This window comes from Strigops habroptila, chromosome Z (genome assembly GCF_004027225.2).
Source record: "Strigops habroptila isolate Jane chromosome Z, bStrHab1.2.pri, whole genome shotgun sequence".
Lineage (NCBI taxonomy): Eukaryota > Metazoa > Chordata > Aves > Psittaciformes > Psittacidae > Strigops > Strigops habroptila.
In genome coordinates this window covers 34,913,180-35,057,358 of record NC_044302.2, presented here as the reverse complement: position 1 = coordinate 35,057,358, position 144,179 = coordinate 34,913,180, and the positions used below count along the sequence as shown (strand labels likewise).

Below are 144,179 nucleotides of genomic sequence, written 5' to 3'. Positions count from 1 at the left end.
ATGGTATGTCAAATGAATTGTATGTCTAATGGTATGTCTATGTTTTTATGAATTTTGTCTAATACCTGGTGCATTTAAAGAATAAATTATGTCATTTTTTAAACATGTGACATGACATAAGTTCTCATGATGAAATAATCAAAAACATTAAACTGGATACTAAAAGTATGAGTTACTGTAATTTTACTAGAGTAAGCCTCTTGTATATATCATTACTGCCAATGCTGGCTGTAGTAATTTGCCCAGCTTGAGCCACTGAGACCATTCCTAGGGTCCTTTTGCACATCAGTCCTAGGAGGGTGTGATCAGCAACTTGCTCATGCAGAAATTAGCTTAATAAAGGGCAAAATAAAGTATTCTGAATTTTTTCCCCTCTTAGAAGTCAATTCTGTCAGATGTATCTTCAGCACCACATGTTTTTTCCAGGGTCTGATTCAAAACCCAAACAAGAGCATGGGAAGTTTTCAGAGGAATTTTTTTCAGACCTTTGTTCAGTTTGTTGGCTAGTTCTCTCTTTAGCTGTGCCCTACTTTAGCACTAAACAAGCTATGAGTTATGTAGGCCAAGTCAGACATCTATCGTTCATATAATAAGAGTTTCAGTTCTGGTTAGGCCTGTTCTTTCCTGTATAGGAAAGAGAAATTCTCTTTAAACCTAATGGAAGAATCATGGAACAATGCTTATTGAGCAATAAAAGACACATACAATTAGGACAGATCCAATTAGGAGTGCATGAACAGTGATGCTTAACACTTTCTTTTCCCTATCAGTAGCTTAACATATTTTTTGTGGGGTATAGCAAAAGCAACAGTTGTTGTTATATCTATAGTTGTCATTAATGTTGCAATATTACGAAATGTGGAGGAGACAACAAAATACACTTAAATCTTTATTAAACCCTAACTTTAACAAAAAACCATCATTATATTCTAGAATTTATTACAAATTGATTTGGATCGTGATCTGACTCTCACAAGTATGAGGCTTCAATTGAGGAGAAAAGGTCTGTAGGAGAGAAGGTTCTTTGGAAAGGCAGAATGCCTATTTCTTCCTCTTCCCTGAAGGCTGGGTGACTCTTCATCCAGAGCCCTGTGCTCTGATTTAGCCTTTGTTTTATTTATGTTTTGTGCTTAGTTTTTACCTATTTATGTGGAGATCTCACTATAAAGCTGTGAATTTCAGATAATTTTTAAATAGCCTTAGTTATTCCACTCTTTATTTTCATAAACGTATTAGCAATCTATAGTACACTGAAATAACTTATTAGTCTGAGGCTCCTGTATTACTAGACTTCAGGTTATCCACAGAGCTGCTTTATATCCCTTGATACCATTCAGTATCCAATTGGGTTTATCTTGCCTTTTCTTCCAGACGTGTCCGGTATTTCTAGGAACATTTCCCAGAAGCTGGATGCTGCAGTCTATAGTAATAAACTTCTATTATTTTTTTCTGGCACAAATTTGGCATGTTTGTAGTAACACACTTTCTAAATAATTCGCTGGCATAATTAAGGAACTTCCAGGGAATGTTTCCTTTCAGTATTCCAGATGAGACAATATCATTTTGGTATTTCTGATCTACACTGTCTTCTGTCCCCCACATTCCTTCTATCATTTCACATAATGCAGGCTGTGCTTTAGCAGCTTGGTATTTATAGTCCACTGCAAAGCAGTCACTTTCTCAAAGACAGGTATGACAAGAGTTGTAGACCGTAGAAGGACATGGGAAGATAGGTCCTCTGCATTCCTAAGGCCAGGATCAAGGACATTCAGCTCTAATTCCCCTGTATACTGGGCAGTTTCCAGATGAGCGGAAGTGATAAAGTTTCAAAACATGCATAGACATAGTTAAGAAACTCCATATGGCCTACAACAAGGTTCAGGGTCAGGACTGTACACACGTCACAGCTCAGTGTAAGTATCTGCACTGAGCTGTGTTGAACTGAATCTTCCGAAGGTGAACTCAATCTTCAGAGAGAAGTACTGAAGAGTTTCCCAAATGATGAGCAAGGCCTGGAAATCAAAGGGCTGACTGCACTTGAAGAATCTCTTCTCCCATGCCAAGTACCGTCTTCCAGTGAGATCACATCAGCAAAGGATGGAGGAACTGTTGCTGCCATCATTGCTACTATCATTAGACCCAGAGGTGAATTTCAGCCCAGGGACTCCTATGATCAATGACAACTGGGTCTTCACAAGTGAGAGTCTGAGAGCTCTTCTGCTCATTGCCTCCCAATGAGGGAGAATGAGAAGGGCTAGCTGCTGAAAAATACCTCCTTAGATGCCAGCTAGACCATGCTGCAGGGTCCTGCCACCACATCTCACCTGGTGCAGTAAAAGCAACCAGGCATACTTGTCTAGCAAACAAAAATGGCCCTGGCAAGCATTTTTATATGGTTCTGTGTGTGCACACATATGAAATGATTCAGTCCTCCTCTACTCCGCCCCCTCCCAACACAGGACATTGTAGCACTCTTGGAAAGTAACATCGGGTAAGTTTAGCTGAAAGTTGTGCATTCAGGCAAAATATGAAGTTATAGGAGACTTCACCTGGATTTGCATGATTGTAAACACCTGCCACAATAAATCTGTGTCCTGGTCTCCTATGCTCATCTAATAAATATCAATGTGCATGGTAAAGCTAATCAGAAAAGCATCCTGAATGTGGCAGATTATAAAACCCTGCAAAAATTCACTCTTTTGCCTCTCCCTTACTACTTTTTTCTCCTTATGGCTATCATTACTGAAAATTCTTCCATCTCTGCTGGCCACATGGATAGTACCAGGATGCTTCCCAAGGGCTTGAGACCACTCCTCTGGGGCAGGCAGGAAGCAAGGCTGCCATAGGGGCAGCTGAGGGCTGCCCCAGCCCAGGGCATCAGCCACCTCTGCGGGTGCAGGAACTCCTGCAATTTCGGGCAGACTGGTTGGGCTATAAATGTTACTCTCAGCTCTGAGGCTGAAAAGCAATTTTCATGAATTTTCTGCATGAAGCAGCAGGGTTAAAAGCTTTGTGTTTTTCTGTTGTACAGACTTACAGCCAATCCCCTTAGACCTGGTGTGCTGGGTCAGTTATTTTCAGGACTGGGTCAAAGAATGCACTAGCACTATACACATGCACCAAAAGCTGCTCACCTCCGGTTTCCTGTCCAGCATCAAAAGCCTGACAGAAAAAATGTTGCAAGTAGATTCTTACCTATCTTTAGCACTAACTTTTGAAGCAACCATATTCATGAATTAAATCTCTGTGAGAACCTGAATGTGCCTCAGGTGTAGTACCTTGTGGAAAGTGAGAATTGCTTGGACTTCATATAATGTATTTTTAAATCTTTTTTTAGACTTACATTGTCAGTAGTACTCATTATGTTTTACAGTGGGGTAGGGAGAGCAATATCTAGACATAAACTCTTTTGATCTTAGTCAAACAAACAGAAATTCTCATGGAGTGATATGAAGCATGGAGCACACTGACCACACAAAAACAAAGATACAGAAAGAAAACACAAAGATAATGAAGAAAAACTATTGCTTGTTTTTTTTATTTCCTCTTTTTTTTTGTTAAGAAAATGTTCATTTTGGTTTGTTCCTATATTTTTCCAAATAACCATCCATTTTCTTCCTTTATTATTTTTAATACATTTCACTGCCTCTGAATAAACCAAAATATTCTAGAATGCCTTCAATTAGCACCAGAAGCAAACAAAAAGACTTATTTTATTTTCTTGATTTAATTGAAATATGATAGGATTCAATTCAGGTTATTTAAAAGAAATGATAACATCTAATATTTTTAAGTTTATGGCTGCTTATATTTTTAAGTCTCTGCTTTAAAGTAGAAAGACCTAAAGGTATTATTTTAGTGAAACTAAGCTTGTATTTCGATTTTTTTTAAATCCCTGCCACTCTTCCAATTAAATCAAGAAGTACTGATTGGCATAGAACATGTATAATATTTAAAAATATGCAGAACATTTCTAATATTTAAAAATACCTAAGTTAGACAATATTAAAATATTTTCTTGGATGAAAATTTAGGATATATGAAGGACAGACTTCACATTTCTTTCACAGATAAAAGAAGTGGGTCAACTGTTTTGTTTTACTTGACAATTTAAACATGACTTGTATACAACCCAACAGGAATACTAATAGTTGACTCCCTTTTTCTAGAAAAGATCTGCTTTGGTATCGGGAAATGCAGCATTGCCATGTATTCTCTGACACTGTGCAACACCCATTTCTTTTGGTGCACGCAGGTTCTTGCCCAGGGAAGCTGGACAAGGGGCTGAGAGCACAGTTATCCTCTGCAGCCCAGGGGAATGGAACGAGTTTCCGCAGGCAGCAGCATCTCCCACAGCCTGGTTCTGGCTGCAGGCTTCCTTCTCTGCACCTGCCTTCTGCCAGCTTCAGAAGTCATCAGCCCTGTGCGATGCTGATTCAGTTACCTAAACTGAGAGAAAACAAACCTAACAGTGCACCAAATATTTTCCCGCCAGGCTGATGAGTTTAAGCAGTCTGGGCAGCCAGAGCCCAAGCAGGGCAGGGAGAGAAATCCTGTAGCTGGGAGAATGGACATGGGATGCAAGGGCAAGAGGAGGCAGAGCAAGCAGGATCTCCTTCTTCATTTCGACTATCTCGTGTAACTTCAGCCTGGGACACCAAACACTGGCTGCATGGCAGCAGCACTCCTTCATGTTTGTTAAGCAGATGAGTTATCCTCAGACCTTCTTTGTCACTGGAACGTACACATGTAAATAAAATATTCTTTAATAGGTCATTTGTAGTTGGCACAGGTGCTTATTTTGTGAATGGCAAATTGAGACCCAGTTCATGACTAAGACTCCAAAGGGTTACAACATAAATAACAGCAATTGCTGGCCACGGTGGATTTCTTTTACCTCACTGCTAAACATGCAGCTTGCAGAATCAGGAGTCGATCAGAAACTACATTGAGCAAATTGAAAATATTCATTCTTTTTGCCAGATCAAGGTGTTTAATAATCTTTGAAGGTTCAAGCCCTTTATGCTGGTTTGAGAGCAAACCAATCTCTAAGTATTGCTGGAGTAGATTGCTCAGTTTCAAATGAAGTCTGGAAATTGCTTCAATCAGTAAAAGAAAACAAAGCAAGTAAGTCAGCTCCTAGACCTGTTCATACATCACCTTCACTCACCCATGAAAGATGATTTTGACCCATGTTCCTCATTTGTTTTCAGAACAGACTTGACAGTAAGCATGTAAAATTGTGAAAGTACAGTCTTAATTACCATCAATCTCTCTTAAATTGTCTGAATTCTGAAATTTGTATTATTTTAGCCCAAAGAAACTATTATTGTTTCTAGTGCCCTGTTTCATTATCTTACACTTCTCCAGGCAGCCTGAATGAGCTACTTTATCAGCCTCCAAGCCTTATGCAAACCAATAATTTTCAAATGGTTGGCTCTCTCCTTTATTTACTGGTCCAGCCTAATTTAGCATTATCGGCAAATTTAGGTACATTTGAAATTGCATACTCCCTTCGAGGTCATTTATGTTCAAAAAGAAACCTGCAATAAAAGAATATAAATAAGATAGAATAAAAGCAATGAAATTCACTTACAGCTGAAATGTCCTACAAAACAGAAGTACAATGTGGCACTTTATAAAGATGCTCAGGTGGCACCTTATGGTGGTTAATTTAAATGGGCATATGGTACATTTCGGACTTGTTTGTGACTTTCCTTTCTTTTATTTCTTTCTTTTAAGACCTTTAACCTAGCCTTAGTAAAGCACTAATAAATTCATGTCCTTTCCTGGCTGATTTTGAAGCAAGAAAGACATCTTTTCGTAACAGCATGCCATTGAGAGAACCTGATAATTTGACTTTTGTATAATGATATCTAAAGCTTCAATTAAAAAAAAAAAAAAAAGAAATAAATTACTGTATCCACCTCCTCAATACAGTTCTTTCCTTTTTTCTGCATGCTAGACCTGGAAGGGAAAATTGAGTGGAAATTGGCCAACCTGCAGGGAGAAAAGGTCAAAATGAATGGACATTCAGGGAGATAAATGTTATTAAAGATGGATATCTTTGCCAACTCCATGGTGTGCCACCATGATGTGCAGGGAACATCTTGAATAATGGATCCCAAACTGAGCCATGTTTCTATGGAAGAAGAAGGTTTCTAGGCAGAGGACAGATGTCCAGAGAATGGATGTAACATTTCGCTCCTGAAGTGAATACTGGCCTGTTTGGGCTGTAGATATCTTATTCGGTGTAAGCTCTTTAGGGAAAAAAAAAAAGGAGTGTTGAAAAATTCTTCACTGAGAATAAATTTTACCCCTAAGTATCTGCATTTAAAAACAGTCTTTTCAGACTTTCTTTTTGAAGAGATGTCAAAGAAACCCGTGAATTTAACTGTCCAACTTTTAACACTTTGATTTCTTTTATCCTTTTTTTTTCTTTTTTTTTTTTTTTTTGATACAGTGAAAATGAACTTCTGAACTTACTGCTTCTTGCTTAGTGCATCTGTTTCCAAACTATTTCTATAAAGACTTACTTGCTTGCTGGGTACTAAATATGACTGCTTTCCCTCTCTTTTCTGTCCACGAGCATGAGGTCCCTCACTCCTGCACCCTGGCTGCATCACCCTGGCTGGCCAGGCTGGGTGCAGGGGGGTTTCTGCAGACCTCTGCTGCCGTCCTACTCTGTGGCCTCCAGCAGGTCGCTTCTATTCCCCTCAGTTACGGTTTCTCCCCACACCACTGTGGGAGTAATTGTCCTCATGTATAAAGTGCCCTGAGATCAACCGGTGGGTTACATGAGAGTTGGGTATTCTTGTCATAAGGAATATGTTAGAGCAAATGATTCATGCTTATGGTGTCTCCCAGTCCTTCCTTTGTTCTATCTTTCTGTGTGGCATTCTCATTTTTCTTTAATATGATGCTTTTCTCAGGTACAGAACCAAATGCTTTAATGAAGTATGCATACACTTTTTTTTACGACATTGGTGACATAATTAAAGAATTCAAGCACAACAGTGGGACATCTTTTTTTTTCACTTTCAGGAATTTATAAGGCATTCTCAATCATAAATTATAGTGTTATAAAACTTCTTAAATATTTGTCTTTACTTTTGCTTAATATTAAGATCACAGTGCATATAAATTCCATGCATTTGCCTCCACAGAATAATAGAAAACTGGGAATGATGATTTGACTTGATTTTCCCTTCTCTCTGGAGGGTGCAGAGAAGAGAAGCTTTAAGCTTTTAAGTTCAGGAGATACAAAACCCCCTGAATTAGCTGTTTGAGTACAAAAAAACCAACCAAAATTATTTAAGTCAGTCAGCATGTGTATATGCTACAGCACTTCTTCCTTCATGGCCCTTTGCTAGTCCTAAAATAATATTAGAAAATAGAAGCAATCATTTGTTAATGTGAAGTTTGAACCCGGTTCACAGTGCAAAGTTCACTTTATGATAGTTCACTTTATGAACCACAGGTTTCAGATTTTTTTCTAAAATCCAAACCAATCTTAAAATAGCTTTTCTAGGCATTGTAACTATCATTTTAAGAAATAAAGGCTTTTTTTTTTTAATATATTTTAAAAATGGATCTTGTTTCTTTTTGCATTCTGCAGTTGAATCCTAAAGTAAATGAGTAATTGCCACATTTTAAAAGAAGTAAATGAATAAATGAAAGAAAGATATTAAGTAAATAAATAAATAAATAAATAAATCTTTGTACATCTTTGCTACTGAAATGATGTTAGTACTTGTATCGAGGCTGATAATTTTTAAATTCAAATGACCTTACATCCCAAGGCAGTTTTAAGTTTGTATCTACAATGTTTCTCCTATTGCACAGAAGTAGCATGAAAAGTAGGTAGGGTCTTTAATTTTGCAATTGTCCCTCTGCAAAGTGTGTGTGGATATTAGCACTCTATTGCACAGTTCTCAGCTAGTTAGAAACTATCTGCCTCTCTTTCTTAGCCTTCCTCCTCTCACACACTTAGTATCTGATATTCATGTTTTAATTCAACAACTATTGCTTCAAGATAGTCACTAAATAGATGCGCACTAAACATTAACCTGTGCAACACTTCTCCTCAAGTTCTCTCCAGTTACTCAAATATTTCATATTGATTTTTTAAATTATTCAGCTGGTTCTTATGTGCAGTAATTTGTTGAATCAATTTAGATTTAATTTCTTACTACTGTCACATGAATCTTCTATGTGCTGCTTTGCCCAAGTGATATTGACTCTGTACAAACGATTTAGGGGCTTTAGACATTTTTCAATATTCATCACTTTAAACATCATTAAAATTTTTCCTTCAGATCCTTATCTCTGAGACCTGAAATATAGGCAATAACCTATTTAGGGCTCAGAGTATTTCTTTTGTTTCAAATATTGATGCAGCTAACTCAGGCACTTCAAGCAAGTGAGAGAGCATGAAATTCATTGTTCTGAATATATTGCATGCCACATATGTGGGGATTTTTTTTGCATACTCCATTTTGTTTCAGTAAAAAAATAGTGAGAAAACATTTTTTGAATCCTTTTATTGTACAGTTGAATACTGTTGATCTTTCACCTTGATGGATTACAAAAAGAAGAGAGAGAACATTTTAATCCTCAAATACAGACTGTTTCCTGATCCCTTGAATTTCAGGCAGCTTGCTATTCCCCAGAAAGTCCACACATTTTTCCTTTGGTTGGATGTTGCTGCCCTGTGCAAAACTCTGTGAGGACAGAAATAGCATCCTTTGCAGGCTGATAGAATCATAAAAGTTGCAAGGATCAGGTCTGTGGATTCTGTCAGTCAAGAACTATGGTCTATAGATGCTGGCTACAGTTATGCATAAGAAGACAGATATTTCATAGAATCATGGAATGGTTTGGGCTGAAGGGACCTTAAAGATCATCCAGTTCCAACCCTCCTGTCATGGGCAGGGACACCTTCCACTAGGTTGCTCCAAACCCTGTCCAACCTGGCCTTGACCATTGCCAGGGATGGGGCAGCCACAGCTTCTCTGGGCAACCTGTGCCAGTGTCTCACCATCCTCATAGTGAAGAATTTTTTCCTAATATCTCCTCTCAATCTCCCCTCTTTCAGGTTAAAGCCATTCGCCTTTGTCCTGTCCCTACATGCCCTTGTAAAAAGTCCCTCTCCAGATTTGTTGGAGGCCCTCTTCAGGCATTGGCATCTGCTCTAAGGTCTCCCCTGAGCCTTCTCTTCTCCAGGCTGAACAAGCCCAACTCTCTCAGGCTGTCTTCATAGGAGAGGTGCTCCAGCCCCTGGAGCATCTTCATGGCCCACCTCAGAGGCAGTTGTGTGAGTTCCCAGTGTGACCATATCACCATGTGCATGTATAGGAAGAGACATTAAACTACCAGTGCAGACTGTGCTGCCTAAATCATCTTCCCTAAGAAGACCATGAGCCTGATGGCAGCCTTTTGTAGCTGGAATCCATCCAAAATTTTCTGTAACTAATGCCTCCTTCTTCTTTCACCAAGCCTGAGTCTTGACCCCTATATGCTTCAGTGCATAAAGTGAGAAAGCAAGAGTGAATTCAGGCTGACAAGGATTGATTCTGCTTGACAACAGCTTGCCAATTATCTGAAGCTTTAATCTGATTTTTCATAAGTTCTTATTTTTCCTCTACTGCTTCCTTTGAAGAGCATAGAATATCAGTGATCTTAAGAAGTAGTTGTGTATGAGTTCTCAAGAAAAATTCATGATTTTTTGAAAAGTCAAACACTGCTTATGACTTCACAGACATTCAAAAATCTAATTGGTGGTTTTGATGGCTCAAGGAAGACAATACTTTTCCCTAATTTTATCTGGAGTTTGACTGCTAGGTAAAGACGAGCACTGATTGAAGTGGATAAAGAATTCATAAACTTATTAAGTGAAAGATCATTATAAGCTTCTTTTTTGTTTCTTTTTTTTATAATTGAGTATTTTAAATCCTCTAAGTGCTGTATAAACAGTTGGTAAGGGATCTTCATATACTGTACTTCCCTGAACTATATAGCCTCACTTCATGTATGTAGAAACTTAGAAGTCCTATCCATGTGAAGACAGGGATTTTTGATACAGGAGTTTTGATACAGAATTTTTTTAATTTGTATTTCTAAACCCAATAAATATTTAGTTCAAACCACAAGCACATCAAAGTATAACAGATTTTTCTAATTGCTTTTGAACCATGGAGATTTTTGTTATGCACTATATTCTGCTTAAGTAAGCTCATGTTGCATGAAGGAGGACATCCAAATATTTATTCTGTATGTGTGAAAACTGAACATGTATTCTGACCTTTAGTTTTCTACATTTTAACTGTGTGTAATCTGACTTTCTTATTTATAACAGGTTACTTCCTTAAAGTGCTTGTTGTGCCAGAACTTTGGCATCACTATGAACCTTGTTCCTTCAAAGAACCTCAGTGTTGTGTGAGGTGTGAATTCTCTACAAATTTGGGTTGACTCTTCCTCAATGTGTCTGATATGTGCCAACACCTGATGTGCCAACTAATTTTATTCTTTAAAAACATTTCTGCTCCTTTGTCCCTCATGTGTAACACAGTTCGGGTCTACGGCTCCCCAAGTCCCCTCTCGAATCTTTTAAAACATTAGCATCACATTAATTACTTTCCAGTCCTCTGGTATGCAGGCAGTTTTAAGCAAGATATTACACTGGCTGGCAATTCTTAGTGTCCCTTTGGAATCCGATGGGTCAATACTAGGTGGTCCTGGCGATCCGTTATTATTTATTTTAGTGCATTTAACCAATTTGTTCTGTATTCTTGTCTACCAGCCCTCTGCCCATCACTAGTTTTGCATGTTTCTTAAGTCTTATGTTTTTATCCCAAACTTAAAAGAACTCATGATTCTTTCTATTTATTTTGTGCATTTTAGTACATCATTACCTCTGGTTCTCTGCTGTTCCAGCATGCAGGCTTTCTTATGGGATTCTTAAAGGTTTGGGTTTTTTTGTGAGGAGTGATAAATGTTTGCTCTGTCCTCTGTTAGAGTGGGTTTTAATTGTCTGTCATTAAGATTTTTTTCTCTGTCCTCTCTTAACAAATCTCATTTTTATACAACTTTGAAATATGTGTAAGATTTCTTTGCCTTTGTAGATCCTGCAAGGAATACTAAGTGCCAGGACCCAGTGATCTCTGTGACTTTGTACGGTAATGTTATGAACAAGGTCTTGCACTCAGGACCAGCTGAGGTGTTGCTTCTCCTATTGAGGTTTCCTTTCTAACTGCTCCACAAAGCAGCTGTTTGTGGTATCTAAGGATTCAGTCTCAGCTTCATGACCTGATAGGGCACTCATTCAAATGACATCGTAGTAATTGCAGTCTCCCATTACGACTGTGTTTCCTTGCCCTCTCAGCCTCTTTGCTGTCATTCAGGATGTCAATCACCTATCAAGCTTATTGTCACATGCTTATTTCCGCTCTGGGCAGGTTTATCAAACCTATGAGGCGAATGTCAGCCGCAGGGCTGATTGCTTAGGCGCAGCTTAATAGGGGCTGTCACTAGGTGTTTTCACAGTACTGCTTGTTGTAAGAAATACTGCTTTGAGAAGAAAACAACCTGGTAATGGAGAGGGTATACAGCATGGAATCAATGTACTCTTGAGACATGGTCAAGTAAAAAGTACATCTAGTGAAAATTCCTCTTGTTTATTGGTCTTGTTTTAGTGGTGTCGTATGACTATTTCATGACTAAATACCTGCATGCAAATTTGTATTACACTGAGAACTAACTATGCTTTTAAAAATCCTCAAGGACCTCATGAAGACACATGAGTTTCGGTGGTGTTAGCACCACCCTGAAGAGATATGACCTCCATGACTGATGTATGGTTCATTAACCAAGCTTGATTACAGCAGGATTATCAGGTCAGCCCGTTTCAGAGAGGACCTTTTTCAATTTCTAAAGCTGAGGAATCAGCACACTCAGTAAATTAGTTAAGTACTAAAATATCTTTTGGTATGTGACATACAGAGTAAGAATGTATCCAACATATCACATGATACATCTTTTATAAAATGTTACTAGATTACTCTATATTAAAAAAATCAGGTTGACTTGCCTGTTTTTTATATACGCATATATATTGCCCACATATGCCATGCGTTGTTGTTTGAATTAAAATCTAGTACTTGAATTTTTGATAATGTGTGTAGGGGGCCTACAAGGATTCTGGAGAGGGACTCTTCATCAGGGGCTATAGTGATAGGACAAGGGCTAATGGGTTCAAACTTAAACAGGGAAAGTTCAGGTTAGGTATAAGGAAGAAGTTCTTCCCTGTGAGGGTGGTGAGGCACTGGCACAGGTTGCCCAGAGAAGCTGTGGCTGCCCCATCCCTAGCAGTGTTCAAGGCCAGGTTGGACAGGGTTTGGGGCAACCTGGTCTAATGGAAAGTGTCCCTGCCCATGGCAGGGGAGTTGGAACTGGATGATCTTTAAGGTTCCTTCCAACTCAAACCATTTTATGATTCTATGACTGCACTTCAGATTTTGTCTGCATATACTAAGTGAAGTCACGACTGATCATAGAAAATAGAAAGGCTGAAAATAAGCCTAAATTAAAAGTATTTAAATGACTGATGCAAAACAAGCATGAAATAATTTCTCTGACTCAATTAACTTTTAATATAGCTTTTCTGCACTGAAATTCAGTATAGAAACTTGAATGAGACCTTAGTCTTCTTCCCTGTACCTGCTATATATTGAAGTGTGAAAAACATTCATTAATAAAAATATCTGATTAACACTATCCATCAAATATACAGCCTGATTGCTAGGTACAGATATGGATATAGATGCTGACGTAAATAAGGACATAAATCTAGAGCTGGATCTAGAGAGATATCATGAAGAGTAAAACCTAGTATATTTGATTCTTAAAAATTGACTAATAAGATCATCAGCTACTAATGATAGTACTAATTAAATGCCATAGCCGTAGGTAAAATCCACGTACACAGGTGTGTTTATTTTTACACTTCAAATCAGTTCTAAGGATGATAAATTAGTCAAAGAACTGAACAATATTATTTATATCTATATCTCAAATTAGGATCCCACACATTTTTTCTGCTTGGAAAACACACATGGGTCTTTCTGTGATTTTTTCATGAACTTTTCAATTGTATGGCAGCAGGTGCATGCGTTATGTCTGATTTTTAACTTGAGACATGAAAAATTGATTTCTTAGTAAACAGTCTTGATTTACTTTTGAATGACTGTGCATGAATAACTTTCACTAACAGAATTACTTTTACTTCTTTTTAAGCATTCTTTGTATGAATATTATGATGAACTATTCAGGCCTTTTTAATTTTATAAAGTAAAACCAAAGCATTTGAGAATAGAACTGTTTACTAGAAAAAAAACTGAAGAACTGTAAGATAAAATGTAACATAATACTCAATAAATTTCCATACAAAATTTGAGACAAAACTGTGAACTGTATTACCTCTATGCAAAATCTATTATCTTTAATCCAGAAAATTGCTCTAGAAAATTGAAAATATGGAAGCAAATAAAATAAAAAGAAAGACTAAGATAAAACCCATAATGTTTGTGAACAGTCTTATCCACTGTCTCTGCTGGGAGAATATATTTGTTGTGTTTGTTTCCAAATACATAAAAGGTATTACATTGCAATATGAAGCAATCATCTACTTCTCAGTTTTGATTTTTAACATATTACAGCATTGAAATTTAGAACAGAAATAACATAGTAATCTTGTGAAATCAATGTGCCTTTCTTATGTTTTATGTCACATTTCACACTGGATACAGCAATTTGTTATTTCAGCAATCCTTTGTAAAAAGCAAAATCAGACAAACCATTATTTTGTAATCCCCATTGCTATATTTCTCAATTGAATATACAGATTTAATGCAATTAAGGCACTTATTCATCAGTTTGTCCACCTAAATACCCATTCTGTATTTAAGCATTAATTTAAAGTAGTGTTATGGATAACTGAACTTGAGTCAGTATGATTTAAGGACTGCCTGTACTGTTGTCTCAGTTGGGTTTATCTAGAATAATGTGCTTTATAATAGCTTTTGGTGTTGTACGAGGGGTCTACTGAACATGTAATGGCAACACAGTCAAATGTTTAACATATTGATGATGAATATCAACAGCTAAGAGCATTGTATAGCTAAAACATCCTAACTAATCAGATACCCAAGGAACATGACAAATTGGAGAATTAAGCACATAATGAAAATACCAAGAAGTCCTCTGGGCACTAAAAGAAAAGGGCAAATAGAAACAAGTGCTTCTATGATCTATTTTGTAGCCAAACTAATGAAATCTACATGGCTGTATGCAGGAGTAGACAACAATTTGGGTGGGTGATGTATTTTTAATATAACCAGAGCTTAAAATTTAAATCAGCGCTTGTAGTCCTTTGTAGTTGGTAAGCTTTGACTCAAGAGAAAAAAGTAAATGTGGAGACATCCAAGAGTGTCAGTGACACAGAATTTGCATCATGACCTTTAGCATGCTTAAGAAAATTCAAAAATATTTTCCAGTCTTCTCTTTGCTCCACAGAGGAGCTATGTTAGAATATCAATAAATAAACATTATTTTAACATTTTTTAAGTCCATATGTGAGGTAGATGTAAACAAATATCAAATGGAGAGGATAGGGCTGGAAGTTAAAATGAGAGGAATGACAATATTAATTGCTATCACTGCTCGTAACATGATATCACAGATGTAGATTAACAGCTGTGCTTTGCTTCTGCTTAGTTACACATCAACCACTGTAAACCAGTGGGTATGAGGTAAATGTAATGGGTTAGCACCATTCCCTAACTACAGTGAAGATTTTTACTGAGCCGTTAGTCCAGTAAAGAAATAGCTAGCTAAAGGCAAAACGCCCAAATAGTACACAATTAATAATAGTGTATAGTACATTTAGTCTGAGAAATTAAATGCGTGCTGCAACATGTAGTTACTTAATCAATCAGGGAAAAAGTAAAACATCTCTGAAAAGTCATCTGAGATCAAATACCCACTGGAAATTTCACCTCACTGTGAAATGGAAGTGGAAGTTGGAAAGGGTCTTATGCCACGCTGCCTGGCACCTCTGCAACATGCATTTCAGAGGGAGTTTACTTCAGATTAGCACTGGTCTGAGTGCCTGATAGTCTTGCACTACCAAAGCTGCTACCTTGGGCTTCCTTTCTAGTTTAGCATCATCTGAAAGAAGCATGTGCCCTCCAGGAATGATGAACTGAAGCATGTGGGGATGCACGGGAGATTCACTTCAAAAGTGCACACCTGACCCAAGGCAAAATGTTCATTCAGGTATATCCTGGGACTGGACTGCAGGGGGTATGTGCTAGACTGGGGACATGAAGATCCCAGCCGGTGTGTTTTCCAGAGCTTTTCTGGGAACAACTACATCTCCAAACGTCTTCACTTAACCGAAGCCTGTGATATTTGCAACACTTCCCTTCTCAGTCATTCTTTGGAAAATGTTTGCTTCTTTTTAGTCCCACATCTGAATAATTAATTACTGGTGCCTGAAATGTGTCTAGATCTCTGAGCAATATGTACTTGACGTTTCTAGTTCCTAGAGACGTTGGAGTCCACCATGCTGTGCATCTGCACAAAATAAAACCCTATTAAAACATCTGCACCTTGGTTTACCCCATTAACATTCTTCTGTAAGTTGTTAGCCACTGCAAGGTGAAAAAATGCATCCAGTATCTCTCTGCTGAATAGAAGTCAGGACAACATGTTTACCCCGAGGGAAAGCTAAGACCTACCTGGAATGAAAAGCACATCCAAGGTGAGTTTAATTCTGACAAATGCAATCATAAGCTGCTTTGATGGGATCCGATCACCTTGTGAGTGGGAAAGTTTGGTAGACTGCTTACAACAGAAAAGAAAAATAACCTTCGAAATTTCCATAGAGTAGGATGAAATATTTTGTGAATATCTGTAATACCAACAGAGAACCTAGCCTTCTTTTGAAGGGTAGGATAGAGCTGTCACCCAAAATGTAAGGCATCTTAATAAACAGCAAAAAGTTGGACTGAAATGAACAACAAAGTCAAAAAGGAAAAGAAGGGCAAGAAACAATGAAATTTTGTCATTGCTGAGTGTCTTTTCAACTGTTTGCCAAAGTGACATGGACAGAAAAAGAGCAGGAGTTGGTAACACATCCAAGTTCTGACCTTTTCCTTACCCTGTTTAAGAGTTCACTTCTGAAAGCAGAAAACATCTTTAATATGTGTCTACTCCAGGAAACAAACCATTTTCTTTGAGCACTTATTACTCCTACCGTACTTATAATGGCAAGAGCAGAACCTGACAAGGAAAGAAGCAGGGTGGAGGAACTTACATAATTTTAATCATAATTTAAATCAGTAAGCAGGAAATCTTGCTGTAATGAACCTTATTATCTTGGTTTTCATGAGCAATTTTTAGTTACTTGCACAAAGGAAGGTTGATTCTCATTAGATGGTAAAACTGTTGTACAGCTTGTTTGTGACAAATACAGAATTTATAGTAAGTATGATGATTTTGCTTTCCAGAAGGATCTGTAATATTTGTCTAAGCACCTATACAATTTAAAAGAAATATTATCTGCATTTAAGTGTTCTTGTATTATCAGAAAATCATTCTCCTCTACTTTTCTGACAGTTTTTAACTTTTCTTTGTTTATGTCTCTATCTGTATAAATTATAGAATGTAGAAAATGTAGAAAAAAACAACAACAAAAAATCCAACTTTAAAGCAATATTATAAATAAATTTATCCATGATTGGAAAGATATCTTTTAGTAATCTAAGTAACATAACATAGATATCTAATGTCCTAATAGTTTTCCTTTTGAACTGATGTAATGAAAACAAATTGTTACATACAGTTAGAAGACTGAAGGAATTAATATTTCCATGAAGTTTTTTAAAATCACCAAGTCCTATCTTTTCACTCTTTCAGCATGTAGGTGAGGAAAGTGAAAAAAAGAGAAGTCTTATCTGCTTCTTAAATTCGCTGTAGCTTCATAATCATGGAACTAGCCTTTGGACTGAACTATATGAACAAATTAAAATGAGAAAAGTATTTTCTTAGCATCATCATCAGAAGCTGTTGATAATCAGAAAACTCTTGGTCCATATACATATTATGTGTCTCTCAGTTTAGGTACAGTGGAAAGGATTTTACCTAGTGTTTTGTTTAACTTTGTGTCTAATGTCAGAAACAGCACTCTGTCTTACCCTTTTCTGCTAAACTAATCTGTGTCAAATTCTGCAAACAAGATGTAAGTATATTGGAAACCTGGATTGGATTATTCAACAGCATAGAGGTCTATTTTCCCACTATTCTGAAAATTTAGAGATATTCTTATTGAAGTTACAGAAAATGATGGCTCGTATGTCATCAGGAATGTTATATTATAATGCAGAATATGTTCTCCATCATGCCCCTTTTGCTGTAATAGTGTGTATCAACCTAAAAGCTTGCAAGATGGTGATAGTGTAAAACTATTTCCTGTTCCCATATGTTTTACTTTAATAAGAACTGTAGATGGCCTGGTTTAACCAGTTAATTTTAGAGACAACCAGGGAATATATAGCTGTGGCTATAGCGCATAGAAAGCGTTAGAATGAATTATGTACTTTAAAGCTATAATAAATGAAGCAGCAAAGGAAATTCAAGGAGTTGAACAGAGGCCCATATCCAAAGCTGTACTGCAGTCTTTGTGCAAGATACAGTTTTGGTAAAGTGTCCCTGAAGCTGATTCCAACCAGTTTATTATTTATAGCGCGTCGTGATTTGACTACTTTGACTAGCATTTACTTTGCTAGATTATTAATGTAATGTGTCCTTATACAGTCCAAGGATCAGTTGCAAGGTTCAGTAGCCCATCTCCATGGCCAGCTTCCAAACTATTGTAGTAACTCTTATCTGTGGGAACAGCTGATATGCAGCTGATTTAGCAGATTTTCATTGCAAAGTGGGTTCTATTCTCGTCTGCCAGAAACTGAAAGCTGGCCTGGTCATTTGTAAATGTCTTCTTGAGTCACTGTTTCTCAAAAAAAGTAAGAAGATATATTCTGTGAATTTAGTTCAACAATGACAAGAGAGTAATCTGAAAAAGTCAATTTGGACTTTCCAAGGGAAAATTGAGCTTGATCAGCCTGCTTTCTGCAATGAAACAACTGGCTATGTGGAAGAGGGGAGGGTCGTGAATGTAAAATAGCTTGAAATTAGTAAGGCTTTTGACTCTGCTTTCCATAGCATTATCATTTGAAAACTGAGCTGAGATAGGCAAATCAAACAGACTGTTAGGTGGACTGTAATTCTGGACAACTAGAATCACAGGCAAGTAATCAATAGTTTGACATCTGGCTGGAATACCTATTTAGCCAGGTATCCGTATTGAGATCTGTATTGTTCAATAGCTTCATTAGTGGCCTGGGTGACAAGACTGAACATATCAGCATCAGATCTGTGGACAACACTAAACAAGAGGGAGTGGCTGGCGCATCCAACAGGAGTGCGTCAGTCCAAATGGACCCTGAGAAGCTTCATATATCTTTCCTTCCTTTTATGTGCCAGGCTAATGGTGACTATTACAGTTTTCAGTTTGTTTTCCGTGAAATTTTCCAAACTAAATATCTTAGGTGATTGAAGATAAAACAACTGCAAGTGCCAGACCAGTTGCTATAGCTAATGTCATAGAATTAAAAACTGCATAATCTCAGGGAAAACAAGGAGGAATTTGAAAAAAAACCCAACCAACAAACCCAAATCCAAAGAAACACCCCAAAACCAACCAACCAAACAAAAACCTCACCACCCCACTTTCTTCCGCTTCCCCTAAAACCCACATTTGTAACCTTTGCACAGGCTCCTATTTGCAAAAGCTATTGAATACCTGGTAATATGCTTGTAAAATATACTTATAGAAATACAATCGGATAAAGGGTTAGCTATCTGCACATGCACAAGCTTGGCTGCAGTAGTGGGAAAAAGGTTGTGTATTTTGTAACCGGTTAAAATAATTTGGAATTGATTTGAAAATCACAGCTTTAATCACTATATGGAAGAGAAATTCAGTCACACTGGATTTAATAGCATTGTGACACTTGAAAGATATTGAGTGGTTTTATTCATAATTCGGATAAAGCCAAGACTTAATTCTTCTGAAACAAACTAAAACGGTGTCTGAATATACAGTGATTATCTATTAAAAGGAAAAAAAAAAAAAGGACTCTTCAGACAAGTAATGTATTTTTCATAAATATTTTATGCTGTTCAGGAGACTTTAATTAAAACTATTAAAAACATAACATATAATAGTTGTAAAAAACTGTAGAATACGACACAGTATTCAGGGCATCACATGATAGAATGTGGAAGTTCTATTCCAGTAAGTTCTATTTTTTAGATCATAGAAAATCTGCAAAGAAAATCCTGTTGAGGGGAAAACTGCAGTAGATGCTAAGAAAAGGAAAGCTCTCAGTTTCTAATTCTGACCTTATTAATCAACTGTGCACTGCAATTGCACAGTGCACTGGCATTCATACATGATGAGAAATAGGGAAATCATTCTTAGCAGACACATGGCATGGGGAATGCTGGACTATTTTAAAAGTTCACTAATGAGGATTGGGGACCTTCAAGTCCCCTTGCAGAGTTTCTATTCTCCTTTGTGTAATCATGCCAGTTAGGAATTTGGTGTACTTCCTTCCTCAGCTATCATTTTACAAAGGCATAGGTAAATCTAGCTGAAGAAGTTCCTAATTTGGCCCATGTCACTGTTGTGTGCTCTTGAACTGAGCGAGTGAGTCACAAGAATCCTGTTTTAGGCTAACTGGCGTTTGTACCTGTGTGCTAAGTATTCAGTAAAGCTGGAAGAATATGTGAGCATCAAAAAATACACTCCTTTGACTATATTTTCAGGAACCAATCTAGACAGATTCATGGATTTTTCTTTCAAGGGATCAGCTGTCTCAGCATAAAATCATGTAATGTGTGGCATGCTACTTTTATATGGGAAAATGTTAATTTCTACCATCAGTCACAGAGCTGGATATAGCTTACGGGTAGATTGAATTTTAGCAGAAAGAGCAAAAATGCCTTTCTTTGTAGTGATAACCACTAGGTCATATGGGAAACCTGAAAAGATGTACGGCATGTGATTGGGAATGCTTGGGGAGAATTACAGCCAAAGGAATTCAGGCAGTAGTGTTCCAGGTGGAGCCGCATCTGTTGCAAGCTGAAGCTGCATAAAACTCAGTCTCACATGATGTCACAATGCCATTCTAGATATCATTAAACTGTCATTGTAAAGATAAGCTTCCACCTAGGAGCTGCGTAAAGTGGCCCTTTCTGGGGATATTGATGGTCTGGATGTACATGAGCATGAGATAGGCGACAAAAGCAAGCATGAAAGAAAGAATGTGGAGATATTTTTTTTTTTTTTTGGTGGGCTTTTTCTTGTGTGGCTGTTTGCCTGTAGTATGTTCAGGCAAAGGAGATTTCAGGTACATTTGATATAAAAAAAAAAGATAACATCAAGGAAATGTCTGATTTGCATAATTGATTCCCCTTCTAGGGCAACATTTAAGAATCAAAGAAATTATACATACTAAAAGACAAACACATGCTAAACAAATCTTTAAGTCAATTAAGTAGATGTTTAAAATACTGGTTAATGAGTTCCTAATCATAGTAGATCTCAGAGTTGATATTCTTGGCAGATACACACCTCTTTTTAAAAGAAAGAAACAATTAAATTGCACACACTTCAGAGGATGTCTGATATTCAATGGCTATGTATGCTATTATGCTGTTGACCTGCCAGTTATCAGTTTGACATATGCATTACATATAAGGCCATTCTGAATATCTGCCTATCAGCACTTAGTATTTAGTTTTCGATTTACCTAAATTGCTGTCTGCTCACAAAATGATTATTTAAAGGCTAGCATTCTAAGAATAGATACCATGTTAGCACTCATCAGACCATAGGAATAACAACAGCAACTAACAACCTGTTTCCTAGATATAGCACAAATAAGACCGTGTTATTTTATTTTTACAGACAGAAAAGCCTATCCTAACAATGAGTATCTGGTCCATATAAGTTTTGCCATTTTTGACATGTAGCTAGTTTTGGCTAAATGAAAGGATACAAAAATAATAAAAGCTTCGGCCTTATGTATTATTTAAAATTTTGTGAGGTTTTACAGAAGAACTGGTTTTATACGTATATATATGCATATAAATGTATACCAGTTAGACAATATAAAGTTGGTCTAAAGTTAGGACCCACATTCATCTGGAATTATTAGACTGCTCAAGTAACATGCCCATGTCAGATTTTGTTTATAAATTATTGCAATATTATCTTTAAAAATATTTGTAGCAGTATTGTTCTACATTTTACAATTTAGTTAAAATATAGTAGATCTAAAATTTTAGAAAACCTGAAAGTATGTTGTAAACAAATTAACACTTATGCCAGTAATTCCCCTGTGTCACTACCAAGGCTAGTGCTGCAGGCTGAGCAGGTCCTAGGTAGGGACACAGGAACAGGCCGTCCCAGCCCTTGCCAGAGCATGATCTACATAAACCACTGGTGCTAAAATGCATAGACTGATCATGATCCCAAGTACAATTTCCCCATAAAGGAATAGTGATGAGTCATTATTACCTCAGATATATGAATAAATATGAATTAATGGTAGTAATGAAGTTAATCTTTTGATCAAGATATAAAAAATCATGCATGTGCATATGTACATAGCATATAGCCACCAGGTAAACAGCTTTAATATACTTTTAAAAAAGAATCAGAATTGCTGGAGCATTATTAATTCACCTAATACTGGCAGAGATTTTTCAGTAATCTATTGCAACCACAGAAATGTGTTAAAAATTAATAAAAAAGAAGCCAGATAATGTAATTAACTTTTTTCAAGTAAATTAACAAAGTCTCTCACAAGCAGATATTACAGAAAGTCAGGAGATAAAAGACAAATTACTTCCTTGGGCAAAAGCTAGGAAGGAAAAAGATAAGCAAAAAGTATGAAAGGGTACACTTTATCATAACAGAAAGATAAAAAGCAGGTCTATATTAAATCCTGGTTTTGTTCAGTATACAGAGAGCAAGGTAATTGCATTGTTTAATTATGTTAGGGAAAAAAATAACAAAAAAACCCAAACAAACAAAAAACCCCAAACACAAGGAATTTCCCAGTGGCTCATGGAAAGCGGTCAGAGACTGGAAATCACAGAGGGAATTCAGTGATGATAAATGCAGCAGTAATGCACACTCAAGGGTAAAAAAGAGCTACTTATATGTATGAATTCTAAATTATGTGTACTAACAGGGACATGGGCATTACTTTGGGCTGCACAACAACAAAAAGCTGCAGATGGTGAAATGAAAAAATACAAACAAATATGAGAAGTGTCAATAAGGAGAACTATAGGGAAATAATATTCTGCTAAAAAGATTGAAGCAGATGTTTGAAGCACTGCTGGTAAACAAAAAAGAATAAAAAAAGAAATCATTTCTAGTAAGCAGATTGATAACAGGAAACAAGAAACTTTTACTTAATCGAGTTCTTCATTTGTACTTTCAGTAATTTTCCATGAATAGTTATCCATTCTCATTGACTTACATAAATACTAAAACGTGGAACCTTTACTCTTACTTAGTTGCTTTCTTTGCTGGACATTGTAACATCTTATATCTATAATTATTTAAATAAATAATTCTACAGTTTCACAGATATTTATTAACATTAATTTTGTTTTCTTTATTATTCTAGATAGTGTTCAACAATTCATCCATATTTATTAGATTTTAATATTATTTATAATTTCCTTTTTTTTAATTTCATTCAGACATTTATTCTAAGTTTGGGTCGAACTGTATTTGGATTAAAATAGGAATCCAACTAAAATGTAACAAAAAGTTTTTTAAATTAATTAGTCTAAGGAAAGACTGTGGAAATTGATACATTTTTAAAACAAATGATTGAAAAAGGAGTACTAACTGGGAAAAGGCAAATGTTAAAACACATGAAAAGACAAGCAGAAGAATCTGAAAAAGTACAGGACAGTCAAACTCACCTTAGTACATGGGTGTCCTTATGCGGTAGTTTATTCTGGAAACTATTTCAAAGCATGGGAAGGATAGAAAAATTATTGGGCACAGATGGTGTGGATTTATGAAGGGGAATTTGTGCTTTACAAACCTGGTTTGCTCCTGTCACAGATGTCATTTATCTTGACTTTCTATACAGTCTCCTATAGTATTTTGCTAACCAGTCTGTAGGCTGTGAGGGCCAAAGGGAAGCTCATAAATATCAACAAAGACACATGCCAAGTTTTACACTTTGGATGTAGTAGCCCAATGTAACAATATGTGCAGGGGACTGACTGGCTAGGGAACAGGTCTGTAGAAAAAGAGCTGGAGGTGCTGGTGGGCAAACTGAACAGGAGTCAGCAGAGTGCCCTTGTGGCGAGAGCACAGAACCCTATTTTTCATACATCATCTGGAAATGGAAAAACAGAATTCTGGATTCTTGAGATTCCAGGCTTTTGAATAACCGCTTTTAATAATAAATAAATAAATAAATAAAAATTAACTCTGAAGTAGTTTACTACAGCAAAACATTTTCTACACATGAGGATTGAAAAATATTTGATTTTTTGTGTGAAACATATACAGATTTTCTGCACTGGAAATACTGAAAATGATAAAGCTAAACTAATATATTACACTAGGATATACTCATAAAGCTAGAGCTGACTTAAAAAATTAAACGTTTTCCACCTTTCTGGTTCTGTATATAGTCATGCAGCCTTTAATTTTCATATCTAAGGAAGGTCATAGATGTAGCACACAACTTGATGTATTAAAATACATTGTCAGGTTCATAATAGTTTCAGACCTTAAAGTTATTATGTTTTTGCATTTAGCTTTAAATTATTCTTTTAAAAATGTATTACTTTAAATTAACATCATGGTAGTTATTTTGTCTACTTTCATTTGTATCATTTAATATCAGGATATTGGAAAATTAGAGTGGATTCATCAGAGGTGAAAGGATTAATAGAGGTATGCAAAAACTTCTACTTTAAGAGAAATACAAGCTCTTTCTATGCAAGGAGGAGAAGCGTGGTAACAAGGTACTCAGCAGTCTTCCCTGCTCCTGCCTCCATTTCCTCCTAGGAAAAGGAATGTGTGATGCTTTCCTCCCTTCTGTCCACCAGTCTTGTCCATGCATCCACCGCGGACTGTGGTCCTGCCATTTTCCATACTCTGCTATCATAACAGGGCAACACTGAGTCTTTCTCAGCACTACACATATTTTGTAGTTTCCCTGTTTCTATCAGACTTTTTATCTTGCACCCAGTCTCACATGCCTTTTAGGACCAGTCACCAGTTACCTAGTCACTCTGAGCTTTGCGTATGTATGTCTTTCTCCTGCTGTGTGAAACTTGTGATCCAGACTAATAAGACTCAGGATTTAGAAGCCAATTCTAATAACTTATTTAAGTAACCTATCACAGCAACCAGCAAGAGGAATATGATGAAATAAGTTTATGGTATCAGTTGCAAGATTTTCTAGGTTGAATCAGACACAAATAGTATTCAGTTCAGTGCCTACCTGTTGTGAGTGTGACACAAAGCATGCACAGTCATCCTGTCTGGACCAGCAGAATAGGTGTTTTGTTATTGCTTTGTTCTGAAAATACGTTGGTGATGTCGGCTGAAGTGTGAGTTATTTGTATGTCGTTTGAAATATTTCTGTACCTCTTGTGGTATATCCATGTTGTAGCAAAAGCCCATTCAGAGACTAAAGATTGAATGAAAGTGTTCAGGATTTGCTAGAGCATCTTGCTGTCAGTCAGCTAATATTTATCCTTAATTGGGAAGCTTTAAATCGTATTAACTATACTTGTGATCTCTGCAACCATTTTTCCATCATCATCCAACTGTGAAGAAAAGGATAAGTGAGACAAGCAGTCATCAGTCATGTTGTCTGTTTCAGGCTGCATTTGAAATTATATATAAATTAAACAAATCTTGTTAGCAATTATATAATTCATTACACTGCTTGTTCAGTTCTTTTTCCTCTTAACAGTGTCATGGGTGGACCGTGACTTCATGTAGTTTGACTGAACCACAATTACAGGTTCTCTGTTTTCCTGTTAGCCATATGAGTGAGTTAAAAACTGCAGTTCAAACATGCAACTCTGTCTCCAAGATTGGCAAGCACTAGGTGTTGCAATGCAAAAGAGCATCCTACTAAGCCAATGTCAGATAAATTACCCTCCTGATGTTTCATAGCCATCTACTAGCTTAAACCTTAAATCAAGGAATTTTTGTTAACCTTTCCAATTATGTTTGTTTGTAACAGTTTTAGAACTGTGATGTAGATTTGATACCTGTAGAAAAGTCAAAAAATTCTGCATATCTTTCATGTCATTTGACAATGAGTCCTGCCCAGTAATTACAGCATGTTCTTGCAGCACTGTGCAGCACAGTATTGTTGTATCAGTGCTGTTGATATATCTGCAACCTTATTTTGATGCAAGGTCCACAGCTTGCAATGCCACAATGCATCGAATATTCACCTTTGAATTATTCTCATGTGACATACTGTTTTGTTTCCTTTGCTTCTTCATACTTTGTCTGTAAGTTTGTACTTCCCATCATAGTATAAAGATGATATGCAAAGAGAGCAACACCAAGGAAGAGAGGAAAATGCAGAATATTAAAAAGGTCACAACAGTATGGCACAGTATTTTAATTCATAAAATGTGAGACAGTCTAAATGCTTCCTGACACCTCATTCTAATGACAAATACTGTAATAAGAAACATAAATGACACAAATTATTCCATTCACTTGACAAAGATTATGAAAGCAGGAAGAGGCGCTAAATTAATCAGTTCTTTTTGTATAATTGTATTCATATAGTGGTCTTTAGATGTATTATTTAAAACGACTAAATAACAGATCTAACTTAGCCATTAACTATAATAAAAGAAAATGGGAAGAGATTTTCCTCCAACTGATTATTCCAATTTTTAAATAAAAATCATTAAGGAACTGGATTACTGCTAAATAATTTTCTGTTCACTTTAGTATAACTTTTCTGGCATAGTATGTTGTATTAACTTCCTTCTTTCTTGGAAAGGCTCTACTGGAGCAAGAACCACATTTAACTCAAAAGGACAAAATTGATCAGAATTTGTTAATGGGTTTCTTACTGTGCCTGCTACTATGCTGCCAGACTGTTCTTCAGTATCCTAAATATGCTACAAAGCATATTTTTATTTGTACCCAATTATGTTTTATCCAGTTTTGAAGACTGCATAGAGCAAGGCTTTTTTGTTAATAGTGATGCTATTTTCAATGTAATCTATTTGTCAGAATGGGAATTTGGCTAGCACAGCAGATAGCAAGCAGGGAGTACGTGTTCTTCCAAGCAGCCCCATTACAGTAGCTGCTGGCACTGAATTGATTAAGAGCTCCTTAACTGTGCAGTTGAGGCTTACCATAGGCTTATCATCGTCACCTCTTTGACCTTCTTAGCTCCTGGCTGCATGAATACTGCAACTCTTCTTAGATGTTTTATCATGACCCCTGCTCGCAAGACAAAACTGGTGGCTGTGAATAGCCTGTTTGTGTATATTCCATAACCCTGGTGCCCAGGTGGTCCAGGCCACTCATGTCTGTACCGTTTGGCCAGCTATGTTCCCTAAAGGATATGCTGAGTTCTGGGTGTCCTTGGGCCTCCCTTCACACAGCATAAAAATGGAAGGTTACTTGTGCCTGAAAATACAGTATGCAACAGTTTTGAGAGGTCTGTGCCCGCTCAGTGAACATTTAAATCTCATAAGGCTGCTACCTCTCCAGAACTACCAACGCTGGAATGATAGAAGGATCTTGTAGAGCTCTGCAGAGGAGAACATGCCTCTGTCCCATTTCTATACAGTGACAATTGATGCCTTCACTTTAGGATAGCAAACTTACATATATCAGTTCTAGACTCAAAGACATGTATCTACTCAAAAAAATTCACATAACATTTGACTCCTAGAGCTAAGAAATATTTAGTAAGTTAAGTAACACTCTTTGCAACACTGAGTGGACCTACACAAGGCAGACAAGACTGCAATGAAAAGGAGCCATTAAAAAAATCAAACATCTTACCTGTTGTTGAGTGTAATCAGGATAAAAAGAAGAGGGGACACAAAGCCCTTTTGTATTGCTGGTCAAAGTTTTACAGGCTTGGGTCCTGAATGCACATAGGTTCCACCTTATGATCTTTTCCCCAGCCATGTACTCCTTTTCTATACATTCCTTAGCCTGAGGAACAAAGTTCACTCTCCTTGATTCTTATATCAGTAAACAGTTTGTGAAAAACAATGTTCTTCCCTCTCACTTTACATTGTAAGGACATGCATAAGGCTTTCCACCTTGACTGCTACAGTTTTTTCTCATTTTGTGTTATAAGCCATAGCACAAGCATAGCAAGGCTGTGGCTATTAATGCATTGATGTCTCTCAGACCATGGCTACGACACACGATAAATAGTGCAGTGAGGTTGCTGGGTATTCCACATCCTTCCTTGTAACATAAAGTGAGCAAAGAAGAACAGCTAGTGTCTCTCAGAGGTATTCGCAGGATGCAGCTACACATCCTGTCCAATTACCATCCTTAGTGGCGCAATGACCACTTGGGAACCATGAAGAATCCCAAAATAACAAAAAAATCTGGGCTGGAAGAGAGTTCAGGAGACCCCCAGTCCAACCCCCTGCTCAGAGCAGGGTCTGCTCTGAGGTCAGACCAGGGTTGCTCGTCCAGTTGGCTCTTGAAAACCTTGGGTCTTGAAAATGAGCATAAATTCCGCACAACCTCTCTGGACAACCTGTGCCACTGCTTGACTGACCTCATGAGGAAAAAGTGCTTTTTCCTTTTATGTAGTCTGAACCTATGTTGTTGCTATTTGTGTCCATTGTCTCTCATCCTCCTGCAATATGTTGTTGTGAAGATCCTGGCTCCATTTTCTCGGTAATCTCTTCAAGAATTGATTGTTATTTGGTCTCCCCAAAAACATTCTCTTCCTGAGGCTGAACAAGTCCAGTTTCACTGCAGCTAATCAATCTCTTTATGCATTTGGTGCCCCATGTCTGGATGCAGTACTTACTGACCTCAAGAGTGCTGAGTAGGAGGGATATTGATTTCCCTTCATCTGCTGTCCATGCTTCTATCAATACAGCCCAATATGCTGACAACCTGTATGCTGCATGGGATTCTTCCTTCCCAGGTGCAAAGATTTTGCATTGAATTGTTTAATTTCATGAGGTTCCTGTTGGCCATTTCTTCCAGTCTGTATAGGTTTCCATTCAACGGCATCTTTGCAGTCCTTTCTTTCTCTTCAACTCTCCAGATTGTAAGGTAGGAGACTCATACAGGCGGGGAAGCTGGCCATTTTTAATACTGCAAATGACAGTGCTTTAAAGAGAAGCCCATAACTCATGTGCTTTTCCATTTGATAAGGACTCATAAACTTCTTCCAAATGCAGAACCCCCCCTACAGAATTGCATAAATTCTCCCTGCTCCTCTACACACATGACATGGAACCCAGTAAGTCATATTTTTATTAGTCTGCATGCACTGCAATTTGCTCAATAAAATAAACCTTCTTCTCATTTGTCAGTAAGGATTTAATAACAAGCACTTTGCACTACCATAACCTTATAAAACTACAAGCGAGAATGTGAGCATGGGGAATAGACATACATTTTTTAATGGTTATTTATATGAAGCATCTCATATAAATCAGTGGAAGTATTTATGTAATTAAAAAGATTACAATCTAGTTCTGCAATGCTGTTATATGTGCAAAATATTGCAGGCAAATTTTAAGGGTATGTTACAAATACTAAGGAACTCATGAGATCTAAATTGTAATCATCAATTCCATTATATTTTAGGATTATTTTGACACAGAATGCTTGGTTTTGTCTATTTTGTGAATTTATGTAATTCCAATTCGACAAATTCAGTCTTTTGAAATGGACAGCCTGGATTTCAGTACGGATTTCAAGTTTCTTGCAGAGCAAGCCACAATAGTTTCAGGAAAGTGAACACATAAATATGCATATACATTCAAAAACTTTACATCAGAGCAGCTCAGAAAACACAAACACACAGTTTTGAAAAGAAAATCCACATACCAAAAAGCAAAGACATAAAAGACCTGTGGAGCACCAGTACCAATATTCTCGATACAAAAACTGAACAGAACAAAGAAATGAAAATCCTCTTTCTTCAAATGAGTGCTACACAAAATGATGTACAAATCTTTCACCTTCACCTCTTCCTCCTGTTCTTCCCAAATGTCCATTGTCAGGGTGCCAGACCTTGCTGTAACTCCTTCATCACTCTGTCTCCAGAGCAGAGGCCAGGTCAGCTCCCCCAGCTCTGAAAGTCCTGCTCTTTAACATCTGTACCTTCAATCTTGACCACTGATGGTGTTTCTCCTTCTCTTCTAACACTCATTTCCCCCAAGTTTTAAGGATTCCTTTTTCATTACTCTCTCTCACAAGCCTTAAAAACTATTCTTGCTATGCTGTTGCCTATTTCTGCCTTTTTTTTTTTTACCTCTCTGCTATTACAGTAGTGGTGCAATGCGTGCTGTTCCATCACTGCCCAGGTCCTTGAACACCTGAACAGCACTGACAAGAGTTGTTCTACGTGTTGAGTATGATGGGTAACAACAACCAGCTCAGCCCCAGTCGCTGGGCTGGTGACTAAAAACTGTGCATGCATCTGGAGGCAGAGCTTTATGTTCACCTCTTACTGTCTTTTCTTAGAGAAGAAGAGGGACACAGATGCTAGTGGAAGGACAAGCAAGTTGACCTGGTGCGTCTGTGAAGTTAAGGAGAAGCAATAAAAGAAATTTCAGCATTTGCTACCTGACAGCTGTCAGCCAGAGCTCCTCTGGTATTTTCAGCCAATAGAGTGCAGGCTGCAGCAGTCAGTAAAGAGAAAACACAGGAAAATTAGATATATTGAGAATCTAGATGAAAAATAGCAAAACTATCTCTGTTTTGCTAATCTACAAGAATTTCTCAGATTTATGCAGATTACAGCTATGAATGTGTCTCTCTCTGGCTTCCCCTTTCTTCTTCCTGTCCCGAATGCTTGAACACAGTTGCTTTGAGAACCACCATCCTTTGTTATCACAGGGTTATGTTGATATTTCAATAGTTTCTGTCTCAATCAAGCCAAGATATTAATCCCTACATTTAAAGAGTTCATAACATTGAAGCTAGATCCTTCTTCACAGAACAGTGGTGCACCATTGGGAACTTCCAGCTTTTACCACAACAAAGGCAAGTTCCCCTTCTCGTTTACAAAATTTCCCCTTAGATTTCCTCCATCCTCCCCCTGCCAATTGAGAGTCATCTACTTCTATTTCCCTCGTCCTGGTCTCCTTTTGGTTCTCTCATGACTATGCAGAACTGCTCTTGCCTTTGTGCTTTCTCACTGTTTTACCCTCTGCCACTTTCTCTTATTTAATCTCTTCCTTACCTGTCTGTTCATATTCAGGCAATACAGACCAAACTCACCTTCTCCAGTTTTGCTACTTCCTCTGATACTAATATTAGTTTTTTGACTCAATTACAAAATACTTACGTCTCTCTTTTAATTTATAATTTTAGATTTCATTATACAATTTTACATTTTATTTATTTCTTTCTAATCTATCACACCACTTTGTTGTCACTTTCTGTATGCACCAAAGACACTGTTGTCAGTTCTGCAAGGTTTTATCTTGTTATTACTTGTCTTTCAGAAGCATTTTACAAAATCTTGTATGAATGTCATTATACAAAAATAAATTGAATTGTTACATTTTGTCATTCATACCTGAGTGAACGTGCCTTATGGAAAAATCTATATCTGAATTTCAAAGTCTTTACAGGATTAGGATTTTCAGGGTTTTTTAATGGCATTTTTTAAGCGCTGCCTGCAGTGGAGAAACTAAAAACTGTTGTCAAAGGAACTATATATGTCTACAAAGCAAGCCAGTACACTGAAATAACAGAAAATAAATTAGAGATAATTGAAATTAGTGAGAGTTACTATTATAGTGAACAAAGAGGGGGAAAAACTATGACAATGAATTATAAAAATCTGATTTTCTATCAATTGTTGCAGTAATCAGTTAGCTCCATAGTATTATAAAACATTACACAACAGCACTAAACAAATAGGTGTGCTTATGGCTCTCTTATGTTAAAAGAATGGAAAGGTATGATGTGCTGCGTAACAATGCATGCACAGTAAACCAAAAGACAGACAATCACAGGCAAATTTGGATATCTAAAGGAAAACAGATGTTCAGCAGATAACAGAAAAGATATGACTTCAGACAGGTAGCATAAAGAGACCAAGACTGCCACAAACAGGAAGTCAGATGAGGAAGCAGAAACGGCATACTTACAAATAATAGTAACAACCCTTGAAAATTATTATTGATGTGAGAAATATCTGATTCAAAATGGGAAATTCTGCTATGTTTGATTTGCAAAATACTGTGATGTAATGAATATCAGGAAGATACTGTATTTCACGCTTTTGTCTCTGGAGGTGGGAGAAGAAATGAAACGGCAACACACCTCTCCAGAGGCAGAATGATGGCAGGCTGAAATCTTGTGCTCTCTCATCCCTGCTCTCTCACATTAGGTTCTGCAGAGCATCTGCTTTATAAGATGTGTCATCTGAAAAGCTTCAGGTCTGCTCAGTAAAATCACCCTGACTTCTACAGCAAATATTACATGAAGATTTTCTTCATATGTGGGAGATTCTTCTCTTGAATGTTTTAAGGAACTCTCTGTATCCTATGTTGCAGCTCCATAAACTCTCTATGGAGCTGGAAGGAAAAGGAACATGTGTGTTCATCTGAAATAATCTGTAAAAAGAAAGTATCATAGCTGTAGGTTTAGTGACGGTGGAATTAATGACTCAGCTTTTCTTTTGTTCTTGCCTCTTTCTTTGGGAAAAGACTTTATAAATGAATATTTCATTAGCCTAGCCCCTCAGCACCCTGCTTCTTCTCACCAGAGAGATGTGGCTCTACTTCCAAACTAGAGCCAAGGGGCTCAAAAAGTCTGATTCAATGTTTTTAGTAAGAACCAGAATGTGATTGTGTTGCATTGTTCTCAGAACATTTCCCATTGATGGCTAAACTGTATTATTTTATTTCTTCATTTCTGCTCCCCACTACCAATGGCAGAAACCCTAGCTATGTAGGAGTTCCTAGCTAAGTACTGTAGCAAAGGAAGGGAACTTCTGATGTAGAAAGACTTCTTCCCTACTTGCACCAGAACCACAAAAGTCACAGAATTGGCTTGCAAGCAGAGTTTGCGTTTTGTCATTTGCAAAGTTAAAACATACACTTTTTCCATTCTTTTTTGTAACGAAATTTTGCCCTTTGCATCAAAGAATGATACGACCATGCATGTAATATTCCTTCAGCATGGAACCTGTCATTATTCAATACAGAGGAAATATAAATACAGCTTCAAATTAAAACATATTCCCAAGATTGCTTAGAATTACAGGGAAGCAGATGCCTTCATTATTCCCAAATTTTTATTATGCCAACCTGTTAATGGCTAGCATCTCATCGTAAGATGTTTATCATCATCAGTTAGTGTATTATGGAGATATCTGCATTATATATTCCCTGTCAAGCAGTGGATTATAGGTAGCTGCTACAGGAAGGGGGTTCTATGTATGCCTAATTAGAGCTTACACTTAACTTGTTTTTAGATTGAGTCATACTGTGATTTTGGATTACAGGCTTTATACAACATAGCTGGTAAGAAACTGTAATAAGCTGCTTTTGAGATACATTATAACAGCTTTTTCATTTTTAAACAGATTCAGAAAAGATTTTCTGAGTACTGAATGCTTCATTTAGTAGGGCAGAATTTACTGCTTGACTGAAATGACCAGTTGCTCAAATGTGCTTTTCAACTGATGTATAACAGTTGAAGAAAACAAGGACAACAACTGTAAATGATCAAAAAGAAACATGTTTATGTAAGATATCATTATGTAACTACCTGCTTTCACTGTAATAGCAAGCCAAATACTATAGACCATCTGCATGCATAAAATATTTCCACCTACATGGCATAAGGCTTTGATAGCCCTTAGCGGACTCCTTTTCAGTTTGAAATGCAAATATGATCTAACTGCTGTGCTTTTACTTTAATTTCAGGAGGGCTTTTGTCCTCAGCAATTTGAGTTCACTGTTATTTCCTCTAAGCAAACACATTGAAAGAAATTTTTTCTTTTAGGATCACAAATATCCCAAACATGGGAGTTACAGCTTTTGTACACTCCAGTTTTTTTATAGATGAATAATGATAAGGCTTGAACTTTTTTGTAGCATTTTTCTTGTAAAAGTCCACTAGAAAAGTACACTGGAACGTGGTATGCTGCTTGGCAATGAATTCCGTGTAGAAATGTAACATAAATGTCACACTCTGCATAGAAAATCTGTCCTTCACAGATTTTAGCCTTTTTGGGAGACACTTGAACTTCCCAACACAGTGAGAGCAAGACAGAGATACCTGGTGAGAGGCAATAAGCCTTTCAAGTTGCAGAGTCCAAACGTGAAGTATTTTATGCATGCCTGGTTTCTCTTCACTGGTTAATAAAAGACTAAGTTGGTACAGTAGCTACTATTTAAGTAACTTTTGAGATGCAAAGTCCTCGGACTTGCATGGGAAAAGTTTCACTAGTTTCTTCAGTCCTCCTCTCTGCTATGGAATTGACTGTCAAGTATTTCTCGTTCCTTTTGTGCCTGGTGGAGCTTCTGTGTTAATGGAAGTGCTTCACATAGTGCGTGTTGTTTACATTTCCCAAATATATTCAGTACTTTTCTTGACGTGAGCAGTGAAAGTAATTATAGCCACTGAGCTGGTAGTTATTCTCTAACAGATAGTTTCATCAGATTGTTGTACACCAGTACAGTCCTGGCCTGATTAGGATATAAAACAAAACAAAAAAAAAAAACAAAACACCCACAGAATAATTTTTCCTGATTTTTGTAAAAATCTGTTTCACAAAGCCTGTCTCTTAGTTAGCATTATTTAAGTTCCAGTGGGACACATGAAAGATATATAAAAAGAAAAAGGATTCAACTGTATTCTTGAAAGTGCTGTCATCTGTTATGTCCATCATGTGGAGATGACAGCCCTCGTGCTATAGCCACAGGACTGAAGGGTCGTTAGGCATATCAGTAGGAACATACTGGGCAGACATAACTTTCATCGTAGAGCCAGTCCCTCTGTCTTCAGCATCACTTGTTCTTCTTTCCCTTTTTGGCAGAACTACAAGGTTAATTTTAAAGACCCACTGTAGTATGTCCTGTAATCATGAGAAATTTCCACAGAAATGGTGAGTAGATAGTGGAGAGTTCAGCAACCTCTAAATGCATGTTTCTATGGGAAAAGATTTTTCTTTGTGAAATAATCCTAAAGAATCAATTTTCAGCAGGTAGACATCTAGATACGTATAGCAAAATTTGACAATTATAGCCCTGAACACATAAATCAATACCCACCTAGTATGCATTTGTGATCAAATGACTACTTAGCATGTGACATCTTCTGTTGCTTATTTTCACAACTATATTTCATATGCTTTTGTACATACATCATTTGTTGACAGACTTCAAGACTGACCAACACTTTTAATCATAGTTCTATCTGACAGGAATGGTGTATTTCTGTTACCTTCACAAGAATATGAACAATTCTCCTCCTCCTTCTATCATCTTATCAAAGCCAAAAGCATGGTTTTAATTTGTGTTTACAATTCCGCAACATTAATATCATTTCAGATAATTTATGAAAACAGACAGGAGAGTAAAATCTTTATATATTTTTTTAATAATCTTACAAAGAAAATTTACTCACATTTCTGCTTTTATTCATAATATGCTCAGATCAGTGGTTCTCTTCACAATGAGCAGTACCTTAACGCACAAGCAGCTCTGGTGACTTTAGTGAGGTTTCCCATCAAATGTAGTTCAGTGCAGCAAAGCAAAAATGTCAGAAGCTTGTACTATGCCTACAGTCATGAATTCATGATGGGAGGGCTTCGAAAGGAATTGTAAACTAATAAAGGTAACCACTTATAGTAGCTAACATCAGGAAAATGTTTTCACAAGTATAATTATGTATTTACAGGTATAGACTAAAGAAATAGGGGTACATTTTGGAAGAGTTTCAGCAGTTGGTGACGTATATCCAACTGGACCATTGTGAGTTAGATACAGTCTTCTGAATGAAACCATGAGTAGAAAACTTTCTCTACTATAGCTCCCACTAAGCTTCTCAAAAGGATACGGCCTCTATAGGACATTATACATGCAATTTTGAGGAAGCCTATGGAGGTGTGACAGGGCAAGGAGATCAGTCAGTCTATTTCTGCTTTTTCTTGCAGTGATTTCAGTTAAAACTGTCTTCAGCAACTCTAAATTTCCCCAGATGGCATAAGGGCAGCTGTCTCTCTGAAGAGGTATGTGCAATCCGGGCTGAGGTGAGTTCAAATGGACTACATGAACATAAAATGAGAGTAGTCATAATGAATCAGACAGAATATCCTGTCCATTTAACCGTGTCTCCTGTCTCAGGCCTACACCCTAGACTTAGATGTCTAGAGACAAAACAAGAGCAGGGCAACTGTGCAGTGATAACTCCCAAGAAGAGGTCCTTGCATCCAGTTCTTTGCAGGTCAGGGTGGCAGAATCTATCAGGGCATGAAGTGTTCTTCTCATGAAGAATCAAGCACTCAAAATGTAGGAAATAAAAGCAAATTTGTCCAAATTCAACATAATTAAACAGCACTCTTGAATTGACTTTTTAATAACATAAAAACTAATGCATGACATTTTTCCACCAATCAAGGGAAGCTTTTTGTTTCCTGCAGATTTTTTCTTACATGTGTACACAGGTAACCCCCAGAAACAGTGCTGAAAGAGCCTGAGCTTTAAAATTGCCAGTAAGAGTCTCAGGATTTTAAGGTAAATCACGGCTTTAAATACACGAGGTCATATTCACCTCCAGCATTATGTTCTTGAAATCCCATGGATCAATTTAGCACAGACTTAGTGTGATTTTAGAAAAGTTCACCCAGAGAGCAATTACTTCATGTTGGAAGACATATTTAAGTCCTTTATTGTTTCTGACAAACCACTTTGCTGCCAAAGCTTTTGAAAAATTCACAGCTTTTCTGTCTCCAAGGTGCAGTATATTTATCATTCAAGCCTTCACTGGACTTCAAGATATAAAAGTTTTTCAGGGTCATGTTCTAAAATACGATTATAAAATTATTCAGGTCCTAAGAAGCTTATAAAATTATTTCTGCAGTTATTTTCAATGTTTTTTCTGTAAACTAGAAGCAAACGATTTGATTAAGCAAGTATCTGAATCAAGAATTAGAAGTCTTAGACCACATTACTGTTGACAGAGCAGGCAAAACACTTGAGTGTGAATGGGCACTGCAGACCCATTTATACATGTGTGCATCTATATTACACGTCTTCACACATGTATATACATTTATATACAAACATGCATAGCTATGCATCTATATGCTTTCATATATTACTATTGGAAATATCTATCACAATTTTTGTAAAAAACTTTTGTTTAAACTATTCCTTTCATTAACTTACCTATTAAAATAATAAGAAATTACAAAAAACCCTTGCTGATTGTCATCTAAGATTCATGAAGTTATGTTTCCCTCAGTTTTTATGAGCTCTCAAGAAATATGTTTTATAGAATACATAAGTATAAACATACATGCATAGCTGGATGTTTCATATTTTTATTAAAATAGTTTGTGATATTTCCTGAAAGCAAGTTACTTTTCTATCAGTATATCAGAAGCTAAGGAGGAAAAATTAAGCCATATTGTAACAATTTTTTTAACTTCAGATACACTTGTTAGTCTTGTCTTTTTTCCAATCAGATTGGAAAATTGTTACAAGCAAGCTTAGTTACCTTTGTGGTAAAAGCGACTAATTTTCACTTTCAAAATACCATTGTGAATCTGTAACACACAACAATCACTGAGACTCATGCTTCAAATGTTAGTAGAGCTATTCAAAGCCCTAGTAAGGCTATTCATGGCATAAACAAAGGACTTGATCACTAGTGGAGAACCGTCTAAGGCAAAGTAGTCTTCATCCTTGCTTGGATAGATTTCTAGTATTATTGTCTACAAATATAACAGCAGAAAAGAATAAAAAGAACATTGTAGCATTTTTTTATTACACTTGAGAAAATACTTTTATACAAACAGGACACACCTAAATGATTAAATAGCCTCTATACAAAATACAAAAATCAGACAATTTTATGGCTGATGATTTTATCTAGTATTCATGCCTCGTTGGCTACTGCATGTTCTATAGACTGTAAAAAAAAGCTGTGTTTTATAAAATTAGAGCATGTGAGAATTTTCTAATGACCCAAACAATCCTTGTAGACACAGTCACGTGTGTATGCACATACACACAGATGCACAGGTAAAGCATCACCTTCCTCTTCCCCTCTGTGTTCCCCATGATATGCCCACACCAGCAAGAAACTTGTTCCATGGACATTGATGCTAGCAAATTAGTGTAGGGAGTAGATATTACCCAATTGCCAGGAATTCATTTCTCATAATGATAAGGTCTTCTATCTACTGGGAAAAAAAAAAAAGGTTATGTGACACACAGAGACTATCACTGAGAGGGATAGTCAGGGATACCAGCCTTGAAGAACTGTAGGATGTTAAAAATGTGTCATTCCTCATGGCAGCAATGTTGTCAGTCTGCACGACATAAAATATCATGTCACCTTTAACACACAGAATCTGTGCTGTTTATCCATTCAGACCACACAGTGGCTCACAAGTCTTGCAGGTCTCACTGGTTGAATACAGCACTTTTCCACACAGTGCTTCTGAAGCTCCAGTATTTGAGTAATAGGACTACGTGGCTTTGGCTGCGAGCCTAAACAATGATGCATATTGGTCAATCAGTCACCCAATGTTATTTTATTCTCTTCTTCCTTGTATCCAAAGCTTTTAAAAGTATCTAGCTTCTTCACTGACTGAGATCACATGTTACCAGGAAAAAAAAAAAAAAGAAAGAAGATAAAATAAACTGGTTAGTGTAGTTTCCACCACATGGCAGAAGGGAGGGGTTGGCAGGGCAAAAAAGGGGAGAGCAGAGGGGAGAAGGGGAAGGAAAAGAAGTACATATTTGCGCAAAAATGACAGGTGCAGTCCTGAACTTCTATGCTATTTCCTCTCTTCCCTTCTGTAGATGGAAGGAGAATCAAAAGCTTTCCGCAGATGAGGCGTATACTGGGGAAAGAGAATGAAAGTGTAAGACACGAAGACTCAGAGCACCTGGAGAAGAGGGATAGAGAGACCAGAGGTGGGTGCGGGAACAGGGCAACACTACATTCAGGGCTACTGGAGTGGGGCCAGGAAGCAGTGAGACAGAAATGTACCATTCACTCAAAATAATACAGGTAAGTAACAAATAAATACGGAATTTTAAATGTATAACAAATAGAAGAATGGAAAATACTTACCAAGGCCTACCAACACAGCCTTTGAATAAGCATAAAAACAGTGTTGTTTTTTGGTTTTAATGGACTTTGAGTATTTTGTCAGATAAAATTAGACCTTGAATCAGATTCTTAGGGCAGATTTTCTAAAAGAGCTCATGGGAAGTTTCAATAGTGTGCTCATGTTTGCTCAAGCGACTACTAGATTTACTAGATTTGCATGTGCAAATATTTGAGTTCTGTGCAGATTCATGGAAAAGTACTCATACAGGCTGACATTAAAACACAGTGCTGAACAGGAACTCTTAGCCAACAGGCTTTCAGTGTGCCATTAAGTGCACTGCTGTTCAGATTATGATTAACAGAAGAAAATAAAAAGAAACTTCGCATTTAGCAGAATCCATTGCTCTGCTTTCTTTTTAATTACTACAGAATTAAAATATTGTGGAATAAATGCTTCCAGGAATAGACCAATAGAATAGGATTTTCCACTAAGGAAAAAAAAAAAACCTGTGGCCACGACTTTCTGTACTTTATAACTGGAGAAATCACTCCTGTAATAAGCTAATCCTACAGAAAACTGTACATATCTAGCTTGTTGGCTATTAAATGCAGGAGCCCTGAAGAGTTCTAGAATGTATTTAGGTACAACAGGGAGGTGATATTTAAATCTATATTTTTTGAGCCTTTTGTTCTTGTTCCACAGAAAAACTGTATCAAGATGTTAATTACTGTGGTTGATTTCAGGTTTTGCTTTAAAATACATTAAGTGCAAGCTTTGCAATATTGTAATTTTAAAAATAATTAGATTACTAGTTTTGCATTACACAGGACTCTTAAAAAAAAATTACACACAAATAATACTGTATTGACCAACCACATGACACCTGCATGCTTTATAACAGATGTGTGACTGATAAACATAAAAATATGTTAGCAGTGTTTTATCTATGGTCTACATGGCCAAATGGCTTAATGATTCTCATATTGGCCAATTTTAAGAACATGTTCTACAAACACAGTAAGCTGACAGGCTCTTGCTGCCCATGATAACATTAATGTCCCCATGATTTTTTTAAGCTTTTTCATCTGTCAGCCTAGAAGTGTCTGCCCAGTGATTGACTGCTGTTAAATACAGCAATAATTTTACAAACAAACAGTGCAGGTGTCCATCTGTGTCTTACAGGCACAATACTGATAATTCAGCAAGTGTACTTGAATGAAATTTGAAGTCCCTGTGGACTTCTGGATTGCTGGGAGAGATTACAACACATATTATACTAACCGATACAGTTGGGAAAAAGCAGACTATCAGACATACAATCCATTCTTCAAGCCTGAAAGAGAAACAACAGGTTTCTTTTCAGGCTAGGACTTACAAAAAGAATCTTTCAACCAGTTATAAAATCAGAAGACAAAAAAAGAAAAGGGGGGGGGGGGGAAACTTGCTTACATAAAAGAGCAAAGATGCATATTATTAACAGAGGGAAAGGTGTGATTGCCATTAGTTCTTGAAGACAAGGGCAGAGAGAGGTCTTTGGTAGCAGGGCTCTGATAAGGGTGAGTAATTAGCTGGTGAGGGCTTTGAGGAAAAATTTTAATGCATCATAAAACCAGGGGCTCTACCGACTTGGTAATTTTTCAGTCCAATAAAATTAGAATACTTTATTTTCTAGGCTATATTTACTCACTGGGTTCTCTGTTATAGTTCAGTGGCCCAGAACAATCGTGTATTCCAGTAGTATTTTCTTTCCAACCTGTGGGGAATAAATTACTGTTTAACTTTCACAGATTATCTTCCACACTCACATCCAGTGAGCTGTTTTCCCTGGGTCACTGGTAACCAGAGCCTTTCCCACATCTACCTCTTTCTTTTTGCCAAATCTATGGTTTCAGTCTGGACAGAAATTTTTCTACAAATAATCCTACTGTTCTCCTCCTAGGACCATCACTGGAGTCTGATCTGCTCCGTATTCAGTGAAGAAGTGAATAAGAGGAATGAAGACTTTAGTTTTTTAAGTGTCTCAGAGCAAATGTAGATCAGCTTGCTTATCTGCACTTTCCTCTGTCATGTATATTAACACCATAATCATCACTGTTTGTTCATATATTTTGGATGCATTGACAGCTGTCCACACAAAAAATGCCCCAATTCAGTAGCAATTTCTCTTTTTTTAATTTGGTTTACAACATTTTCAGTCAAAGTTGCAAAGTTTTCTAATTAGCACTTACGCTTTCCAGAGTGGCTAATATGTGTAGCTCCTGCTTTTATTGTCCCCAGAGCTCATGTCCTTACTTGAACAAGCATTTAAAGCAAGTTTTAATGACTTTTTTTTTTTACAGAAGTGTACACAATAGAGTGAATAAATAAAACTTCTTGAATAAAAAAAAGGAGTTGGAATGAATTCCTTAACAATGCTGCATATGAGTCCTATTTCTGCAAAGTTCTCTTCTTGGCAAAGGGCTTAAATACATTTAAATCCTACTGGCTTCAGTGACAGCCGAGCACACATTTAACTATTTTGTTGGTGGCTGTCCACCATACTCTGTATCTTGAAGAATTTGGCTTTTAGATAGATCTATTGGGCAAGAGAGGGGATGGGAGGCAGGGGAGAGATAGGAAAATACAGGATGTTGGCACCCACAACATCCTTTCTTCCAGATACAAAGAAGAAAAAAATCAAGAAATGTATGCTAAACTTCAAAAGTTTATATGAAGCTTTGAAAATTGGTTTCTCATATTACCACTATGAACTAGCAGTGGCAGGAAAAAAGATTATTAATATTTTAAAATGGAATATCGCCAGATGTCCTTTCTCAACTCTTCAGTATCCATATGGCAGCCTTTCTTAAGGGCAAGTGTTTGTCCATATATAAAAGCAATCTCCTTAGATATTCTGGGCTATCAAAATGACAGAAAAGTGAATGTGCCCTTTTCTGTGCTCTCTTCCCTTTAAATCTGCCTCCTCAAGATAGCAGATACTTCAAATTGTATATTCATGGGCTGGCTTCACAAGTTAATTACCAGTGTTCTGGACCATTGTAAATGAAACCTAAAGGCCAGTACAATCTACTAAACTGCAAGGGGAGACATTCATTTAATAATGTATGTCATATCTAAATATGCTGTGTAATTACAGAAAGTTTTCTGATGCAATTTAGTTTGAGCTAGCTCTGTATTTCATTAAAAACTTCTATAACGATGAAGTTCATGAAATATACGTAATTTGCCAAACATCCAAAAAAGAAGGAATAAAAATGAAGGAAGATAATAATGCCCACTACAATCATATTGCATTTTGGAACATGAAAGAAATCCTAGATTAAAAATTGATTACTACATATAGATATATATATTTAATTGAATAGATAAAAGCAAAGAAAAGCAGTACAAGTTTTGATATATATTCTTGCTGTGATGACTATTTACCTCTAACGCAAATGAACATGTAGCGAGGTCAACCTGGCCAGACTGTGTACAGTCCACATTCTGCAATACAATGCAAGTCTTAGTTGATTGATTCTGTTATGTTCACAGATGGAGGCAGAAGCTGATCTCCTGGCTTTGAACAGTTTGCTGTTCATTTGGAATGTGAGAAAAAGCTAGTGGTGCCATGATAATTCCAAGACAAGATTTTAAAACACTGACAGACAGCTTTTCTGACTCACTGGGAAGTCTGCAGAGCCAGCATAGAGACTGTGCACCACGACACTCCGTCTTAACTATGCTTTCATCTCAAGTTGGCAAGCAATGTAAGATTAAGCAGAACAAGTGGCATCCAAAAAGAACACATAGCTAATTATGCAAAGGCAAATTTCACTCAGCACTGGTGATACTGCTGTCCTCCAGAGATTGCTGCTTCTTCATGGTATACATAAAGGATTCAAAATAAATAGCCATTGTCCAGGACTTTGCAGGCTGAAGACAGCACGCAATGCATTGTACAAACCCACAATCAAGGCAATGACTAAGGCACCTATTGAAAACTATCTCCCAAAAAATGTCTGCTGTAATGGTTCTCACAAATACTCCCAAAAAGAGATATTCCAAAACATCGCAGTGTTGAGCCAGTGATTACTGGCTTCTGCCACCTAATCACAATGTGCAGCTGCACAGAATAATAGTGAAATTAATTTGAAGTTTATCCATGCAATAACAACAATTTCTGGAAAATGTATGCATATTGCTTCAGATCAAATATGTGAACAACTGGTCAGTCTTCAAGTAGGCAAGTTTTACAGCAGCAGTAACAACTGTTTATACAAAGACGGCCTTAACCTCTGATAAAATAAAACGTCTTCTTTCAAAGGGAAGACTACACTGATATATTTTGTTGAACAAGGTAGAGAGGCTATGGCAGCAGTGACTAAAGCAATAAAGTTTAATAAAAGTGACAGTACAATTCAGAAATGAATGTGATTTTCTGGTAGAACAAAATGGTTTGCAGTAGGCACTATAAAATGGAATTGAAAGTTCTGTATATGCCTACATGAGGGGCTTAATTCTTTGGCAAACGGTGTAGTTACTCTAAATGGCAATTCATGTTTCAAAGATGCTTAAATTAATAATTGTTCAGTTCTGATTATATAAGACATACTATATTTCAGAAGACATAAGAAGTAAAGGGTCTTTATTTAAGAGAAACAGAAAGTAAGTGTTGTGGAAATCCTCATTTCAAACCAGCTTTTGTGCTGGTTTGAAAGCACATGTCAGTACGCATTGATTACATAAAAGCTGATTTTTCTATTGTTATTAAATACAGCTACTCCTACAATGTTTACTCCTTCTATTCCACAACTAATACTACCACTGATGATAATAATACAAGATGGAGAAGCACAGTTTCATTTAAGCAAACAATTTTCTGATTTCTATCATCATGCTTCTATCAGACTGGCAATTTACCCAAAGGTATAGCATAGCTAATTGATGCCATCACAAGCTGAAGACCTATTAGCCTCTAAGCTTAATTGTATGTATTAGTACAGCAAAGAGCAGAAATCCTTTATTTGAAGTGTTGACTTCTGAGATTCTGAAGGCAGGACAAGGGCTGACAAGTAATGAAAATTGCTCAAAAATCATTAGGTGTTCTAATGAATGGAAATCTATTCAGTCTGTTGCAATGAACTGGTCATATATAGCCTTAATTTAAATAAGATAATTGTCATACAAACAGAGAATCCAGAAAGAACATTTTTTGTGCTATTCCTACTGTCAGTAGAATTTAGCATGTGGGAACTTAAAATGAGAAAGGAGGTAATGAAAACATTAGTTAAAATTATGTTATTTAAATACGGAATGAGGCTAGTTCTCTCTTGTACAGGGAAACTTCAGGAGGACATGAAATACAAGCCTTAACGGCTCAATCCACCCGCCTGCTTGGACCTCCTCATGGAGGTCAGAAGCAGGCAGCTGGAGCAGGCCCTGAGAGCAAAGCCATGTGGGGAAATATTGCCAGCAGCTCCATAGCCCGGGGTCAGCAGCAGCATGCCTCTGTTCAACAGCCTCTGGGGTAGAAAAAGCACTGTCTGTATGAAAGACAGAGGAAAATCCCTCAGAGGCAGCAGGTGCCTGCATAAAGAAATTGTTTCCAGTGTATTTGCTTTCTTTTACATTTCTTCTGAAGGAGAAGATTAAATACTAGGGCTTGGATTTTGTCAATCCAATAACCGAAGAACACATAGAGCTTTATTCTCAAACTGTGAACACCTCGCACATGTTTTGTAGAGTGCTTTCTCCTTTTCATACTTATTAGAAACAAACTTCTGGTCAGTTTTGGTGAGGATGGTGAATATTATACCTTGCTGAGGTACTCAGAATCCTAGACAGGTTTACCAGGTGTCAGAAGACCAAGGGTTTGTTCACACATTCTCACAGGTCTTACCACTTACCCTTGCATAATGATACTTGCATAATGGTGCCAATTCTAGTTAATAGGGCATAGCTGCTGAGATCGTTAATGCAGCATCTGAATAGTAATTCAATTTAAAAGGAAGCTTTTGTAGGGTGTCCGCAGCATACAATTAAGTTATATTAAGATTAGGTTACTGTCAGCCTCATTGATAATACTGATAGTCTGAATATGTCAGCCTTATATTTGAATAGTTATTGTTCAACTTATAGGCCCAGGCCAAAATAATCAGGAAATTTCTAGAAAAACTGGATGTTCCCAGTAGAAGAATGGTCAATATATCTACCTGATAGCATGGTTCAGAGGAAATGCAGAAGAGTAGAGTTTAGCTGCTTTAAACCTGGACAATACATAATTTTACCTAATTTTCATCTATACCAAGTCTATGTTTTACTATTGTACTACTGCTCTTTAAGACAGCACTGTAACTAGGTTATTACATCTGTAGCTTCATTCCTATTGGATAGCAATCTGCTCTAAAAACACATGCCTCTCATAGGTGTGAGGGTGGGAAGTTTGCAGACAGGAAGAAGAAACCCCCTTACTGCTAGTAATGCAGCCATGTAAAAGCTGGGTTAGCTGCTTAGCCCAGGAATGGAGGACAGAATCCAGTTAATGTTATGCATGAATGTCTTGAATGGCACATAGGACAACACAGGGCAAACAGGCAACACACTGCTCACAGTACCACCCAGAGCTGGTCTACAAGCTTTGCTGAAGTCACCAAAACAAATGTAATCCTGTCCTTTCGAGACATCACATTCTGCTATTATCAGTTCCCAAGCAGGCCAAAAGTCCTTCTTCAAAAGCTCTTAATGGGCTCTTTTCTAAGCACGGCCTCAGGAAGATAATAGTATGTGCTACTGAGAGCTTACCTTACGAATTCACCCATGACAATATATGGAGCATGGTAAAAACCATGTTGGATGAAAACACATGGAGCCATGGTGCATCTAAGGCCTCCAACTACCTATTTCACAAGATGGCACATCCTCTTTTTTGTTTGCTCCTGCACAATGACACTGCTTCAGCAGTATCCCCACCTACCTACTCTTCTAACCACAAGTTTGCTTATCCACAGCAAACTCTTGAGAATGGCATAAAATGTGTGTTTATATTTTCTTGATGGGAGAGCAGAACCAAATATGAAAACAGAAGGAAACACTATAGGCTCATTTCAGAACAACATGAGTGCTCTGAAACAGGGTCTAAGGATTTGTCCTGGATCTGTCTGTAAAGGGCAGTACCAGGTTCATCCAGGATCAGGTAGCAAGTTAAGATCACCTTTCAAAATCCTAGCTCTAGGTCAAGATACTTACATCCACACACACGCTAAGTCCCAGTTTAGGTGTATAAATCTTCTACGACAGGGCTCTGGTATCTCAGTTCACCAGCCAGTGCTGCAAATGGGTTAAATGGATCAGTGACTTTGCTTGGACACACAGAACCTGTTCACAGTGCTTTTTTTGTGGAAACCGTAAGGAACAAGTGATTCATCTCCGAGTGCCATCATATAGGGCTTTGCTGGTCTTCGGAAATTGTGCACATTGTCAATGACAGGGTGAATTTTCTTAATGGCACAGGAGCATGGCAAAGGCTGTGAGTTACATAAAGCAACTGTTCAGCTGGAAAAGCTTATGAAAAAATAAGGCTCAGACAAATAACTTGAAGAAATGTACAACTGAGAAAAATTGAGACTTTACTGAAGATGCAGATGCAGACATTGTAATTTGAGGTTAATACATTTCCCAAGAGTTTTAGAGAGTGATTACGACATTACAGCTTTCAAGCTGTTAACATAATACAATATTTATAAGTTATCCTTGAAATGTTTCAAATGGGTGTTTGGAAACCTTGATGATTTAGTATATTTGATAATGATACTGCAGTAATTACAAATTATTTTGTTTCCAATAAAAATTATGAATGATCAAGACCTAGAATGAAGAGCAATTTTACAGAATTCAGAAGGAAAAAGGAGCTATATTCAACCTGCATTACTTCTCCTTCAGATCCTTTAAGATTAGACTCTAGTGTATTGTGGGCACTACAGTGGAGTTACTGAAATATTTTTCTTTTCAAAATGTATTTCCTTGAATGTTTCAGAAGCAACTTATAAAAGAAATTTGGAAACTTACCTAAAGTAGTAAAGCCAAGCTGTAAAGTGTTGGACCCAAAACTAGTACTTTGTGAAAACCATGGTCTGAAAAGCTGATCCTGGTCAAGGCCTCATTAAAACAGCCACTGGATAAACAGAGAAAGCAAACACATTATTGAACAGGCAGTGGAAGTGTTATTGCATGCATGCAATTGTGTGATATCATCCATGTACGAAAATAAAAGAATAAAGGTAAAGCAAAATATGGTTTTGTAACAAACATTGAGATCTTGCAAAATTTCTGAGAAACAGATTAAATCCATGTTTCCAGTGGATGTTCAGGTGCTTTTGTAAAATTAACATTATATATAAACACAAATCAGTGTTTCAGTGCCAGATGGTTAATGAAGACCAGCCAGGCAACTCCCATAATTCACAATAATGAGTATGGTAATGAGCCTGCATTATAAACTGAACAGCTGAGTGATACATAGTGCCTACTTGAAGTAACAAAGCATTTGGATTGTTTGATATTAGTGAAAAATATTGAATTTCCACAAAAAAAGGCAGGGATTGTAAGTGATAGATTTGGTTAAGTTGAATGAAAGGATCCTCAAAGTTTGTTGCAAGTATCATAAACAAATTAAACCTTCATTAATAGCAAGCAACTAATTAGAATTAAAGAATTAAAATGAAATGACAGAAATTTAAACATGAAATTAGTTCCACTAATGTGTCCAATAATGAACAGCTTTTCCATCCCAGCATTTTCTGTTTTCATTGGCTTTGCTAGTGTCAGCACAGACTCGTACTACTTATTTGGGCTTCACTCTTATTAAAGCTAGGTTTGGTATAACCACGATAACAGCACACCTAGCACTTTGTGATAATGGATTGATGTAATGCTCTATTTGCATGTGCAGTTACAAGATGATACCTGCAGATTAGTCCTGCAGTTGAAACAACTATTCCTACTGGGCCCTCTGTATGGTTACGCTTTTTAAAAGAAAACAAGGCTGAATTCATTTCTCCATTATTGACAGGGACCAGAGTGGATCACAAATCACGTCCCAAGTACTTTGGAGGTGGCTGGGCAAAAGCTGATGCTAAGATGCAGTTATGGGGTAAGAAAAGCAAGGTCCTGTGGTTCTACCTGAAATCTGGTGATTTGTGAAGGTGGTTCCACTTCTCCCATTCATAGGTGGCCTGTGGTGGGAACTTGATACTCTCGAGCTGTCAAAATGCTGTTCCCCTTTCCTTAGATACAGGCTTTTGTCCTCAGACCATGCCTGAACAGCTACTTTTATCTTCACAGCAGGTGCAATCACCTTGACCCTTTTTTTTTTTTTTCCGTTGTTTTTTCCAGTCAGCCTTTTAGCCAACTGAAATGCACATGTGATCTGACACGTCTGGTTTGTTTTTCCTTCAGAGTAACCTTCAGAGAAGCAAAACTGCAGTAAGACAAAAGCTTCCTCTTTCCTTCCTTGTTGTCTTCAGGATTTTAAAGTCTGTTTTACCAGTACTCATGTCTTCATTTTCTGGCTAGCTGTTCATGTGAGGTACCTTTTTAAGAAATAAATCACAAGGTGCTGGCATTTTCATCATTCTACATCAGTATGCTAATAATCATAGACTTAGCAGATCTATACTGCCACTGGTTCTAATGTCATTATTTTTATTCATTCTTTATTCAATATTCCATTATTCATGGGATAGCTACAAAAGTCAGAATTTGATTTCAAAAAATCTGGACAGTCTTGTACTTGAAGACTTGAAGACATGGTTCTACTTGAGCCACAGAAATGGGGACTTATGTGTAAAATTTTCACTGGATTAAGTAGCTTGTTTATCATTGATTGAAATTTTTACTTTTTCACCCATTTCTTGCTCTACATCTTCTTGATTTCTTAAAGCCATTAAAGTTTCTGTAATTAATCAGTTCATCATTTTCATACCAATACTTGAAAACTTTCAGGATCTATTTAGTTACTTCCATACACCTTGTACAGCCATCATTCAACTGGAGTCTAATGATTTTGCTGGAGTCTGCAGGTTTTTCTGCAGTCTGGGATGGTAAGAAATATGCTTGACACCGTTTTACTAGGAGTCAGTTTGGAAACGAAACTGCTGTTGAAAACAGACTAGTGGCACTCTGCTTCTTCCAACAGCTCTGTAATCTCCTCCTTCTACTATTCTACACATTCCTTCTTACCCTTCTGTCTTGTCAAACAGATGCCATGACAGTGCATTTTCAATAGGAAGCAGTTTGAAAGATGCCTGTGTAAAAATACTGCACTTCATGCAAAGTGGGTGCTCTCAGAATGAGAGTGCAATATTCCCTTTCCACAGAAGGGTATCAGGGTGCAAAGATTTTGCTTCTTTAGCTTTATGCCTAGGATCAGAACCCTAGACAAAATCCTGTTTGTGTTAAAGAAGTGTCAAAGCAAAAATAGTGGAACAGTGGGATTCTGTGCAACACATTTGCTCTAGCCATACTGTTCTTCCATTTCCTTCTTCCCTTTCATTATTACCACTAGGCACTTCAGGAGCCCATTTTTCTGCCTGCCTCATTAATCCTTTTCTTATATTTCATATCCTATTTCAGTAATTTCTGTACATGATTGTATGCTGTTTGCATTTGCTTGTTCTGCACAGCATGCCTTCCATTACCCAGTTTGTTTTCCTTTTGTTTCAAGCCCTGTGGTTTCCCTGGATTCTCTTCTGGATGTTGGTTGCTTTGTTGTTTCTCAGCATTTCTACATGAGTCATTTCATTTTGGCTTTTGATTCTGTTGTTCAGGTTAGGTACATATTTTAGATATATCACAAATTGTTTATAATTCTACTTTAAAACTGATGACTGCCATTAACGTACTAATTTATTTACTTTTAATCTAGATGTACCAAGGAAATTTTGAATATTAGTAATACGAATTCAAGCATGATTTGATGGGGGGAGGGTATTATTGTGCCGGTTTATTGTTAATAAAAGACTTTGGAAATGCTTTTTCAGTTTCTTCCACACACAAACAATTCAAACAGGATAAATCAAATTTGATGCTTATAAGATTTCTATGTAAAGAAAATACTAATATTCTGTGGGAGGAGTAATGATTACTAGTAAGACAAACCTCTGGGACAAACCTGAGAGATGTTTTAAAATTCTGGCAGTAACAATCTGTAAGATTTTTATATCTGCCTAAGAAAAGGGTCAAATAAGAAGGATAAGACACTGCTGACCGAAATAGTCCAAAAGTAACTTCAGACAGAAATCTTTCTCATAAATACTGGTGGGCTGACTTTGCTTTCTTCCTTTACTGTACATTCATCATATTGACTTTCTTTCCCTTTCGCTTTTTCTCACTCCTTCCTTTCTTCTCCTCTTCTCCTTTTTCTCCTGAACATTTCTCTTTCTCTCATTTCACGTCTCTGTATTGATAGCTACCAGACTCCTAATACTCCACATGTCTTTTAACCATTTCTGGTTTTACAAGGAGAAACCAAAACCGAACACATTCTGCAAGCATGGACATCTTAAGACAACATTTTGAACCAATGTTTTCAGAACACGATTATTCAAATTCATAATATTAAGAACTCCGTTCAGCATAATTTTTCTCCTAAGTTGTTTTTTTTCTTTTTTTTTTTTGAATTGCCAGAATATACCTACGGTGTTTTCTGGTATACATGCATTCTTCTATTTAAATGGAGTAGTAATCTCTTGCATTCTAATTCCATATACAGGAATATATACTACATGCTGCAACTACTACTATTGAAGTCTTTGTCTAATATATTTGAAAAATGCAGTATCTGATACTTTATAAAATGTAAGATATAAAAATTTAAAGAAATACAATTTACCTCATGGACTACAATATTAATGATGCTGCTATTGCTGTTACTATGTTTGTGTAATGAGCTTGGGGGTCCTCATAATACTGAGCTCTGTATAGATACAGAGCAAAGAAACTTCCTTTGCTTTGAAGAATTTGTAATATATTCATTTCACTCAGGCACACATATTCCACTAGAAAGTTACATGAAGTTTATATACTCAAAATGGTTTATAAATAAATAATGTCCATACTGAATGACTCCAGAAATACAATTTTAACAGGGAAATTCAATGGGATTTAGTCTCTCTAAACAGGATTTCAGTCTTTCAATAGGATTGAGGCTCTCTTGAAATTCAAGCTTTGTGATTATAAAATCATGTTTTATTAAATGTCTCACAGTTATGAATCTAAAATGAGCTGTCATTATTGCTTTTCAGTGTTATTTCTATAATCAACTTGCTTCATTTGAAGGAAGTCAAGAATTAGCTATTTCTTCTTTAATACCTTCCTGAATATCTGACACACTTTGAACACACATGATTTTTCTTCACCTTCCAGGTATTTTTGCTCAGACTTGTGCCTGTGAGGATGGGATAGGAGATCAGTACAACTGCCTCATAAAGACACTGTTATTTTTTTAGGAGCATTAATTACTGTATATATAAAACATTTAAAATTAATTGTGAAGGACAAGGGGAAATTAAAACTGAATTCAGAATACAGAGATTTTCTTATGTGTGATGTGAAGAAGGAAAGCAGGAAAAGAATTGTTTTTTGTCTTATAATGATTAGATAAAAAACAAGAATAATTACCAGCTCAGTGGGTAGGCTGGTACAAACGAATAAACACCCATCAAGCAGTTGTTTTTTCATCTTCGGCAGACTGTGCACATAAACATAAAAACACATCCCTTGGTGAGTTTTGCTATCCTGTAAAATCTAATGAATTATCTTCATGGCACAATTTGATGCACATTGTTCCAGATGATCAGTTGATGTCATTTCAAGTTTTATATTGCCTAAGACTTAACTAACGGCTGCAATTCAAATTAAGGTTAACAAGGTAGGTATGGAAATGAGTGCATTTTCACAAGTCTTTCCAGATTAAGCTCATTACCAGCATGACATACAATGATGACTCTATGAATAATTCTTAATAATCTTGAGTGTAAAGTGTAGACCAATCTGGATAAACACTAGTGAAATAAAGCTTCTGTTTTCCCACTTGGTATTCTGGAGTTTGTTCACGTAAGAGATTACTTCTTTTATTAACTATTCATTCAAGTAAATTTCAGAGTAGACCTAGGAGTTTTGTAAATCTGCTACAGAGTAAACACATTAATATTAAACAGTATGCTATTTTATCCAGAATTGCCTGATGTACCTTATATTCTTTGTCAAAATTCTCTGAAGGGTATCATATGCATTGCTCACAGGAAGAGGATCTTTGAAAAAACAAGTTACAGAAATCCATACAGGAATGACCAGACCAACACAGACCAAGACAAAAGACCAAATACAGAATCAGGTTTGTCACGTCAGATAGTTCAATGGCTACAGTTTAATTTATTAATGTACCTCTGTTGGGAGGTGCATTCAAATTCTCCTATATGTGTAGCACAGACTGAATCCACCAAAATATTAAGTTTCCTGTTTCCCATAACAGCATAATTTCTGAGGTTTCAACAGGCTGTAATTCTTGTTTATGTAGTGCATATAATTAATTTTAGGATAAGGACAGGACATTTTCAGAAGTTAACAATGGAATTATATCAGTAAATACTGGAGAGGAGGAACAAGAAAATTTTAAAAGTATCCATCTTCTACTCATTTCCTCCTAGCAACAGGCATAGGGGCTGTATATTCAAGAGTCAGTTTCAGGAGAGAAAAAGTGCTTACTGAAATTTATGGTTCATATCAGCCTGGTATCAAAGCATGCTTAGAAGATGTTTGCCCCCCATTTTCTGTTCCTTGTCACTTAAACCAATGCTTTATTGTCTTTAGAATACTGGCTGCAATATAAAGCAAAGACTGCACATACTTTTTTCTTTTTTTCCTAAGTTTCATAAAAATCTTTCCATCCTGTAGTGATTTAAGGCGAAACACATTATTTGCTCACTAAATTATATGGTGTAATGCACACTTAATAGACTGTACATGCATCTCTCAAAGAAAGATCAAAATGATACCCAATTCCTTTCTCATTGGTACCAATTTTAAACCCATCATGGGAGTATTATATGACATTTTACTGCTGTTCTAATTTGTTCTTCTCAGTGATGCATACACCATATTTGGATTTAAACAGATCTCTAGAGTTAGAAACGTTCAGACCCAATGTTTGTTATAAGGAAACACCTCTCAGATGAATTGTTTCAAGGTATTAATTTGTGTAAAAATAGAGGATCTCTGTGGTAGGGAAAAGAGATGGGTGCAAAGCCTAAGACTGTAATCCTCAAGCAGATGAGGAAAGTACAAGATTTTCCCAAAATGGAAAGTATAATCTGTCTTCTATTGACTCACTTAATCTATGCAAATTCACAATGTGTTCAGCAACCAGTAAATGTGGTCACAGTAAAGATGGATGTTCCATATATGGGAAAGGCAATGCTTATCCAGATGCTGCAAAGCTATCTTAATTTGTGGCTCCTTTAGACCAAGAACAAAGCAGATTGACTGCAACCATAGCTACTAGTTCAAATGTCAAATTTCTCTCTTAAATGTACTACGGAGGCGGCGGCAGCTGACAGGCAATCCAAGTGTAGAGGAAAAGTGGTTAATGGAAATTCCAGGAGAGATCCCTTTCAACAACTGAGGAATGCCAAAGGCGAAAAGAAATGTTACTGTTACTTGGGTGTGAATGTTTGTGAATATTGCTGTTACATTCTGCTGTGAGCAGTGTAAATTCAAGTATTGTTTCTGTAGTTTGCCTGTTCCCCTGCCAAAATACACAATTCTTTTTCTTTTTTTTTTGCCTTTATTACTGGAAATGCAGACTACAGCAACACCATAAAGTGAAAATCTGACCCACTCAGCAAAAATTGAGAAATGTAGCTAGGTATTGTTACTGCCTCATGTCTAAATACACAGAAATTCTACTATATACACAAAACAGAGCTGTAAGGCTCCTTTACTTATGGTGATCCTGCATGAGCACAGTCCTTCACAGGTCAGCACCAGTGTGTAGTGGGCTTACTTGAGACAGGTGGCAAACCAAGTAATTCTGAGTAGGTTTAAATTTTGCCCTGTTTTATATTGAGTTTGGGTGGAATAATACTAATGGAGAGATCTGACCCTCCCATTGCTTTGGAAAGTAATTCCTGTTTCTGCAACTCACCTTTGAGAGAGCAAGGAAAGACCGACTTTCGTTTTGTATAAAAAGACGCCAGACAAGAGAGCAGAGCAAAATTCTGGAGAGATGTCCTGCTGTCAAGCATGGGGTTAGGGCAAAACAGTTCAACTAGGTAGCTTCATATTTTTAATTGAAGCTCCTTGTTTAATGTGAATTTTAACCATTGTCACACTAGCAGCTGGGGTGCTGAATAAGCTTGCTTGGGATATGGAATAGCATTTGCATTTGTATGTGCTTATGTGTAATTTACATAGGGGTTTTTTTGAGATACATCATAATTTGCATCACTTTTCCTAAAGTGCTTGCAATATACCAGATGGAATAATTGTGTTTCTTTTCTGAAAGTCTTTTTTAAAACAATTTATTTATAATTACAGAGAAAAGTAAGATGCAAGACATGAAAGAAATGTGACAAAATAGAACAGTATTTCATAGAGTTCTTCGATGACATTTGGCCTCTGAACTAAAAAACTCTTTTTTTCATATACCAGGTTGTTTTTTAAAAAAGTAAACTGTCCTTTAAATTAAAATTTTAATTTAAAATTAAATGCATTCAAATTTTAAATGGTCTTTTTTCACTGGAACTGCAATCCTTTGACAGTAGTGTCAGTTGCTTCAAAAGAAAAAACAAGTACTCCTGCGGCAAATAGCTTAAGGAGAAAAAATTTAGTTAAAAAAAAATCTCCTTTAATTAAAAGAACAGTTTAGTATACCATAGTCCACTTTAAACAGCCTTTTTGAAGACAAAGTTAAACATACGAAGCTTTGCTGTAGCTACCTTGTTTCAGATACCCAAGCTGGCTCATAGAAAGCTTGTTGGGGTACCTCTGTAACACATTACAGCAAAAGTATATCTTAGTTTATCTTCAAAGTTAATATAACCTTTTGAATATAGCAGGGTTATAAAGTCAGTTTGTTTACCGACTTTTTTTTTTTAACACATTCAATTTGGTTACATATCGTAAACATTTGAAATACATAAATCACAAGCTATCTAGAAGCTGATGGTCTGGCTTGATGGTGAAATGAAAGAAATACCATTTGAGAGACAAACAATCCACTCTCCAACTTTCATTCATATAGATTTTTGGAGTATGCTGATTAGACAACAGAGTGGTATGGTAGATACACAGAAATAAAACTAACAAAGAAATTTCCCACCCTGTGGTACCATCTGATCTTCCTGAAACTCTGTGCGAAAGTAGTCAGAAGTCTAAATTTAAAGTTTTATTATTATATTATATATTTAATAATAATAATAATAAATCCTTTCCCCTTTTGTCTTCTGGAGGCCTAAATAGTGCATACCTCTTTCAGCAACACAGCTAAATTGTGGCAGTGCTCCATGTGGTTTATATATTCTTTTGTCTAGGTTCTGCATATTTTGCATAATCTTCATGAAAACCAAATGTCCATCATATTTGAAAAATCATGGCAGTCAGGTGAAGTTCCCGACAAGCGGAAAAAGGGAAATATAAGCCCAATTTTCAAGAAGGGGAAAATGGAAGACCCAGGGAACTACAGACCAGTCAGCCTCACCTCTGTGCCTGGCAAACTCTTGGAGCCGATTCTCCTGGAAAGGATGCTGAAGCACATGTAAAACAACAAGGTGGTTGGTGACAGCCATCATGGCTTCACTAAGGGGAAATCCTGCCTGACCAACTTGGTGGCCTTCTATGATGGGGCTACAGAACTGATGGACAGGGGCAGAGCAGCTGACATCATCTACCTGGACTTGTGCAAAGCGTTTGACACTGTCCCGCACGACATCCTTGTCTCTAAACTGGAGAGACATAAATTTGATGGGTGGAGCACTTGGTGGACAAAGAATTGGCTGGATGCCCACACACACAGAGCTGCAGTCAAGGACTCAATGTCCAACTGGACACTAGTAACGAGTGGTGTCCCTCAGAGGTCGGTGTTGGGACCGCTCTTGTTCAACATCTTTGTCAGTGACATGGACAGAGGGATTGATGCACCCCCACCAAGTTTGCCGATGACACTAAGTTATGTGGTCCAGCTGACACACTGGAGAGAAGGGATGCGATCTAGAAGGACCTTGACACACCTGGGAGATGGGCCAATGCCAACCTCATGAAGTTCAACAAAACCAAGTGCAAAGTCCTACACCTGGGTCGGAGCTATCCCAGGCACTGCTACAAGTTGGGCAGAGAAGAGATTCAGAGCAGCCCTGTGGAGAAGGACTTGGGGGTGCTGGCTGATGAACATGAGCCAGCTTCAGTGTATGCTCGCAGCCTGGAAAACCAATGGTATCCTGGGCTGCATCAAAAGAAGCATGACCAGCAGGTCCAAGGAGGTGATCCTGCCCCTCTACTCTGCTCTCGTGAGATCTCACTTGGAGTATTGTGTACAGTTCTGGTGTCCTCAACATAAGCAGGACATGGAGCTGTTGGAGCAAGCCCAGAGAAGGGCCATGAGGATTATCAGGGGGCAGGAGCACCTCCCGTATAAAGACAGGCTGAGAAAGTTGGGGCTGTTCAGCCCGGAGAAGAGAAGCTGCATGAAGAGCTCATAGCAGCCTTCCAGTATCTGAAGGGGGCCTATAAGGATGCTGGAGAGGGACTTTTCATCAGGTACTGTAGTGGTGAGACAAGGGGTAACACATTTAAAACAAAACAGGGTAAGATTAGTTTAGATATAAGGAAAAAGTTCTTTACTGTGGGGATGGTGAGACACTGGAACAGGTTGCCCAAAGAAGTGATAAATGCTCCATCCCTGGCAGTGTTCAAGGCCAGGTTGGAAGGAATCTTGGGTGACATGGTTTAGTGTGTGGTGTCCCTGCCCATGGAAGGGGGGTTGGAACTAGATGATCTTAAGGTCCTTTCCAACCCTTACTATTCTATGATTCTATGATTCTATGAAATGAACCTTTTGAAACTAGTTTGCAAAGCCATCCTCAGAAGAGGAATGGAATGACTTTAAATTTCTCTTTTTAAAATTATTTTTTTTAAATAATTTTTAAAAATTATTTTAAAATTATTGGAAAGCTAACAACCATGTAAAGTATGATATCACCTAGCTCCTTTGCTTAATTAAACAAAATCTTTCCCAAATAATTTTTATTTTATTAGAAATGCGACCTATGAATCTTCGTAAGATTTACAGTAGGTTAGGGACAAGGTGAAGTTTCCATCTGTTGTAGGTTTAAAAAAATCCCTGTGCTAGTTCTGGTAAACATACCTGTTTCACATATGGTCCTTAAAATTTTATACTAATTCCCTGCAGTGAAATCAGTGAAAACAGTGCTGAGCCACAAGGACATCACTTTCATGGATACAAACACCAAAACCAAGATATTCCTTTCCAGCAGCAAATTGTAGATAATGCTTTTTTCATCACTTCTCTCTCCTTAGTGTCTACCTATAATGCAAGCATAACTTGTTTAAGAAACCAAATATGAAGTCCTGAAACAAGTCCCATCAAAAACCCTCACAATATTAAAAGATATAATGTTCTCTTTGCACAAATGACGCCAACAGCAGAAGCTGTAAATATCTATCATTCCTCATGTTTTTGTGAGGCTGAGAATATGGATAGCCTATTAGCTTGAGTGTCATGCCACTATTCCTGATTACAGCAATATTATTCAAAGGGAATAAACTGTAACTAGACCAGTAGGAGGGTATTTGCAGCATGAAAGGAGTACAGATGTAAGGAAAGACTTTTTAATGTTTTGGGAACTGAGAATTTGTTAGACCAAATCTGTAGCAAAACGTGTGTAAGAACTGCTGCTGGTGTGATTTCTCTCAGAGGCAGCACTGCATATAAGCTTAGGATACCACATAACATAAAATATCACCAAATTATAGTGAAAGCATAACTTACAGTCCTATTTTTTCTTTAAATGTATTTTTGTTAAGTGGTTTTCCCTTTTCCAGGAAAGTCATTCTGTTTCATTTTGTTCCTCACTAAAATGCTCAGAAAATAACTTACCCTTGAAGGATCTCTGTGGAAAAACTTGCTGTTATCCTGAGCAGAGACAGTCCTAGTTTTAGGTCAAGAGAACAGCTGGAGACTAAATACTCATGGTGAAATCAGGAACAAATTGTTAAGCTCTTAAGACTGCACTCTGCAGCATACTGACTCTTCATAACACCCATTTGTTATGAACCTTACTGATAGCAGTAATTCACAGACTGTGAAGTATGGCCTTTGGAACATATATCAGTGCTGGGCACCATAGCTGTCTACCCAACCCCTACTCCCAGTAACAAGACCAGTCAACTTTTGGAAGATGTGGATAGTATGGAAGAACTTTGATAACTATGAAATAAACAGGTGCAGTGCAAAGCTATCTGCCTGCCACTTTGGTAAACCATTCCTCAGACACAAAGCCCTGGCTGTTTGTGATTAACATGCTTTGCCTCTCTGTTTATTATGTAAGGAGAAAACAATCCACACTGAATGTAATGGAAGTCAGTATAAGGTATATATTTGCAGAAATTATATAAAAATATACTTTAGTGAAGAAATTATTCTATCAGATAGTACTGAGGGAGAAAGCAATTAGTGACCCTGGCATGGAAAAAGGAGATACAGCATGCAATGCAGTTTGAAAGAAGGGGGGAAGTTAGCAAGACACAGATGGCAGGAAACACGGAGAAGAAAACATTGACATTAATGGCTTGCACAGTCTGCAAAGGAAAAAAGGAAGCAGGTTGAAAAAGAAGAAAAAAAAAGGAAGTGATGGTGGAGGGACAAGTTAGGGGCTGTATCTGAGGTAAACTGTGGAAAATCTGTATAGGTTTTTAAAAGAAAGAGGTGGTTCTGAACTGGATCCTTAAAAAGCTGAGGAGTCATTTCAAGGTGAGCCATTCCTATTCTTAGTCCAAGCGGTAAGATTGGTTTTAGAGTTCTGCAGGTAGGAAAACAACAGAGAAGTTACAAGGACAACAAAAGGGAGTTAAAGGGAATGTAAAGAGAAATAGGCGAGAAGATTTCAACACTGCTGGAGGGTGCACCCGAACAGAAGTATGTGCTGACAGTGGGAAAAGCAGCATAGTTTGGGATCCAGGACTCCACTGCTCCAAGAGAAGTCAAAGAGAAGTAAGCAGGCAGCAGTCTCCTGAGAACCCTCTGTAATGTTGTAATACAGCATCTTTTTCTAATGTTATTTTCCAAATTAAGCCACCTCACCAGGCAGCAGTAAAAACAAAATAGATTTTGCCAGTTATCTACATTACCCGCTAGTTGCAGTTAGGGCCTGTAACTGCAAGAATGACAACTAGTCAGATTCAAGTATTATTTAACAACTTCTGGGTTTAACAACCTACCTCTAGTTTAAAATATAGTTTGAGCACTGAAGCAGTGGCAGTGCTAAATTTTTTCTGAATTCCTAATGCTAGTGTATACATTCCTATTTTACACTGTAGCCTCCACGCTTCTGAATACTTCTCACCATGTGCTTGCATCCAGCTAAGTCAAGTGCTTTGGAGTATCCAGAAGTCAGTAAGCCAGAAAGCTGGAAACTGTCTAAGTATTCACTGGTCTAAGGAAAAGCTGAATTAGTACTGATGATTTCGAAACTTTCTCACTTTATAGAAGGTTGAAGTTCTGTTGCTGCTTTAATGACATTTATTTAGCTGAAGTATTACATACAAACTGCTCTGCATTAAAAGAAACACCAGAGAAAAATATTTTTTAAATAAACTCCTCAGCAGTCTTTCTAAAGGAGCTTTTCTCCCTTCTGGAATACAGCAGACACTTATTTCCAGCTTCGTAAGTGTGCAGCCTTCTCAGCATATTAACTTTTTGGCCTGTCAGCCATGTGTCCGTTGACCTTACAGACTGTTGCCCTTATGGGCTTTAAACATATGTCCGGCTTACACAGCAACTGCAGTGGTGGATTATCACAAAAGCCTTAGAGATAAGGAGTGACATCATGCACTATTGTTACTGCCCTTGATAGCTCAGCAATACACATATGCATACAGCCAAACACTTCACAGACTTCCTTTCCATGTTACATTGCAGTTGCTGCAAACATGACCCATAGAATAGTCACACAATTAATCCAAACAGTTCTTCAGTCTGTGATTCTATGATTCAACAGCAGTTCCAATTCTAAACTGCCTGTGTTAGACGTTTTTGTGGCACACTAAGAGCTGTAATCTGTACGTGTAATCCTCTTTATGTTGTGATGTAGCATGAGTTGGCTCTCTGATACAGTATTCCTATCCCTTCTGGACGAAAAAAAAAGGCAGCTAAATCACTGTAGTGTAATGAAATTGTAGCATTTTAGGCTGCTTGTATCATAATGCTTTGGATACTTTCCACATTCTGAAAAATATGGATTAAATTATATTTCCCAAATCCTAGCCTTGAAGAAGTTATGGTGGTAAATAAGCGTATCAAAAATAATCATCATACCACAGCACCAAGTTGACAGAAATGCATGTAGCGGCTGCGAGCGCCTCCCCCCACCTTTCGCTGCTCTAGCACTGGTGTAAGAAGTGTCCCTGGACATGATGTCCTTCAAAGGTGAAGCACAGGGAGAGAACTTTCTTTGTTAACAGCTTGGCTTTCCTGGCATTGTATCAGAATCAGGACTTCCAAAAATCAACAGGGGCTGTATTATAGCAAGGGAATAATTCACTAGTGCAAGAAGGAATTGATAGTTTACAAAGTAATGGCTCCTTATAAAAGAGACATCTATTTAAAAAATAAAATAAAATAAAATAAAAAAAATATTTAATAAATTCCCGAGTACTTCGGAGTTCCTGAATCCTACCCTCTTTCTCTCTTCTCTTTCACAGAATCACACAGAATCATATGGGGGTTGGAAGGGACCTCTGGGGATCATCTGGTCCAACTAGCTGCCAAGGCAGAGCGACCCAGAAGTGGTTACACAGGAACGCGTGCAGCCAGGTTTCCTCCAGCAAGACCTACGCATGTCTTAGAGAGCCTCCTGTCGAACAGTCTGCCGGGACCTAGCGCGTTGCACGGACGGGCACAGAGATTTCCCGGCCACGCCAGCCGCAGCACATCCTCGGCACTGCCCCGCGACCCAGCCGCCGCCTCCCTGCTCACAACATGGCGGCCCCGCCACGCCGGCCGCAGGGTGGCTCGGCTCCTCCAGTCCCTCACAGGGGGGTCCTGCACCAGGCCCCAGCCCAGCCGCCATCGGCCGCAACGCAGCGGCGCCACCTCCCGGCCGGCGGGGAGGGGCCCGAGGGAAGCCGCGGAGCAGGAGCCGGCCCGCCCCTTGGGCCGGGTAGGTTCGGTAGCCGGGGATGTACTGCGGCGGCTCGCGCTTCCGAGTCTTCCCCTGCACAGAGTCAAGAACCGTGGAATCGTTAAGATTGGAAGTCCAACGGTCCCCCAGCACAACTAACTGCACCACTAAACCGTGTCACTAGGGACTGATTCCACCACGGCCCCGGGCAGCCTGTTCCAATACCTGACTGCCCTCTCTGTGGAGAAATTGTTCCTAATATCCAATCTAAACCTCCCCTGGTGCAGCTTGAGGCCATTTTCTCCTGGCCTATCACTTGCTAAGTGGGAGAAGAGACTGACCCCCACCTCACTACAACCTCCTTTCAGGCAGTTGTAGAGAGCAACAAGGTCCTCCCTGAGCCGTCTCTTCTCCAGACTAAACACCCCAGTTCCTTCAGCCATTCCTCATCACACTTGTGCTCCAGGCCCTTCACCAGCTCCACTGCCTTTCTCTGGACCCGCTCCAGCACCTCAATGTCTCTCTCGTAGCGAGGGGCCCAGAACTGAACACAGGATTCGAGGTGCAGCCTCACCAGTGCCCAGTACAGGGGGATGGTCGCTGCCCTGGCCCTGCTGCCACACTGTTGCTGATACAGGCCAGGATGCTGTTGGCCTTCTTGGCTGCCTGAACACAAGCTGGCTCGTGTTCAGCTCTGTCAGTCAGCACGCCCAGGTCCTTTTCCATGAGCAGCTTTCCAGCCCCTCTTCCCCCAGGCTGTAGAGTTGCATGGGGTTGTTGTGGTCTAAACGCAGGACCTGGCACTTTTGGCACTTTGCCTTGTTGAATCTCATACCACTGGCCATAGCCCATCAATCCAGCCTGTCCTTCCCTCACTGATGGCACTCATGAAGTGAAACACATCTCAACCAAGCTCAGCTGCCTCATGTGCCCCATGCAAAGGCCACCCATCCCGGTTCAGTCCTCTGGGGCCAGTGTTCCAGCAGTACTCAGCCAGGTGAAAAAACATCCTTGAAAATGGCTACAGCAAAAGGGTGAGGCACCAAAGCTGGTTGTAAATTTGGCTGCTTGGGTGCTGACTGCAGGCATAGCTCGGCAAGAATGGCCTTGCCTTCTCCCGCCACCTATGGCTCTGGCACCAGCCAGCCCCATGAAGCTGGATCCATGTGGTGCTGTCCAGATGAGGTGGTTTCCTCCAGAGCTGAAGGTGTTGGCCGTTTCACATTAGGTACAAAGGCCTCCTCTGATGACTGATCTCAGGGACAGCTAGCAGATGTTGGCCCCACACCACTGCAGCTCATGCCCAAAGACCTAGATCTGCTACTATCCGTCTTCATCTTTGACTAAAACCTCTCAGTTTTGTCTTCTTTAGTAGCTTTAGAGCATCATGATAGCCCATAGGCTTTGTGACATACTTAGAGGGATCCTCTAGTATTAGATTGCTTCCTTGTAAATGGAAGGGGTAAAGTGAGTATGAAGACGCTGCTGGTCTCCATACAGAGACAGGGGGCTAACAGGCCCATTAGACAGCACTGCAATTCACTCCTTGGTCCTCTATAGATCCATACTCTGAGCAAGTAGGGACATAGTTTTTCAGCATAATAATTGACTGCAATTTGAACTGAAGTCCACAGGAGGCTAGCTGACCATTAGTGACAAGTTGTAGGAACACACTGCATATTGAATTCTTTGCAAAATATCCTTTCACTTCCAAAACTTCATACTGAGTGTATGTGGCAGTTGCCAGCTGATGTTCTTATCTTGCACAAGGAAACCCAAGGATTTCCAATCTTGTACAAGAATCCAAGGATTCTCTTTCCTTGGATCAGTACCTTTACACTGCAAACTCTTCAGGGTTGGAACAAACATTTATGTTTTGTTTAGTCTGAAACAACAGGAAATATAAACCAGATAATAATAAATAATAAGTATTCACATTGTGCTATGATGTCACATATACATACAGGCCAAGGACTGTACTCCAGGTCTGCGTGTGTTTGCAGGTCAGAGATGCTTGAAATTTATCTGTTTTTAAAACTAGTTTTTCAGAGAGAACACCTCTGCAGAAGTGTCTCCACTGGGGGAAAAATCAATTTAGAAATTAATATATGTATATATGTAAGGTAATGGTTTCGTAAGGTGAAACTGAAATTTCATTTGGGAAAGCAACATTTAACTTTTTTTAGTTTCAAAAGCATATAGTATAATTTTAAAATTTTGTATAATAAACGCTGTGAAAGCTGTAAATATACATTGGTTTGCAAACCATTTGGAATCTTCACTCAGTTTTTTTGGGCTGTGCAAAGTATTGCTGAAAGGACTTACAAGAGTTTTTGCAGGCAGAGTAGGTCAGCAGAGTTTCCTTTCAGGAAATTCTGCTCAATTGAATGGCACTCCAAATTTAATTGTTGAGGTATGCATATGCTGAGAGAGACATCACTTGTATTTCCTTCTAACTTACTTTGCAGTAGTGGTCTTTATTTTTTTGCATGTTCACTTTGAAAAATTACCTTCTAAAATCTGTGAATTATTTACATATAATAATGTTGAAATATTTTACTTGAGTTATTTTAACATAAGAGATAAGATTTGAAAAGTTCTATAAGCCAGCCTTCTGTGTGATTTCATGGTTAGTTTCTCACTCAGGCCTTTTTCTGAAGTCAGATAACCATACTAGTACCACCATATTTATTTCCTATTCTGATTTAGGTGTGATCAGTAGTATTGGACCTCATTCCTTAATGTTATCTCTGGGGCACACAGGACTAAATACTATCTCTTCAAATCTGTCCTGTGGTGCAGCTTCTTAATCAGAGCTGACTGGTACCTTTTCCATTCCTAAATACATGGTGGATGGAAAATATCTGAACTTACATGCTTAAAAAGGTAGAATGGTTGTTGGAAGACTTCTCTCCTTTGAAATTAGATGAGATGTTGCTGCAGTGAAAACATTCCTTCACTGTTTATTTTCTGGCTGTTATGTTAAAATACTGTAATTGGGAAAATCAACACATTTTATTTGAAAGTGTACAGAAACAGTAAAAAAAAAATGAAGAAAGTTGAGCGTATTTGCATCTACATGAGTGTTTGCATGTTACAGCAATTGTTTTAACTGAGATAACTGTGTTTTGTATCCTTATTAACTGGATTAGTTTGAGTAAGCAATCTGACTGGCCAGGGAAGATTATGAGCTCAATAAATAAATAAAATTCAGGCTGTATTCCATTTTCTTTGCCAGGTAACAAATTAGCTTGAACCATGTAATAGAATAAACAAAATGGACTTGGCTTTCACAGTGTGGTCTGAGAGGGCTGCAGAATTGCCCTGGGTTCAGCTATAGCAGTCATTTTTCTCCTTCTTAGTAGCTGGTGCAGTGCTGTGTTTTTTAACTTTCAGCCTGGGAACAGTGCTGATAACATTGATGTTTTTAGTTGTTGCTAAGTAATGTTTATTCCAACCAAGGACTTTCTCAGTCTCATGCTCTGCCAGGGAGGAGGGGAAGCCGGGAGGAAGCAGAGACAGGACACCTGACCCAAACTGGCCAAAGGGGTATTCCATACCACAGCACGTCATGCCCAGTATAGAAATGAGGGGGAGTTACCCGGAAGGCTCAGATCACTGCTCGGTTCGGGCTGGGTATCGGTCGGCGGGTGGTGAGCAATTGTATCCTCTCCCCTTGTTATTTCCCTTATTGTTATTGTTATTGGTGGTAGCAGTAGTGGTTTTGTATTATACCTTAGTTACAGGACTGCTCTTATCTCAACCCGTGGGAGTTACATTCTTTTGATTCTCCTCCTCATCCCTCCGGGAGCGGGGGGAGAAAGAAGGGGAGGAGTGAGCGAGCGGCTGTGTGGTTCTGAGTTACTGGCTGGGCTCAAACAATGACAAGAATTTAGGCAGAACTTTCAGATTCTGCCAACAATCTCCTGACGTTTTACATGTAAAAGATATGACCACAGCCAGCAGTTTCTGGAGGACAGGGAAGTATCTAGCAAGCAACAGCATAGTACATTATCAACTAACATAACAAGGTGGTTTGATTGTAACTAGGTTGGTACGTATATCCAGTTTAATATTTTCACGTTGTCATACACAATGACTGTATAAAAATCAATTCCTTTTTTCTCCAAGATATAGCAAAATCGCCATCTGGTTTGCTAGTTACATCAATAAAATCTTACAGGTGCTGTTACTGGAAAAGAATGAAGATAAGTAGCAAGATAATTCCTAGAATAACTCCTAGATAGATTCTGGTAGGTGAAAAATCAATCTCTAGCAAGTGAATTATGCCATCATATTTAATTTGGAAAGTTTACATTCTGAATTTTTAGCTCCTCTGTTAATTATGTTGTTTGTATCATGTTAAAATCAATTTTTCTGTGAAGAGAAGAAGTGATGGATATGGTCTCCTGAGGGTGAAAGAACTGATGCTGAACAAACATGGGAGTTCTTCCACATGGGGTGGACTCTGCTGCTGTTTTCACAGTAAAGTCTGTCCTACTCACTGCCTGTAAAAAAGTTCTGAGGCAGACAGACAATGATTGGATTAATTAGGAAACCAAACTGCACATATGACATATTTAACCAAGAAATTTGAATAGTCTAACTTTCTAATAGGTAGGTGGCATCAATTTTTGGATCAGTTAAGTTTTTCATGAAGCTATACCTGAGAACTCTCAGATTTTACACTTCTCATAAATCAGTTTTCATTACAACGATATTTACCTTTCTTAGGCTTGTTTTAATTAGAGGGATAAAAATTTCTGTTTCGAAACCAAATGTAGACTTTGACTCTAACTTCAGAGTATCAATCACATATCTGCTATGCAGTGTTAAAGAGGGAGGACTCTGTAGTATTTTTTGCCCAGCGACATCATCAGTGTTAGGCAGTTGTTCTAGTTCTCTAGAGTGGTACAAGCAGAGGGTACATAATTACAGGATGGGTATCCTGTATCCCTATATGGATATAAGGAGACATCTAAATTCCTCCTAGCCATCCACACGAAGACTCACTATAGCACTATCTGCATAGAACAACTTATGAAGTTTCAGAGAGTCTTGAGTTTGAGAAAAACTGCACAGTAAAAGGCATGAGAGATCAGAACCTATTAAATGTAAGCTACCTATTTTGGTGGTGAAGGGACTGACAAGTCTATCTTAAACCTGTTTGAAAATCTTAACTACAATGTCCATAAGTAAGATCACCATCAGTGTAACTATCATCTAAAATTGACTTTCCCCCTTTGTTAAGCCAGGATTTATTTTGGTACGTACAATTGTGGACATATTTAAAACATTCTTTGCAACACCCGGATGCAGTAAGGAAACAAATGCTGAAGTAATGAAAAGTAGTTTCAAAACCCTACAGAGTAGCATCCCAGGCTAGGGATTGTTTAACCTCAGCAGCTAAAGACAGAAAAAAGCCCAGTTCACTCTACCAGAAAAAAAAAAAAAAAAAAAAAAGAAAAAAGGAAAAATCAATCCTCTGTTGACACAAATATATACATCTTCATAAAAAGTAGGCAGTTTTCAAAAGAATAGGGGTTGTTTTAGTCATTTCAGAACTACTATTACATACAAGGACTTGGAAGACACTCTTGCAGCAGCTATAAAACTCACATAGATTTTTTCCATTTTAGAATCAAGTCTTCACCCGTAGCACCTACTAAATGAAAGAGTGCCTTAACGGATTAGATCTGCCTTCTCTCAGGCCAGATTTTTCATTATTTCAAGAAGGGGAAAGGAGTGTCTTGAGTAGTTGTGTATTCAAGGGTGTCAATAACAAGACTGAATGAATCATTTGGAACTTAGAAAAAAATACAGTAGCCCAAATTTTATTGGCAGTTGCACAAATACAGGTTCCAGGATCATACTGTCTTCACCAGAAATGCAGTCAGAAGTAAAACTATCTCAACATTGTCTATTCTTGAACCCGCATCTCTGCACCTGAAAGCAGAATTTGGTACAACACTTACAAATACATCTGCCAGATCACCAATAGATAAACTCCTTTTCCATGATGGCTTAAGTTAAAACGCCAGGCTGCTGGCTGGAGATTCTGATGTACAGGCAGGTTTTCCATTACAACTGCTCAAGAAAGCTAATCTTCTTTGATCTTGGGAAAGGTAATCTTTATCTTCTTAGACCAGCAGAAATTCTTGCACTGTGCAAATTCAGAAGATGCTTTTATTGAGCTTTTGAGAAGTTTTCTAGAACTTTGGCTCTTTCTCCTTGACTAGGACATGACTTATTTTTTAATTTAATCATTAATACCAAGGACGATAACACAGCAGACCTTTTAATTATCTGGTTCCTAAAACATTAAACCCATCACTTTGAGATCCCTCTCTCAAGAAACAGTTGCCAGTCTTAAACTCCAAAATTGTTTCTTTTTGCCAAAACAGAATACAAAAATTGCGTCAGAGTACAGAAAGGCCTGGCTGCTCTTCAAAGGAAGGTGAGTTGGGAGCCGAGGGTCACAGCAAGCCAGATGGGTGCAGTGGCCTTGCTGGTAACATTGCAGAGGTCAGGGTCAGGGCCAGAGGTGATGATCAGTCAGACACAGTCCAGCGATGCCCTGACAAGGCCAGGTCAGAGCCAGTCAAAATACTGCTGTGTTGCCAGTGGTAAGGCCACAGATGGGAATCCCTCCCTGGGAGGAAGGAGAGGCAAGTCCTGGCTTCCAGCTTTCTCTACTGCACCAGTGAAGGAGCCCACCTTGGACTCAGCCAGCTGAACTCCTTCACTCTGCCACCTAAACACCAGAAGAGGTTCACGCTCAGAGCCCTGACAAACTGGGCTTTGTGCCAAAATTTGGACACATACAAAGACACACATTGCACTTCAGTCAGCTCCAGAGAACACTGACGGAATTACTTCAGCTACTCTGGGCTTTGCTATCAGATATATTTGGTAATTCTATGCTGAGTACCAAATATTAACCATTTTAGGACAATGTTAGGCCTTTCCAATTAAGCTAGTTGGCTTACTATAAGTGGCCAAAAGTGCAGACTCTTGAAACTAGCAACTGAAACATTCTGCTATACATTTAAAAAATAATTCTATTATCACTTCATTATTTTTTGAGCTGAAAAACCTGATCGATCATTGTGACAGTATTCAATTCCTCTTGGTGTGATGACAGGATGTGGTGTCACCATTTTACTGTGTTACCATATAGACATCGACACACCTGAGAAATTTGGTAATGGGGATCAATCTTGCCCAGTTATGAGCTTTTATTCCACCCTTTTGTTGGACCTTTCATGCCTGGTTTCAAAGTATGTTGCATGCCTATGATGTAGCAAGTTCAAAGCAACACTGTAACTGCTAAAGAAGATAAAGAGTAAGTGTAAAAGGAATTAGGTACCTTTTAACTTTTTTTTTCTTTTTTTTTTTTTTTGTCCCCAGGACAGAAAAAGTTGACTGCGTCTGTTTAAACATGCTGTAATTTAGGACGGAGGTACAGGAGAGATCTCCACAATGGCAAGTGTAAGAAATACAAGAATCTAGGGAGTTAGGAGCCTTTGACTTGGCTGTACATAGGCCTTCATGAATCTGTTTGATTGCTTTCCTGACAAAGAACGTTTTCTGAACTAAATCCCTTCAAATGTTAATGCTGGTGAGTGCTGGGTGGATGAAAAAAAAAAAGGAATTATGTTTGTATATTGATTAGGAGAGTCTCAGATCTGTAGCTATAACTAGTACAGTACCTGTTTGTGTAGTAGGCTTTTTGTGTAATTTCATGGAGGTTTTGTTTCTTGGTTTTTAGTTTGGCTTTTTTTGGGGGGTGGGGGGATTTTTTGTTTGTTTGTTTGTTTGTATACAAAGTTGTTCTCTCGGATCTAAACTTTGATTCAACATATCATCGCTGAATGAATTAAATTAATCAGAGACCTTACAGGAATTTAAGTTATAAGTTCTTTTTATTTAGAGAGTAAATTTTACTAGAGAATAATAAAATCCCCCTCCAAATTCAGATAACAGTGGCTGGACCAGAGGTGGGCTTGCTCTGCGTGATTAAGCGGCCGAGTAAAAGGCCAGCACTAATTTTTTCGATAACACATCAGGGGCCAGAAGCACGGCACCCGAGCAGGAGCACACCACCGCGGGCACGCCGGGAGGCAGCTGGGCTGCACGGCCCCGCACCGGGGCGGGTCCCGCCGCCAGAGGGCGGGGACGGGGAGGCGGTGCCGCAGCGAGGCCCCGCCCCTCCGCGGGCAGCTGCGCCGGCCCTCCCGGTCGTGATTGGTGACTGCTCCTGCACCCTGGCTAGCTATTGGCCGGCGCTGGCCGCTGTATGGTGACATGATTGGCTGTAGTGGCGCTCGCGGGATGGCCGGCCGGAGGCGTCTGCTGGGAGGTGGGCGAGCCGGGCTCGGGAGGGGTGAGTGCGGCCCCCGCTGGTGTCGGCCTGTCCCAGCCAGGCTCGGCGGCTGTGGGACTAACCCCGGCTCCAGCGTGGGGCACTGCGTGCGGCCTGCGGATGGGGGGAGAAAGAGGGAGGGCAGCAGTGGAGCCAGGCAGGGCGGCGCCGCGGCCGTGTTCGGCTCCAGGGGCGGTCGCTTGGCGGCCTCCCCTCAGGGACAGGCTTGCGGGGCGGCCCCGGTGGTGCTATGGAGGGAGAGGCTGAGAAGGCACCGCTGTGCAGCGCTGTGGGCCGCGGTGTCCCGGAGTACGGGTGTGCGAGAGGGGCCGGGGCCGCCTGTGGGCACGGGCAGGCCGTCGGGTCACTATGTTGTATTTGGTTTGCGTGGTTTTTGCCCCATAACAGTGTGACGGTGACTCGGTGTCCCGGGGCGATAGGAGGAGGCTGCGGCGTCGTGCTGCGGCCCGTCGGCGGTGCTGGGCGTGGGCCCGCGATCTGCGCAGCAAGCCTCGAGAGCAGCCCCGCCAGCGAGGCGGGCTCTCGGGCGAGGTAAAATGGGTGTGAGGAGGCTTGTGTCTGGAGTTAGCTGCTTCACGTTGCAGGAAGTCGGTTATGACATGCTCTCCTCCACCTGTTTGCTGGAGGAGAGGTGGTCTGACCATCTGTGAGCAGAACCGCCCCCCAGTTCAGGGACAGAGGAATGTGTATTGGGCCTAGAATCCAGAGGAGACTTGTTAGGGACCATCAGCTAAAAACGTTCATTTACTGCCACACTAGCGAAAGTGTATTAACCTGTAGTTACACTGTGCAGGTTGGGTTTTGCACCTTGGTGAGGGCCTCCTTGGGGGCGTTTCTTGTGTGTACGTTGGTGTTGCACCTTTAGTAGGTTCACTTGAACTGCTTGTCTTCTGCCATGCTGACTGCAGTGGGTCTGAGTTCTCTCAGAATACTGTGCACTACAGATATGTTCACAAACACTGCTGGTGAATTAAGACTTTGTGAAGATTAGATATTTGTTACATAGCATGTGAATCTGTATCATGCACAAAGATATAGAAAGTTCTAAAGTTTGCATTACGGCTGATGTTGAGTATGTTATAGGATGTCTTTGAAAGCTTCAAGGCTGGCTTTCTGTATTCTGACATGTTCAGACACATCTGTCTTTCAGTGTGGTTCCTGATTTGCACTTGTCTGTCTACACAGTTAGGTGATTTAGAGGAATGATTTTTGATTAAAATTCTGTGACACTTTACATAGGAAAAATAAAGTCCTGTAGCAGTAAAGTCTGCTGTCAGACTGCTGCTGCTCTCTGTTAATGCACAAATCATGAAGAACACGCATTTCCTAGGTGTAAATTTCATTTAGAAGTATGCATATTTAAACCTGTGTAAGCAAATATATGTAATGTAATAAGTTTATTTGCAGTCAGACCTACACAGAACAGTTGTATTGCTCTTTCTCACCCATTAAAGAAAGGAAAATGTCTGGTAAAAGTTTGGAAAAAATAATTATTTTGAAGTTGCATTAAAATGTGGGAGCAGAAAACTTCTGTGAAATATGCCTATTTTCTTTATTCCTTTGCAGACTCAGTGAATTGCAGTGCAATGTAGGTAGTGTCAAAAGTTCTTGACACATCAAAGCCTCATCAAAATAAAACATACTTATGAATTATCACCTTGTTAAGCTAGCTGCTCCCAGGAAGATGTTTATTTCTGCAAAAGTAGTTTAGCATAGCAGAGGAAAAATACTGATAATGATGTGGTGAAATACTGATATGCTCCATCCCTGGCAGCGTTCAAGGCCGGGTTGGATGGGGCTTGGAGCAACCTTGTCAAGTGAAAGGTGTCCTTGTCCATGGCAAGAGGTTGGAACTACATGATCTTCAGGTCCTTTCCAACCCAAAGCATTCTATGATTCTCTGTATTGGGTTAATTCAGCAAGTACTGTTAATGAGTATTTGTAACAAAATGTTAAACTGGCATTGCTACCATTTTTACATTGTAATCTTCCTTGTGGTCCATAGCACTTGTTGATTTGTGTGTGTTTTGATTCTTGTTCTCTTAGAAAGGCTTGAATAAAACAAAAAGTATTACTGTGCTCTACAGCAGCAGAGGCCAGAATCCCATTGTACTGAGGACAATAGACTTGTGGGCCCTGGCTCGTAGTATACAATGTAAGTAACATTTGTTTGGCATCTGAGGTAATTGGAGTTGTGGATATAATTGAAATTGTTAGCATAAAATGCACAGTTCAATGAAGACTTATCCTAGTATTTCTGAATAATATTTTGAACAAATAAAGTATGGAGAGCAAATTTGTTCTAATTCATTTATTCACTGATACCTTAATGATCCACCTGGACTTCTACGGATAGGCCTGTAATTCTGATAGACTCCACTACAGGGCTATAATGATGCTTCAGCAGTCTTTTATCTATATGCTTAATAGTGTCTTTGGACAGGTCCCAGAGGTCTCCTTTGCATTCATTTCAGTTGGCAAATGTATTAAAAACTTCAGTTAATACCTTGAAACAGTGTTCAAGTTACAGAAACAACTTTGAATGTGGTGTAAATATAGGTAAATCCAAAACACTAGAGGAGACAAATGCTAGATAACCTCAGCATTTTGTTCAGAACATCAGTGGAGAAGTGATATTTTGAATGTCCTTAGAAGACACACTAACCTGAGCTTAGGGTGGTACTTTTCATCAGTGTTTGGAACTTCAGCTTCTGGGGTTTTGATAACCTGAACTTGAACAACAGACACTTCGTGATGTTTATCACAGGAGTATTCTGAAGTGCTTGGAGTAATGCTGCGCACATCTAATATAGGGGCAGCTATTTGAGTTGTCAAAGTGTAAGATACAGTAGGTCTTGCAAGAACTTTGTCTGTCTTACAGGCCACACCTGGCTGGCTGTTCTTGTGGTATTTGTGGAACAGGGCTATAACTTCGTTATATGGGAAATGGAGGTAATTATTAATGGGCTGGTAGTCATGAGTGGAATACTCTGCAAGGATGGCACAGTGGATGGCCACGTAAATTGCTAAATGCTCGTGTGTCACAGTGGGAGAAAGTATTTAGAAATTCTGCTGCCAATGGCGTTAATAATTTTGAATAGTGTTACACCAGCTTTTCAAATTTAATTATTTTTGAGTGTGATGTTTTGATACTAGACCCTTATACCTCATTTGTTTGGTTGGCATGCTGGAGGGAAGGGGTGCCATCCAGAGGGACCTTGACATGCTAGAGAGGTGGGCCAACGCCATCCTCATGAAGTTCAACAAAGCCAAATGCAAGGTCCTACACCTGGGTTGGGGCAATCCCAGACACTGCTACAGGTTGGGCAGAGAGGTGATTCAGAGCAGCCCTGTGGAAAAGGACTTGGGGGTGCTGGTTGATGAACATGAGCCGGCTTCAGTGTATGCTCGCAGCCTGGAAAACCAATGGTATCCTGGGCTGCATCAAAAGAAGCATGACCAGCAGGTCCAAGGAGGTGATCCTGCCCCTCTACTCTGCTCTCGTGAGATCTCACTTGGAGTATTGTGTACAGTTCTGGTGTCCTCAACATAAGCAGGACATGGAGCTGTTGGAGCAAGCCCAGAGAAGGGCCATGAGGATTATCAGGGGGCAGGAGCACCTCCCGTATAAAGACAGGCTGAGAAAGTTGGGGCTGTTCAGCCTGGAGAAGAGAAGGCTGCGTGGAGACCTCATAGCAGCCTTCCAGTATCTGAAGGGGGCCTATAAGAATGCTGGAGAGGGACTTTTCATCAGGTACTGTAGTGATGGGACAAGGGGTAACAAATTTAAACTAAAACAGGAAAGTTTAGGTTAGATATAAGGATAAAGTTCTTTACAGTGGGGGTGGTGAGACACTGGAACAGGTTGCCCAAAGAAGTGATAAATGCTCCATCCCTGGCAGTGTTCAAGGCCAAGCTGGATGGAATCTTGGGTGACATGGTTTAGTGTGTGGTGTCCCTGCCCATGGAAGGGGGGTTGGAACTAGATGATCTTAAGACGCTTTCCAGCCCTAACTATTCTATTATTTCAGGTGACTAAATATGTGACTATGGAAGAACATATGTGTGTGTCTTTTTGTATGTACTTACAATTACTAAAACATGACCTGAAAAGTTTGTGTGTGCTTAGATGCTAACATACTGTGTTTTGTTTGTAATTACTGTAACATCAGCCGTGTCTGTCTGCTAGGCACTAAGCAGAGAAAAGAAAATCCAAGGTGATAACTGATTTGAGTATGAAATGATACAACTAGTTGATACTATAGGAAAATAGAATACAGAGAAATAGTTCTGATCTTGAGGGTAGTTTGAGGATGACTTGTCAGGAGATTAGTGTTAATCAGTTACACTAAAATGTCCTACTCTGTCAGCTTAGTGCCGGAGGTGAAATTTGTGAAACAATATGAGAAAAGTTTCCACAACCGAAATTACTCTAAAAAAAACCAGGAAAGCCCACTTACCATTTTAGTGGCTCTGTAGTCAACTTTACATCTTAAATAAATGTCTCTTCATCACACGTTTGGTGAACAAGATATTTGTAGCTTGGTGATAGCATTAAGAAAAAAAAATTGTGGTGTTAGATTCTGATCATTTCTTGGAGTCAGGAATCTGCAACAATGTTTTGAGGCCTAAAAATTGGCTCCTAGGTAACGGATCTGTAATATGTTTACAAGATTGTAATAAGGTGCTTGAAGTACAAAGTGGTTCTTTTTAAAAGGAGATGACAAAAACCAAGTATTTGTTCCACACCCAGTAAAATTGGTGCCATTTCATACAGCATATCAATTGTGTAACTTTTAGAAATTTTTTAGAAAGGAAAAAAAAGTGTAATAGAAAAGTTGATCAGTAGAGAAATTGTGATTTGTCTTCTAAGTTATGCAAAAGTAAGCAAATAGTTACTGGGAGTCATGTTGTATTTCGTATCTTACTCTAAATACCAGTGGTACAGAAAAAAACATACAGGCTTTCTCTTCCTCCCCAACATAGTTACATACAATTGATTCCAGCCTTGCGAGCAGAATAAATATCTGAAATTCTGAAGGGTTAAGGTAGGGAAATGATCATGGGACTGGTAGGGACCTCAAACAGTTCTCATGTCAGGCTTTTCCTTCCTCCTAACCTTCCTCACAGATTCTTCACTAGGTGTTTGTTTGAATCCATTTCTCTGGGCTGTGTTGCTGATGGATATTCATCAGCTTCCCCAGGCAATTCGTGATACTATGTTCCTACTGGTAGAAATCTTTCCCTTATGTTGTTTCCATGTGTTGTTTCCAAGTGTCAGGGAAATCTTCCTTGCTGCCATGTGAGAGTGATCTTTTTTGAAGTATAGTACTTAAAGCTATATGCAGAGTGCTAGATCTGATTTTAACAGCAGGATAGAAGGGTTACATTTCCTGTCTTGTAGTCCTTACCGTAACACAGCTCTGTATGTTGCTGTTTACCAAAACAGAGGGAAGTATTGACTTGTGTGTAACTTGTGGTCTTCTATGATTCTCTGCTGCCCTTTTGCTTAGCTGCATATTGCCAGTTACTGCCCCTTTGTTTTTTTTCCTCATCTGACAATAATACTCTGTGCTTCTCTTCTTGAGAATGATCTCACTTTCTTCACAGGTGTATTAGAATCACTTCACATTCAGTTTCGAAAATATGAGTTTTGAAGGCCCAACTGACTTCAGGGGAGGTATCCTGTCTGTCAACTGGATCAGGGGCTTTTGTTACTCATGTATCCAAAATACAGAATTCTACTTATGAAAGGAAGAGTTCAAAGCAGTGAGTTTTTGCTGTTGTTCTGGGACGGAAAGGCGGGGGCAAGGGAGGGGGAATTGCTTCCAAAAATTACTTCAATTACTTTTGGTAGTGGATAAGGATTCATTACATGTGTTGGCTTAACTTTGCTTTAATAAAGACAGTTACATAAGCTGAAAGACAGTAATGCAAAAATAAATCTTTGCACCTGATAGTTTGCTGAATTGTATCTTTCCATCATGTAAGAGTTTCAAGTACCTGAACTTCCACCTTGGAATTCTCTTATTTACTGTATTTATCCAGGAGAAGGGAAGCGAACGCTCTAATTTCTTTAAGTGTGTTGAGGTCATCTGCATTGACAAGAGTAAACGTGAATCTTGTCTGCTTCAAGTATAACAAGGGTTTTGTATTTTGTTTAATACTGTCTTCTATTTGCCAGTGCTTCTATTTCAGCTCCAGAGAGATACTTCTTCCTCTAGAAAGCTTGTAACTGGAACTGAAACAAATGCAAATGTGAAAGTCATAGGCAAAGGAAGAAGACAGGACAGATTGGCAGGTAGCTGTGTGCTTTTGGGTTTTGTAGTAGGTAAGTAATTTGAGTGTGAGAGAGGGAAGGAAATGGACTACCAGTATGCCTTTTATTGAGAATAAGGACTGAAATTCTGGGTAGCTTCTGAAAAGCAGTAGGCAAAAATTACTACTTCCATGCCCTTGGTTTAGTACATATATTTAGAATGCAAAAACTTGTGATGTTGCAGAAGGAGAGAGTAATGAAGGTTCAGCTGATGACTGGCAGCCTGTGTTAATACAGAACACATCACTACAGGGACTACTGTCAAAGTTAGGCTTTTTATTATTAAAGTTGTAATACTAACTTTCTAAGGGAGGATGGGGGTTTGTTCTTAATTAGTACATAGTGCATACACTGTCCTTATCTTTAAAAGCTTTTAGTACTTCAGTTACTTAATCTTCCCTCTCTCTTGAGTTGAGATTTAATGTGGAATTTCTGCTGAAGCTACTTGTTGGGATAAAAGCTGGAAAAGCAGTTATTGTGGCAAGCCAGAGCTAGCATATGGTAAAAGAGATTTACATGTCATACCAAAGTCAGGATTGAGTCAAAGTCAAGGAAGAAGAAATTAATACATTCAAACTATTTACAATTTTGAGTAAGAAGGTAATGAGAGCTGGTCTAAAATTGGAGCAAGTTGGTGCAAATAAACGAGGAAGAATGCAGAAGCAGCTAGGTGTTGGAGCAGCTAGATAGTCAGAGGACAGTGAAAAGTCAGCACCTGAATGGTTGCAGATCAGTGCCAGTGAAGAGTGGATCTGTGGCTCAGGGATTCAGGGGCTTTGGCAACAGAGTTTGTGTAGGGATTCCTACCTCAAACTGCTTGCATCTGGCCTGGTTCTACCATGTCCGCTATGCTAGTGCAACTCTCTGTTGAGCTTTAAAAAAATTAAGGCTGAATTAGACCCTCAAAGAAGGGCTTTTGGTAAAGCTGGGTAAGTTCATGCAGGCTGATTTACAGCTTGACAACCAACTATTGCAACCACAGCTGAAGCTGCGTCAGAGCAAGCCAGCCTAACTCTGCCTCCTTGGCTGATACCTGTGTAAAGGGATTCTGTGCATCTATGTTGATTGGAAGAGCCTGGGTACAAGAACAGGAACTGTGCAGAATCTTGAACTCTAGAAGGATGTCTAAAGACAGAAAGGATCTGTATCAAGATGGTGGTTTGTAGCAACTTGCCCATTCAGACACCTCTACATGGGTGTGGTGACTGGGCTTCACTTGTCAAAGGAGTTCTAGACTTGAAGCAATTCTTTGTCTCTACTTCAACCCATGACTTTACTGAATACTAATTGCCCTGTGAATATATCTAATGCATTTCACTCAGAGCAACCATTTAGACTTTACTGCATATGCTTGATTTCACTATTGTTTTTATGGTGCCAGCACCTGTTCCCTTTAAAGTCTGGCAAAATTTTTCATAGTTTGGGAAGAGCTGTGAACTATATGTGCTGATGGTAGAAGATCACTAGTTGAGATTAGGAGTATGCAGACAATGTCCAAAATACTGATTTGCTTCTTTTAGCTTGCATATGGACTGATGCTTTGATAAATGTAGAAATTTAACTATTTATGGATTGTAATATTTCAGAACCTCAGTTCCATACAAAATGCATACAAAACTGCAAACCTCAGGGGAAGTGGAAAATGGATACTGATATTGAAGTTGAACAAAGCTGCTCTTGGCTTGCAGGTGTTCACTCTATCTCTTGGTATTTAGGAAGTCTCAGATCAGTATCAGAATATTTTGCAAAGATCGTGCAAAGAACAATCTCTTACTAATCTTTGATCTGATTTGATATTCCATGGAGACTGGAAATTTGTCCCATGATAAAAATTGCAGTGGGAGGGTGCTCTGGAACTAAATCCCTCCTGCAGCCCTGGGAACGCAGAACCTTCCTGTGCTTGCCTGTTGCCAGATGACTGACTGTGCACCACTGCTGCTGTGGTTTCCAGCCCTGCTGCTGCAGGGAGCATGAGCAGGGAGCATGAGCTGGTTCTGATTTCTTCCTGCTGCTGGAGCTGAAGACTTCTGCGGATAGGGCAGCCTTTCTCTTAGGAAGAGGTCTGCAAGGCATGTGGGAGAGTGTGCACAGGTGAGGGCAGAGTGAAGCGGAGAATGAGAGAACTGACTTAGAAGTGTCAGTATCTAATTCTGGTACTGTATATTAGTGTCATAAAACTGCCTTGTATCGCAGTTTTACTGTTGCTAGCATTGTTTTTGGTTATATCACAATTGACAGGGTCAGGCTGTTATTGTAAGTATAAACATGCTGACAATAAGTGTGCACACACACTTTTAAATTATAAGTTTAGTTTGAGGTGATTTAAGTAAGTGTGAAGAACCTGGCAGTGTGTTTGAAATTAACAAAATAGAAATTTGCTGTGATTAATATTTTCATTAGGTCTCTAAATACTGCTAAATGCAGAATTATTCTTGTCATTAAAGTGGACAATAAGTATTTCCTTTATTCAGTATTCAGATATCTTTAATTGCCTATGCTGTGTTTCCAAATTTAGGCCCCAGAGGAAGAAATGCCTGATTCATGTTTGCTGAAAGGATGCTTGGCACCATTGAGATTCCAGAGCCTTGAAATGGTCAATCTGTTTGAAGGTTCAGCCAGCTGCTGTTTTAGTCATGAACAAAATAATAAATTTCTGTAATCTGAGAGGTAAAAGATAAGTTTTATTTTCATTTAAAGCCAATTCAGTGGTAGGCCAGCCTGTCAGCTTGTGGAACAGGGACCACAGGATACTTTCAGCCTTGGGCAAAGAAGAGGAACTATACTGTGTAAAAACATCAGCTTAGTGGAATCTACAGCTGAAAGGAGAGTGCAACATTACCCGAAAGGTTAATGAAAAGACAATTAATGCCTGAAAAATAAATCCCTGAAGCATATTCCATTTTTAGTGTACATGTAGCTAAGCTGATATCACTTGTGGAAATAACCACCATTCAACTATCCTAGTGTTCTCAAATATCCTAGTGAACAGCCTAAAGTCTTCACTAAAAGAAAGACTTTGAAGAAGGAACCTTTGCGTGAATAAATCTAATCCTTTAGAAAAACATTTAATTTTTGCTTATGTTTTGGTGTACTGATTTTGGCTGGGATAGAGTTACATTTCTTCACCGATGCTGATGTGAGGGCTCTGTTTTGGGCTTTCGTGCTGAGAACAATGTTGATAACACAGGGATGTTTTAGTTCTTGCTGGGCAGTGCCTATACAGACCCAAGGCCTTTTCTCCTTCTCACCCCACCAGTGACAAGGCTGCCCAGAAGTTGTGGGGGACACAGCCAGGACAACTGATCCCAACTGACTACAGTGATGTTCCATGGCACCATGCTCAGCAATAAAACTGGTGGGGGGAAAAGGAGGTTGGCCAAGCTGCTGTCTTTATCTCAGCCCACGAGTTTTCTCACTTCTACCCTTCTGACTTGCTCCCCTGTCTCACTGGGTGATAAGGGAGTGAACAGCTGTTAGAGGTGCTTAGCTGCCTACTGGGGTTAGAACATGGCATACGGCTTTGAGATAAATCCCAGACAGTGAAGGGAGATTCTAACTGAACGTTCATTATTTTGAGGAGTAATTTACCAGTCTATGTAGTTTGAAGCTTGTGAGCATAATAATATTTAAACAATTTCAGCATTAATTTGCCCATAGTGGTAAGAGGGGGAAATTGCCAGTAATATGTTGTTTTAAATTATTGAAATATTCCTCTCCCTTTTGGAATTTTCTATGGCTTTCTTCTGTTAACTGAAATGGGGCAATTTCTCCACCATCCTGAGCAGTGTGCTTAGAAAACTGAAAATTTTCCATTCTAATTCACATTTGTTTAATTCATGTGCTCTTGGAAGCTTTCAATGCCAGTAGGAATGAAAGAGATGTATAATATTGGTTACAGATTAAGAATATTGGACAATACAGTTTAAAAGATAATATGAATATTTTTTCACCTGCAACTTGTGAGTTGATCAGGGATATGCTTTCATAATGATTCAGAATTAGTTGGGTAAGGAAAAGGTTGTTGAATGTGAGTTCATTGTAAGTTTCAGCCAAATGGCATTCATATACTTCTGGGAGTAAATGCAGATTTATTATTTTATTTTTTAAATTGGTAATCTAGAAAACAGTAATTGTGCGTTCCCGTTTCAAATTTTGAGTGTGAGATCCTGTTCCTTGCCTTGTGGAAGAAAATGGTTTCTGTAATTCATAGAAGTAAAAGCAAAAAGAACAGTTGAGTACATTAAAGGAGATTTGGTTTTCCTTCTATGTCAAGTGTTGGTGAGATTGAGACCTGAATGTGCATACAAATGTTTTTATTTTTTTTAAAATGCTGGGAAAAATCGGAGTGGAAAAACTTATGGGTTATTAAAAGATTGAAAAAACCCACTATTTAAATATTTGAGGCTCCCTTTGCATGTCCTAAAAAAAAAAAATAAATTCCAGTTAAATATCTTCTGCAGCAGAATATTATGACAGGCACCCTTCCTCCTTTCCCGCTTTGGGATGAAAACCACTTGAGACTGTTCCCTCCTGGCTTCTTCTCCCTGCTCCATGCCATACACTCATAATTTGGTTTTCCCCTTTTGTTGCATAGAACAGGCCTAGGAGGTTATGTTTCTAGGGTTATGGAACAATTTTTTTAGTAGAGTTTACAAAACTCAGTTGCTACCACCTTAAATGGCAAAAAATTGTCAGGTGGGTAAGGGAAGGTTTTCAGTATTTCAGCTCTTGGAAGAAAGGCCAGATTTTGTTCAGATGTTCAGAAAAGTTTAGATAAGCTATGATTAATTTATATAATTTTTACAGTTGCTTCTATGGGCTGGACTCTGCTCCAATGAAATGTTGCCACCCAGGTATATCAGAACAGTTCTTGGAGTCACAAAGAAGTCCAGCCTGCCTGCCCCTGTGGCAGTTGATATCGCCTCAGTCAGGAGGTAGGGGTGCAGTCACAATTGGTGCCTTGCATCTGCATGGGTGGTGGTGATTAGTTTGCGTAGTGTTGTAGATATGTCATGCACTCCTTGAGCCCAGAAAGCTGCTTCTCTTTTTCTAGTATGCAGGATTTGAGGGATTTGAGAGTATATGGGAGAACAAAAGGTCATGCAGAGGAGAGTAAAGGCAGGTCTCTGGGTTTCAGTGGAAAAGGACTGGAATCCTGTTGGAGGACTATGCATGTAACTCAGCAGGGAAATCCAGTGATGTTAAATTTGATTCTGTAAATTAGAATGGTTTTGGGGTTTATCTGTAAGATTGTGTTCAAGGGGATGGATAATTTCTGAATGTTTGAGTGCTGGGTTGTTAACACATGTATGCATGCCTCTACAGTTAACCTTGAACATTGTATTACTTTTGAAAAAAACAGTGAGGTGTTTTTTGTGGGAGAGGACAAATTGGTTATGCTAATCAGGTGGATTTGGACTAGATTCTGAAGCTTTCTATGTTACAGCCTGTAGTTTGCTGGCTTTAGGTGGTGGAGTCCTTAGTTCAGTATTTGCAGAAGTAAAAAGGAAGCATGCTGCTCTGCATCAGTGATTAAGGCAGTGCCTGAGGAAGGCTGGACCTACCTGTTTATGCACTGTGCATTTTTAGGAGACACTTTCTCCTCGTTTCCTTAATCCAGCTCTGGTAATCTAAAATGCTTTTCTGCTTTATGACAGCTGCTAATGATCCTTTAAAGAATTCAGGTGACTGTAGTACCCGTTTGAAAAGATAGAGGGGTGTGTGTGTATAAACATCTTCGACCTGAGAATTGAGTAACTAGCCTGTTCCCATACCTTGATTATTTAGTCACTGGTGTGTTGCATCTGTAAGACTAGTCAGTGTTGCAGAACTGTGTCTTGTCAGCAGGTATTAGGTGTGTTTTGAACAGGCCTACTAAACCGAGCTACTGAAAGAAGACAGAGTAATACCCACTTCTATGGTTGTGCTGTCCTGGAAGGACTGGAAAGAGGATATTACGTGTCTTGGGAACTTGATTGCCTAACGGGTTTCTTTGTAAATTGGTCTCTGCGTTCACATGACTAAATGGCTCATTACAGGAATGCAGGCAAATGAATGCATGACTCCTCTTATTTTGAGATATTTTGTATCTAGGTGGAAGTTAACCTCTCCTGTAAACCAAATGTGACAGACCAACTTTTAGTAAATGTTGAAAGCTTTCAGTATATTGATCCAACATATCTTTCCCAGGGCAGAAGAATAACTGCATGATGTATCTTAAGAACAGTTGAATACAAGATGAAACAAAAAAAAGTGTAGTACATTGCACTCAGCTTTGAAGATTTTTCGCATGCTGTGAACGTCAGTTTTAAAAAAATATAACATCTGCTTTCAGAGAGTTTGACTCTCAGGAGCAGACCTCAGTTTTTGAACAATACTGGTCTTTTAGAGAACAAACTAAAATTAAGAATTAGGCAGTTATGTTGTATTTTTTTTTTTTTCCAACCACTTGTACTGCTGTGTTTGAGGACAGATTTCTCTGTTGCTATGCCAATTTACTAATCTAAGTGTTGGATTCTGCTCTAAGTTTGGATGTGGCTGCTAATTGTCAGCTCCCTTTGGCAGTCTGCTAACCAGCCATGTTATAATCAGTGAAAATTTAAGAATTATTACAGCCTGTTTGAATAAAAATGACTTGCAGGTTGACTTAGAAGGATATGGACTGGCTAACTAATTAGGAAAATTGCCAGTCCCCTTTTTCTTGCATTAATTGCAGAGACTTCTGTTTTTTTTTTTTTTTTGTTTTTTTTTTGCAAAGATGATAGAGAGTTTTCAACTTTCAAAGAATTGCAGAAGTATCATAGTTAATAACAAATTGACAATTTTAGCTTTTGTTATTTAATGTGGATGGCAGGTTTGGACAAATACCTGAAAATACTTTAAAAAATGATATGTAATCAAACTACATAGATAAATGAGAAAAAAGCCTCTGATACCTGCTAATTTTTTCTGCAAATATTCAACTGAGTTGCATCCCAGATCTGTAGAAATACGCCATATCATCATATTGCATTTAGTGAGGGGCATGTTTGGACTTACACAGTGTTCATGGAACTGGGCTATGGTTAAAGAGGTTTCATGTGTGGGAAGAAGAGTGAAAAGAAGACATGACTAGGATTACATGGTTAAAGGGAGATTTAGAGCCATAGATATAATGTGGTGAATAATAGCACAACATTTTTGTAGCAAATGATTTCTTAGAATTGGCTAAAGATGACAAAAAGTGAAGCTGACAGCATTAGATAAAAGGCTCCTCATGTTATAATATTGTTAAATGTTGCAATTTTAAGCAATTGAATTGTAAATATTTGCCTTTTAATTTTAAGCACTAGAAGTATTGTCACTGTTGCTGTCAATTCAGCTGGGAATGAAACTGATATTTTACTCATGTGGCAGGTGTTTTACTGTGAGTGTAATCTTGTTTGGTTTACTCCAATTGTATCTTTTTCTATGTCAGGGTGGAAGAGAAAGTGATTGTATCACATTTCTTTCCCTGGAACTTGCATTTTTTTTTTCTTAGACTCTGAATCTTCCACCATCATTATACAACTCATGTTTCTGTGTTGGTTTGGGTTTTGTGGTTTGTTTGTTGGTTTTGTTTTTTTGTTTTTTTTTTTTTTTTTTTGTGTGTTTTTTGTAGTTTGTGTTGTCGCTTTTTTTTTTTTTTGGAAAGGGGTGGTGGGGGTGTGGTGGTTTTTTTTCTTTTGTTTGTTTGCTTGTTTGTGTGTAGGTTTTTTATTTTTTCCATGGAAATTTGACTGAAGTGCAGAATTGCTAGGAAATGTTTTCAGAATTGCCATGCTGGCAATTGTAGACCAAAATCTTACAGGATGTTATGTGTCTGAATCTCTTAAGACTAGCTCCTACCAGAAATTCTAGCCTGCAGTAGGTAGCTTTCTTCTATTTACTTCTTCATTAAAGCTTTTAAGGGATCATATGATTTCTGAGAGTGCAGCCCCAAGAAAATACTCCCTTTTTTTTTCTCCTTGAATTTTATTTTTGTGAGTTATGCTAGGTTAGAAAACTAACAGAGTCAGTCCTAGTAAAGAGACAGCTTCAACAGTGAGGCTAGTTTAAAACAAACAAACAAAAAACCCCATAAAACCCCCCCAAAAAAACCCCAAAACAACAAACAAAAAACCCCTGTGCTTGGACTCTTTGATAGTTGGTACGTGTGCAGTTGTATCTTTTAGGCAGTCCACATAGTAGCTATTCTGCTTGAAGCTGCATAAAATAACTGCTAATAAATAGTATCTTTGCATATAGATATTCTCTTTCAAAAAGTAGTGGAGAGATCAGTTTCATAGTTAGGAAAGAAAAAAAAGCTTTCTTTTCTGAAGTTCAGAAAACTGTGTTAAGGGTTGCAGACTTTATTTTCATGGACTTCAGTGTCTCCTTTTCAATTTGACTCCTTGAATGACTACATTGTTAATTCCATATCTTGTAAAGATTAAAAGTGACTTAGAGGGACACAAAAAGCCACTGAGCATCTGGAATACTGAACTTCTAAATGCATTTGTACAAGCAACAGCCTTTGGATATGAACCATTCTGTTAAACTATTAATAATGAGTCTTTTGGGGGCCCTGGTTTTGGTTTATGAGACAGTAGTAAACCAAAACAAACAGAAATGCGCCAGAAAGTGAACCTGTATGGGTTTTCACTGTATTTCCGATTTGAAATCAGGTGCAGATAACTAGAGAATGAAACTCCATATCCTAACATCCTTGGAAGTGTTCATGGTCAGGTTGGACAGGGCTTTGAGCAACCTGGTCTAATAGAAGGTACCCCTGCCCATGGCAGGGAGCATGGAACTGGATGAGCTTTGAGCTCCCTTCCAAATCAAACCATTCTATGGTAATAGCTGATTCTACTGCTGTATTAAAATCTCTCTTCATTACAATATTGGCAGCTTTCCCCCACTGTTTTTCAAGTTTACTTATACAACTTATCCCATGTTTTCTTGGCAAAAGCATTAAGATCCATTAATAAAGAATGCTGCTATAATAGGAACCATATGTAGACAATTGCCTTGTATGGCCATGCCTGCACATACTACCTAGTGTGAAGAATAACTACCTAGTGTGAAGAATAAACCCTTCTCTCTGGGACTTGAACTCTTGTTTTAGAAGGTGTAATTTGATTAATTGTACTCTTTCCATCACAGAGGTAAGCCAGCTAGGGCTAGCTCAATTTTGCTGCATTACCTGAAGGCTTTTCCACTGTAATGCTTGAAAATTTTTTTGTAAGCTGACAGATGTGTTGTGTCACAGCTATGTGCAAAAGTGTATTACATTGAAACAAAACAAAACAAAAAAAACAAACAAGTGACATCTGGGCTTTTTTTTTTCTTTATTTTATGAAGTCCTTTATTTACTGCAAACATGTTAAGACGGGGGCAAGATTGCTGTTTTTCAGTATTTAGCGTAGATGAAAATTCTATTATATGTTTTCACAAAATATGTGCTGAGAGCACTCCAGACTCTTGATAATTTTATGGTTAGTGAAGCTCAAGACTTTAGGGAAATGGGAAATTCTTGCTAAAAAATTATATTAAGGCGTTGGAGAAGGGGGAAATTATCAAGTCATAGTTTTGTCTAACAAGTCTCTCTGTCTTTTTCCTCCATAATCTTACATAGCAATGGGTCAAGAAGCTGGCAAAACTACCTGGCCCAAATCATCAAGAAGATATCGGACTATTACAGGTAGAAGATATGGAAGAAGGTATGCCTATGTTGGTTTTACACCATCTTCGAATAGCCAGGTCAGAGACGAACATCAACATAATGAAGACTGCAAACAATTAGAATTGGAGGATATTCAGAAAGAGAATTCTTTACGTACGTGCATATCTTTGTGTATGTCCATTCAATTCTCAAATAGGATGCTTGGGAGTGGAGGAAAAAGGCACACAGAGGAAATGTAAGGGGAAGGTGATAGCCGCTTAACATGTGTAAAGTACAATTCATCTGGCTTTATAGAATGAAACTTAGCAAGAAGGCAAATTAAAGTATAGTCTATCTTAGGCTTTTTAGTTTTGCCTGAGGAAGGGCGTTCTTGAATGAGTTAATGCTTTCTAACCAACCAGATAACCAAAACGTATAATTCAAATTATTTTTGTTTTCAAATCAAATAACAAATCATGTTTGGGAGAGAATACCTAATCTAACCTGTTTGGAACTAGGCTATGAAATATTTGACATATGGGCCAGGTTGTTCTGTCTTGGTCAACTGTCATATAGTTATGGTGGGATTTAGTTTAAGCCTATAAAACATCTTTAAAGGTTATCTTTCTATTTGTCTATACCAGTCAGAGCAGTTCCCTTATTTAATGAATATAGAAAGCTAGTATTTCCCAAAATGTCTTTTGTGTTTTCAGCATTTGAAAAATAATTTCATAGAGAAGTACAAAAATGGCTTATTGGATTAAACTTAGCCTCATCTCCTTGAGTGTATGAGGTTTTCTGCTAAAAAAAAAAAAAAAGAAAACAAACCAACAACCCAAAAAAACAACAAAAACCAACCAAACAACAAACAACCCTTTTTGATATAGTCTCAGATCTCCCAAAGCTGCAGGTCCTGCACTTGGATCACAACAACCCCATGCAATGCTACAGGCTTGGGATTGCTACAGCTGGAAAGCTGCCTGGTGGAAAAGGACCTTGGGGTGTTGGTCAACAGCCACTTGACTATGAGCTGGCAGCGCACAGCAGCATCCTGGCCTGTATCAGCAAGAGTGTGGCCAGCAGGACCAGGGCAGTGATTGTCCCCCTGCACTGGGCACTTGTGAGGCTGCACCTAGAATCCTGTGTTCAGTTCTAGGCCCCTCACTACAAGAGAGACATTGGGATGCTGGAGTGGTCCGGTGAAAGGCAACAAAGTTGCTGAGGGGTCTAGAGAGCAAGTCCTGTGAGGGGTGACTGAGAGGACTGGTTTAGTTTGGAGAAAAGGAGGCTAAGGGGAGACCTTATCTCTCTCTACAACTACCTAAGAGGAGGTTGTAGTAAAGTGGGCGTCAATCTCCTGAGTAACAAGAGGGAATGGCTTCAAGTTGCACCAGGGGAGGTTTAGATTGGATATCAGGAAAAATTTCTTCACAGAGGTGGTTGTCAGGCATTGGAACAGGCTGCCCAGGGAAGTGGTTGGGCCACCATCCCTGGAGGTAGTTAAATGACATGTTGATGTGACACCTTGGGACACAATTCAGTGGTGGATTTGGCAGTGCTAGGTCAACAGTTGGACTCGATCTTCAAGGTCTTGTCCAACCTAAATGATTCCATGATTCTATACATTAGCATTTTTTTTCCCCCTTCCTTTATAGACTACTTCGTAACTGTTTTCACCTTCTAATTTTCTGGGACTTTTTGTTGTTTTGGGTTTCTTAGTTGTTTGTTTGGGTTTTTTTAATAATTGCATAGTGCTAATATAACTCTGTCATGGTATTGATCTTGGAGATTGTTTTGTGATGTAGATAATGTTGGGGTGGTTTTAATTTTTTGTAATTTTAACATTATTGCAGTTGGTTTTTTCATACACTTTCTACACTTTCATCTTGTTAAAGGTTTATTTTCTCAATACAAGTGTTGGCACTTGTGGAGACCTTCCTTGTGTCTATAACACTACCACTTTTCTTGTTTCAGTAACTTAGAAATGAGCATGCTATTATTTCAGGGGTCACAAGAAATGTACATTTTAGAGGGTGTTGTCTCCTTGTTCTTAATACAATTGCTTTGTTTATGAACTCCTGAGTGACTCATTTTCTGTATTAAGTCTAATAACAAATTGCCTTTCCTTTTATATTTTGTCTTTTTTTTCATGTTATGACTTTTCACATTCATTTTTCAGAAATGTTTTGATTCATTTCCCTTACCTCAACTAGGTTGCATTTTCCCCAATCAGTAGTTATTTTTTGATGGGTGGGTACTACCTAAAAATATGCTGCATATTTCCTTGCTAATTTGCATAACATCTTATATACATTTAAGCAACTATGGAAGATGGGTAGAAGGAGATATCCTTGGAAATATTAAAAATCTGTCTGGATTTGGTCCTTGGTAACCTACTATAGGTGACCCTGCTTGAGCAAAAGGGGTGAACTGGGTCTCCAGAAGGGCCTGCCTGCCAACCTCAGCTGTTAGTAATTTTGTGAAGGAGCTTCAAGATTTTAATTAGATAAAATGTAATGTTACAGTATTGCTTCCCGCAAGTCAGACTTCTAGAGCTGAGAGTCACGGCTCTCATAAGAGTTCAGCCTAATAAGAAAGCCTACACATGGATTAGCTATTTAGATGAGATGTGCTATTTTAACCCTTGGAATACTCATTTTACATTATTTCCTACCTCCATCTGTTTTTGAAATAACATGCTAGAGAATCCCTTCAATTAACCATGCATGTCTCATTTTTTTTGCACCTTGTAGTTAAGTTTCAAAATCTCTTGATGAGAGTACTCAAAATTTTAAAGTCTGTATTAGTTATGCAAGCCATTTTATGTTGAAAAATAGTTTGGACTATTGCCTTGGTTAGGAGTTTATGAATTAATTGAACTAAGCATTAAATTCAGAGTAGGAGCAGTATACATATTTTTACTTTCTATAACTCTTGCTGCTGGGTTTGTTTATTGTCCCTTTATGCAAGAGGTGTTCAAGTGTAATATAACCAATCTGAACTTGTGATGATGGTAACTACTAACTGTAATTCCACGTTCATCCCTGCTATTATTTGCTTCTTATGAGGAGTTGCACTCACAGCTGCATGTACAAAATATATTACCATTAGTATGTAATTTATAGTAGCAAGAAATGGATTCACCTTAGTGTGGCAGGAGGCACAATTTAGCTAGTTAAGGAATGGATAGTCCAATTTTTATCTTACAGAAAGAAATATTGTAGGCTTTTTAATCTTGTGGTATTCAGCTTTCCTGTTTGTATCTTAAAATTCTTTTTTATACAAACAGTGTAAAATGCTGCTTATGAACATGTTCCTTTAACATGTGGGGTCTTTCTCATATCACAGGTTAAGCTGAAATTATAACATTAAAGTCTCTTTCTATATGTTTAGTTTATATAACTGAGAACATAAATGTATTAGTACAGAATGACTGCATCTCTGGTAAATGTTTCTTTTTATCAAGTTGCACTGCAGTCCTAGTGACCTATCCTTTCTTTTTCATGGGCAGTTGTTGTAGATGAGAATATTTTTATTGGATTTGATTATTCCAATGCATTCTTTCTTACAAATTTCTGTGAAGGTCCCAGTCCACCGGTTCAAGTTTCTTCTGGTTTATTAGATGAGCCTTTGTTAGAAAATACTGGAACTGGAGAACCTCTTTGCGAAAGCGTATCAAGCCAAACTTTGGAAGCGAACACATCGCCATTTTCTCTATTCTCCTATGGTCTGGAAGGCAACCAAATCTCAGGGAACTTTATGAATCCTTACGAAAATTCTGAGGACCTTGTAGAGTATGCGACTGATGGGTGTAATGTTTGGAATGGTCAAAATGGAATTGCTTTTGTAAACGTGGACTCTTATGAGCCAGATGGTGGTGATAGAGAAGATCCTGCTCAAGACGAATTTTCTTTGGGAACAGAAGAAGCAGTTGTGTTTCGCGAAACAATAAATAAAATATTTTCCGAGTTTGAAAAAGGCATAGAGTCTTTTACTGAATTACAATCTCAATCGTCCAATCTCAATCACAGTGTTACTAGAGAATGTTGTGAAGAAACAGGACCAATGCCTTTAATGAGATATTTTAGCATAGATTCAGACTTGGCATGTCCAAACAACAGGACATTTAAAACATCTGCTGAAGATCAAGCTATACTGAAAAGTAACCCAAGTGATGCTGTTCATGAGCTACAGCAGATAAAAAATATTTCAACAGAGAGTGTTGAAATCCAAGCCCCTATAGCAATTGCTAATGAGTTAAATGTTAGTGAGGACCAGGGAAATTCACTTGAACTAGTAGTGAGACCTAAAATAAGAAAACAAAATACTTCAAACCAGTTGGAGAGAGAGAGGCTTCTTCTTAATGATAAGGAAGGGGAAAATAGTTCCTGGAGAAGTGAAATTGATGAAGTTCAGCAAGGGTGTGCTGAATGTGCCTTAAACAGCAAAGAGATGAGTTCTAGTATGTTCTTTGGCTCCAGAGGGCATGAAGGTCATCGAAAGAACACAGAACTAAGGAAAAATGCAGCAGCTCAAGAACGAAAAGGTATTCTGGAAGATAACACCTTTTGGGATGGTTTCGAAGACTGCAGCAGACACTTCTCAATGTACCACAAAGATGAAGACAGGTAAAATTTAAGTTTTATTTGTTTTAGTATTTAATCTTTTGTGTACATAATGCGCAAATCTGAATAGTTTGTTAGCAAATGGGACAAACTCAAGCAATTTCAGTATATGATCAGATAACAAGATGCCAACTTTTCCTTTCAGTTTTTCTTCACCCTTCCTCAAGTCCATCTAAAGAAATAGTAATATGCATACTTCTAGTAATGTAAAAGGCCTTTCCTTACGTTTAGGGCCAAAGTGTCTTACCACTAAGGAAGATTACTTGTTTGTTTTATTTTCACTGGGCAGATGGAGGGTAGAGAGAGAAAAGTTCGTTCAGCATGGGTTTTGGCAAACCATGGGTATTTGAAAGTTCCCTTCAAGACTTGTTTTCAGAATTTGTTCTTTTTGCAATCATTACAGCATATTTATATTCTTGTCTCCAGTCTTTTGAAAGAAATTATTCTTCCTTGTCCTATCTAAAGAATAATTTGATAGGATTTCTTATAATTCCTTTTTTTGATGATAGTTCTTTACACTAGTAGGTGTTTCCAGAATGACTGTTGCAGTTTCAGATCTGTACAAATGGCTCCAACCTGGACACCACGGTCAGTATTCAGGCTTCTCCTGTTCTGAGCTCTCTGCCTGGAAGACAGATTAATTTGGATGAGATTTATGTTGATTAAATTCTACTCATATAGTGCTGGTTTAAGAACTTTTCACTCTGGATTGGAATGGTGTAACTGAAGTATTTGAAGTTGGAAGCATTTCTAACGTTCTGTTCATATATGGTAAATGCAGTAGTGTTGGGTTCTTTTGATTTTTCTGTTTTCCTATTTTTCTTCCAGTTTGCTTTCATCTTGTTGATTCTGTTCTCACTGCATTCTTAACATGACATGTCTTCTAGATGTTGATGTGGTTTTTTTTGTATGTGTGCTTGCCATTAGGCTTCATAAGCTAACCTGCTTACTGTAGATTGTGTTTCCACTGCTTCTATAGAGAGAAAAGCATGAAATTAGTCTGCATAATCTCTTGTCCTTAAAACATCTCACAGTCCCACTTATGAAGAAACAAAATCCTTAAGGCATTGTAAAATGAGGTGGTAGACTTAATTTTGGGTTTGTTTTTTTTTTTTTTCCTTGTTAAATAGGTGAACTTGAAAATAAATCCTTTCCTTCCTTGTAAGGTTTACTTTTTGCAAGTTTTTGTTACTGCATGATCCTTTCCACTTCTGAAATGCCGCTACTAGAAAATTAAAATGCAGTGGAGAAAATGGAATTGTTTTACATTTATAGCATGATAAAAAGAAGTACAGATTGCTTGTTTGAAAGCGACCATGTTCGTCATGATGGCAAGAACTAAACCACTAAACAGGGAGCATGTGTGTTCTTTAACTTAAAAAAATTTACTTTGTTTTTTAAACCCTCTAAAGATTTATCCCTATGAAGTAAATTGTCAATGATTACTCTGTACAAAGGGGCAGTATGGTTTTCTGGTCTCATAAGGTAAAGTTTTATGTTTAAAGGGTTAAGCCATATTACATGTTTAAATATCAGGTTAGATGTGCAGCTCGTTTTCACTCATGTCCAATTCAGGGAGAAACTCACCCTGCTGATTACTGCAGCCTGAGCCTTCACCTCACATTTTTGCTTCCGTGAGGTGCCTAGCTATTATGATGTTAGCATGTAAAAGCTACATGTGGGAAGGAGAAAGGCTTGTGTATTTGTTAGGACCACATACGCTCAAAGTTGGAAGGGTCATGGTAGGTCCCCAGAGGGCAAGGGTGGTGGGAAGAGAATTGTACCAACTGGCTTCCTCCATTTAGTTTTAGGCCATATGGCAAGTACAGGCCAGTTCAGCCGGGGAGAGACTATTCTCAGAAAATATATCTGCAGATGCCTAGTTAATTCTGTTTTGCTTTTGACAAGTGACAAGTCTATAACTCTTTAACCATTAAGTGGTGTTCTGCATCTCAGTAGAATTGGGCATAGTTAAATCATAGAACCATAGAACAGTTTGGGTTGAAAGGGACCTTCAGAGGTCATCTAGTCCAAGCCCCTTGCAATGAGCAGGGACATCTTCAGTTAGATCAGATTGCCCAGAACCACATCCAGCCTGGCCTTGAATGTCTCCACATGGTGCATCCATCACCTCTCTGGGCAAACTGTGCCAGTGTTTTGCTACCCTCATCATAAAGAATTTTTTCCTCACATCCAGCCTGAATCTCCCCTCTAATAAAACCATTATCACTTGTCCTATCGCAACAGGCTCTGCTAAAAAGTTTCTCCCCATCTTTCTTGTGGGCCCATTTTAAGTACTGAAAAGCCACAATAAGACCTCTCTGGAGACTTGTCTTCTCCAGGCTGAACAGCCTCAACTTTCTCAGCCTTTCCTCATACAAGAGGTGCTCCATCCCTCTGATCATTTTTGTGGCCCTTCTCTGGACCCTCTCCAACAGGTCCATGTGTTTCCTGTACTGAGGACTCCAGACCTGGAGGCAGTACTGCAGATGGGGTCTAAGGAGAGTGCAGTAGAGGGGCAGAATCACTTCCCTTGACCTGCTGGTCATGCTCCTTTGGATACAGCCCAGCATCTGGCCAGCTTTCAAGGCTGCAAACACACACTGCCAAGTTATGTCCAGCCTTAAATCCACTAGTAGCCCCAAGTCCTTCTCCTCAGGGGTACTCTCAATCCCTTCATCCCCAGCCTGTATTTATACCAGGGGTTACCCTGATCCAGGTGCAGGACCTTGCTCTTGGCCTTGTTGAGCCTCATGAGGTTTGCATGGGTCCACCTCTTAAGCCTGTCCAAGTCCCTCTGGATAGCTGTCCATCCCTTGGGTTTGTCAACAGCATGAAAATCCTAAGTTTGGAAATTTAAACATTCACTGTTCTTTCTTTGTTCATTATTAATTACTTCAGATTTATCCTCTTTTCTGGTTTGAATTAGTAGCTTTGTGTCAACTTTAAAGAAAGCAAATTTGACTAACAACAAAGGAATATTATTATAAACTGTTTTGGAAATTCCTGAATTACAAAATAGAAGAAGATTTGAATATTTGGGCTCATCTTACAGTACATTTATCTAAACTTTAAAAAAAAAAAAGTGCTAAAATGTTAGCATTCAGCTTTAGTTGGTACAATATGAAGATGCATTACACTGTATAGAAGAGTTTCTTAACAGATATGATGTCTATTGTAGTTCTTTTAAAAGGTCCAAATTTAATGAATATTCTCATTTCCATCAGTTTCCCTAGTTGTCAAAATTGTGATAGAAAAATATATTCCTGCTTTGAATTAAAATGCTTCCACGTAATGTGTTTTGATCTTCTTTATTCTTGTAAATCTCTCAGTGTATAATATGCAGTTTTTCAAAAGTACTTGTAATTCATTAAACGGCAAGATTTCTTGGCATTTGCTTGTAATATTAGATAAAGTGAGTTTGTAGGGGTAGAGAGAACATTGATAGCAACAGACATACTGTATTTACCAGATTGAAAACTGAGCTGCAGGTGTTGTGGATTGCTGTGTAAGATGTGCTCTAATATGCATGTTTGCATATTGGTCGTTTTCTATCACTCTTTGAAAGGACATAGCTACTTGACTGCTTTGAATTTTGGTAGCTGTCATCTGCCACTGAGTATGGAGTGAATCTTCTAAGTAGCATTACCAAAGATAACAGTAGATAAATTCGTTCTTCTTGAGATTCTGCCAACATCACTGTTTTGTTTAAGCTGCCCACAACATGTTATTTACTGCCCTTTTGTGTGTGATGGCTGAACAAATTCTTTTTGAAAACTTCTCTGTGATTTATCTGTCCAGGCTAGTGAATTATATAATTTTCAGTAAGACATCCATTGTATCTTTATATGATTTTTTTTTTTTTTTTTTTTTTTTTTTAAAAGGACCATTGTATATGGCTTAAGGGCTATGAGAGCTTTTAAGTTTTGTCTGGCTGAGAGGTAAGGCTGATATTGATTATTGTTTGTTAAGCAAGCATTGGTTTCTCAGTGTCACTGCTGTTGTTTTATCTTCATGTGCTTGGAGAAGGATGTGTAGACTGGGTCTGGGTTTATTTTGATGAGTTTTCATGTATTCTGAAGATAGTGGGGGAAGAACAAAACACTTTGCAAAGCAAGATGGGCAGAATTCTTTCTTAACTGATCATTTTCAATCATCTGTTTACATATACTTGCCTTGTAGTACATCTACAAATATTACATACTGAATTTCTCTTAGATAAAAACAGACTATATTGAGAGCAATGTTCATAGAAAGTAGGAAATCACAGAATACTTGTGTTTATTTCCTTTCCTCTTAAGCAGAGTTTGAATTCGCACCCTGTTTCCTTGTTTAAATTGCAGCTCAGAATGCAGTGATGGAGAATGGTCTGCAGGTGCACCTACCTATTTTACTGCTACAGAAAAAGACCACTCAAGTGATGAGAGCTGGGAAACTATTCCACGCAGGGAGAAATGTGAGCCTGAAGTGCAGAACAGCAGCAGCAATGGTGTGGAAGAGGAGAACAAAGACTACTGTTCACAAGGAGGGTGTGGTTTTATTAGCTAACTTCCTGTAATTCTGACATGTAACATGGTATCCACATGACACCATGCAGAGTAACAAACTGTAAAAGTAGTTACTGTACTAGCAATAATAATTTGCCTACATTTAAAATTATCTGAATGCTTATATGTATTTCAAATCTGGAAAAAATGGCATGTCATGTAAACATTTCTATTTAATGAAAGATTCAGAAATAATGAGAGGGCATTGACATGTAGATTTAACAGGGATAATAGACTTGATGTACTGACTTTAAAAAACTATATTATGCCAGTTAATTGTAAAGACATACATGTTGCATACACATCTTTTGATACTTCTTGGTACTCCTCAAAAAGCAATTGTTTATCTTTGCTTTATTGATGCCCTTTATTCCTGCAGCCCTGTCAGTGGTTAAAGTAAACTTGAACTACTTATTTACTGAGAACTTACTAGAATCGTCGAATCACAAAATGGTTTGGGTTGGAAGGGACCCTAAATATAATCTGGTTCTAAACCATCTGCCATGGCCAGGACACCATCCACCGGACTAGACTGCTCAAAACCCCATCTAACCCAGCCTTGAACACTTCCAGGGATGGGGCATCCACCACCTCCCTGGGCAACCTGTGCCAGTGTCTCACCACTCTCACAGTGAAGAACTTTTTTCCTAATATCTAAACTTCCACTCTGTCAGCTTAAAGCCATTCCCCCAGTCCTGTCATTATAGGCCTTCCTGAAGAGTCTCTCCCCATCTTTCTTATGGGCCCTTTTTAAGTACTGAAAGGCCACAATGAGGTCTCCCTGGAGACTTGTCTTCTCCAGGCTGAACAACCCCAGCTATCTCAGCCTTTCCTCATCAGAGAGGTACTCCATTCCTCTGATCTTTTTTGTGGCCCTCCTCTGGACCCTCTCCAACAGGTCTATGTCCTTATGTTGGGATCCCCTGAGATGAATGCCGTGCTCCATGTGGAGTCTCCCCAGAGTGGAGTAGAGGGGTAGAATCCCCTCCCTCGATCTGCTGGCCATGCTGCTGAGGACGCAGCCCAGGACACAGTTGGTTTTCCGGGCTGTGAAAGCATACTACCGGCTCATGTTGAGCTTCTCTTAAACCAAGACCTTCAAGTCCTTCTTCTTAGGGTTGCTCTGAATCACTTCTTTGCCCAGCCTGTGTTTGTGCTTGGGATTGCGCTCAACCAGGTGCAGGGCATTGCACTTGACCTTGTTGAACTTCACGAGGCTGGCATTGGCCCACCTCTCAGGCATGTCAAGGTCTCTCTGGATGGCATCCCTTCCCTCCAGTGTATCGACTGCACCACATAGTTTGGTGTCATTGGCGAACTTGCTTAGGGTGCATCAGTCCCACTGCCCCTATTGCCAACAAAGATGTTGAAAACCATGAGTCCCAATACCAACCCCAGAGGGATACCACTTGTTGCTGATCTCCACTTGGACATTAAGCCATTGACCACAACTCTTTGAGTGTGACCATCCAGCTAATTTCTTATCCGCTGAGTGGTCCCTCTGTCAAATCCATGCTTCCTTCAATTTATAGATGAAGATGTTGTGTGGGGCAGTGTCAAATGCCTTGCACAAGTCCAGGTAGATGACGTCAATCACTCTTCATTTACCTGCCAATGCCATGACTTAATCTTCAAAGGCCACCAAATCTGTCAGGTATGATTTGCCCTTAGTCACTGACCAGTGACAGGATGAGGAGCAATGGCCATAAACTGAAACACAAGAAGTTTCACCTCAACATCCGTAAGAACTTCTTTACATTGGGAGTGGCAGAGCACTGGAACAGGCTGCCCAGGGGGTTGTGGTGACATTCAAAACCCGCCCGAACACATTCCTGTGTAACCTGCTCTGGGTGGTCCTGCCTTGGCAGGGAGTTGGACCAGATGATCTCCAGAGGTCCCAATCCCAACCATTCTGTGATTTTATCAGATCTGCACCTTATTGACTTCTGCACTTTCAGATTCCTTAGATGATCTTAAACCTCATCTATTCTACCATGAGCAGTTCTTCATTCTCCCAGTCCCTGCCTGTGCATTCTGTGGCTTGGGTGGTTTTGGTTTAGATGCTTTGTGGAAAGAAAAAAAAAATTGATCATTTATTTTTAGTTTGGGTTTTTATAAAGCAACAAGCCATGCCTACGTATTCTTTCTGTTTCTTCCACTCGTATGTAGACAATACCTATTACAAGTAGTCCAAATGGCTGATACTGCTTTTTTTAACATTGCTTTCTGTTAAGTTTTGGAGAATTAGTGTGACTTTATGAAAACATTATCAAAACTCATCTGTTTCAGAAAGGTTCATGTTTTTGATGTGAACAGCCTGCAAATGTACCCATTTCTAACATGATTCCTGTTTATTTGTCTTTTCATAAGGAAAGTAGACTTGCAGCTCTGTGGCTTTAAACATTCAGGTGATTTGTGCTCTTCTAGAAAACACAGGAACGAGAGGAATCTTACTCCTTATGCAAATAGATTTTCTTGCGAATAATATCTTTTTTCATTTGAGCCAAGCTTCCCCATGAAGGCTGTTCCAGGATGTTAAGATAGCTTTTCTTTTTAGCAGCTTTACAGACTTCTGGATGAATAAGAAAAGTTTAGTACCAAACTTACTAGCCCTGGCAGGGATACTGCCTGTACTAGGGAAAATGCAAAACAAGATGCTTACTGTACTACTGGCCTTGAGGATTAGACTAATTTTGCCATAGAATCATGGTGTTACTAGATTCTGAATCTGGAGTTGATACCACTGGGAATTTCTTTGGGTTTTTTACAGCAAGTGATAAATTCTTGATATGGGCTCTGCAGTCTGGGAAACATGCATCTTCAACCCTTGCAATATGTGTAACTTTTGTTACTTGCATGTGTTTGTAAATTCTGCTAGCTCTTTAGTTTTAGCTTTTCATTTATTTATTTGAAGGGAACAGACATTATTGGAGGAAGGAGAGATTCCTCGGTTGCAATACCAAGAAGAAGCAGAAAATATCAGTGATGAGGAAAACAACCTAATTCATGATTTTGTGTATCCTGGATTCTTCTTGTTGGATGGAAATAACAATCTTGAGGATGATTCCAGTGTGAGTGAAGATCTGGATGTGGAGTGGAGGTATGCCTTTGATAGTTTTATGCATTAATTTCAGACGGTTTGTAGTTACTGTTTTGCTTTTTATGTAAGATGTCAAAGACACTCATGAAGCAGTATGCACATGCTTCAAAGGCTGATAAATCTGAGGTTTAAGGCGTAAGGAACTTCAAGTGCTGTGTGTCTTCTGATGAGAGAAAAAGGATGTAGATTTACTAAATCAGGCTGTGAGAATCTGAGAAATTCTGGTGCACTAAATATAAAAGGGATTGCTGTACATTTTTCAATTAATTTTCAAGGTGGTAAGTACAGTGGAAGTATAACAAAAGTAAAGCAACAGAAATGTAATCAGTATTCAAGTCAGTGCTATTTCATAATTGGTCTTTCCTCTTTCGCAGCTGGCATAGCTTAGATGTTATAAGCCTATTCTATTTCTCTTTGAAATGCCATGCACTTACCTAATCTCATAGTTTTGAATGCATGTCCCGATTTTCTGTCATCAGATTACTGAAAAATATTGCAATATATTCATTACAAAAATTCTGCAAATACCAGGGAGAAAGTGATCAGAGACACTTGCATAGCCTTATTCTAGAATAGTATAATGTGTTTGTTTAACAGTGAGCTAGACAGAGTGCTTTCCAGTGAGATTTAACACTTGTTCTCTTTTACTTATAAAAAATACTATAAACTGCAGCATAGGCACAACAAAAACTGGTATTTTCTCCTTGTGAAGCTATATTGTGAAAAAGCACAACAGGTACTAATGCCTGAAAGTCCAAGCTAGAAGTAAAGCATGTGTTCTTACAGCACCAGGCAGCAAGCTAGCAAAGGCATTGTAGGAAAAAGACAAAATCTGTTTTTTCAGTGTTGGAGGTTAGCCTTGGGAAGCTTCCTAATTACTCAAAATAGGAAAGAAAATGCTTCTCTAATAACACATTAAGTTTTGTCTGCTGACCGTATGCAGATTGGTACATGGCTTTTTGCCTGGTTTAAGATTTGATATCTGAACATTGAAAGCAGAACTCAAAGCAGCTGCCAAGCTATGAACTGTGACATACAATGTAATCAAAATCTGAATGCTAATTGCAAAATGAGCTTAACATACACATGAAATTTACTAGCTGAACTGTATGCCCTTTTACTCTGGAGCAGTCAATGGTAAAAGTTGCCACCATGTTTTCCTGAAGTCTATATTTTCTTTAGTGTACCAGTATAGTGGAAGCAGGCGCTGTTGGGCAGGCTGCAGGGTGGCCTCTATAAAGAGAGGCTGGGTCTGCCCTATGTAGGACACGGTCATAGCTGGCTCAGGGTGGTACCTCTGCGAAAGTGTATTTCAGAAAGGACAGACAACGCTGCACAGCAGAGTAAGAGAGAGGAGTGAGGATGACAGAAGCAACCCTGTAGATGCCAAGATGAGACAATAAGGGGGAGGAGGTGCTCCAGGTGGTAGAAAAGGGATTCTCCTGTAGCCCCTGGAGAAGACCACAGTGGAGCAAGGAGGTGTTCGTTGAAGGAACTGTGCCTGTGGAGAACCCAAGCTGTAACAACTGGTAAAGGGCTGCAGCTTGTGGGAAAGACCTATACATGAGCATGTTTATCCTGGAGAACTGCAGCCAGTGGGAGAGACCCACACTGGAGCAGGAGAACTGTGAGAAGGAAAGAGTTAAAGAGAAGAACTGCCATGAACTGGCCACAGCCCTCATTCCTTATTTATCTGGATTGCCTGGGGGGAGGGAACATAGTGGAGTCAGGAGTGAAGAAGTGAAGAAAGGGAGGGCTAAGGGGAAGGTGTTTTAATTGTTGTCTTTGTTTCTCACCATCCGAATCTATTTTTATCAGCAAAACCTTTTAGTTAAACTAAGGTTCCCCTCTGAGTCTCTTTCACCTGTGATGGTGATTCATGAGTGATCTCCCTATCTTTATCTTAATTCATGATCTTTTAGGCCTATTTAAACACTTGTCTGGTTGAGGTGGGAGAGTGAGAGAGCAGCTGGATGGGCAACCAGCCTAGGTCAACCAAACACAACCACCTCATGTGAGTGTATGCTCACAGTTGTTAATAGGTGATGTGCAGTGATTTGATGTATCCAGCCCTCATGTTATTACTGTTTACTTTGAAATGAAGACCATGGTTCCCAACTCATTTTTTTCAGGCTACTTAATGAGTTTGGTGATGGCCTAGGACTTGCTCAAGCTGTTCCCGATGTGGATCCTCTCACACTTGAGGCACTAGAGGGACGCTTACAAGAAGCTATGGAGGTATTAAAATATTCTTGGCGATATTGTATCGGTGATGTTGAATCCTTTTTCAGCATAATCTGAAAATCAGGATAATTGAGGAAAAATTATTTTCCTGGTTTAGCTTGATCTTTCAGGACTGCGAGCTTGAAAATAAATGTTAGAGGTTTTTCTAAATGATGTAGTACAAGAAGTCATTCACCAGTGCTACTCCTCTTAGAATATGTATTTATTTCCTCTTAAAGGAAAAAAAAGATACGCATTTCTACCAGTATAAACATGTAATTTAAATTATTCTAAGAATGTTGCCGAATTTCCCTTCATAACAAAGGAAAGTTCTTACCTGTATCTGTGCCTATGAGTTGTCCCAGCATTATTTTATTGCAAGAGTACAACTGGATGTCTCATATTTTTATTCCTTAGTAGACAACTTTTCTGTGTTTGACTATCTTGACTCCATGTGGCTTAAATTAAAAATAAAACGATACAAACAAAAAACCAAAACCAAACCAAAAGTAAACAACAAAAAAAACCCCAAAAAAACCCCAAAACCAACCAACCAAAAAAAAAAAAAAAACCAAAAAAACCAAAACACCCCCCCCCAAAAAAAAAAAAAAAACCCACCCAAAACAAACCCAGAAGCAAAGAAGCCTTTTATCTTGTTCTAATCCCATTTCATCTATCTAACTTTGGATAAACCAGAGCATTTGTTACAGAGAGCGAGCATGGTTATGATCTTTGTCTTTTTTGTGTTAAATGACATTGGTTACTATCAGAGTGAATACAAAGCTAGCTGAAATTCAGTTTGATGCAGGGTGAGTATTCTTGCATTGCCAGAAGTCTCCCCTGCTGGGTATTTTGTCAAAATAAGAGTTAAATGATGTGTAGACTTATAATATGGTGTTACAGCAAACAAAGTGAATGTTTTGTGTGTGACAAATTTAGGGACAGCAAGGGGCAGTTTGAATATTAGCTCTTGGTTAAAAGGGTTGAACAGGGCAGGCTGTATGTCATAGTGTGCTTGCAGACAAAATATCAAGGATGCTTTAAAGTGCTTTCTAAAGCTGACTGTCAGGGGACTAATCTTAGAATTTTTTCTTTTTTTTTTTTTTTTTTTTTCCCTTCCATGGATATGTACACAGTCAGTGGTTTTGTGAATCAACTTCATGGGGATTTTTCAAGGGGTGGAAGGGTTGTTCCCTGAAGTTGGCAGTCATTCAATTTCCAAGTATTGTGCATCCCCCAAGTTATATAGGAGGTCAGCATTATTCATGATCAAGTACCATGGGGTCTTCTCCAGCTGTGTAGTATCTTGTTAGCATTACTCATCTAGAGACACTTCAAAACTGCTTATTAATGTGTAGGAGGTCTGTTGATATCCTTACTATAAAAGCAGTATTTTGAAGTTGTATAGAGAAAATTCCTTGTCTCTTTTATAGCTGCTGGTTCTCACTACATCAAAAAGCACAGATCTACAGAAGCAGTTGATCTCCTTTGCACCAAAGCAGGAGGATCTGTGTAGAGAGGCATAACTAATCCTATATTTATATTTTTTATCTATGTTAACACCTGAAAAGGAGACTGAGGTTGTTTTTGGCTCCGACATTTTCTTTCTTACTACCATGTAACAACATTTTCCTAGTTACTCTGTGTCGTGGTTTGAGCCCAGCCGGTAACTCAGAACCACACAGCCGCTCGCTCACTCCCCCACTTCTTTCTCCCCCCCGCTCCCGGAGGGATGGGGAGGAGAATCGAAAGAATGTAACTCCCACGAGCTGAGATAAGAGCAGTCCCACAACTAAGGTATAATACAAAACCACTACTGCTACCACCAATAACAATAATGATAAGGGGAATAACAAGGGGAGAGGATACAATTGCTCACCACCGGCCGACCGATACCCAGCCTGACCCGAGCAGTGATCTGGGCCTTCCGGGCAACTCCCCCCAGTTTATATACTGGGCATGATGTGCCATGGTATGGAATACCCCTTTGGCTAGTTTGGGTCAGGTGTCCTATCTCTGCTTCCCCCCGGCTTCCCCTCCTCCCTGGCAGAGCATGAGACTGAGAAAGTCCTTGATTGGAGTAAACATTACTTAGCAACAACTAAAAACATCAGTGTTATCAGCGTTGTTCCCAGGCTGAAAGTTAAAAAACACAGCACTGCACCAGCTACTAAGAAGGAGAAAAAGGACTGCTATAGCTGAACCCAGGACACTCTGTCAGAAGAAACATTCACCCTCTTGTCAAGCTGACCTGTAAAAGCAATCCTAGGTGGCTATGTGCATGACTGGCTGAGAAGATGCTGCAATTATGTTAGTGTCATCAGAATAATACCATTGAACACACCTGGCAAGCAGGTAGATGGCTAGAAAGGTAGTTATGCCCTGGTACCTGTGGAACAGGTCACTGTGGATGTTGGACAAGAGAGAAAGTAAATTTTCTGAAGTAATATTTGTGCTTGAAATTAGCACTTACATTTCTGAAGCTTTATGGTAGGCATAGAAGTCTGGCATAATTTGAATTAGTCAGCAGAAAATAGTGGCTATGTAATAAAAGGAATAGCTGTATTGACTAACTAAATTGTCAGCACAGGTTTTGAGTAAAAATCGCAAATATTTCTTCCAAATCTCAAGCAGAATATATAAAGCACCATTCTTTCCAGCATGAAAATGCTTACTAGAATTGTTCAGAAAATAGGAGCAAGGATTACCCAAGAACTGTGCAATATATCCGTTGGGCAATACTGAAAATATTTTGAGAAGTTGAGAGAAAGAGAGCAAAAAAGGCTTTGTACTTTCTCAATTCTAATTATTTGCTGATTTTATTTTAATTATTTGCTGAGATCCTATCTTTTAATGACCAGATAAGATCAAGATGTAATGCTTTCTGCTTTCTAGAAAGTAAGACTTGCAAATGGCTAGTCCAGTGTAATCTTTTAATAAAATGTGATCTGACCCTGTCCCTGACTGGATTGACATAGACTAGAAACTTGTGTTTCTGGACGGACATTTAGTACAGCTTTTAAACACAACTTTCCTGGTTATCAGACAATTGTAGATGAAGATGTAGAAGTGTGTTCAGCAAATTTAAAAATGTAAAATCTTTCACTGGAAGAGTAAGTATCTCATGGTGTTATAAAGCCTTTTTCTGAACTTTAGTACCGTGGTCACAGTGCTTGCTCAGATATTCAAAATGTGGCTTACTGCATTCAGGATAGGAAAAAAAAAAAAACCCACAAAAAAACCAAACCAAAATAAAACAGAACACCACAAAACACCTCTTTAGAAAACAAAACAAAACAAAAACAAACAAACAAAAAACCTAAACCAAAAACCAAACCAAAAAACAACCCAAAACACAATGGTTTGTATTGTGATATAAAAACCAAACTGAACTATCTTTTCAAGTTCGGATGAAAGAGACTGCTGAAAATGTCTTTGCTTTCTGCTAGAAAATACAATTTCTGATCTTCTAATTATAGTATATAGGAAAATGTTTGTAATATGAAATTTTTGTTCTGTAGTTTGTCACAACTGTGTATATGTATCAAGTAGGGAGTTAGAGATCACTGTGAGGGGCATCTTAGTAACTAAGTTCAAGGTGATCAGGCTTGATCACTCTTTGAGGGAAGTAAGAATTGGAGCTAGTTGTTTTTCTTCCTCATGATTGGCATTTTATGCTCCTCATCCCTCTCCCTAAGAGTAAAGAGAGTGATTTCATCTGTTCTTGACATCTTTCATGTTATTTTTGGATCAGGACTTGTTCTACTTTTGCTAGGCATTCTTCTGCAGGATGACTAGATTTCAGTTTCACCAGATACCTTTCCTGCTTGTTCTACAACTTCTGTTCTCACCTTCCAGATCTTGCTTGCATGCATATTTTCTTTCTCTGAACTGTTACACTGAAGCTGGTTTGCTGCTTTACAGTTACATATTATCTATATATGTTTATACTCAGCTTTCTAACAGGCTACTTGTTGCCAGTTATGTTATTTTAATAGTATTTGGTCTGGCTTTAGGGCAAACAGCTATTTCTTAAATCTTGCTTATCTAATCCTATCTATGCATGTAACAGACCTATGCTTTTGCTTTAAGTTTAAAAAGTAACTCATCTGCTACCTGGTGGAAAGTTTTTTTGCACTAGAGGTTTTGTAATGGAGAAGTCTGAGCTTTCACTAGCTTTAAGTAGTATTTTGATTTGATGAACAGATTGGGTTGAGTTTAATTATAACATCATTAATAATCTAATGTCTGTGACTTTATTCAACCTGTTACTGATTTACTTAATCCACATGCTTAAGTTTAAAAAAATTCTCTTAGCTAAAATAGTAGATTTATGAACCAGATCTTTTTCACCTATAACAACATAATTTATTATGACAGCCTATAGCTCAGAAACTTTTCTGAAAATTTCTCTATCCAGGAAGCTCATTTAGTGTAGCTGTGAAACACGTCGAAGGAATGTGATGTAATGCATCCAGAATTCAAGTGTATCTTAACTGGGGAGGAGGGAAGGGAGGAGGATCTGTCTTAATTTTGGCATTTGGAGGAGAAAAGTAGTGAATGTATAAAACAGTTTTTCTTGTAAAAATAATATATTCTGTGAGACTCTGGGATCCTAAAATGTGATAACCTCTGTGATTTATATTTACTTCCATTTGTTTTAAAGAAATTACTTAGCTGGGAGTGTTTAATTTACTACTTTAGCAGTATAGAACAGGAGCATTGGAATAAGAAATACAAATATTTCTTGTGCCAACCCACAAACATGAGGAGCTCAAACCCCTGTAGGCTATGGTGCTCCTGGTTTACCAGTGTCCAGCATTTGGTTTATGGTACATGGAGCAGTAAGCAGTTGCGTAAGTGATAAGAGGAAGGAAATGAAGGTATCTTTGAAGTTATAAATGTATCTTATAAAAGTTGTAAAATGGACGCTTTGGTTTTGAAGATGTGATGTGGATCAGTCATTGTGGGGCTCTCTGTGATGTCCTTTTATTGTAGCTTTCAAAAGCAAACAATAAAATGCTTTTATAAATTCATTTCTGTTTGTGAGTTCTTAATACGTAGACAGAAGTTTGACATGTAGGTAGCACTGCTTCCTTCTGCCTGGGATCTTACATAATTTTTCCTGCTGTAGTAGGTAATCTGATTAAAAATAGTATTTTTACCTACAGTTTATTCTCAGACCATTGCAGCTGCAGAAAAATACCATTACATCAAATCATCTAAATGTTAGTAAGGCAATATTGTCTGCTGTAACAGAAGTGAATGTTTTTAAGCTATTAAATTGGAGAAGTGTACCTGGTTTGCATTATATAATGCACTAGGGATAACTGTCCCAGGATTTTTTTTAAATTAGCAGATTTCTAGTAAGAGTATTGTGTGGCAGTAGGAGCTGTAAATATTTGTCTTGTTAGCTCGATCTCTCCCTGCCTGCTATAAACATTTGACTGTATGTGTAAACATGCTAGTTTAGATCTGTGGTGGGATGGTTGCAGGAGCTACTTTGCCACTGTGATAAAAATGCAGGCATGTTTTCAGTCTGCAGCTCTTGTAACTTTCTCGAAAGTTTAAGAGGATATATTGCTGAAGATGTTTGTATAATCCAATGTTTCTCTAGTATATTTTGGGGTATTTAGATAAGTGTACCCCCAACATTACAAAAATGTTAGGTTAACTTAAACATCTTACCAAAGGAGTTTTGTGGCCATTAGAATAAATTTCATGTTGATCAGAGCAGTAAGTATTTGTACTTGAGAGGTGTGACTAATTCATTCAAGATATGAACTCAGTGCTTCTGTGTTCTTGGCTCTTCAGTTTCAGGTTGTTATGCTGTTGGCACAGGTATCTCTAGTACATTTCTTAATGAATATAACCACTATGAGTTGTGTTGCATTTCTATTGGAGGTCCCTTCAGTGTCTTAGGTGGTCGAATGTATGATGTTTGCATCAAATCTGCCTGCTGCAGCATTGGAGTCTTAAAGATTTTGTATGGTGAAAAATTTAAGTTTCAAGTGAGAAATTCGGAGTGCTGTGTCTCTTAGGTCACTATACAGATGACAAACATCTATGTGGATCCTGGTTTTTTTTTTCTGAAAGCTTGCACTGGTTGTGTGGCTGAGGTACTTAATATTTTTGTTTGCACCTGAGTAATTTGATAGTTGAAGCCAGGAAACACACTAATGAAGCTTTTATTTTCAGAAAGAGAAATGTATTGGCAGTTTTGTATTAACAAGCTTTATTAAATTTTTGACTTGCTGCCATTTCTGAAGCTTTATCAAAGGAAAAAGTGTTCTTTAGAGAATAAGTTGTGACTCTGTCCTGATACTTTGTGAAGGCTTAAAAACCAAGCTATTACTGTTTTGACCTTCAGTTTCATCTCATTCATTATGGAAATAAAAATGATGTAATGGTTAATGTGACAGACATAACTTCCATTTAGGAAAGTAATACTATTAAAACTGGATTCCTTTTCTTGCTTATTTGTTTGAATGTTACATTTGTGAGTAAAAAAACCTTTGTCTCTGCTCACCCTTTTCAGACTGCTCTGGCACATTTGGAGCTTCTTGGATTTGATGTTGAACAGGCTCATCCACCAGCTACTAAAGAAACCATAGATTCTCTGCCACAGATTATCATCACAAATGACCAAGATGGTATGGAAAAGTGATTAAGAATTAATTTCCACAAAGTTTTTACAAGAACAAATTTAGCTTTCTGAAATATCATGGGCACAGTTTCTAAACATCCTGTGCAGCTGGCAATGCTGTTCTAAGAGCTTTTGAATCTTGAATCAGACTGAATATGACTTGGAAAAGTAACTTACCTTAACTGGCGTAAGAGTGATTGTATTTTTTAATCATTAGGGATACTGTTGGTAATATATATAATCTTAGATTAACCAAAATAATATTAATGTTGGCTATTTTATCATGGGTGTAGGTCAAGAGCAGCGTTGTACAATCTGTTGCAGCGAATATGTGGAAAATGAAATCATAACGGAGCTACCCTGTCATCATTTGTTTCACAGAACTTGTGTAACTCTTTGGTTACAGGAAGTAAGTACTACAGGATTGGTGGTGGGTTTGTGTGGTTCTTGAGTATTTGCATTCTTTTGGGAAGAACAGTTTGTAACTTTCTGAAAATGTGGGATGAAATATGAACTATGGAACCAAATTCTAGTGCAAGTGAGGAAAGTAATTTATATCTGTACTCAGCTGAAGGGCAATTTCTTGGATAGAAGGGGTATTTTTGTGAGGAAAAACATGGTCCGCTTTTTGTAACAATGAGAGGTGGATGAGTTATAACTTGTTTTGATACAAGAAAAGCTTTTTTTACTGTACTCATACCTTGAAGTAAAGAAGATTGCGTGCTCTTCTCTGAGAAGAGTGAAGGATCTGTTCCTCTGCCAGAACGTCAGGCCCCATTTATGGTGACAGCTAAGGTTGGTGGGAAGAACAGTGGAATGGATGTAGATTAATTTTGAAAAATTGTGTGGTAAGTCTATATTGTATTAGATTTCATTTTGATCATCTGTAATCAGTTTCCTTCCAAATATCTTACGAAGGCTTACATCATGTTGAGGCTAGACTAAAAGAACTACAATTAATGAATTGGTTTTTTCTTTTCCTTGCACTTGCATTCTCATTTACACACAGTCTAAGCCTGGACTTGGTAGTTGTCAGTGAGCCTACAGTGTAACACATCGTTTCTTCAAGAGGTGCAAAAGAGATTAATTGACTCAGACTGTGGAGATCAGATTAGAGCACCTCTAGCATGGGTTGGTGGTGGGTTTATAGTTTTTTAACTGTATAGTTTAAAAAAAAAAATGGTTTATTGCCATTTTAATATTTCTTTTATTATATATTCTGCCTCTTTCTGCTGCCATAGTAAACTGCTCTTGCTGAAAACTAGGACAAAATACTTCCTGTTAGATTTGGGCTAGTCTATTTTTAATCCTTGCCTCAAAAAAAAAAAAAAAAAAAAAAATTCCTGCCTGTAAAATCAATTATTTGAAGAAGACCTTGCAGGGAACCTGATGTGTCTGCTGTGTAACTGGTGTAAAAGCAGAATGAAGCTTTCTTCTCAAATATTTAGCTGTCTTTTAAGTCCAGGTAGCTATCCAGTCAAATTTGACTTTAAGACAGTGCTGTTGTGAAGACATTAAAGACTTCATAAAAAATAACCTTTAGCTTTTCAATAGAATTGAATGCAAACTGAGCAAATGACCTGGATATTTTTTTTTTCCTCTCTCTCTGTAGTCGGGAACATGCCCAGTTTGTCGTCATGTGCTTGCCCCTGTGCCTTCTGAAACAGCTGCTGCCACAGTTTCCTTCCTACCTGATCCTGACTCGGCATCTTCTGTTCACAGTGTTACAGGAACTTCAAACTAGGGTCTGAAATTCAATCTCTGCTACCAAAAATAAAAATGTAAATCTTGCCTGTTTAATTACAATGTGAATAAATTGTGTATAAAATATTATATGTAAAATACTATCTATATTCTATATTTTAGTTTAGGAAAGGGGTGTAAGACTTCTGAACTCTTTAGGCTTGCAATAATAGCTTAATTTTTCAAACTGCAAGTTAGAAGAATGTGTGGCAGCCTTGTTTGAGCAGAATGTTGCTGGTAACTATAATGTCTAAAGCTTGTATTATGATAACTTTCTCCTGAATGTGTCACTTTGTTCAAGTTCTTGCAGCTGCAGTGCAGTTGCATCTTATTAAATGTATGCTTATAATCTGTTTTTCATAATAAGGTGTAATTGAAATCTCACATTTGTATCAAATGCGAAGATGTTTTGTGATGCCGGCAGTGGCAGAATTTTATTTCGCTGCATAGAGGGCAACTCTCCCACCTCTCCTTTCTTGCTGTCCCTTCTGAATAGCTTGTAGCCATCAATCACAGGATTCCAGTCGTGGGATTCATTGAATCATAGAATCACAGACTGATTTGGGTTGGAAAGGACCTTAACATCACCCACTTCTAACTCCCCAGCCATGGGCAGAGACACCTCCCTCTAGACCATGTTTCTGTTAATAAATGTGATATTGATTTAATAAGATTCGATGGCAAGGTGTACTTGAATATTTAGTGCATAGAGGGCAGGTCAGACAAAACTGTCAGGGAGATCCTCTGTTGAGTCACGAAGTTCTTTAAGAAGTCCCTTGCTTTCTAAACTCCTTCTCAGAGAGGAGTCTAGGTGTGGCTGGATCCAAATGTAGTCTCAGACTTGATCAAAGTTTTATGTCTAAAGGATTAAATATGTGCAATCAATCCTTTATATCACTTAGCTAAGATGTGAAAGTTTAGCATGCTATTAATCACTTACTGAGAATACGTGGCTATAAGCTGCAAGTGCAAGGAATCTCCCAGCCTCAAAGAGTAACCTTGAGAGGCATCCTTACTCAAGGGAGAGCCTGGTAGGCAGCCCCCTGCCATGTAGGATTGCTCAATGGGCCCTGGGCTGTCTAATAGTTATGGAGTGAAATAATTGACTCATAGCCATGCTTGTGTACTAAGTACAAAAACTTGGCTTCAGTTGGACTTTGACCAGGACTATGGCTGGGCTGGGGGGTGGAGCGGTGGTGCACATTGCTCAGATTAGCCCTTGGCTATTGTGTTGTTATCTGTCTCCCCTGAATCCACTTTGAATCTGATGCAGCCATCACAACAAAGATGCATCAGTTACCACCACTGGTGGTTATCACTTGAACAATATTATGGGAAATAAAGGTCAAGTTGTGGGTAAGAGCACACCATTACAGTGCCTTCTGTGTTTGCTTTAAACATTTAATCCATTTCTCTGTTGGCTCTGCTAAGACATGGAACAGCCTGTTGTGTCTGAAGTATCTTAATTTCTCAGCTTTTTTTCTTCGTGTGCTTCACCAGTTGTCTTTTGGTCCTGGTTTGGAGGGCAAGTGTTCACTTGAAACTCTTGCTGGAGGCTGTTTTTCATTTTTTCATCTGCCTGACTTCACTAGGTGTGACTTTCAGAACTCTTCACCACTGATTCCACTTGCTGCCTGGCACTTAGTGCACTATTAGCTCTGGTGCTTATTTGACAGAGCCTCATCACATGGTGCTGCTTTGCCCCTAGCACTTCCCTTGAATTTACATAATCTACACCTAAAGCAAATTTGCCACTTGCTTTGTGCATGATGTCATTTCTTCCCCCTACCCCCCCAAAATAAAATTCTACTGCATTAGTGTTGTGTCTTAGCTTTCCAGGCTTGAATTCACTGATCATCATATTGACTTTTTACACTGTGGGAAATGGCGTGCTCAATATCTGGTTAGACTTAACCATTAACAAAACAACAAAAAAGAAGGTAAAAAACAAAGAACCGTAACAAAACACACAGACCCTACACCCCAAAGAAAAACCTTCTAGTAGCTACAGTGTGGAAAAAGCTAACAATCTCTTTTCCGTTTTGAACAAATAGTCCATTTCTGCTCTGAGCACACTGAAAATATTTTCTTTGTGTTGCTTTTAACCTGTTCACTTGAATTTCATTGAGATGGTGAGGTAGAGACAGCCTTTAGGATGAATTGTTAAATCTGTAACTATTTCCAAGATACTACCTTTTTGGTGCATTTTTAAAGATACAAGATCTCTCTTACTATTCAGTTTTATGACTAATTGCAAAGTTTTACTGTGCAGAAAGTTTGGTGTTGCAACAACAGAATTCTTCTGAACATGAAGATACAGTATGTTGTAGTATTTTGTGAGGTTTTTTTCCTACAGAGATGATTTACCAGTTTTGAATTAAAATAATAATGAAATACTGCTTCATGGGAATAGGGTACTGGTTATAACTTGTTGACATGATGATATGATTTGATATTTGTGCTCTGTTTTACAAAACACGATTTTGCTAATTTCTTTTTTTGGGTTGTGTGGTTGGTTTTTTGTGTTTTTTGGTTCCTCCTTTTTTTCTTTCTCTATTTTTTTTTTTTTTTTTTTTAGGTGGCACTAGCAAAAGGCCTACTGAGTGATCTTTGTAACTCCAGTTTTTCTATGGTTTATTTTCTTTCCATTTTTTTTTTTTTTTCACCCCCTGTTTTCCAGACCTTCTCTGGTTAGGAATTACTTCTTTAAATTTAAACCCTGAAAACTATTTTCAAACCTTAGTGATACTGCTTGTTTTTCTGCATAAATACTTTTGATGTATGCTCACAAAATTCAATTTGTTCTTACTTGAACAGAATATGAACACAAACTGGGACTTCCTGGGACTGACAAGATTTGTTCAATACATGGCTTCCTTGAGTCATTGTAAGTTCACAGGCATTTTTGTCATGGTAGCAAATGGGTCAAAGAAGGAAGAAGATAATACTCTGAGGAATAGGCAGATGTGTGAGATGAGAAGCAGCACTGAGAATTTGAGGATGCTGCCCATTGGAGGTGGGGAAGGGGTGTCTTTTAAAGGTCTCCTCCTATGCTATTCTGCAAATCTCTTCCAACAGATTACAGTCTCACCCCAAGACCAGCAGGTGCCCTTTCCTTCCCCCGTACAATGGCGCCCCATGAGTACAGCCTCTTCTGTTCATTTCCCTTGGCAGTGACTCTGCTTTCATTCTTTTGGCCAGCCAGCTGCTAGATATAGGAAAAAGACAGACAGAGGCTCTGGGCTCTAATTACAAACCTGGGATGCTGGCGGACGCAAGTGGCATTCTTATGAATGGAATTATAATTTGTAGGCTTTTAGTCATTAAAGATCAAGAAGATTTGTTTATACTGTAACCTCTGAATAAGACACAACTATTGCCACTGAATGAAGTATACTACTATTGTTTGTAGGCTTGTTCTTGCTCAGAAAGCCAAAACAACAACTAAACCAAAGAAACCACATTAAAGCAGCAACATCAGGATGACACTTATTTTTCATAAAACAAATGTATGCAGCTGTGGGAATCCTGTTGCATATTCTCCCTTTAATAGGGCAGTTCCTCCATGGTGGCAGAGTAACTGTGTGAGCACATCTGAACTGATGCTGTGAATTTAGCCATTGTTGTTACAGGTATCCTATTCTGAAAAACATTAAAGAAAAACAACGCCACTCAGTAGTTTTAGTTTATCGGCAGAGTTTTGGAATCCATGTTTTTACCTGGTGTTTTCTGTTGTTCAGTGCGTTAGGATATTCACCATGGAAAACAGATAAGAAAATATGTTGGTCGTGTATATTACTTTAGTCAGTGTGCTACACACAGACGACTAAAATGCATAATTACTTAAGCAAGAGAAGGAATGTTACTAATATGGAGGATAAGCCTTTATTCTTTATAGGCTAATAAGCAAAATCTTTATTTACAGATCTTTGTTGTCCTGAAGTTCCACATAATTGTGACTTTTTTTCAGTGTTAAGCCTCTCTGCAGATAGACAATTACCTTGCTCTAAGCCATATATCATAAATAATTATAGACAAAAAAACTAATGATGGTTATTAATGAGTAAGTATGAGAATTTAATTATGTCTTGTGGCTAAAATATAAAAGGCATGATTTTCATTTATGGAATGTGTCCCTGCCCATGGCAGGGGGGCTGGAACTTTTAAGTCCTCTCCAACCTAAACCGTTCTATGACTCATTTATACTAAAGTCGCTCTGCCCTCCTGATGCTTAGGAAAATGCTTTCAAGAAGAAGTGAAGGAGAATTAGGTAACAACAAGGAAGGATACTGTAAACTGGATTATAGTCCAATGTTTCTTTAACAACCTTTAAACAACCTTTTAAAAGTAAAAGCAAGACCTTTTTTCAGTTGTGAAGCTTGCCAGACAGGAGCCTTTGAAAAGACCTCAACGAACTCAATTAAAATTAATACAGGGGTGAGAAATATATTTTCCAAGTCAGGTTAGGTATTTTATACTAGATATTCTAATTGAAAAGAAGCAAGGGCTACAATTTAGTGTTGTAGCAGTGGTGATACTGATTAATAATAGCTAGACCCTAGTGGTTCTCTGATACCTTTGTGATAGGAAAACTTGCTGAAATAAAAGTTGTAAGTTGAAGTATTTCTTTATTGTATATTGAGTACCGTGACCTGCTAATGTGAAAGATCGTCTCTGTCAAGGGGCAGAAGAGCTTCCGTGTGTATCAGTAGAATTCCCTCCTCTTACTTAAACCAGATATACACAAAAAGCTTTCCTAATGCTGCTATAGTGCTGCAGTAGGAAGATGTCAGCTGCAGAAACACTGACACAGATTTGAAAATGCTGTTTGCATATTCCAGCCAGTTTGGTAGTAGCTGAATGCAATTTTAAGGTAGTTAACTTTTCATTTGCTTGTCAAGGAAGATGTTCTTGTTAGCAATACCATTAATAGTCTCCTCTTGAGCTATTGTAGTGAAATACACCGAAGCCTGTATAGAACCAGTTCTGAGCATATGTATGCCTGTATCTTCTTTATTGTTTTACATGGCTGAATCACATGCCATGTAAGAAAGGAGAAAATTTTGCTTTAAAGATAAGGAAAGGGGTCTAGTCTTCTTTATTTACATTAAAGGTACGTTGGTCCATGAGACTGTCAGACCTTTTTTTCTGACAGTATGGAAGATAACTAAATGGACCAACCTAAAGCAACTGTAAAATCATACACAAAAATAGCAGAATCTAAGTAAAAAGGTTGCTACTGAACAGTGAGCATTTGGGACATGAATTAATACCATCATTAAAAGAAAGAGGTGATGCAAAAGAACAGGTTATATTCATCAGTGTCTGTTGGCAGCATGATGGCCACAGCCCACCTTTAGTTCTCTTTCTTCCTGTGAGACAGTGTTTTGCTTGGAGGTTTTGTAACCAGTGTCAAATTCACTGGTGGTTTGAACTTTCAGTGAAGAAATCCCCTTCAGGTCCATTCCCTTCATACAGTTTTCATCTGAAAATGGGCAAGAGGAAGAGGAGAAATTGGAGCAGAGAGAGTATGGTCTTTTCAGTGAATCTAAGCAACCTACCTTACCAACTAAGACCAAATCCAACTGTAAGTTAAGGAGAAGGAAGCTAAAAGAGGAGTGTGCAGCACAATCATGCTTTTGGCAGTCTGTTCCACAGCACAAAGCATGCAAGCTTCTCAGGCATTGCTGCCTGGCCTGCAGCACTCTCCTAGCTCTTCAGGAAAGGTGCAGCCTGATCTCTACAACATATTTAAAACTCTATGCATCTAAATTTTACGTGATCCATGAGGTTATTTTCCTTTTGATTGAGAGGAATAACTTGCATGTGTTTGGTGTCAGGGGCAAGAAAGGATGCCCATGTGCCCTGAAGATTATTAAAGGCAATCTAGCACTGTGCTCATAAGCTACACACTGCCTGCAGAAGAGTCTCTGTCTTGAAATATCACAGCTCCTTCAGGCTGTTTTACTGTATACTCTTCCTACTATGAATAGGTTAGCATATCTAATCAAAAGAAAGAAGCATCTTTTCATTTGCTGAAAAATTGTTTTCTGTTCTGCTCCTGAAAATGGTTTGATGACAGTAAACAGAGGCATTATTACTAGCATAGTCAGTGCATGTTAGTGGGAAGGTGCCTGAAAATAATATGCATTACAGAGGGAAGATAGCTCTTTGTGTGCATAATTGAAGCATAGAGCTTCAAGAGCGACTTTTGGATGCTTCATTTTCAGAATTAACAGCTATTCAAATAGTAATTTATATTTCTGAGCAAATACAAATTATTTTGCTTGCCTTTTAGGGTTTGCACTTGGGATGCCTGTGTTTTGCAAGCATTCATCTTCTATCCTTTGTAATGCAGGACATCACACACCCAAGGCAAATGACTATATTTTTTCTTATACACCTGTTGCATTTTGAAGTTATTGGCAAGGTAGTATAATCACTTAACTTGCATAAAGATTCTGGCTGCCTTGTTATGCTGTGGTTTGGAGCACACCAGAGAGTACCATCTAGTCCCAACTCCTCTAGAGTACCAGAAGGACAGGTGCATTCAGAGAACATACTGCAATGCAGGGTAGCAGCTCGTCAGAAAGATTTGAAGACATTCTTTCGTAAAGGGAAAAAAAGGGGATCATGTAAGTGATTATTATTTCCAGGTTTGCACAGCTTTTGCTGCATAATTTCAAGACTCACTGGATAATCTTCTGAATACTAAGAGAATACCACAGGACTAGATATAAGTGCAATATCTGAATAGAGATTTTTTTTTTTACACAATAATCTGCCAAAAAACTGACATCACGCCTATGTACAATATACAATGGAATTTCTAGTTCACATTAAAGCTCAGAAGATGAGTTAGAAATCCTTTCAGGATTTTCATTATCCAACTGACAATACAAATGTTGATGAACTTCTTAAAACATTGTGATCTGTTGTTATGTCATGTTAACAAAAAATACCACTTAAAAGTAAATGTATATATTTATATTTTCTGCAGTTAGAACTGATCTCATGCAGTTTTTTGCTATCATTCTTACTAACAAATACTATTTATGTCTTACTGTATCACACAAATTAAGCTTTGATGAATATCTAATTCCTCAAAATTCTTTCCATGCATAAAATTCAAATATGTTTGCAACCCCCAAATGCAAAAGGCCATTGCTGTTACATGACACATCCTCATTCAGAGGAAAATTTTTTTTTTTTTTTTGAGATGGAACTGTGAGAGAGCAAAAAGGTTGCCAAGCCTTTGTCTGGTTTCTTAAATCAGTGAGTCTCTTGCCCTCTGTATGTATGAAAAATTGACATATGAGGTGATGACTAATTTTGAGGAACATCAGAGTATGACTTAGAATGGCAAAAAGATGCTTGCTGAAAGATGCTGTGAAAGTTCATTTTGAAATCATAAAATACATATTCATTGCGAAGATGCTATATGCCTGTAAGCATTTGCATTCTCTTCTCTGCTACTTAAAAAACTAATGAAAGGAGGGTAGTGCTAGATGCTCGAGTGTTAGTCTTCCAGCCTTTAAATGTCTTCATTATGGGCTTATTATGTTTTCTTCACTATGACCACCATCTTTATTAGCTTTTTTTCTGAGAACATGTCTAGTATAACTGGGTGATGATTTATAGTTCAAAGTGGGGAAGCAGGAAGTGATTAAAGGCTGTCCCTCAGTAACAAAATACAGACTGAATTTACCGTGGGGAATACAGTGTGGCAAGGAAAGAGAAAAGCTTGGTAATTTCCCAAAGATTAAAATAACAACTTCACCACCAGTTTTGTGGCTCCTTTTCAGGCAATATTCCCACTGAAGTCAGTGAACTAAAAGCATATTAAAAATATTTAAATTTTTATTCAAGGTAGTAGTCAATGCAGAAGCATATCAGTTCTTCTAAAAGCATTTATTTACCACTAAGTCAAGGCCTATGACATTCATTTTCCTTAGCTACTCATAAAACTTTAGATTGTGGCATTTATGATTTTGAGCTGGTAAATTTGAGAACACCCGATAAAGCATTAGCGATCGTTGTAAGCAGTACTTTGAGGAAAGAAAAACATTTCATCTCCTAAATGCTTGTATAAACTAGTCTAGGATTGCACAAAACAGTAGGCAAGAACTGCACGGCAAGCGTAGACGGACTACTGGAGACTGTACTGCCTGCAAAATAAACATGTTTTACATAAAATTGGGCAGTCTTTGCTTGCCAGCTGTCTCGGTGTTGTCACATTACAAAGCAGTAGAGACATCTTGGCAGAATTTTCAGAAAGGATGTGAAGGAGTACAAGACAGAGGCTTTGTGGAGTTTGACAGGTAGCATAGGCACTGTTGTGTTAGAAGGCATCTGGGTGCTAGAGACAAGTCTCTCTGGCATCGCACACTAGTGCTCTTTAGATGTATTTGATGGTGCATTTTGTCTTCCAAAATATTTGGTTTCAAAAGCAGTACTGTTTTAAGTCCTAAGCCTGTTACTTTTTAAGCCTAGTGTAAGTCATACTGTTTCCAGGAGGGCTGCCTGAGCTGGGGCTTCTGGCTTACTCCCCTCAGCATATCTCTTGTATTTGGTATCTGGAAACAGATGGTTTGTGCACAAAGAACCTCAAAGGTGGCCTTTATTGCTGCATGTTCCCACCAGGACCTTAGGCACATTGTTGTGGGATAATACGCTCTAAGAGGTAATCACAATATACTGCTTTTATACTGTCCAAACCATGCCTTGAGTGTGTTTGAGAATCACTGAATGATTGGAGGAGGCAAGGAAGGATTCATGGAGCACAATGTGAGAGACCATATGCTGGTGGATGCGGCCATATGATCATGATCCCTGCATGTGATCATGATCACTGATGTCTCCGCGAATATCATGCGGATATTCACTAAGGTCTTTGCAGTCCTTCTGCCTGTGATGCCCCTCTGCCAACTGCTGCCTGTGCAGTGGCACTCTGCAGGTTCGGTTAGAGAAGGCTCCCATGGAGCAACAGGATTTACTTTGCCTTGTTCCCAATGGGATAGAAGGAAGAAGACTTTGTTCCCTGATGTTCAAAAAGGTATTAGAGGTAAGAGACAGTTATGGCACTTCCAATCAAGAACCTTTGTGTCCTCCCAAGGGTATTAAAAGCCAAAAAAGTTGTTTTATGTGCTATGTTGTAATATCTGAAAGGATGCATAAACTGTATTGTTTTGGAGGTCGTTAAATGGACTGATTAGTGTTTAGATTGTGAATTTAAAAACTGGTGCAATTCTGCCATGGCTGTGTGGGCAATGTAATTTCAGAATAAATACAATCTATTACGTTTTCATAAGTGCAAGCAAGTCACAGCATCTGCTTGCACCATTACTAATGTACATGCATCTGTACATATATGTACACAGGAGAGACAGTTTGTTAAACTGTTCATTGAAGTGTTGCGTCTTGGCAGGATATATATTTCTGTGGTCCACACTACACTTTAAGGAGGACTTTTTTCTCTTGTGCACTAGTCCCATAATTCGTTTAATTGGGTCATGGCAAAATATTTAATGTTTTTTCTGAAGAGCTTTCCAGCCTTACCTCAATGATATAAAGACAAGAGAACAGTGGAAACATATGGCTCATTCACTTAAACATATACTCTTGTCAACTTCAGTGAAATAAATATCCCTAATAAACTTTCATTATTAATTATATGTGTATGTGCACGTGTATGTGTAAGATCCCCCTTAGAAAATCTTTTTTTTACTGTAATCTCAAATTTTTCTCATGAGTGTATATACTAAGTTTTATATTTTAAATAAAAAATGACTATAGTCCAATTCCAGACAGCAACTATTTTATTTGTACTAAAATCTCAAGATACAGTAGACTTCTGTGTCCTTGTTTAAACTAGAATGTATACCTGTCAGTCTACATGAATGTGATTGTAACTTGCATATGTAAATACTTTATGGACAATTAGAACACATGTGGGATAACTTTATTTTGCTGCATTTTTGAAATGTGTTTTATGTATGTGTTTGTTCCACAATGCTGTCACTCCCATATTTCTCACCAGGGGCTCTATTCATTTGAGTAGCAGCAAGATCCTGAAACTGAAACTTGTGGCAGAGGGCAAAATCAGGTGTTGTCTTGATTTCCCTATATATTGAATATTTTTTCTATGTATTTTACTTAATAACAAGACTAATAATTAGCAATAATTGCATTGGGTATCTGACAAACCTGCTTTTGCCTGGTCACTGTCTCTGAATGTCTGCCAGCTGTAGGTGTCTCAAAGGCTGGATTAGTCTTAGAGAATCTGTGTTTATTCTCTAGAGCAGGTGACTTCACCAATAATCTTTAATGTATTTTAATTTATATGATTCATGGAGTCACCTAAATTAAGTAGTAAATTCAAACTCCAGTTCTCAAGAAATCTCTGAAAGGATTACCGTCTGTGATTTGCAGTTCAGTCAGCAAACGGCATACATGTAACAGCAAGAATGCAGTCATGGATAACAAACGTAAACTTGGTCTTTAAGAGATTTCAAAACCTTGGCATATGCACAACATGCCCTTTGACAAGCTGCTTTTGCAATCTGCTGGAGACTTGATTGCCTGCAAAGCCTGTGAACAAAACCCATTGCTGCATTGAATTAAACAACAGGCACCAGAAATTAGTGCTGAATCCTCATATGGTAAATATGGAGTGAGCATAGGCCACACCATCATAATCCAGAAACACATATGAAAACATAGCATCAACAGGAATAGAAAGAAACTGAGAAAACTCTTTCAAAATTGTTTTGCATAAGCAAATTAGCATTTTAAACACAATGATGTAAGGTGAAAACATTTTGGGACAGTTGATTTTTCCTGCTCTGCAAACTTTGAAAGGAAGCTTCCTGTGGGGTCGAATTTGGAGGACAGTGGACATGTGATGAGCCAGCCATATGAAGGCCTCTTCCAAGCATGCAGCCGCATACCAAGAAGAAGATAAGAGGATGTGAACCAGCCATCAGAGAGCTTCTTCTAAACACGTAGCCGCATACCAAGAAGAAGATAAGAGGAAGAAAACATCTGCAGTCGGATACATGGGAAGAACACCAGGAATTAGCTGATCCAATAAGGACACTTACCGAGCCACGTGATTGCCTCGTGCAAGAGGGCTTTTACCAATCAAAAGGTGCATGACCGCATGTAGAGATAGAAAACTCTGTATATGAAGGGATCATGGGAACAATAAAGTGGCTTCTGCTTGATTCACATTGAATTGTGTAGGGTCCACTGTCGTCTCTCCTCAGTTGGTGACCCCGACGTGATCGTCATACAATAGTACCGGGAGCAACCCCGAAGGAGAGAACCCGCTGGAGAGCCGAGCCAGCAGGACTGGAGTCGCGACCCATCGGAGGATGGTCCGTGAAGAAAAAGAATGTATGTTGCAACGGGACACCCTTAGAGGTGAGCAGCTGGTAATAAGAGATGGGTCAGAGTGTAACAAAACAAGAAAGTGCGATTGTGAAACTGCTCCTACATATACTCTCTAAGAGAGGAATGAAACACGATGAGCTTTTGCTCCGAAAGTTATTAATATGGTGCCAAGAGAACGGGTTCCCCCCAGATCCACAGGCCGCTTTTAAGGTCGAAACTTCGGAAAAGGTTGGGGAACGGTTATGGGATGCTGTAAGCGATGGCATCAAAGAAGCTAAGGGACAAGCAACAACTTGGAAGCTGATTCTAACGACCCTTCAAGCGATGAGGGCGGAGCGATCAGCTGCTGCCGGCGCTTTTATAGCTTTACAGCCGCCATCGCCTAAGATCAAAGTTTTCGATCGGCTCCCTGTCCCTTCCTCCGCTGCCCCGTCGGCACCTCTGACAGAGGACGAGGTGGATCCCCGGAAAAACGAGGGGATGGAAGTGGATGAATCCTGGTCCCTACCGCTGCCTCCCGACCCCTGCGTAGAAAAACCACCCAGGGGAGAGCCACCACCTGTCCCACCCAGCCCGTCTCACTCCAAGAGCCAGCCATCGCTTTTTCCACCTCACCCTCTGTCCACGCCTCCCCCACCAACATCTCTGCAAAAATCATCCACGCTTGAGCCCCACAGGGAACCGGACTGGGTGCAGAAACTACTTCAAAAGTTGGAGGATTTGGAAAGAGATAAGATCGCTCAAGAAGAACACAGGGCAGTGGGGAAAGGCGAGAGGCGAAACTGCTAAAACTGACAGGGACCCAACATGATGATGGAGAGGGATTATTCAGAATGCGTTAGTGAAAAGAAAAAAAAAAAAAAGAAGAAGAAAATAAAATTGCAAAAGAATTTGCAAAAGGATAGAAAAAAGGGGGATTTGAGACAATGAAGTACAAAATGAAATATAATCTTTTGTAAATAAGATAATTTAGTTCTAAGTAACTTTAAGCTTGGTGGCTTTGTATATAACAAAACTTTCCAAACCTAAAAAAGGCCCGACCAAAAGAACACAATAAGGGTCCTTGTCTAAGATGAATCGTTGTAGCTGACATAGTTTTGGAACCTTATGACCTTCGCACAAAATCCATTGTAACCAAAACAGGATTGTAGCTAAGGAGTAGCTGAAACTAAGCAGATGTTCAGGAGGTGATGTAGCGAAGTTAACTGATAAGTAGAAGGACAAGGAGAAATCACTCATTTATGCCAGCAGCGCTACCGAACTAACTAAGTTGGCAAGTTCTTAACAAGTTCTATGAATCAATTCTGCACGCCAGATGGGACACTTTCTGCTTGGCTGCAGGACCGGCTGAGAACAGGGCTCTCTAGGGCCCCCGGGAAATTTTCCCGGAGGGACCCCTCGGCTCACTCGGATCACTGCAGGAGCAGACAAGGACCGTTTTTAAGAAGGTATTCTTTTGTAAATATTGTTTTATTTTGGTTGACATTCCGTAAGTCATAGGAGATGTCCTGCACGGGAGTCTGTTTGAAGTTTGGATTTTGGTGGGTTAACCTTTTGTTTGGAGCCTTCTGTAAATTGAGATATAGAAATCTTGTAGGTAAAGGCGTATACCAGGCTGCTAGTGCTAGATTGGTATACATTTGGATTTGTTTCTGTTTGTGACTTGCTGGTATTTGACCTAGTTTTGTGGATTATCACGGTAACGATTTTGTTGTTGATGGTATAATATGGTTAAGGCTGCACTGTATGTTGTGATTGTGTCATTAATAGCTGTTTGTCTAATTGGATTTTTTTTTGTGTTTTAGGTATTGTAGTTGTGTGGAGTGTGTTTGTGGGATCCCTTGTGTGTGTATAAAATTAATAATGGGTTATCAACAGAGCGAAGTAATGTCTGCAGATATGTTTTTCATATTAAGAAACCAGCAGGAGTGGCAGAAGGAATGTGGAATTAAGAGAGCTCTGCCAGATCCCTTAATTTTAGCTTTGGAAAGGGACAGGAGCAATTAGAGAAAGGTCACATTAAACCAACCACAAGCCCTTGGAATACCCCAATTTTTACAATTCCAAAGAGAAGTGGCAAATGGTGCCTATTGCATGATCTGAGGAAAATTAATGAGGTCATGGAGGATATGGGGGCGTTACAGCCTGGATTAGCCTCCCCAAATATGATTCCGAAAAATTGGGACATTTTAATTATCGATTTAAAAGATTGCTTTTTTACCATTCCCCTGCATCCAGAAGATTATCAGAAATTTGTTTTTTCTGTACTGAGCGTAAACAAAAGTGAACCTATGAAAAGATACCACTGGGTAGTGTTACCGCAGGGCATGAAAAATTCACCAACCATGTGCTGGGTTTATGTGGCCTGGGAACTTACTCCCGTATGTGAAGAGCATCCAGACTTGCTTATTTATCATTACATGGATGACATTTTGAAAACAGCTGAATGGAGACCAATCGATTGTTGAATTACAAAATGTGTTGCAGCCAAACGGACTACAACTGGCCCCTGAAAAAATACAAAAACCAGAAGTATGGAAGTATCTTGGCCGGGAAATCAACAAAGCAATTGTTCGACCTCAAAAGGTGGAACTCCGGACGGAGATCCACACCTTGAATGGTGTACAAAAATCGTTAGGAGATTTAAACTGGGTGAGGACCTATGTGGTGTTACCAGTGAGGAGTTGGCACCTCTGATGAGGTTACTCAGGGGAGGAGGTGGTGCAAACGCACCCCGGACATTGACAAATGAGGCCAAAGAGGCTTTACAGCAGATTAGGGTAAAAGTTAATAAAGCCTACACCCATCGCTGGGACCCTGATTATGGGATAGGTGTAGCAATAATTAATAGTAAGGAGCACCCTTTTGCTGTAATACTGCAATGGATTCCTGGAAGAGATCCTTTGCGGTTATTAGAGTGGGTGTTTTTATCGGCACAGTCAAAGTGGACAGTTACAACACGAATGGAGGCCCTAGCACAATTCATCATGTGGGGGCGAAATCGAATTGTTGAAATAGCAGGGAAAGAACCATCTTTTATCATAATACCTTTAGTGGCAGAATATTTAGCTTGGGCTTTGCGCCAGTGTATTTTATTGCAAGCGGCATTGCTGGACTATTCGGGTGAAGTAAAGGCGCACTATCCACCACACAATTTTTTAGTGTACTACATTCCTGACAAATAGAAAAGTGACCTAGATGCGCTGCACGTCCGGTAGACGGTGCTACAGTCTTTACAGATGCAGGAGGAAGATCTCAAAAGGCTGCCATCACGTGGCAGGCCAACAGGCAATGGCATGATGTAGTTTTAACAGACTGTCAAGGCTCCACACAACATTTGGAGTTGCGAGCCGTGGTAGAAGTGTTTGCTCGATGGCAGACACCACCAGTCAGTGTTGTCTGTGATTCACTGTGTGTAGTAGGAATTGTATCACGTATAGAACGAGCATTGCTGAAAGAGATAAACGATGAGGTATTGTACAAACTATTTCGGAGGTTGTGGCTATTGCTGTCAGAAAGACAATGTGAATATTTTATCACCCATATTCGGAGTCACACAGGAATAATCGAAGGCTTAGAGTAAGGCAACCGGAGAGCCAACAAGCTGGTAGTGCCACTATGGGTGGCTCCCTCAACGGACCGTTTCGCACAAGCCAGACGGTCTCATGATTTTTTCCACCAGTCAGCCAAAGTACTGCGCCGCCAATTCGGGCTGTCTGAATCAGATGCCCAAGGCATTGTCCAGTCGTGCCCCGATTGTCAACAGTATACCGGAGGCTTGGCTCCTGGAGTCAATCCTCGTGGTACTGGACCTTTAGAAATTTGGCAAATGGATGTTACGCGTGTCCCAGAATTCGGTGAACAAAAATAAGTGCATGTCTGCTGGATTGTTTTTCTCTTGCAGTTTGGGCTACAGCTCAGGCTGGCGAATCTAGCAAACATGTGCAGCACCACATGTGTTTGGCTATAGCGGCCCTTGGTGTGCCACGAGAAATCAAAACTGGCAACGGCCTTGGCTATGTAGCTCATTCCATGCAAGTGTTTTCCAGCTCTGGGGCATTACTCACGTGACGGGTATGCCCCATTCACCTACCGGTCAGACTATCGTCGAACGTATGAATCAGACATTGAAGCGTTTGCTTCAAAAACAAAAAGGGGGAGAAAGTGCTATATCACCAACAGATAGATTAAACAAAGTCCTATATGTGTTAAATTTCTTACGATTGCCGCAAGATAGCTTGGTGCCACCAATGGTAAAACACGGGGCTGATCTACAAGGAGGGTTGGAAGAAGTTAAGAGGAGACAATGCAAGGTAATGACTAAAAACGGGATAACAGGGGCCTGGGAAGGACCATTTAAGTTAATCACACGGGGAAGAGGGTATGCATGTGTTGTTACAGATACAGGAACCAGATGGATACCAGCCAAGTGGGTAAAGCCATGGCAAGAAAAGTTGCATGACCCACTCGAAAACACCCCAGCACCTAAGGACTCTGTGCCATAACTGTGGAACTTGGGAGCCTTGGAGTTTGCGTGTTTGTGAGTATTGTGGAGTCAGATGGTATTTTTGAAGTTCAAGGGCACGTGCGGGGTAGAAGGTTGTCAGTCACAATGGTTCAAGGGATATCTGTCAAATGTCATATTGTTTAAGTTAGAGCTCAATATTACTTATCAACAAGGATACAACTGAGGCCCGATTGTAACGATCAGGTACAATTTTGGGATGTGCTGTCTCGAGTTATCGTCTCCTTGTTTGCACCTGGAGTAGCTGCAGCAAAAGCATTAGGAGACGTGACTGAGTTAGGGTGTTGGGCCGCAAAGTAGATAAATTTAGCGTCAGAAGAACTTATGCAAATGCTTAATGATGTAGATAGCACAAGACACGCTGTTTTGCAAAATAGAGCTGCAATTGATTTTTGCTTTTAGCACAGGGTCATGGGCGTGAGGATTTTGAAGGGATGTGTTGTATGAGTCTGTCTGACCATTCGGAGTCAGTTCATAAAAGTCTCAAGGAGATAAAAGACAACATGAACAAACTAACAGTGGTCAATTCAGGTTTAGATAAGTAGTTGAGGGGTTGGAGCATAACGGGATGGCTTTTAGATCTTTCTAAACAAGGCATTGTAATTTTAAGTATAACTGTGATTGTATTGTTAATCGTTCCCTGTATCTTAAAGGGCGTGTCTAACATGATTACTAATTCCTTGAAGAAAGTTTGGCTGGTTCAAAGAGAAAAAGGAGGAATTGTGGGGTCATATTTGGAGGACAGTGGACATGTGATGAGCTAGCCATATGAGGGCCTCTTCCAAGCATACAGCTGCATACCAAGAAGAAGATAAGAGGATGTGAACCAGCCATCAGAGAGCTTCTTCTAAACACGTAGCCGCATACCAAGAAGAAGATAAGAGGAAGAAAACATCTGCAGTCGGATACATGGGAAGAACACCAGGAATTAGCTGATCCAATAAGGACACTTACCGAGCCACGTGATTGCCTCGTGCAAGAGGGCTTTTACCAATCAAAAGGTGTATGACCGCATGTAGAGATAGAAAACTCCGTATATGAAGGGATCGTGGGAACAATAAAGTGGCTTCTGCTTGATTCACATTGAATCGTGTAGGGTCCATTGTCGTCTCTCCTTAGCTTCCATTATCCATTTTACTATGTTGGTAACAGAGTAAGTTACTACAGTGAACCCAAAAAGGTCCTTGCACTTTGGCACTGCTAAATCCTAAATTTTTGCATACTTTGACTGACAAAAATGTGATTCATAATAAATGTATGATACAGCATGAATTCAGTATTTGGTTGAAACAAGCATATAATTGCATTTGAATGCAGGAGACTACAAGCTTGAAGTTGCTCTCTGCAGTTCTGGCATGTTGATTACAATATTAAGAATGGAAACACAAGAAACCTACTCAATAATGAGTTTTGTTACATGGTACTGAGCAGTATGTTTTTGTTTTGGTTTTAACTCTGGCTGCCAAACAGTGTACTCACAGGAACACTCCGTGGGGTCATTGTGTAGCTACGTTCCCCTGCTCCCAGTGTTCACACAACAGTTTATGCCTCAGTGTGCATTCCCATTTGACCTGGTGGATATCCTTGGGATTGGAGGAACTAGGAGTCTATACCTCCCTTTTAGCCTACCCTTGCACTAGGATTGTTTATAACAATGGGATTTTTCCATCTCCAGTCTAACGTATTTCAGCTCTTTCATAAGTCAGTTTGGACTTAATTAATCTCTTGTTAACTTTGAATCTGTGGAGTTTGCAGTAGAGTTTACCCTGGGCTAGTGTTTGTAAAATGGATCTACACAGACACCAGTTCTTCTTCTTCAGTTTGCTTTTTTTTTCCAGCTAAACAACTTGATCTAAATTTCTACTGTTCTAACTGATGTACCCAGGCTGAGAGCTCTTTGCACTGGTCATCTGCTGGCAATTTGATTCTATTCCAGGTTACAACGTAGGGAGATTTAAATTGATGCTGTACTTTTGTTTCATTTTTTTTCTCTTTTGACCACTGGCAATGTCATGTACATTGGCTCTGTGTACAAGAGTGATGTGTTTGTCCATAAAAAAGGCTTCCTAAATGACATGGTTTCAGTCAGATCATCAAATGACATGGGTCAATATATGACCCATTTTTATTTACCAGTTTTCCTGATCATTTTTGACATAACCATGGAAATGTTTTAAGGAATTTTGACATTAGATAATCTGCAAATATGTAGCAATTATTACAAATTCACATACACTTAAATATTCACTAATATTCTTAAGTAATCATTATTTTGCTAAGTCAGTTTGTCAAGTTTGTTAAGTTTGTCAAGCATGTATCAAGTTTTTTTGATATATGCTACTCTTTTTATTCTCCAGTTCTGGGAGAGCACATACCCTTTCCTCGCCTCTCTGTCATCTGGGACCAAATGTTTTGTCCTCTGCTTGTTCTCATTTCTATCACTCAAGTCCTGACTAGTTAATTGGGTCTGCATTTACAGAAATACTACACTACAAGTATCACATTGTAAGAGTGCTAGCAGAGAAGAAGCTACAATTCGTTCTTCCCCCCTGTTGAAAATCATGTTCATCATTGCTTCAAAGCAGCCTGAAGAGCAGGGATGTCGCACTGCTGCCTAGCAACACAAACTGAAGCCCTTGACACCCCTTTAGCTCAGCATCATATTCAACTATGTTTTCCTGGGCAAATCTCACAATCTTTATCTTCACAGCCATAAAATGAGACTAATGAGGCTTATTTTAACATGTAGAGCACAGTGTTGGTCCTATAGAAGTTATATTAGACTATACCAGCATTTCTACAAGAAATGACAGGTCGTGTTAATCTAGAGTTTCGTACAAACGATCAAAATGGCTTCTTTTTCCAGATATATGACATTCTGCTAAAGACTTCTGAGATCTGTGCCTAACATTATGTCAAATCTTGTCACTTGTTCCTGAAAGACATCTCTAACTCAATATCATTCCAATGTGATTTGTTTTGTTTTGTTTTTTATTTCTGAATACTTTATTTTCTAGCAGATGCCTCATATCTATTTTCCACTTAATTACTTTAGAACAAGATCATTTCAGAGGCATGCATTTACAGACGTATAAATTAATTCTTCAGAACATTAACCTCTGCAACATTATAAACCTCACCTAAAAGACAACCACCACTTTGGGAAGTCGGTGGGAAAAGAAACCAGGGTTTTCTCTCTGATGTTTTTTGCTTCTTTGGCCTTTTTATTCTTTAGTGCTTAAAAAACTGTTGAGCTCAGCTTTATGGTACTAATATATATATCAGCAAGACGAATTGCTTGAACAAATGGACTTTCATATGAATGTTTTTTCATATGAAGGTAATAATACAAAGAAAAACTCATAAAAGACCAGGTGTCTTACTGTTTGCTGGTTTAAAACTGACTGTGGAGGTTCCTAAGTCAGACAGGTGGCCTCCCCATAGGTTTCCTGCATGTTCAGTGAAGAGAGAGAAGCTACTCACAAAGCCGTCTTGGGTGGCTGCTCTCCCTCTCCACTGTTTCCTTAGGTTAGCCTAGACTAGAGCAGCTTCATTTATGCATTGAAATGAGATGCCTATCCACTGCACTGGATGGGATGAGATGGGGCAAATGCTATCCTCCAGCTCTGCATATCTCAATGCTGCCAGGAATGTGTTTTTGTAAGGGTATTTTGGTATGTGGTACTGCTGGTGCCTGTTAGCTTTATATATGAAGATAACGTAACATCAGCTAGAACAAAAACTGAAGACTGAAGAATGTATTGCTATAAGGTGTGTACTTGAAGTAGCTTTAAAACCAAAATATTCTTCTGTTTGGACCTTCTTTTGCTGTAAACTTATTTTTCTACATATTCTTTTCAGAAAAGGAAATTTGAGATGAAAGGTGGTGATGGAATCTTGCCCAGAGTTGAATATAGTTATGGGATGCTTAAGCCCAAGTTGATGAAGATGTCCTTCTTTTAGTTATTGCTTGATACAAAATTTCAACAGCTTGTGTAAAATTTTGTTGTCCTTTCTGCATCCATAGATTTTTACCTCTGCCATTCACCTTCTCCTAACATCCCAGAGAAAAGTAGAAGGCTGTGACAGCGATTGCTAGGAGAAAATATCAAGAAGGTTATGGGGAAAAAATAATCTCATAATAAATTGCAGTACAGTTTCTCCTTGGTATGAGGCAATTTAGAAACAGTTCATGGAATCTGAAAAACATGATTGGATTCAAATTCATTCCATGCACTGGTGTGTGTTTCCAAATATTTCATCCAGTGAGAGATGTATGTGTGTATATACTGAATCACAGTGATATGTGTCAAATATAACTGTACTCTTAAAAAAATACATACTCTTTTCTCATATCATTATTTTGCATGTGATTGTAATGTTCTGTTGATTGCATCTATGCTCATTTCTTGCTGCTTACATGGAGAAGTGCTTTCCCATGTAAAATAAATAATAGTTTTCTTTTAAATAGAGTGCACATAAAAAAACAAAATTTTTATAGTTTCATTACTGCAACTTTGTTGTTGCCATTGGTATGGTTGGTCTTAAAAAATACTTTAGATAAATTGTTCTTATATTTGTAATGAAATGGAAAAAAAAAAAAAAGAACGAAATTCAGCCATGCATTAACTATATTGATTTCAGTCTGCTTATCCTTGGTTTATTTTGGCATATTATGTGCAGGCAACATACTATGTATTTATGCACTAGACAAATAAGTCTTTGCAGGTGTAGGGGAGAAATCACACTGTCCTTATTAGAAATAGTCCTGTGGTGAACATCAGCAAGAATAGGAAGAAGTCATTGTGCTGAAATGTGTAAGATGTTTTTGCTGCTGACAATGAAAATGAAAGACAGACAGCACATACCTATTACATGTCTCCAAAAGAGGCAGAAAGTTAAATGCTTTCTATTAACCCTTTGGTTATTATCATGTTCCTGAGCACTCAGTCGTGTATGAGGTGAAAGTATTTTTTGAGTGCAGAAATGATCTTTCAGGAAAATGGAAGGCATAAGAGAATAGAAACATGGGTATATTATCTGCCTTCTAACCTTCCCATTTTTTCACTATAATGTAGAGTGCAGCAATTGTCAATATTGGATTTCCTTATAAGGTCCCTGAAAATGCATTCTGGATTTGAAATGCAGGTCTTATGATTTTTGGGTGGATATAGTTTTGGGTTCTGTTTTTTGTAGGGTTTTTTGGTTTGGGTTGTTTGGTTTTTTTTTTTTCCAGAAATAATGAAGAACAATAAAATCTAATCCTCATATTAATTCTTATATAAAATATATTATTCTCAGCTGTGGATAAGTAAATGGATAGTCACTGGTTCAGTGCTGTTCTGAAGGCAGAGAGGACAGCCCTGCTTGAATCTGTTGTTTTGGCACACGCTGCACTATCTTTTTATTATTCTGGATTTTTCTCCAATCAAGTACTGATTTCCTCCTCCACTCTTCCTATGTTGTGTCCAGTCATGAGATATTCTTGGCACCTCATCTTTTCCTCTGCTGTTCCACTATCTCTTTTTGTTTCCCAAACAACTGTTTTTCTCATGCTGAAACATTTCTCTCCAACCAGCTTGCAGAAGAGTTGTCCTTTTAGCATGTTCCCATGGGAGGCAGAGATCAGAGGGGCATGCTGTGTCCCCTGTGCCCATTTTTCCCCCTTGCTGCTGCTCCCAGACAGATGTGAAGCAGAAGGGAGAAGCACAGGCAATGTCTCTGGCACCAGCTTCAGTGCCAATGTTTTTACCCATATGCAGATGTCTGCAGGCTTTTGTAAGTTCTAGGAAGGGGACAGGTGACTCTTTAAATTTACCTTACTCTGAAAATCATGAACATAATGTTGTAATAGTGGCATTTCAGTGAGTGTTAAATCACTTTGTAGTAAGAAATTTCTGCGTTTGAATGTCAAATCAAATGGCTTAGTCCACTGACTGGTGGATTTCTCTCAGCAGAGGTTTTTTAATGTAAAAAACCACAGATAAGATCACTCTCCCCATGAAAACTCCTAGCTGAGATGTGAGTGAGGAAGCCAGACACCATTAGCTTACTGCTGTAGGTTTGCAGGAGCCTGGCGAGGTGTGGTGGTGAGATGCTCACTGCCTCCCCCAGCGCAAAAGCTGGTGGGCAGAGTGTGACACCAACAAAACATGACCTTCAAAGCTAATGAAAGGAGGTGATTCTTCATGGCACAACCAGCAGCCTCATCCTTGCCAGGGGACCTTGTGGCTGTGTGCAGCTGCAAAGTGTGGCCCAGCTTAAGCCTGCCATTAATCAGCTTGTTGGTGCTCCCTCACTTCATCAGATACCTTTTGGAATTCCCCTTTGGGATGCTGGGTTCCCTCCTGGGTGGAGAGTGGTGGCCTGACTGCCACTGCCTCCAAGAGAACAGCATCCAGATGCTAGCAGCATGAGTGTCTGCTCATCAGGCACCTGGGAAGGCAAGGTGGAGAGGGAGGTGACTTGCCTCCATTCACTCCTTTCCTTTAAGCTAATGTCTTCTGCTTGGTGGGAAAAGGATACAGGATCCCCTTGATCCTGTGTTTTTTCTGGTGACTGTTCCTGTTCTGTCTTAGGGAGGGCAGAGCGTGATTCCTCCAGTCTATCTCTTTTTCATACTCCCTGATGCTCTTTAACCTTTCCACTTCAACTCAAAGCTCTGCCACCAGGCCAAGCAGATCATCTGCTTCGTCACACCTCACACTACAAGTTACTGCCAGCCCTGGGAACGGGGAGTAGAATATGCCAACAACAACAAAAACAACCATACCTGAAAACAGCGACAAGTGACATCATCCAGCATGGAAGGAGTTATCCTTCTTGTGGTTGTCACTGCTCTGACCTCAATGCTCTGTACTGTGCCTCACAAGCTTATTAACAGAGAACTACTAGTGGAGAAGGTCTCATGGGGTAAGCTGCAGCACAAACCACCCAGAACCATAATAAGGACTTTGAAAAATATCAGTTGGCCAAAAATAAATTCTTGTCGTTGGCCCCTTCCCCAATACATGCACACATACACACCTCAGCATTAGTGGGCCTTGTATTGAAATGACAAAATGCTATGTTTTCACTTCTTTTAGGTGAAATACAGTTCAAGTGACTTGCTGAGTTCATCAGTTTTAGGTTATTAAATAACTATAAAGATCTCTGCTCTTAAAAACAAAACAAATCTAGGAAAGTTGGCGGTTCTGGGACTTTTTCTTTCTATTTTTTTTTTTTTTCATTAGAGTTTCATAACAGGTGCTGTAAAATGAACTCTTTTACCCTTTCAATACTGAAACTGCCAGTTAACGCTACTGCCTGGCAATAACTTCACTTCAAAACCACCCCCAACTTTCTGCAGTAATTCCAGAGACCTTAACATGTTCATTTGGCCTCCAAGGACAGAGTGATTACTGTTAGGAAAAAAAGAAAAAATGAAAAAGTAATTCACTCTTATTTTAATTAAAAAGATGCTGTGTTTGTTCTGGAAATTACTTCCAGAATTTAAATTAAATATTAAATTAATTTATTTAATGAAAGTTATAAAAAAATATATTATTAATGTGAATAACCAAAAAGGAAGAGAATTTTTTTGTTGTTCTGAAACTTTGTTGTGGACTGAAACGTGTTTTGTTTTCTGTATTACTTATGGTTGTTTTCAGCATGTAACTCAAAGGTGTTATAACTTGAGTTCTACAATAAGGCTTCCTCTTAATTTCATGCCACCCTCAGCTGGGAATTCTACTTTTTAAGTTTTTAAACTTCATCTTGCAAAGAACATTAGCTCGTATCATTTTTTTTTTCATTTCAAGCAGTCACTTTGGAAAAGTATCTGGCACAACATCAGAAGTTTAGGGACACTGCTTATTTACTAAAGCTAGTCAAGCTGTAGAGAGGTTTGAGTGGTAAAAGTGCTGCAGACGTAGCCCCACCAGGCTTCTGAGGAGTGCTCAGGAGTGACAGATCCTTTGCCTCATAAATCAAACTCCTTAGCAGCCACTGCAGTTCATTTTTCCCCACATGGGAGTCTTCAGTTTGAAGTTGCTCTGTGCAATAACAGGAACTGTCAGACAAACCTGGACTCTGACCCAGATGGTGTCTGTGTCCCTACAGTAATGAATCCAGCGCATGCCACCTCAGTTCCTTTTTTGTCTGCCTGCTTCATTGCTCTTCAATGACCTAACACAGCCCTGGATGTTTGACAGCTCTCACTACTCCACTGAACACCTCCAAATGCCGGAGAAGCATCCTCTGTGCAGGAGGGAATGAGAAAAAAATCTGTGCTGCACATATGACAGGTTCAGCACAGTATGGGAAGCACTACTTTTCTTACCATGAACTTGAAAACTATCAGCAGTTACATCCTTATCAACTGCAAACTGTCATACAAAAGGTCATCTGCTTTTGTTTTCTCACTATTTAGCACACTCTGGAAAGGCCAGTGTGATGGCATAGGCCATTAACAAAGCACATGTCTGAGATGAGATACCTTCATCCCAGTTTTAAACAGAGGAGAACTGAGTCATGGGAGAAATCATTTCCCCAAACCTATACTCTGAATTGTGACAGAATCATAATTAAAACATCCTAGTCTTCATCCTCTGAAGAACAGCTGTTGCTTTTCATCTTTTCTTTTTTCTGTACTGCTGCAGAGTTACTTGGCTTTGTGTTTCTTGCTCCTATTGTGATCTTTGTCCCAAAGGTGCAAAACTGTGCTTTGTCCCTTCACTTATTACCTTTCCTTCCTCCAGGTGGATCCTCTCACCTTGGATCAGTTGATTTCTTTTTTCAGAGTTTAGCACAGCCAAACCTAATTATCAGATCCCTGTATATTTTGAGCTGAAATTATGACTTTTTAGTAATGGTACATCTGAACTGACAAAGGAAACCAAAATACTTGGCAAGCTGAAGAAAGGTGATTAACTTTTAAATGGATCTCCATTTCATCCTGTCCAGATTGTGGAAGACACCAGCGAGTCTTCCTAGATCATATTTTTTCTACATTATTTTTCCAAGCTGAAGGTACTCTTGTTCAGATGCTTTTGGCCTGCTTTGTGGCTTTTTTGTTTGTTTGTTTGGTCAGTTGTTTGATTTTTCTTTTTTGGTTTTTTTTTTTGGATTATTATTTTTTAAAAGAAAAAATCCAGCAATACCATTTAAAGGATAGTTTGAATCTCTTGACCAGGTATTGCTTTTACATTGTCCTCTCTAATGTTGTCTGGTAATGGCAGTCCTAGGTGCTACAGAATAAACCTGCAATGCTAGAATCATGTTACCTAAGGACTTTTAACTTCAAAACAGTGAAATTACTGAAATATTGAGGGTTAATTTAATGTCTTGTGTTTGAAAATTGTGTGCAGCTGATTGACTTCTGTATGGTTTGTTCCAAGAATGTTGTCTAAAATCACACCTTGCTCTGAATGACTCTGATGGGCATGCCAGTAAATGATAAAGCTGTACCTCACAGTACTCACTAGTACACAGTTTGATCAAATGCAGGAAATACATGATCTGCAAAAAGCTAAACCTACAGCTTCTTACACGCCCAGCTGAAGAGTGTCTAAGATCAGTAAAACATGTCTGCACATCTCAGGATGCCAAACTGGTGACCTGAAGTGTAGATTATTGGCTATTGCTTTGGAAAAAGTAGCTAGACTTGATTAACAAGACTTATAACCTCTAAGCTAAATGATGGCTTTAAAAGGTAATTTGCACCTGAGCTGTTTGGCAACTTACTAGAAATAGCTTTGGAATGAGATAAATTGTGTGGAAGTGTTGTTTCTAATTCTGTTTCAGCCAAGAACAGCTACTAGCTTTAGGAATAATAGCTGACTTTTTATCAGAAGTGAAATACAACAAATTTGTCTTGCATCTTGTTTTTTTAGGTTGGATTTGAGGCCTTTTTGTGGATATGGAGCCTCTCATCTAAACCCTATAACATCCTTACCTTGAACAATCTGTGGTATAAGCCATCTGCCGAAGCGTCAGTAACCCCTTTTTTGGGGGATAGTCATGTTGACATTGCTGCAGCTCATTGCCACTAAAATTTTGGGGGGTTCTTAACTGTTATTTGGGTTTGTGTGATAATGAAAACAGAAGTTGATGCTTGCATATGCAACAAGCATGACTGATTTCTATCATGCAGTGAACAATTCTGCCATCTTTGTCTAACTTTTTCTCCAGTCCCCCCCAAAACAAACCTTCACCGAAGAGGCCCAAAATAGGCCTTGATGACAAATGTCCTCTGTTGTGTACAGCTCAAGTTGCAGCAGAATCTTTTATTTTCATCTACTTACCAGCACTCTCACTGTATAATTTTAATTCCTGGAAGATGCAGATAGAGGTTGTTTTCCATGGCAAAATGACAACAATCTCATATGGTAGATTTTTTTTTTTTTGCCCCAGCATTCCAGTCAGCACCAAAACTTTATCAGAAAGTTAACTGACATAAATTAGACTGCACCCTAGCAATTGTGATGCTTTCAGTCATTGCAGGCTGCTTAAGGGTGATATTTAGCACTGAAAACCTTCTGTGCAGCCTCCCCGCACAGTGACCTCCAGCAGACCACCCATTTGCTTTGACTAATGATGGAATAGCCTTTATGTGGGGACAAATTGACAAAAGTAATTTTTAAGAGGCAAGAAAATGAGCAATTGAGTGTCAAACCTTACTCTACAAGTAGTACCTGAAATCCTAATTCAACACTTCAGACGTGTTGTTGGGTGATGTAAATGCAGCAAAGAGGCTGTTTTATTGTTCTTTTACAACCTAGGATCAATGGAAAACAAAAGCAGAGGGCATCCATCACAGTCAGAGAGAACAGCAATACATTATGAGGAGGAGGAACAATTGTGCAGGAATATTTCTGTAAACATCCTGTGCAGAACAGCTGCCACATATCTGGATCAAAAAATGGTATAAAGAGACAAGACGAAAGAACATCTGTGTTCACTAACTTGATCTTGCCCTCAGATAAATGGGTTCTTATAGATCTCCTATGTTATCCATAACTCCTAAATATGCAACTACTACTTTTAAAACAGGATAGTGACCTCGTGCTGCCCTTCCTTAATGGTTTTGTCCTGTTGTACCAGTTGTAGTACTGATGTAGCTAGAGCAAGGGACAGCAAAGACGTAAGACAGCAAAGATTTATAGACAGTGCTACATGTCCTTGCAAGGTACAGCTCTACTTCAAAGTACTATGCATGTGGGAAAGGTAGTATCACAATATAAAACACAGGTAATATTTATTACTGGATAAAGTTAAGAGCCTGTGCTTCTGGACACGCACTTCCAGCCTTCTAACCTTCACTGGCTCCCTTTAGTTTAGTGCTTTGCCGCACCCAGAACAGCAACTTTTTTCCCCATGTAAGCTAGTGGCATCTACCTTTTCAATCTTTCTTCTTATTCTGAGCTTTAAAATCTTGTTCCTAAATCCTCCATAGGATTGCTCATTGAGTTGTAGAGCGCTAAAATGTAAGCTGGTTATAAATATAGTTGGAATCTGTTTTCTTACACAGGAAACAACTGGAAGAGAAATTTGATTTTAATCAGAACTTGTGCTACAGTTGGGAGGATATGTGCCCCTTGATTAATTTTGTAAAGCAGGCAATGGGTTTGCTCCTGTATGTTTGAAGGGAAGAATTGCTACATTTGTCTCCAGTGTACAGCAGCTATGTCCAAAATAAGGGATGCTTTAGCTTTCAAGGAGGGATGAAGGTTGTTTTTGGGATACTATGTTGGTTACACGTGACTGTACCTCTGGTTGCTTTAAGCAAGAATTTTACATAAGAGATACTTTTTTCCTCTACCAATCTGCTCTGTCCCTGTTGGAAGGTGTAAATGTGGAAATGCATGGCCAGAAAAGAGACATAGAAGATAACTGGCAAGTATCTTTGCTAACCAGGATGAAAATAACTTGCTGAGCAAAACATTTTCATTGCTAATTTTCAGAAGTGAGAAGGTGAGAACAGAAATGTTCCATGTAGCTAGAGTTTCCCTTTAAGGACAAGGCAGGAGCAGGAAGAGGTGAAGCATGCTCTGAAAAATACGTAGTCAGATATGGAGAAAACTTGGGAATGATTCATCAATAGCAGGAGATGTTTTCCCATGGTTCAAAAATGGAAAATAACACCACAAAACCAGCTGCTTTATTCCTTGTTCACATTAGATAGACCTTTAGTAGATCAGTTAGAAAGTAACTGTAACATCAATTTTAAGCCTTTGCTTCCTGGAAGTACTTTCTCATGTTCTTACAAGGATCATCCCAAAGAGAGAACCAAGATTGCATGAAATCTATTTCAGCCTACTTATATTATGAATTTGTCAAGGCTTTATGTATGCAGCTCTCCTTATTTCTTTTCATGTGTAGATTATTGTTTTCTTCCTATTTCAATGCCTCGCATTAATGACCCACTATGCAGGACGTTGTATGTATGCATGTAGATGTAACCTCCTCAATGAAAATGTAGTCAGTGATGGAACAAACAAGCTCTTGAGGGTCCCAGGAGGGACACTGAGGTGGGAAAAGCTGATGTTAAAACGGTGTAAGAGAACGTAAATTGCAAGTTATTTTGTATAACAAGGGCAAGTCTACTATTCACTTTTAAGTAAGTGCATCATAGCTGTTTATGAGGGGCAGAGAATATCTGAGAGCTGTCTTATGTCACACCAAAGCCAAACTTCATCTGTGTTTTGTTTTGTTTTGTTTTGTTTGTCTCTTTTCCTTCTGAATTTCATCTACCGCTCTGCAGGACTTGTTGGTTTCTGTCCATGGTCACTCAAACTCTTACTAAAAGCCTATTGATTTGAAATGTTCTCTGTTCTCTCCCTGCCTAGAAGTGTCTTAGCGTCTTCCCTGGAAATCTGTAGCAATAAAGCTGTTTAATTTCACGGTTCCAGCTGAAGTCTCTGGGTCTCTGTGCCTGGCACTGGGCACCTTTGACATTCAGTTCAGCAGTGGTTAACTTTGCCCCATGCTACTGTAGCTAGGCTGAAAGTTTTACCAGTGTCAATCAGCTAACATAGTGCTAGATCAGTTATACCTGCATAACAGTGACTACAATGCAATTTTTCTACCTCTTTCCCCACCTGGGTTTGGGTGGTTTTTTCAACCTCCTTTTCTTTTCTTTCTTCTTTTCGCTTTTATTCTGTCCTCCCTGTTTTACTTGCCCTGCCTTCCACCTTCCCCTTGCTTTCTCCTTGACTCCACTTACTCTCTGTTAGGATGTCCACTCTCCTTCCCTGAGAAAGCAGGCAAAGGCATTTGGTACTGTAAAAAGGGGGTTGTACATTGGTTTGCGTCTACTGCCTAATTCTGCATCTGCAGCAATGTTCTCCTCTTCCCAACAGCAGTGAGCAAAACCAGAGCTGTGGTAACTCCTTTCCTCACCACTGTGTGGGCACAGAGAGGCTGATGTGGGATCTGTCTTCTGCGACTGCTGAACCACACAGCAACACTTTCTTCACTGTCCCCAGCACAAAACCATAAGAGCAAGAATGTGGCTTACACTGGAGAGGCAAGTGATGGCTCTCTTAGGGTAGGCTCTTACTTGGTTTCTGCTTTCTTTCCTCTCCCAACAGAAATGCAGAAATTCTAGCCCTTTTAACTCCAAACAGGAAAAACCAATTAAAAGTTGTGAATCTGATTATTTTCTTGAATTACTATAAGCTTCTATAGGGGGAAAAGCTAACCTGTCAGGAATTGGGATTATACAATTTACATAGGACAAAACCACTGTAACTGAGTTTTGAAGAAGCTGACAGCATGCCTTTGTAGAGTACCCGTATTTCTGCAATTTTGCATACTGACCTTTCCGATAAATCAACAGTGACTTGCAACATTTCATACCTTGAAAGGTGGCATTTTGTGCTAGAATGCTTGAATACTTTCTTTTCTTTCTGAAGTTGCTTGTCAGCTGTGGTCATAAATATAGACTGAGCACAAATTAGATGAATAGAATAATTTAATACATTCCAGACAACTTACATTTTACAATGCAAGAAATTAGATTTTTTCATGTTCTTTTCCCTCTCTTTCTTGTTCATTTTGGCTGTTACACTGCTTCTTGCATGCTACAGCAAAAGTCCAAGGAAATCCAGTGCTCCATATTTGTCAGCCAGAGCCTTTGGCAGCTCAATGGTCTGCAGACGTTGCTATTGCAGGCAGTGTTTCAGAAGGATTTTTAGGTGTAGCTGGGAAAGATGATTGTGCAGTTCACTGGAGATCAGAGGAGGTTTAATGACAGTATTTTTGAAGTGCTGCATATACCTATGCATATTGCATTAATGCAGCAGCCTAAAATCCACTCCATTTTGCTGTAAGTTATGTGTAGAGAGGAGGAAGAAGACTGGTTGGTAAGGAAGAAACATGGCAGACAGAAGAGTCACCTTTTCTCTCTTTATTACAAAGCATTGCTCCAGTGTTCTCACTGGGCAGCAACTAACCTTAGGTAGTAACAGGGGTCGTGCCCTGAACCTTCAAGAATTCCATTTCAATGGGTCTGAAAAGACTTTTTGTGCCTAAGATCATTTTTAATCTGTTGTTACATAAGGTGTTTGACATAAAATCATAGAATAAAGTAGATTGGAAAAGATCTTTAAGATAATCAAGTCCAACCTCTACCCCAGAACTGACAAGACCACCACTAAACCATGTCACTAAGGGCCTCATCTACACAGTTTTTGAACACTTCCAGGGATGGAGATTCCACCACTTCATGTAAAATAATTCTGTTTTTGAAAAAATGTATGAGCAAAAAGGTTAGTTGTTGAAATGCAAAGAACTAAGCAAGACTGCTGACCTGCTGTTTTAATCACTTGCTCTTCAGTGTCCATTTAACCTGCAGAGGGGGAGTGGTTGAACATGTTCAGCTGGGCTTGCAGGAGGGAACACCTCATGCTCCTTGTGAAGGACAGTGAGGAAGGGCTTGCCCTCTATCCTGTCCATCACTGTAGCTCTGATACTGCAGACTTGGAGTAGTTTTCCAGGAGCAGATGTTCAACATATCAGAAGCCATTTATTCCCACAGCCAGTGCAACATGTATATGGCAGAAACGTGTTACCTACATGGAAGATTTAACTACTGTTCTCTGCTATTCTTGATTGGTAGTTTAATGATGCTGGATCAACCCCTGAGGAAGGCAACTAGGCAGGGATGGAGAACAGGAACTTTTTCAGATAAAGGCAATATTAGCACAAAAATAAAAGAGGATGAATTGGGGAATAGCTAGAAAGCACATTCTAATCAGAACAGCAGGTTCAGAAATAAATTTCTGAGGTAGTGAGGTGTTTAAGAGTATTTACTTTTCAAGAGAGATCATGATCAGTTCATGAACCAAGTTAATGTTTCAAGACATGGGAGCTGAAAGTCAGAGTGAGGAAGGCCCTGAATTTCTTTTATTCTTTGTGTTTTCAGTGCAAAGGTTTTAAGACTGATGTGTCTTTTTAAAATTTCCAAACTGTGAGCATAACAGTGTTTTTTGGATTCGGTTACAGTTTGTATTTGGATTTGATTACAGTGCAGGTGTATATTTTACAATGGTGTTGGTGGATACTTCCTAATCGTGCAGGATTTCAAACCATGAACATAAGGACATGACAATTTTCATAATGAATATACTAAATACTATATAATACAATAAACAGTGTTTAAACAAATACTCAAAAAGTATTTTAATACCTTATCCATGGTATCACTATTATAAGAGGAGGGATGAAAGAGAGAACACACTTACTGTGGTTTGGGTATTGTTTTGTATCTTAATGTAGTTTTCTCAGTAAACCCTCTCTAATCTCTGAGTGTAAATTAGCTTTTTGAATTTTGTTCTGTGGGACCTGAAAGCTTTTGAATAGTGTTGAAGCAAGGGATGGTTGAGAAAGTTAGCAATTTTTGATGATATCTATACCCATTTTAAAAAATTATATTTAAAACTTCTGTGTCTTTTGGGTACTTGTCTAAGTGTAACAAGGAAAATGGTTTCTGGTGCCATTAGTAGGTGCTAAGGCACGTGTATGGGATGTGTGGGGAGTTACAAGGGTAGAGACAAACCAACTACCTAGAAGAGTCCTTGCCATATCAAAGCTCCAGGTGTCCTGGGCTCTGAGAGGAACCTGTAATGTACTTGCCAGGCTTGAAACCTAAGCCTGAAGGCCACGGAAGCACTGGAATAACTTGCCATCAACAGCCAGACCAATCCCAGTGACAGCAAGAGACAGTCAAAGGGAGCCAGAGACAGAAGACCACTAAGTTACTTTACACTTGCAGTCACCAGGTATACTGTTCTTGAGTGCTCAGCTTTATTCAAAGCAGATTTCTAGTGTAAATGAGCCCTCTCCAATCCTCCTGCCTTAAGATGCTTCCTAGAAGTGTTCACAAACCGTGTAGATGAGGCCCTTAGTGACATGGTTTAGTGATGGACTTGGCAGTGCTGGGGGAATGTTTGGACTTGATGATCTTAAAGGTCTATTCCAACCGCGTTGATTCTATGATTCTATAATCAGTACCAGTGGCAGGAAGGCACCGAGAGGCAGCGTGGATGGGACTCCTGCTAACAAAACCGCTTTCACCTGAGCCAGCGTGGTGACAGCACTCTTTGAGGGGCCACTTGAAGACTTGCTACTAGAGCATTTGAAGGTGGTGCAAAATCTACCCTTTCCAAAATGCAAATGCAATTAGGTCGTAACCACTTTTTTTTTTTTTTTTGAAAAGTTATGTTTTTAGCTTGCAGCATCAGAGAATGAACATTGTTTCAGGGTGGGAATTAGTTCATATTTGCACCAGTCCACATGGACTTAATGATGACACAGAAGTAATAACAATGGTGCACATTTCATCCCCTCCCCTGTCTGTTTTTTAATGTATCTCTGAACCAGAGCTGACTAAGAAACTCAAACGAAGTGCTTTCCTCAGATAAAACTTTGATCTTCATGAACAAGAAATTTGATAACTACAAGACACAGAGGACACTTACAGTAAAATGCTTGGTTTTCTGCAAGTGTTTCACTACTCTTTGGAGCGTGATTTTACTGCAGCTAAAGTTAGACATCTGTAAAATCTTCACCCACAAGATCTATGAATGCGTGAGGAGTGTATGTTGAAGAGCAGTGGATGAAGCCATGAGACTGGATGGACATCAGGCTGCCACCTCATTGCTCTGAGCCAGGGTGGCCCTGGTGAGCAAGAGCTGGATGGCCTGTAAGCCGAACTGCCCTTCAGGGTGGCCTCTCCTCCGAGGGCCCTGGGTAGCCCTCGAACAGAGCTCTGACTATGGTAAGGCTGAGCCCCTTTGCGGGGGCAGCCCATAATAAAGGCTCGGCCACCATCTGCCTAGATTTGGTGTGCATTGCTGGTCCAGTGGCATCGCTGTTTGGTTGCACACTGCTACTAACAGCACTGATCATGCCTAATTGAGGCAGGAAGTACAAATTTACAGGGGAGATAATATTTACTTTTTAAAAAACCTTTATATTGTTGCACTCTTTTCGCCCACCCATGTCCAGGGTCACTGAAGCACAGTCCAGTCATCTGAGCTTGATTTAAAATGTTAGTATTTGGGCAGGAGGGTATTAAAGAAGCTCTGTCTCCTCTTACTTACCTCGATTAATAATTTGCTCTATGCCTTTTTTTTACAATGAAAATGGAGCAAGATGACAGCCATGCTCTGTGTGAGTAGGATTTCTCCCAGATATAATAAGCTGTCACAGAGCTCAAGCACTGTAGCAAAGACTGAAAGAGCAGCTTCAGGAAAAAATGCATATAAAGTAAACAAACTCAGAAATTGAAGTGAAATCTCTGTCTGAGAGAAGCAGTGCCTGTGTTTTGGAAAAGAAGGGAAGACAAAAATCGTTGCCTTTGAAGATTTGAATAATACTTTTTACTGACTGTTCATGTATATTTTGTAAACCCAAGACAAGTGAGGAGGCAGTTGAGATGGGGAGGATTTTTGGAAGCAGTTGGGACATCAATGCAACATTGCATGGGTGCTTCCAGACTTCTGTTGCAGGCTTTGAGAAGGGTTGAGCTGCAGGGGGCTGTGCTCTGGTGCATATAACTATCCCCATCCACCCTCATGAAACCTAACTGACTTCCTTTTCAGCTCCAGTAATAACTGAGTTCACAGATAGCAATGAAAACTCTTCACTATATTGCCTGTTATGTAATCAATAACAAGCAAATTCAACCTGCATGCAGTGATAAGGGGGAAAGAGTCATGGAAAGGGAGAGAACGGTAATGGCTGTAACAACCTGGCCTCCTGTCCCTCCTGGCTGTGCTTGCCTACACGTTGCCACAGAAGAAAAATACCTGATTGAATAATGTTTGCACAAAAGCCAACTGTAAATCCCTTGGACAGTTACGATGGAGTTTGTCATGTGCATCTCCTGTGATTGTAGTTCTAACAAGAGCTCTGCTGGTGGGTTTTCCATCTAGAAAAAACTATATTGTCTTGTATTTGCCCTCTATTTGACGACTGACTGTGAGGATTGCACTGAATGTGGAATAATCTTCCTAATGCTTAAGTAATAAATGCTGACTTAACTTGGCAGTTTGTCCTATGTCTTACCAAAAAACGTTTATGTTTTTATTAGGAAAAAAAAGAAACTCTTAGTAGAGACTACAACTCAATACAGGGTTTCTCTTCCATTTTGCTGCTTTATTTCCTCTCACAATGCTTTAAGTTGGTGATTGTCTTCTTGAAAAAAAAAAAAAAAAAAGAAAGAAAAAGTGCTTGCATGGTATCCCACCAGAAAGCTCTCTGTAACACGAAAGATTAAATGCTACTTGCAACTAGTTATGCCTCTTGCTGATTAGAAAGGAAAAGTTTTGGTGGTGGATATAGGCAGACTTTTGAGGAGGAGAACTAAATATTAATAAAAACATCAAGATGTCACCTTGAAGAAGTGGGCTATGGGTCCTTATTGCAATGTTCTCTTTTCTCATGCTGCTGAAATGTTTTCACCTGCCTTTAACACAAACATCTGATACAAGCTCGTCTAAATCCTTTGACATACACAGTATGGCATAGAACTGTCCTGGTTCAGCTGTAACAGTTATTTTTCTCATTCCCAGTAGCTGGCACAGTGGTGTGTTTTGGCTTTAGTCTGAGAACAGTGCTGACAACACACCAATGTTACAGTTGTTCAGTAGCGCTTACTCCGATCAAGGACTTTTCAGTCTCTCATGCTCTGCCAGTGAGGAGGGGAGCAAGAAGCCAGGAGGACGCAGAGGCAAGACCCCTGACCCAAACTAGCCAAAGGGGTATTCCATACCACAGCACATCATGCCCAGTATATAAACTGGGGGGAGTCACCCAGAAGGCCCAGATTTCTGCTCGGGTCAGGCTGGGTACCAGTCAGCAGGTGGTGAGCAATTGTATTGTGCATCCCTTGTGTTTATTGGTTTTTTTAATTTTTCCCATTTTAGTTTTTATATTCTCTCCCCTTGTTATTTCCCTTATCATTATTATTGTTAGTGGTAGTAGTAGTGGTTTTATACTATACTTCAGTTATTGGACTGTTCTTATCTCAACCCATGAGGATTATATTCTTTCTATTCTCTTCTCCATCCCACCCAGAGGAGGAGGAGAAGGGGGGTTTGAGCAAATGGCTGTGTGGTTCTGAGTTATTGGCTGGGCTTAAACCACAACAAGCTCCCATCAAAGGAGCAGAGTATAGCTGACCTCTTTCATGTGCAGACAGAGTAGTAAGGAGTTTTTCATGGGTGCTTAATTATGAGTTTCTTGATGCCCTAGGTGTAAAATGAGTCTGGTGCCTTGGAGAGCATGGTGCCAACATGAGGGTTTTCCTCCCCTCTACCCAGCTCTGTAGGTGGAAACTGGGTTTGAGCAGAAGCTCTCACAAGGTATCTGGTGGCTCACTGGCCTGTGCTCCTCTGTGTAGATTACTTACACTGCCAGCTATATTTCTTTAAAGCTATATTT

General features: G+C 38.8%; 1 protein-coding gene across 20 annotated transcripts; it reads left to right on the top strand.

Annotated features, from left to right (window-relative positions):
- The first annotated feature begins 65,261 nt into the window (after positions 1-65,261).
- Positions 65,262-112,954, top strand: PJA2 (praja ring finger ubiquitin ligase 2). Of its 20 annotated transcripts, none has more exons than XM_030469808.1 (12): positions 65,262-65,331; positions 67,483-67,535; positions 68,489-68,569; positions 85,421-85,505; positions 89,031-90,075; positions 93,957-94,013; positions 94,416-94,601; positions 97,534-97,719; positions 99,852-99,957; positions 106,481-106,595; positions 106,882-106,997; positions 108,201-112,954. In XM_030469808.1, the coding sequence occupies exons 3-12, from the start codon at positions 68,561-68,563 to the stop codon at positions 108,330-108,332; spliced, it is 2,037 nt and encodes a 678-aa protein (XP_030325668.1). In that variant the 5' UTR covers positions 65,262-65,331; positions 67,483-67,535; positions 68,489-68,560; the 3' UTR covers positions 108,333-112,954. The 20 variants fall into 20 exon arrangements, 16 of the variants coding, with proteins under 16 accessions (XP_030325668.1, XP_030325665.1, XP_030325671.1 ...); XM_030469803.1 differs by lacking the exons at positions 65,262-65,331; positions 67,483-67,535; positions 68,489-68,569 and adding exons at positions 69,339-69,440; positions 71,552-71,619; positions 75,075-75,233 and having other exon boundaries at positions 85,421-85,621; XM_030469800.1 differs by lacking the exons at positions 65,262-65,331; positions 67,483-67,535; positions 68,489-68,569 and adding exons at positions 69,345-69,440; positions 71,511-71,619; positions 75,075-75,233 and having other exon boundaries at positions 85,421-85,621.
- The last annotated feature ends 31,225 nt before the right edge of the window (positions 112,955-144,179 follow it).

Bases quoted from the DNA above. Each gene is read 5' to 3' on its own strand.
- PJA2 (XM_030469798.1), top strand. From the start codon at position 69,386: ATGATTGGCTGTAGTGGCGCTCGCGGGATGGCCGGCCGGAGGCGTCTG. The intron at 94,014-94,415 runs GTAAGGCTGATA...TTTAAATTGCAG, and splicing joins AAGTTTTGTCTGGCTGAGAG to CTCAGAATGCAGTGATGGAG. The intron at 94,602-97,533 runs GTGTGGTTTTAT...ATTTATTTGAAG, and splicing joins GACTACTGTTCACAAGGAGG to GGAACAGACATTATTGGAGG.